The 144,179-nt window shown below is 42.1% G+C and overlaps 1 protein-coding gene across 1 annotated transcript; it reads right to left on the reverse strand.

The window, feature by feature from the left end:
- Window positions 1-9,348: 9,348 nt before the first annotated feature.
- UGCG (UDP-glucose ceramide glucosyltransferase) lies at window positions 9,349-83,785 on the reverse strand. The gene is made up of 9 exons (XM_073591484.1): window positions 83,246-83,785; window positions 66,256-66,397; window positions 40,399-40,501; window positions 30,906-31,007; window positions 27,532-27,644; window positions 23,308-23,486; window positions 22,615-22,701; window positions 18,664-18,853; window positions 9,349-12,503 (listed from the first exon to the last, which is right to left on the reverse strand). Exons 1-9 carry the CDS (start codon window positions 83,341-83,343, stop codon window positions 12,333-12,335), a joined length of 1,185 nt encoding a protein of 394 aa, XP_073447585.1. The 5' UTR covers window positions 83,344-83,785; the 3' UTR covers window positions 9,349-12,332.
- Between the last annotated feature and the right edge of the window lie 60,394 nt (window positions 83,786-144,179).

Raw genomic sequence — 144,179 nt, forward strand, 5'->3', positions numbered from 1 at the left:
CCAAATGGGAGCTGAATGCGCCTGAGTGCCTTAAAGTGTACGTAAAATCTAATAATAAATTTCTCCTTTTTACTCCCTTTTGGTCTCCTAAATATACAATTGAAAGGGGATTTTACCATTACTCAGACCCACTCACACCGGTTGTGACAGGTCAAAATCGCATGACAAGTCGCTCCCCGTTGTCAGCAATGAAACAGTTCAAATCGGTATGATAGCGACTTTGTAGTGCAGCACCAATTTGAAAAAGTAGTTCCTGCACTACTTTTGGTGATTTCAGGGGAGACACGCATAGACATATGTGCATGAAGTTGCACAGATGTCAGCCAAGTCACACCTGAAGTTGCACTGACAAGCAGCTTTGAAATCAGGTTATTTCAAAGTCCGATTCGGTGTGAACCAAGCATTACTTCTACAGTATAGTCCCAGGTTCTTCAACTGCAAGTAATCAGACTGCAATTCAGCTAGCACACATCTGCAGACTCAGGATTGTAATGCTGTATACACTATACGGAAAATCTGCCAGTTAATGGCCACAAATCAGTAATTGGTTGGGATGTTTTTGAGCCAAAAAAAACAAAGGACAAGTTTGGAAATTTTCTGCCGAACGATAAATTGAAAGGTTAATATGTTTCCCATCCAAACTGTTTGCACTAGGTATATGTGAAAAAAACTAACAAAAATGGATTCATTTATGTCCATTGAACGATTTATCGGTCACTACATAATGGCACTATGGTTTGCTCTCATGACCAAATGTTTGTTTTTCGAAAATGGGTTTGAACGATTTTTCATATAGTGTATGGCCAGCATTAGTCAAGCCTCTGTGGATAATGTGTGCAAGTTCAATTGAAGTGTGTTTACGTGCAGCTAGAAGACCTGGGACTACAGTAATTTAATTTAGCAGGGTGAACTGCATTTTGGACTGGAGAGTGGCAGCATCAACACAGTATTGTTTTATTCAGATGATTGGTGGGAAGGAAGCATCTACATCCAAAAGGATAACAAATATCTTGCTTGAAGTCACCAAAAAAAAAAATAGTCATGATGTACCATGTAACTTGACCGAGGTTAACAGATAAAAAAAAAAATTTTAAAAATAGAAAAATTATTGTCATTATTGTTGGAGGTGGGGTTATACAAGGGCTTGCTTTAACTTTTTTTTGCCAATGTCCCAACCTCCTGTAGGTGGCGGTATAACCAGACTTAACACGAATTCCTGTCTCCGTCAATGGATTATCTCCTCCAGACTTTTCAACCACTATGTCACTTGCTCTAGTTTCAGTGGCAAATGATTGCAAAGTATTGACATCTAGATAGTGACCATGGTTGATTGTATGTACAGTGGGGAAAATAATTATTTGATCCCCTGCAGATTTTGGAAATTTGCCCACCTACAAAGAAATTAAGTCTAATTTCCATACCCCATGAGGCAAAATCTTGCATGGAGCTCCAGTCCAAGAGCAATTGAAAGTTATTTTGTATTTCTTCAACTTGTGAATAATCGCTCCAATAGTTGTCGCTTTCTCACCAAGCTTCTTGCTGGTGGTCTTGTAGCCCATTCCAGGCTTATGCAGGTCTACAATCTTGTCCCGGACATTCTTTGACAGCTCTTTGGTCTTGCCCATGACGGCAAGTTTGAATGGAAGGAAGATTCTGTGGACAGGTGTTTTATACACATAACAAGCTGTCGCTTGGAACACCTTCTTAAATTGACAAGACTAATCTGTGTACCACATGAGCACATACTGTAGCCAGTCTGTGGGAGCCAGAACTATTGTTGGTTGGTAGGAGATCAAATACTTATTTTACTCACTGAGCTGCAACTCAATTTATAACATTTCTATCATGTTTTTTTCTGGATTTTTGGTCTATCATTTAAAATACACCTATGATAAAAATTATAGACCGTGCATTTCTTTGTAAGTGGGCAAACGTACAAAATTTGCAGGGGATCAAATAATTATTTTCCGCTCTGTACATTGTGTCAGCATGGCTGCTTGTAGTTCCCACTAGGAGAGAACTTGACAATGCAGGAGCAACAGTTAAGAAACATTCGTCACTCTACAGCAGGTAAGGCCCAAACAAGACCTACAGGAACACCAGATATACTTTTAATGAAAGCTGTAGATTTATTATGCATAAGTGAGATTTGGATGATTGGGTTTGGTATTTAATTTTAAAGTAACACAATTAAAGTGGATGTAAACCCATTTTTTTTAAATTAAGGCTTGCACCTTGTACAGTAAAGGATTTCATGTCATCTGTGCCCAGTCTTGCCACAAAGAGGTAATTAAGCTCTGAACAGTCCTCGTATCTTTTTTTAGAGATAAAAACTGACACACAGAGAAATAGGAGTCAGTTCTTCCCCCTTGCTGTGAGTGACAGGTGAGTTACATATCTGATACACAAGCCTGAGAGAGGCATTCTGTGTACTTCAGATCCCCTCCTCCTTTCTTCTCCAGCTCTCACAGGATTGGCTGCTCCACACCTCCACATGATTGGGCATGCTGAAGTCATGTGGTGACTTTTCTGGGTTTTGACTGGATGTATGTGATCATAGCAGAAGTTCAATGTAAGAAATACACAGGAGAAAATGCACGTTGACAAGGGGGAGTGTAGAGGTGGGCGGGGAGTCTACTAACATCACAACTCCACCCACCAAGCTCTGGACAACAGACCCATCCACAGAATCTGCAGTTTTTCAGGTCTCATAACAGACAGAGGGGAGACATTTGACAGGTAAGGATACATGTAGGAGGCATGTATAGCCTTATATATAACCACTATGGCAGTAGTTTAGAAAGGATGAGAGTGGGTTTACATCCACTTTAAGCATTTAAAACTGTGACCTTAAGAGAGCCAATATCCTGGATTTGAATTGCACTTAGGTCTCTATCTGCATAATGTTTTAGGCTGGGTTCACACTGGTACGACTTGAAGTCCGACTTCCATCTCACTTCAATTAACCGGATCTGACTTTGATCAACAATACCAGGCCCTTTGAGTCTGATATGAGTCAGCTTCAGTCTTGTACGGATTTTAAGGGGACCCCCCCCCCCCAATCCATATCAGATCCTTATCCAAGCGCACAGCCCAGCAGGTCAGGAAAGGGGGTGGGGACAAGCACCCTCCCCCTAACCATACCAGGCCACATGCTCTCAACATAGGGGGGTGGGTGCTTTGGCACAGGGGGGCCCTGCTCCCCCCCACCCCAAAGCACCTCATCCCCATGATGATGGGGACAAGGGCATCTTCCCGACAACCCTGGCCGGTGCTTGTCAGGGTCTGCAGGCGGGAGGCTTATCGGAATCTGGAAGCCCCCTTTAACAAGATCCCAACCTATATGCATGAGTATGGGATACATTGTACCCCTACTCATTCACCTGAAAAAAAGTGTCAAAAACAAAAACAGCACACAGGTTTTTGACAAAGTAATTCATTAAAGCAGCTCCTGTGTCTCTTCTCCTTCCGACGAGGTCTTCATTCTCCTGTTCTTCTCCCTCCTCTGATGTCTTCTTCCGCTATCTTCTCCCTCTGCCGGGTGTCTTTTCCCTCTGTTCTTCCTCCGATGGTCTCTCGACTCTCTCTCCCGATGTAATGCTAGGGCCACCTTATGCCATTATTTATATAGTCATGGGGCATGGCCACCTGGTGACGTCATCCAGCGGCCCCACCCCTTGTGACATCACCACCCGGGGCATGATGGGGCAGTGACGTCACAAGGGAGTGGGGGCCCCCCGCTGACGTCACCAGGTGGCCGCACCCCATGGCTATTTAATGGCACATGACGGCCCTAGCATTACAGTGGGAGAGTGCGAAAGAACATCAGAGGGGAGAACCGGCAGCGGAAGAAGACATCAGCGGAGAGAGAGGAACTGGAGGAATATCAGCATAGGGAGAACAAGAGGATGAAGACAGCGCCGGAGGGAGAAATTGGAAGGATTAGAGACGCCGGAGCTGAGTTAACCGGTTCCCGACCGGCTCACACACATATGCTGCGGCATAATGGCACCGCTGACCGAAACCACGTACCCGTACGGCGCATATGACGCGTGCTCACTCCAGACCGTCAGGGTGCGCGTCCTTGGTGATCGGATTTGTTCCAAAACCAATCATTCTTCAGGTCTAGGCCAATGATTTCTGGCCTGGACCTGCTGATCGGTTCTGGCGAATGAAATGCTTCCCCTGCCTGTAAGTGTAAACACAGGCAGGGTAAGTGATGTCATCTCCTCTCCTAGAATTCTTTTTGGTTCCAGAGAGAGGAAATCTAACGGAGTTGCACCAACACCACACCCCCCCCCTCACTTAACCTCTTCGCTCCCTGTCACAGTGTCACCAAGTGCAGTTTTCAGATTTTTCACTGATCACTGTACTGGAGTCACTTGTGACTCTAATCAGCATTAGGGCAGTTAGTAGTAGGCCCAGGAAGCTTTAGGGTACCCCCAATAAAGGTTTAACCCCTTGACCACCCCATCACCAGTGATCAACGGATTAGAGTCATGGGTGACGCTGGTTAGTTTGTATATAGCGCCAGGGCACACGCCGTATATTACCCCATAAAGGTTTAACCTCTGATCACCCCGTGGTTTATCGTTAGTTAGGGTCAGCGTCAGATTAGTGCCAGTAGCGCTAACACCCACGCCCGTACCATACACCTCCCTTAGTAGTATAGTATGTAAACGGATCAATATCTTAGTGTCCCCAGTAGTTTAGGATTCCGAAAAATGCGGCATTGGCGGAATCGGCCCAGATACCTGCTAGCGCGAGCGTTTAGCCCCTCTTCCGAGCCTACCTAAGTGCAATATCAGTTAATTACTGTCACATACAAAACACAACACACATAACTGCAACATTCGCAGAGTCAGGCCTGATCCCTGTGTAGGCTAACAGTATTTTTGGTAGCGAAAGAAGCAGGCTCCAACAATCAGGTGCTCTTTTTGCCTGTGAGTCGCACTAGTTGTACCAGTAAATTTAGAGGCCAAAATGTCCAATCGGAGGTACACTAGTGAAGAGGCCTACACGTTTGAGCATGAGACGAGAGTGAAGAGGAAGTCACCCATCTGTTAGATTCAGGCTCAGAATACGAACCACTAGACAGCAGCGACACCCTGACAGATAGCTCTGATGGCTGAGTAGTGGTCCCTGCTAAGGTCAGGCGTACCCGACCCCGTTCATCTGTTGCTGAGGTGCAAGAATTGCAGGGCTCTCGTATGGAGCAGAGATCCAGTACTAGTGCCGCTCATCCTTCTGGTGAACTGGCAAGCACTAGCGGCCTAGTACATCCTGGTCATACATCCAGCACTGCAGTATCACGGGGCGAGTACCATAAGTGCAGTTCAAGGTGATGCAGTGGCTAGCACAAGTAGTGTCGTGCAGCCACCAAGAAGACAAACACAGGCCCGTCGAGCCCATAGTGCCCTTCCTGCTGCATTTGCCAATCCTAATTGGGAGACCACCACTTCTGCAGCACCTGTATGTCACTCATTCACTGGCCAACCCAGAACTCAGGTGGAAACAGTTGATTTTACGTAACTTGATTTTTTTTTATTCGCTGTTATTCACGGAAGATCTCTATAGATCTATTGTGGACTAAAGCAATTTGTATGCTGGTCAATTAATCGCAGCTAATAACCAGTTGACTCTTGCCAGAGGTGGGAAACCTATTACGTTTTTTTTAAGACCTTCCAGGGCCTATCCCTCCTCATGGGCATAACTAAAAAAAAAAAAGGGAATTGCGGTCATATTGGTCCACTGACCCAATTCACCATATGCCCGTGTGCACTGCCTCCATGACCAGGACACGATACAAGCAGATCTTGCAGTTCATGTATTTTAATGACAATGAACTCTGTCGTCCTCGGCGTGACCCTGGATATGATCCGCTCCACAAAATTCAGCCCCTCGTAAACCACTTTAACCAAGTTAGCAGCCTTGTTTACTCCCGATCAAGTTATCTGTGTTGATAAGTTCCTGATCAAGTTTTCTGGCTGCTTGACGTTCAAACAGTATCTTCCCAGCAAGCGTGCCAAATATGGGGTCAAGATGTATAAGCTTTGTGACAGCGCAACAGGCTATACATATAGTTTTATGGTTCACGAGGGAAAAGATAGACCCGTGGAGCCCGAGAACTGCCCAAATTACATAGGGAGCGCTGGCAAGATTGTGTGGGACTTGGTGTCACCCTTATTCAGAAAGGGATACCACTTGTACTTTAGTCAATTGTTTGATCATGGAATTGGCACATGTGGCACTGTACGATCTATTTGCCAGGGCTTACCTCAGCGGCTTGTAGAGTCCCGACTTAGACTGAGGGAGAGAGCCTGCTGGAGAAGTAATAATGTGCTCAAAGTGGAGGGATAAATTGGAATGTTTTTGTTCTGTCCTCCCTTCACGCAGATACGACAGACCAAATTCCAACAGTGACTGTTATTGGAGAAACCCCTCTGTGTCCACGAATACAACCTTAATATGGGAGGGGTGGACCTCAACGACCAGTTGATGGTGCCGTACTTACTAGCCTGTAAGGCCAGACATTGGTACAAAAAAAGTTTCTGTATACTTATTCCAATTGGCTCTGCTGAATTCTAATGCGGTATTCCAATGGTGGGCATACCCACCAATCAATCTTTTTTCGTTCAGCCCACAGGCTGCATGGAAAAAAAAAAAAAAAAAAAAAAAAAAGAAAGGGAACATTACAATATATACCCAACAAGGACCAGCAACGTACTGGCATGTTGCTGGAGTTTGAGTGGTTATACCAGAATGATGCCTGCAGGTTTAGGTATCATCTTGGTATCGTTCTTTTCAGCCAGCGGTCGGCTTTCATGTAAAAGCAATCCTAGTGGCCAATTAGCTGCTAGACCGATTTTACAAGCAGTGGGAGGGAACGTTCCCCTCCCGCCATCTTCCATGGTTTTCTCTGCCTCTCCTGTCCCACCGGGGAACCTGAGAATGCAGCCGGTGGTGCCGCCAGCTGACCTTAGAGCTGATCGAAGACCAGAACGGCTCTAATTATCTCTTATGGCCTAAGAAACCAGAAGCTACATGCATTTCATGACTTCGGTTTCACCGGATATAAACAGCGCCATTGGGAAATAAGGAAAGCATCTTATTACACCGATCTTGGTGTGGTCAGATGCTTTGGAGGACAGAGGAGAGATCTAGGAGTCAGACAAACCCCAATAAAAAAAAAAAAAAAAAAAAAAAAAAAAGAAGAAAGGAGTACCTAGTGCTATCATAGGGGATATTTACATTCCCTGTGATTTTTTTTTTTTAAATAAAGCACCCCTGCCTCCTCATGCTCACGCGCAATGGCGGACTCAAGCATTGGTCTTCTGTCAATGTATGCATGTGAGGTATCACTGCGAACATCAGATCGAGGGAAGTAATTTTAACAGTAGACCTCCTTTGTAAATCTAAAGTGGTAACCTGTAAAGGCTTCTAAAAATGTACGTAGTTTGTCGCCGCTGCACGGTTGTGCGCAAATTTTAAAGCATGTTGTGTTTGGTATCTATGTACTCAGCATAAGATCATCTTTTATATGTTACCAAACATTTGGGCAATATAGTGTGTTTTAGTGCATTAAGATTCAAAAAAGTGTTTTTTTTTTCCCGCAAAAAAATTAATTATGTTTGAAAATAAATAGCTGCGCTGGGCTTTGTCTTCAAGTGGTTAGAAGAGTGGGTGATGTGTGACATAAGCTTCTAATGTTGTGCATAAAATACCAGGACAGGTCAAACCCCCCCCCCAAATGACCCCTTTTTGGAAAGTAGACACCCCAAGCTATATGCCAATAGGCATGTTGAGTCCATGGAATATTTTATATTTTGCCACAAGTTTCGGAAAATTACAATACTTTTTTTTACAAAGATCTTACTAAATGATATATTGCTCAAACATGCCATAGGCATATGTGAAATTACACCCCAAAATACATTCTGGTGCTTCTCCTGAGTATGGGGATACCACATGTGTGGGACTTTTTGGCAGTCTAGCCACGTACAGGACCCCGAAAACCAAGCACCGCCTTCAGGCTTTCTAAAATTTTTGATTTCACTCCTCACTACCCATCACAGTTTCGGAGCCCATGAAATGCCCAGATGGCACAAAACCCCCACCAAATGACCCCATTTTGGAAAGTAGACACCCCAAGCTATTTGCTAAGATGTATGGTAAGTATTTTGCAGCTCTCATTTGTTTTTGAAAATGAAGAAAGAAAAAAAAAGGAAAATATATTTTTTTTTTCTTTTTTTCAATTTCAATTTTCAAAACTTTGTGACAAAAAGCAAGATCTTCAAAAGTCTCAACATGCCTCTCAGCAAATAGCTTGGGGTGTCTACTTTCCAAAATGGGGTGGGTTTGTACTATCTGGACATTTCATGGTCTCAGAAACTGATAGGTAGTGAGGAGTGAAATCAAAAATTGACGCCCTTAGAAAGCCTGAAGGAGGAGCTTGGTTTTCAGGGTCCTGTACGCGGCTAAACTGCCAAAAAGTCCCACACATGGTATCCCCGTACTCAGGAGAAGCAGCTGAATGTATTTTAGGGTGTAATTTCACCTATGCCCATGGCATGTTTAAGCAGTATATAATTTCAGGGACAACTTTGAATATTTAAATTTTTAGCACCTCAAAAAATTAGATAGGCAGTCAAACTAAAAGCTGCGTAAATTCCAGTACCCTAGTTTGTAGACTAACTTTTGTGCAAACCAATAAATATACGCTTATTTAATTTTTTTTTTACCTGAGACATGTGGCTGAATGCTTTTTGGCCTAAATGTAACTAAAATTGAGTTTGTTTTTGTTTATAACAAAAAGTAGAAAATATAAATTTTTTTGTTTATAATCGCAAAAAATAAAAACCACAGAGGTGATTAAATACCACCAAAAGAAAGCTCTATATTGGGGGGGGACGACACAAATTTTGTTTGCGCACAGCATTGCCCCACACTCATTTACATAGGGTGCGGGGACAGGATCTGGGGGCCCTCTTGTTAAAGGGGGCTTGCAGATTCCGATAAGCCCCCCGCCCACAGACCCCAACAACCACCGGCCAGGATTGTTGGGAAGAGGCCCTTGGCCCCATCAACATGGGGACAATGTGCTTTGGGGTAGGAGGTGCAGGGCCCACCACAGGGAAAAAGAGCAAGAGCTACCCGTATAGGGGCAGCTTTACAACCTGGTAAACTTGTAGAATTTCATATACATGTGCAACAGGGAACAATAATGTATATTTGTACAGGATAGCTTGATAATCCAGCTTATAAAATGAGCATAAAAGAAACCATAGTAATACAAACATGTTTGAACAACAGTGATCCAAAAGGTACAAAATGATGGAAAAAGACAAGTTTTTCATTTCACTATAATCAAAATTTATTCTTTTTTTCCTTGGAACAAAGAACTTGAGCAACAATGATTTTAAATAAACACTGAAAAATCTACACAAGTCCTCATTTGCATCTACTTTACGACCACTTTAACACAGTATGGTAATTCCAAAGCTTCAGCTCTCTTCGGAGCAGCTCGAAGTTTCCTCAATAAGCAGATGTACGAGAAGTGCAAAACATCATTGTTCTATCAAGAAAACAAACATTGAAAGTCTGTCCAGTCTTCAGTCTCTATACACTGCGAACACTCAAAAGCTTACGGATAGCATGGAGTATGCTGTGGATTGCAGTGTAAAGGGATTGCATCGCTCAAATTCAAAAACACACCAACAAAAAAAAAAAAAAATTAAAATAAAAAAAATACAAAAATATGTAACAAATTATAGAAAGCATTTAATGGACAGCGTATGTGGGTCACAACTAGACTGGCTTGCAATGTGCTATTTTCCTCGGGGAAACAGGTCCCCCGATTCATGTAAAGAATGCGAACATGCAACAAAAGCCTCACCCCACCAGTTTGATACAGATGCCCTTCAAACAAAATATGATGATGTCATAAGGCAAAACAGTAAGCTGGCTAGGATGGATCTGGCCAGAGGAATCACTTTAAGTGAATACAATTCCAGGCAAAATATTTATAGGCTCAGTAAGGAAAACAGGTGCCCGAATGTTAACAGAGGTAATTATTGCTTTCGAGACACAGGACTTCACTTAACGTAGTGCAAACAGGCATGCTGTGCCTTTAACCACAGCAACCAAATTTCTGCAATTTAATGAGACAAAGGGCAAGTTTTCAATAGCTGCTATGGAGTACTAGACTTTGAGGGGTTGATTTACTGGAGTGTGCAAAATATGGTGCAGTGCTGCATAGAAACCAATCAGCTTCCAGGTTTTAGTTGGTCAAAGCTTAAGTTAGAAGTCGATTGGCTACCATGCAGAGCTGCACCAGATTTTGCACTCTCCAGTCTTAGTAAATCTACCGCTGAATGTCTGCTGTATTTCAGGCTAGCCCACTCAAACCTGATACTTTGGCTATAAATAGATGCTGGTGGGCTGAATCCTCCACTGGCTTCTCAGATATGACCTACCAGCTGGAGATTCTGTCTCGGTCACCCAAGCAATCTCAGTCCACTTTTTGTAGCAGGAACCCTGCAGCTGCCACCGTCATCTCTGAAATTTAAAATTAATAGGGAATCAAACAAGGACTGTGATGTGCAGGTGTAATGATCACGGTAGCTTGGTAGGTCAGGGAATTTTAGCTGCATAGATCTGGTCACTACAGTCCCTAAAAGTGATAAGCAGGTGAGAGATTTCAACCAACAGCATCTACCCAAATAAAAAAAATATTCATTTTCAGAAGCCTGAGGTTTAAAATAGAGAGAGTTCTCTGGTATGTGTTAAGCTTAAGAACAACAAAGGTTCAAGCTTATGCGAGATTCCTATACACTAGCCAGGATGGAAACATGGGAGGTGATTGAGATGGCATAGCAAGACACTGACACATACTCTTAAAGGCTTATGCATATCTTGTTCACTTCTTTTAAGTGCATGTACATAACCAAAAACACGCCCAGTTCACCACAGATTCACGGGAAACCAGACATTAGGGTTGAGAATAATAAATACAAACAGTTATATGAATAATATACAGCATGCATTTGCATTTTTTTTTAGCTGTTATACAAGTACAGATTAAAAAAAATAATAATTAACAAAAAATAAATTTAAATACAACTAAATCCAACTGTATAAAGCATACAACCCAACAGTAGACATGTTTGATAGCTAATAAATTAAGACTGTATACAGCTCTTCAATGCAGCAAATATAACCTCAGTTTGTTTTTATACATTTAAATATATATTTACATTATTTACGATGATTCAATCTGCTCATCATACATGCATTAAAAAGATACTAAATATGTTACAAAATGACTTAGCAATTTTTGTTTTTATGTGGAGTAAGAAAATAGTTAAACGCGTGAGCTGCTTTGTAAATGCCATTTCTACCATGGGTAGAAACAAATGCAAAGTAAAACGGAAAAAAAAAAAATACTAAAGAAAAAAAAAAAAAAAAAAAAAGAAACACCTCACCAGGAGGAATTATGAAGGCAAAGGCTAAAGTGAAGTACAGCATTGTGATTAGCAAGAGTCCCAGATCAGACAAATTAGTAATGAACTTTAGGAGCATGGCTAGCCATAGGGAGCAATCAAAACAGTCTACTTTTGGTTCATTGCAGTAACAGCTAGGAAGACAATCCATCTTTTAACCTTTGCTTATACACATTAGTCAGCCATTTTTTTTAGCCTGTGCGAATATTTCTGACAATGCATCCCATTTACTATGAACCAGTAAGGTCACTAAAGCAGTCATTGGTCCTTAGTATTTGGCTTGCATTGCAAACAGTGTGCAAGAAATCCAGTAAGAGAGACTGGTTTTCATTAAAAAAAGAAAAAAGAAAAAGAAGAAAAAAAAAAAAAAAAAAAAAAAGGGGAATGGTGAATTGATGCACACATTATTATTGTTGTGTTAGGGCTCAGATTATAATCACTAGAAGATATTACTGCCTTAATTTCTCATTTTTCACAGAAACTGCATCCAGCTCCACATATTCAAAACAGCACAATGTTTTCCCCCACTTCCATGAAGTTTACTGCAGAGTACTGCTAACATCTTGAAATTATCTCTTTTTTTAAAAAATAAAAAAGAAATAAATTCAGTATTGCCCCATATGGACTAAATTACAAACATGTTAAGTCTTCACAGATGCAAGTGCCATGCAAAATAATTTAAAGATCAGACAGCAAAACATACATGTAAAAACTATTCAAAAAGGTAGGTTTGTTTTTTTCTTTTTTAAAAGCATTCGTATAAACAATTAATAATACTTTTTTTCCTTTTTTGAATTTTTTCTTCTTTTATATACAGTCATGAATTGAAAACTATACATCTAGAATTTCTTCAGCTGTGCCACCACATCTTAATCTATATCGTCCCGTCCTCCAGCTGATCGTGGGATCCCAGAGTGCAGATAGAAAAATGTATATTGTCATAGATTCACGGATGAACCAGGCTACTGCATAGTCCAGTTTTGAAAAAGGAAGGGAACCTCCCTAAAAAGAAGAAAAAACACATTGTTAACCACCTGACCTGCGGAAAATTTTACCCCCTTCATGACCAGAGCATTTTTTGCTATTCAGCAATGGCAAATGCATGGTCATGCAACATTCAGAGCCATCTTTTGGTGGTATTTGATCACTACATTTTTTATTTATATCTCTATCAAAAACATGTTTTAACTTCTTGCTATAAAACATATCCAATAAAAAAATAAACATAATGGAATTCATTAATAAATTTAAGCCAAAATGTAATTCTGCTACTTATATTTGGTAAAAAAACCCCAAAAAACTCAATAAGTGTAAATTGATTGGTTTGTGTGAAAGTTAGAGCATCTACAAAATTATTGTAAATATACACTGGAATTATTTATTTTGTACTGTAATGGCGGTGATCAGCGACCTACAGTTGACTGTGATAGTATGGCGGCAAACTGACACTGACTGAGAACTGAATACCTGATAGGGACATTATCTGCGCTAATACTTTACACTGCCACAGTACTAATGACACTGGCTGGTAAGGGGTTAACATCTAGGGGGCAATGAAAGCGTTAACTGTGTACCTAACAAGTGTAAGGCTTCATTTATACTTAAACTACTTTGACTGCCTGCCGGCTATGGGAAAATGCTAAAATGGGCCACGATTTTATGGCCCACAGCCATTCTTCCACGTTCAGGAGGTTGAACCTCCCCTAACCGCAGCAACTCCTAAATGATTCTAAAAGCCTATGTGCACATGGACACATGGGTTTTTAAGGAGTTGAGTTTAGGTGCTTTGGCGCAAAAAAAAAAAAAAAGCCCAAAAGCTCCTAAACTCAAGTTCAGGTGCTGCTAGTGTATATGGAGCCTAAAGTGTGCAATATGTGTTGCTTTTACTAGTAGATGTGGTTGATTTTTCTCCCTGCAAAACAGCCACATTTCTGCTCTGTGTACAAAGCCCAGTGTTAGTAAACATAGGACTCTGTACTGTGATTCACTAAGCTGATCAGCAGGTGTCGGCCATAAATCATTGGTCGGGAACAAGGGGGGCAGGAGGGGAATCTGCCCTGGGTACATATGAGCAAGGGGGCAAAGAATAGATGCAGAGTGGTACACCCATTCTATGGAATGTATTAACAGTGAGGGAGGGGGTGCAATTCTGGAACCTTGCCCTGGGTGCTGGTCGATCCTGTCCTGGTACTGCAGAACCTACTGACTGACTTGTGTACTGTAACAAAATCACAGCACAGATGGGGCGGTGGGCGCGCGTGCTCCCTATCCAGAAATGCCAGATCACGTTCTGGCGCAGAGCAGCCGCCCCATTGCTGTATATGTGCACGGGGCGGTCCGCAAGTAGTTAATAAGCAGTATTGAAGTAGATCTATACCCAAACTTTCTTTCTTTTATATAAAAAAAAAAAAAAAAAAAAAAAAGAAAGAGATGAGACTTTGCATGAGGCATGTCAATGCTTATGGTAATATATGGAATAATGTGTCTAAGTGTAAACCGGTTTGCTGTCCCAATCCCATAAGGTAGTCCATAATTGTATTAGGCATATCAATAATAATATAATGTATAATGTAATCATAAAAGATTAACATATAAGATATATAGTAATGACGTATTTAATACGAGTAATCAATGGACATGATTGGTACAATCAATATAGGATGGATAATTCGGATGAATAATACAGATGATATAAGCAAGATTCACATGATACAAACGGTAGGTAATATTGTTGAAATGCTTAATTTGGTCAAGCATGTCTCGGCACCCTTGGTTGGAAACTATGCGCTTCTTGGCGTTACAGCCAATCATATATCCATATTACCTATATTACTTTACTTATAAGTACCTGAAATAAATAAATACCTACTGTTTGTATCATGTGAATCTTGCTTATATGATCTGTATTTTATGCAAATTATACATCCTGTATTGATTGTACCAATCATGGCCATTGATTACTCGTATTAAATACGTTATTACTATATATCTGATATGTTAATCTTTGATGATTACATTGTATTATTATTAATATATTAGGCCTAATACAATCATGGACTTACCTTATGAGATCGAGACAAATCAGTTTACAGTTAGACACATTATTCCATATAGTTAGTCAGGTTGAAAAAAGACAAGTCCGTCAAGTTCAACCAAAATAAATAAAAAAATACAATATATATTACCATATACATTGACATGCCTCATGCAAAGTCTCATGTCCATTTCTTTTATACAATATATTAAAGGGATGGAGGCATGCCATTGTTTTATTAAGGTTGAGACAGGCCACATTCATTTTTAGTTGTCCAAACTTTTTTAGTTGTGGACAGAATGGGGAAAAGGTTAAAACCTCCGTCAGGTTTTATTGCTATCCAGGGGTCCATTAAAGAGATTTCTGCTCACATCCTGTTCTGCGAATAAGCTTTTACCAGAGAGAAAGCGAGGGAAAATCTGCACCAGGTAAACAAACAAAGCTGAGAGGAGGTTCTAGCATTCCCTAAATATTACTCCCTGCTTCACAAAACCAATCAACATCAGCTGTCCAGAAAACGTCTTGGAACTTTTACATGGTCACTCACACTATGTACTGTACTTTGTTTTTAAAGTCAACTCTAACCTAACCCATCTTTAAAAACTACTTGACGTCCATAAGGCAGTTTATAAAAACAGGCTGGACGTGAATATTTACAAAAAGCTCAGGGATGCACTTTTTTTTTTTTTCCACTTAGTGAATACTTTTACGGTATGGAGAATGATGTTTGCCCCCTTGTGAGAGCAATAAAGATCAATGGGAATAAAAAAAAAAAAAAAAAAAGTGTTAAACTGTAATAAAATAAAGTGTAAAAGCATGCCCATTGTAAATTAGAGTCTTGACAAGTTTGGTATTCATTTCTCAGCACAATCCCATCTTTTATATTTGACAAAAAAAAAAAAAAAAAGAAGGGCATTATATTGTGTTTGTGAGCACTAAAATTACATTTTTTTGTATTTTTTTTTTTTTTGAACTGTCACAAAATGATGCATCATTTAAGCTTACGCAATGTGCTGCACTGATATGACATGTATGAAGTTGGGTTTTGTAGAAATGCAGCACGTTTATTTTTACGCAATGTGCCACAACCCACCCTAATGCAGCATTGTAGTGTGAACAAGGTACATAAACCATCTTCAATGTGCCCTTACGGTGAGCTTGCATAGATCTAAGCAGATCAATGCTGCCCAACAGAAATCCTTATGGCTCACAGAAATGCATTGGAAAACACTTTGTTTAATTAACCACTTGCCGACTGCCTTATGCCGATATACGTCGACAGACTCGGTAAAGTTGTTCGTTCCCACAAATCGCTGTATGGGTATGTCTGTACCTCTAAGGGCGATAGCAGGTGCCTGCACGGCAGGGAACCCGATGTGTGATTGCCGCCAGCCAAGCTCGATCGCTTGCACGAGAGCAGGAACAGGGATTTGTGTGTGTAAACACACAAATCCCTGTTCTGTCAGGAGAGAAAATACACATAGTTTGTTCCTATCAAGTAGGAAAAACCATAAGTCCTATCCCCTCAGTTAGAACACACTCAGGGAACACACATTTGACCCCTTGATTGCCCCCGCCCCCCCCCCCCCCCCCTAGTGTTAATCCCTTCACTTCCAGTGACATTTACATTGTAAACAGCGCTGTTTTATAGCACTGATCGCTGTATAAATGTCAATGGTCCCAAAAAAGTGTCAAAAGTGTCTGATCTGTCCGTCACAATGTTGCAGCTAAAAAATGCAGATCACCGCCATTACTAGAAAAAAAAAAAAAAAAAAAATTTAAATGCCATAAATCTTTCCCCCATTTTGTAGACGCTATTTTTACCAAAAATATGTAAAAGAATATATATATTGGCCTAAACTGAGGAAGAAATTTGTTTTTAAAAAATATTTTTGGGGATATTATAGCAAAAAAGTAAAACATTTTTTTTCAAAAATTGTCACTTTTTTTGTTTATAGAGCAATAAAAAAAAAAAAAAAAATGGCAGAGGTGATCAAATAACACCAAAAGAAAGCTCTATTTGTGGGAAAAAAAAGGACGCCAATCTTGTTTGAGTACAGCGATGCTCAAACCGTGCAATTGTCAGTTTAAGCAATGCAGCGCTGTATCGCAAAAAAAGGCCTAAGCAGCCAAATCTTCTGGTCTGTAAGTGGTTAATTATCCAAGAAAAATAAAGTTTTTCAAAAGGGGTTTCCTAAGCAAAAGTTGTAGCAAAAAAACCCCCTCAGGACAGTGCATTTAAGGTTATTGTACAAACACACATAATTGAACCAAGTGAGCCATGCCACAAAACACTGAAAGGATATTGTACTGCGCTCCCTCTGCATTCACAAATCAGAACGCAAGCCAAACCTACAGTAAGAGGGAGGGTAGATGCAACATATGAAATAAATATATATATTTTAACGTTTGTGCAAAAAATACACCTGGTATTTACAAATGTTAGATTATGAATGGGGTAGTATAAAACAAAAAAAAAAAAAAAAGGTATTAAAAGTTGTTGAATGTAAAGGCAGGAAAACTAAGAAGTTTGTTTTCCCTAAAATCTCATGAATCAGCTCTTTGCTCAGATTACAAATCAGAATAAATGTAATATCCAGGCTAACTGCAAATAAATCTGCTTGGGAAAATGATTAGGTCATAAGACGAAATACTAGCATAAACAGAAGTAAGAAATACACCGATCAGTCCTAACATCATGACCACCCACCATAACCCATTGATGGATGGACTCCACTAGACCTCTAAAAGGTATGCTGTGGTATCTGGCACCAAGCCATCAGTAGCAGATCCTTTAAAGTGGTTGTAAACCTCAGACATGAAATATGATTGATGAAACAAAGATCATCAACTCTATAGTTTGTAGTTTTGTCTCAAGAGCAGCAAGTGTCATTTCTGTCTGCCACTTACTTCCTCTGCTACCAACATGCGTTATTTCTGACATGCATAACCCCACTACCGTTCTTTAGAAAGGACTGTCGGCTTTATTTTAATAGCAGCTGCTCGGCTGTTATTACAAGCAACGGTCTCTCCCGTCCCAATGGAAGGCCGGAGCAACCAGCCGGCACATCGCCGCCTGGCCGAAGACCCGAACAAAGTCGTTGCTTCGTTCAGGTCTCGGATCTAGTAACCCGGTAGCGATGTCATGTCATCACTTCTCGGATTATTGGCATCTTAAAGATGCCAATTTTTAAAAATAAAGTATTCAAAAACGCCAACCTTGACATTTTGAATACGTTGAAGTGCAGTGGAGGGGTTTGGGGTCTTATAGACCACCGATTGCTCCATAAAGAGTACCTGTCAATGCCTATTACTGTCACAAGGGTGGTTTACATTCTTTGTGACAGAAATAACAGCGATAAAAAAAAAAAAAAAACATAAAAAAGGTAAAAAGACAGTGTAAATTTTTTTTTTTTTTAAATGTACAAAATATTGGCAAAAAAATATCGTCTATCGGCAGGAGAGGTGTCCGAAATATTGTTTTTTCGGTGCAGATACGATGCAGAGATGCAGATATTGGTCGATCCCTAATAGAAACCTGTGTAAGGTGTGGAGTGATGCTAGAAAAGGGTAGCTGCTGTTTGAGCTGAAAATGCCTTAAAAAAAAAAAACAGTAAAAAAACAAAAAACAAAAAACCCACACACTCATTTCTCACTGTTCAGGTGTTTTCCATTGAAGTCTATGGAGACAAAAATGCTCAAATCTGCCTGAAAAGTAGCTCATGTACTTTTCTGAGCGGCAGACATTTTTCTACAGGTGACAAAAACACTCAAATGTGAACAGGGGCCTTTAAAATGAATGGCATTTTGCTTGTTGAGCATTCGAGCATCTAGCTTCGATCTCAAAAATCGCTAAAGTGTGAACAGGGTCTGAAAGTACACAGATGCTTAAATTGCTAACTATACTGCCCTATAAATGCAATTAAAATATTTGATATGGATTGTGCAGGCTTCCCCCCTTTTGAACACAATTAGGGGAAATTTCAGAATCTATAAAGATTGAGGCAGCTTTTTATACACATAACCATGTTCAAGAACTTTTAGAAACCTTTAAGATTCTGCCTTATGCAGGTTTATAACGCACTAGGCTCTAGCAAATATGTGCCAAAGGGATTGGGAAAACCTTACCTGAATACCTCGGAGTTGAATGTAGTCAAATATAAACCATGCTAGACAATGACACATAAAAAACACCATGATGTCCCATCGAAAGATATGATGTGCTGCCCAGCCGATGATTAAACTGGATACAAAACATTCAGAAATAGGCTCGCATATGATTGTAGCAGGAACCATATTGATCCTTAGCTTCGTCCACCTGTAAAAAATAAAACAATATATTAAAGTTATTCTGTTTTTAATGCTGATATATTGACATTAAGACTTATGGGGGAAAAAAATAAAGATTCTCCCCAATTACATCAGGTCCTCCAAAAACTTCCCATCGATGATTTGCTGCTGCTTGTCAAAAATACTAAACTACTACTATACTATCCCAGCCCACAGCAAGGAGTGTATCCAGTCAAGAGACTGGAGAAACTTCACTGCAGTATAGCCAAGGTAAAATTAATTTAGCTTTAGATGAAGGCAGCTAGCTACAGCGGTGAGAACAAGTATTTCATACACTGCCGATTGTGCAGGTTTTGCTACTTCCAAAGCATGTAGAGGTCTGTAATTTTTATCATAGGTACTCTTCAACTGAGAGGGGGAATCTAAAACAAAAATCCTGCAAATCACATTGTATGATTTTTAAATAATTCATGCATTTTATTGCATGACATAAGTATTTTTTTTCAGCTACCAACCAGTAAGAATTCTGGCTCTCACAGACCTGTTATTTTTTCTTTAAGAAGCCCTCCTGTTCTCCACTCATTACCTGTATTTACTGCACCTGTTCAAACTCCTTACTTGTATAAAAGACACCTGTCCACACACTCAAACAGACTCCAACCGCTCTACAATGGCCAAGACCAGAGAGCTGTGTAAGGACATCAGGGATAAAATTGTAGACCTGCACAAGGCTGGGATGGGTTACAGGACAATAGGCAAGCAGCTTGGCGAGAAGGCAACAACTGTTGGCACAATTATTAGAAAATGGAAAAAGTTCAAGATGACTATCAACCTCCCTTAGTCTGGGGCTCCATGCAAGATCTCACCTCGTGGGGCATCAATGAGCATGAGGAAGGTGAGGGATCAGCCCAGAACTACATGGCAGGACCTGGTAAATGACCTAAGAGAGCTGGGACCACAGTCTCAAAGAAAACCATTACTAACACACTACGTCGTCATGGATTAAAATCCTTCAGCGCATGCAAGGTCCCCCTGCTCAAGCCAGCGCATGTCCAGGCCCGTCTGAAGTTTGCCAATGACCATCTGGATGATCCAGATGAGGAAAAGGAGAAAGTCATATGGTCTGAGGAGACAAAAATAGAGCTTTTTGGTCTGAACTCCACTCGCCGTGTTTGGAGGAAGAAGGATGAGTACAACCCCAAGAACTCCATCCCAACCGTGAAGCATGGAGGTAGAAACATCATTCTTTGAGGCATCTTTTCTGCAAAGGGACAGGACGACTGCACCATATTGAGGGGAGGATGGATGGGGCCATATATCGTGAGATCTTGCCCAACAACCTCCTTCCCTCAGTAAGAGCATTGAAGATGGGTCGTGGCTGGGTCTTTAAGCATGACAACGACCCAAAACACACAGCAAGGGCAACTAAGGAGTGGCTCCGTAAGAAGCATCTCAAAGGTCCTGGAGTGGCCTAGCCAGTCTCCAGACCTGAACCCAATAAAAAAATCTTTTGAAGGAGCTGAAAGTCCATATTGCCCAGCGACAGCCCCGAAACCTGAAGGATCTGGAGAAGGTCTGTATGGAGGAGTGGGCCAAAATCTCTGCTGTAATGTGTGCAAACCTTGTCAAGAAATACAGGAAACGTATGATCTCTGTAATTGCAAACAAAGATTTCTGTACCAAATATTAGGTTCTGCTTTTCTGATGTATCCAATACTTATGTCATGCAATAAAATGCAAATTAATTACTTAAAAATCATACAATGGTCTGGGAGCTGTGGCACCGCTGGGAGGACCCACCCTGATTGAGCCAATCTGATGACTTCTTATCTTCCTCTCCCCCTTTCTCTTTCCTTTTCTTCCACTATGAGTCCCCCAGTGACTCCTATTTCTATTTCAGTAAGTTACTATATTTAGTTGCTGTCATTTTCCATGCAATTACAATGTTCTAATAGCATAAGATGAGAGATCACTGTCGCCTTTATGTACGATACCGCATGATCGGAAAGATAGTGTAACAGATTGTGATGTATGCGAAGGCGGCTGCATTCCCGTTTCAGTAACCATGTACTGCATTGCAAATGTACCTGGCAAAAATTTATAAATAAAACTGTTATTGGAAAAAAAAAAAAAAAAAAAATCATACAATGTGATTTTCTGGATTTTTGTTTTAGATTCCAGACCGGTACATGCTTTGTAAGTAGAAAAAGCCGCAAAATCGGCAGTGTATCAAATACTTGTTCTCCCCACTGTATAAAAGTGGAACTTTAGCATTTTTTTTTTAAATACATTTTTGATGAGGTCAAAAAAGGTCAAAACTGGTCAGGATTTTATTGCTCTCAGTGTGACTTTTCGGAAAATTTCATCACACTTCCTATCCTAGTCTTGTCGCTATTATGGGGACAGAAGATGAGGGCAACTTTCTTCAAAAAGGGATATAGTAGCAATAAATTTTGCACCATTAAAGATTCGCTCATTTGCATTCCAGTGCAATGGCACAGAAAAAAAAAAAAAATGTAACGCTTCCACATGCAATCCCAAACTAGAAAACAAAAAATGTGGCTGCAGTTACTTTTATAACTGTGAGAAAAGGCATTTCAGGAGCTCTTTGGCAAAATTAGTGAATCATTTTACAGTTTTGAAGCAATAAATGCAAATACTAAAAAGGTATAGTGTCTAAAACAGTCCTACATACAGAATTTCTATACACTTAAAATTGAATTCCAGCTAATCTATTTTGCATACTTACACTGGGTCAGCTTGGCATTCATTGAAAAAAAAAGTGCAAAGTGTTCTCTAAAATGGTGGCCAAGCCAAGCAAGCAACCACCTATAGTTACTATGCTGAAGGGGCGCTGCTCAGCACAGAACCCAAAGACCACGGCCATCACTGTAGAAGCTCGGGCTACTACAGGGATTTATAGCTTCAAACAGAGACCTATGCATACTTGCATTGTGCCAAGCTAGCCCAGTTGTACATATGCAAAATATATCATTCCTGGAGTTCTTGTTTAGTTTTCAAATTCTACATGTAAAATTGGAACTGATGCTGAAGATGCAGGGGTTGATAAAATCAATGGGATCAAAAACGTTATAACGCTGGTGAGCCAAAAAACAGTTGATAACAGCATATGTGTGCATGGACACATAGGATAGCATACTGGAGTTTGACTGTCGAAAAAAAAAAAAAAAATGTCTGAAACCAAAAACAGCAGCTATAAAAACGTCCAAAAAACGTCCAGTGTGCATGAGGCCTTATTGTCAAAGCTTAACTGAACAAGCCGGCGTTAGAAGCTGATTGGCTACCATGCACAGCTGCACCAGATTTTGTACTCTCCAGTTTTAGTAACTCAACCCTATTGCATGGTCTGCAACATAGACTGCAAAGTCCTATGTGCATAATTCCGAAAAAGTGCAAGGAAAAGGGCAAAAAAAAAAAAATTGAAATGTCAGCAGAAAAATGAAGCATTTTTTCTCTGCTACTTTTAAACTTTTTTTCAAAGAAGATTTTCACATTGAAAGCTATTTTTCCTCTAGTTTAATCTAAAACAGATCTGAGAATATGGATACTGTCAATGCAGTCACAGTCAAACTCTTATACACTTTGAACTTTTATAAACTATTTTCGATAGAAAGGAACCAGAACTTTTGACATTTTTTTTGCAGACAATTCATAGGTCTTTTACTTTCAGGAGATGGCCTTTATCAAAGCCTTACAAAACACTTAAAACGTGAGTGCCAAATATCAAAGAGTCTTTGAAAGCAGACAAAAAATCCAAGGCATATTTACCTAATCATCCGAGATTGAAACTGAGATATAGAGTAGCAACCTGAATTTTGCATTGCGACTTGTGTAGCCATAGAAAATTTCCATCCCCTGTACATTAGAAAAGAACAAAAACAAAAACAAAAAAAAAAAGTCATCAAATAACGCTAAAGTTTATCACAACATTTAAGTCTATTACCAAAAATTAAAGTTCACACAATTGAGCTTTGTGCCTTTGGAATGTGCCTGTGTCTGTGTGGGTTTCCTCCGGGTACTCCGGTTTCCTCCCACACTCCAAAGACATGCTGGTAGGGTAATTGGATGGATCCTGTCTAAATTGACCTTCGTATGTGTATGTATGAATGAATGCGAGTCTGGGACCTTAGATTGTAAGCTCCTTGGGTGCAGGGACTGCTGTCAATATATAAAGTGCTGCATAAATTGACAGCGCTATAGAAGTACCTTTAACCAACAGTACAGGACACTTTGAAAGGCCACAGAAGTAGGAAAACTATACCAAAGAAATCTATAAATGGTTTGTCAGAAGTGGGGCTTACCTCTAGGGGAGATATTTTTTGTTCTCCCCATCTGGCAATGATTTTTGAAGGTAGTGTAAAAAGAATTACATGAAAGAACAGCCACCAATATCAACCAGTGGTCACAAATACAAAATGTACAGAGATCTATAAAGAAAAGTATTGGATATCCACTACCTACCGATCTGCAATTGCCTTGGCCATGAAATAATCTTCAGCTATGTATTGGGCAAATGCAATGAGTCCTCCTGCTTGGTCCAGAACCTCTTTTCTCATCAAGCAAGACATACCAGTAACACACTTGAAACCAGTCACATTAGCAGAAACGTAAGACCTTGGATGGGAAGTCCCAAAATAAACCTAGGAAGTGAAAAGGAAGAGAAGAACAAAATAAACAGAAAGCTGAAGTTGGTTAACTTGATTAGTATGTGAAGAATGCTATGCACTGCATTGTTACAGTTAACCCCTTTATGCCTAAGCCTTTTTCTGGCACTTGTTGCTTACAAGTTAAAATCAGTATTTTTTGCTAGAAAATTACTTGGCACCCCAAAATAAAATTTCTATTATATAAAAGGCTGAATAATAATTCATTATATATATAAATAAATAAAAGGCTGAATAATAATTCATTATATATATATATATATATATATATATATATATATATATAAAGAAATTTTGGGGATCGTCGCAATAATTTAATTTTGTGCAGCAGCCTTTCAAATGCAATTTTTTGGGAAGAAATACACTTTCATGAATTAAGAAAAAAAGTAGTTAGCCCAATTTTTTTGTATAAATGTGAAAGATGATGTTACGCAGAGTAAATAGATACCCAACATGTCATGCTTTAAAACTGCGCACACTCGTGAAATGGTGACAAACTACGGTACTTAAAAATCTCCATAGGAGACGCTTTAAACACTTCTACAGGATTCCTGTTTAAAAGTAACAGAGGAGGTCTTGCCCTAGAATTATTGCTCTCGCTCTAATGATTGTGGCGATACCTCACGTGTGGTTTGAACACGGTTTACATTTGTGGGGGAGCGACTTACGTATATGTTTGCTTCTGTGCGCAAGCTCGGAGGGACAGGAGTGCTTTTTTTTTTTTTTTTTTTTTTTTTTACACTCTCCCTTTACATTTTTTATTTTTTACTGCCATCACAAGGAATCTAATCATCCCTTGCGACAGTAATAGGCAGTGACCCTAAATCCCTCCTTTGCACTTAAAAGTAGGGCTGCAACTAACGATTATTTTCATAATCGATTAGTTGGCCGATTATTGTTTCGATTAATCGGTTAATAACCTTTAAAAAAAAAAAAAAGTGTGGCGTATAATTTAGTTAATATGTAAAGTTTAAAAAAAAGGCAATTTATTTTTAAATATCACTATGCAGTGGTAAACATACATAACCAACTATATGGTTAGGGAGCAAAATATCTAATCCACTCTGAGAATAACAGACAGAAGAGCTATTCTGTATATACTATTAGAGGAGATACACTGTATAAACTGTTAGAGAAGAGATATATTGTACATACTATTAAAGGGTGAATCTGATAAATATTATCATACTCAGAGATCAAATGTCTTCCTCCAAAAACAAATTTTAAGAACGTTCGTTCGATTTTCTAATCGTTAGTGGGGTCAGGTCGCCGTTCATTTTCAACCACAGCGACGGGAAAATTTGGAAATAGAAAACTTCTTGGTCAAAGGAATTGTCAGACAGTGTATGTGGTTTTCGTTCAGAAATTACATTCATTTTAAAAACAGAATGTTAAAAACAAGTAAAAATTTCAAACATTCTTTCATTCAGCAAATGTACAAAGATTTTTCGTCTGAATATTTTCATCTGAAAATTGATCGGTGTGGCCAGAATAAGGCTCGCTACACACCTAGGCAGTTTGCTTTTGATCTGTTTCTGCAGTGTTTTTTGCTGTGTGTTTTGATTTTTGCGCACGTGATTTTGCGATTTGCGTTTTTGCATTTTTTTTTGGCCAATTGGGTTGAAAAAACTAAAATTAGCCCTTTATATTACAAAAAAAAAAAAAAAAAAAAAAAAAAAAAAAAAAAAAAAGCAGATAATCACTACTGTAAGGGGTTCATTTTTTTACTGTAGAACTGTGAAAGTTACATCTACAATAGCAATTATTTGCTCTTTTTGTACTATAAAGGGCTCGTTTTAGTTTTTTTCAACCCCATTATGTTACTGGCCGATTAATCGATTATGAAAAAAGTAATCGATTAATTTCATAATCGATTAGTTGTCGATTAATCGATTAGTTGTTTCAGCCCTACTTAAAAGTGTTCAAAACGCGATGTTTGGCTGTTTTGAATGCTGTCATATTTTTTCAATCTGACGCCTTCAAGTCTTAAGTAAACCAGAAGTGATGTTATGACATCGCTTCCGGGTTACTAGATCCGATCAAAGCCAATTTCGGCATTGTTCAGGTCTCCAGCCAGCAGGCGGATGGAAGAGGCACAGAAGGTGGGGGGCGGGGAAAGAGTCCCCTCCCGCTGCTTGTAACAACCATGCGGCTGTTATTACAATAAACCCGACCATCAGCTCTAAAAAAACGGTACCAGGGTGATGCTTGCAGCTGCAGACATCACCCAGATACAAACACTTCAATCCGAAAGCCACATATTTGCGTTACGTCAGCATTAAGGAGTTAAAAAAAAAAAAAATATGTGATATTCTTAATTTACGTGTTCATCTAAGTCATAGTACTAAACAAATACAGTTTTATATACACACACACTTATGGAAGACACCCCAAGAGAAAAATAGCTGAAACACATAAGACATAAAAGATGCTTGTACCGAGTCGTTTTTATACACGCAAATGGGTACAAATTCCTCCTAATAGCCATGTAATCTTTCTATGCATTACCCCCTTTTTTTAATTTTTTTTTTTTTTTTTAACCATTTATTCATCAACTATACATCAAAATAAAATGTGTGTTTGAGATGAACAAGAATTTATTATGGGCCTACTTACATCTGTGTGGTGTATTAACACGAATTGCATTATTGCAGCACACAGAATGCATAGTAGTGACTTACCATGTGTTCTTTCAGAATGAGTGACGTCACAGCACACCAATGTGCATAACCTGTATTGCTCCAATACAACAGTGTGCATCCTGTCAGGTTTTAACTGCTGCCCAAGTTACTGCTGGGGATTCCCTTTCAAAGCATCCTGGTGAGCAGGGTGATGTACAATTTACTGCACCACAACATTCACTTTTTTTGCCAACTTTATTTGAAGTACACAAAAGTGACACTTCATGTACGGTACCGCACAGCAGTGAAGTGGGTGGCCCTTCTATGCAATGACATGCAATGACATCCGGTGGTGTTAGATGAGATATGATATAATGCAGCATGTTTGCATTTTATCACACCCCACTGCAACGCATCTCCCTGCTCCCTTTTAGGACTGCCTTTGCTAAAGAGGTAAAAAAAAAAAAAAATACACACCATGTCCATAACTATAAAAAAAAATTTGCTCCAAATTGTGCCTACCCATAAACAGTAAATGATTTACTTCCAGATTCCTCTGTTCAGCCTTTTAAAAATGTACATCATTACTGGTCCTGCTTACCTGAACTGACATGAGAGTGCTGAGGACAGCAACAAGCTGGATTACCCTGCCAAATATTTCATCTCTCTCAGGCACCACAGCGGGAGAAATCTGCGCAGCAGGAGAAATCTACTCTCTAGTCACGCACTTTTCTACAGCCTCGGTTCAACTTTAGCAGCCCATACAGATTAATAAAAAATAAAACACAGACTTACTCTAACTTTCCCTTTACCTCTCTGTAGGTATATAGGCTGCGGATCACTTCAAAAATGTTAATGGAATAGAATAAAGGTGAATTTTGAGGGCCTAGAGAATGAGTGGTGGGTTAAGGGTATCACCTCAGCAAATCATATTGTAAATTTCTCAAAAATGAGACATGTAACAAATAGCAGTATACTTTTTAGGTCATGCATGAAAGCCGCCATTTGTTGTGTGATTAGAGTATAATCAGTGAAAAGGCTGACATGACTACCAAGACATGGGACACAACCAAGAGGAAATACACAAGAAAAGGGCTCCGCTGAATTCGTTTAAAAATTACCAAATTACATAGGGATGTGCATATAGCCACTAATAAGCCATCTAATATTCCTTCATAATTTCATGTACCAAAAGCATAGTCCAGCTGTACATATGAAATACACAAGACAGCTGTGCAAGTATTACATTATTATATATCAACCTTAGTGCTAATGGAACATGCAGCAGATTTTCAGTCACTACACACCCAACACACTCAGACTACCTCACATAACTTGTTCCTTATCCTTTCCTTCAGTAAGGCAGGGCAATGATTTGTCACACTTTAATTTTAGCTTACCTGTTCTAGTGTAGCAGCAAAGCCTTGCCTGTCTGCTACATAAGGAAGTCCATGGACCAAGCCAACCTTTTCAGTCATCTGATTAGCCATGTCAGTCAATGTGTCAGGTTTCACTGCCATTCAAAAAAAAGTGGTAATATGTTAGCACAAACACACACTTCACATGACAGTAAGTAAAAAATAAATAAATAAATCTGCATGTATTCCAGAGATTTACAACCCAAAATTCCAAAAATTGTTTAAACTGAGAAAATGTATCATTTTAAGAAAAACACAAGGTCATTTTGAAATTGATGGCAGCAACACGTCTCAAAAAAGTTGGGACAGGGCCAGGTTACCATCCTCTCTTCTTTCACTCTGTAAGGCCCCTTTCACACTGGGGTGATGCGGGCATCAGCGGTAAAGCACTGTTAATTTCAGCAGCGCTTTACCGCCGTTATAGCGACGCTGTTTGGCCAATAGCAGGGGGCTTTTACCCCCCCTGCTAGCGGCTGAAGAAAGGGTTAAAACATGCCCATGTTGCGGCGCCGGCACCTCGGCAGCACTGCCCATTCATTTCAATGGGCAGGGCGTTTTGGGAGCGGTGTATACACCGCTCCTGCCCCATTCCAAAGATGCTGCTTGCAGGACTTTTCCCGTCCTGCAAGTGCACTGCCCCAGTGTGAAAACACTCAGGTTTTCACACTGGGGTGGCTGGAGAGGCGCTTTACAGGCGTTACTTTTAGCGATGAAAAACGCCTGAAAAGTTCCCCCCAGTGTGAAAGGGGTCTAAACATCTGGGAACTGAGGAGACCAATTGCTGGAGTTTTGGGAGAGGAAATGCCCCATTCTTGACTGATATAGGATTCTAAATGCTCAACAGTCCTGGGTCTTTGCCAGATATTTTGTTTCAAGATGTTGCAAAAATGTTTAATTGAAAAGATCTGGACTGCAGGCAAGCTAGTTAAGCACCTGGACTCTTCTGCTACAAAGCCATGCTGTTTTTATAGATGCAGTATGCAGTTCTCCTAATGAAATATGCAAGGCCTTCCCTGAAAAAGACTATGGGGGTTATTTACGAAAGGCAAATCCACTTTGCACTACAAGTGCTAAGTGCACTTGAAATTGCACTGAAAGTGCAGTCGCTGTAGATCCGAGGGGGACATGCAAGGAAAATAAACAGCATTTTAGCTTGCGCATGATTAGATGATAAAATCAGCAGAGCTTCCCCTCATTTCAGATCTTCCCCTCAGATTTACAGCGACTGCACCTCCAAGTGCACTAGCAGTGCACTTGTAGTGCAAAGTGGATCTGCCTTTCGTAAATAACCCCAATTGTCTGGATGGGAGCATATGTTGCTATAAAACCTGGATATGTCTTTTCAGATGTGCAAGTGGGACATTCCATACACACCAATATACCCCCATACCATCAGAGAGAAAGCTATTGAACTGAGTGCTGATCACAAGCCGGAAGATCCCTCTCCTCTTTAGTCTTCTAAAAAGAATGTCAAATTTTGATTCATCTGAACACAGAACAGTTTTCCACTTTGCAACAGACCGTTTTTCATGAGCTTTTGCCCAGAGAAGACGGCAGTGTTTCTGGATCATATTCCGATATAGCTGCTTCTTTGCATGACCGATTTAATTAGCATTTTTGAATGGCACAGCAAACCGAGTTCACAAACCGTAATTTGATATGTTTTTGATTAAAATAAAATATGGATTTGAGATTTGCAAATCATTGCATTCTGTTCCTATGTATATTTTACATAGCGTTCCAACTTTTTTGGAACTGTTGTACTAAGCACTTTTTTTTAAATTGTGCCTTGACATAACTTTAAGGTGGAACAGCATATACTAATGTGTATATGTAAGAATGGAGGAAGAATCGTCAATTAAAAACAGCATTTGTTCTTGCAGGCAGTATGAATCTGAAGCAAATACTTTTTTTCCTCCATTTTTGGTTGAGTAGGGGGAAGTTCAAACTTTTTTCTTCCTTTGTGTCTCATGGAGTGTTCACTTCCTGTAATGTAGACTTAGCAGGAAGTGAGAGGGAAATCCCCCTTTTAGACAGCTGTCAAGGGAATGAGTCACTCCATGGGAAGATTTTGCTTCTATTCCTGTTTTGGTGGCAACTTAAATTTTAGATTTACCCTTGTGCATTTTCATTCCCAGTGACATTGGTGATCATAACAATTAGAGTGAGAATCTCCCTAATGGGGATAGACAGCTTAAAAAAACAAAAAAAACAAAACAAAACAAAACAAAACAAAAAACCTGGCATGGTTCTAACCCCTCACCACTATCCAAGTCAAAAAATATTCTATTTTAACCTAATGGAACATTGCGTCAAAAAGATAAAGTATTACAGAAAACTAGAAAATTAGTATTTTTCCTGTCTCTAAAAGATACCTCTCACTTCCATTATGTGGTTCCTGTTGTCCTATTTGCATGTTCTCCCTTTTCCTTGTAATGTGCATAAAGGCCCTAGAGCATTCAAAGAATGTTGACTGATGTTTGAATTTTGCATAGTCTACACAGCAACCATCAAGTCATGTAATGTATTAGGAGGCTATGGAAGAATAAATAGATCTTTATCAAATCCCGCCGGCCTCATAAAGCTCTTAACAAAAAACAGCAGAGCCAAAATGGGTTCTACGGGGATTCCAGTGATGAGGTAAAAATAGACAGATTTAAATAAACAATAACAACAATTATTACCATAGCTATTCTAGCTTCAGCTGAGGAGACTCATTATAATGGACAAGAAGGTTGTTTCAAAGTGGTATTAAACCCAAAATGTAATATATTGCAGCTTACCAAACATTAGATGTGGTGGCTGCATCAGTTTTCTTTTTCCCCCTCTGTTTTCACCTGGTGATCTGACCACTCCATTCTGCATGAAGGAGCACGGGGGGCACCTTGGGACAGCAGCATTGCGAGTCTGGGGGGCTTTGTTAGTGTATTTAAATCTGCTAGTACAACAAATTGAAGCCAAATTCCAGCTAACACCCCGTCCGTAGTAAATGTTTTTTCTTAACACTAACTGCTACATTTGAAGGAGAGCCTGTTCTGTAGAAAAAACAACAGACTTACTGGCTGGATCACCAGATGAAAAAAAAAAAAAAAGAAAAAAGTTGAAAAAACAAAACTAAATGCAGTCACCACACCTAAGAACTGGTAAGCTGCAATATAATAAATGTTTTCATTTGGGTTTAATAGCAAGCATCGAACACTTTGTCAATTCATCATTTCACTCATTACAGTTACATATATCAAAATAATTGTTTTTGCATTTCATATGCGGGAATTTTATTTTCTGTGTTGGCATACGTAATTGCACTGATCAGCATGATAAGAGTTGTTAGAAATGCACTATCGTCATCAACATACCTTTAATCCCACTGTCACATATCCAGATGAGATCATACTTAGCAAGTTCATATCCAGGCATTAGATTGTTTATCTTTGGATTAATGCCAACTTTTTTGCCACCTAAAAATGTAAAAAAAAAGAGAAAAAAAAAAAAAGAAGAAGATTAAAGTGGAACTTCAGTCATTTTTTCATCTTTCCATCTATTAAATCTTCTGCCCTATATATTTTTTAGCAGAGGCCCTAGAGAATACAATGGTGGTCATTGCAACTTACGTCACACTGTATTTGCGCAGCAATTTTTCAAACGTGATTTTTTTGGGGAAAAAAAAAAAAAAAGACAGTAAAGTTAGTTCCATCTTTTCGGATAATGTAACCGATGATATTACACAGAGTAAATAGGATAGAAATCAATGCGTGAGGTTGCGCTCTAGGTATTGGCTAAGTGAATATACAATAAAACATAAATGGAATAAAATCCTAGGTAGTAATCACAGTACTAAGGAGTAGCCAATAAATGAATAGATATAAAGTTCAGGTGCTAAAAGTGACAGTAGTGAAAGAACCTTTGTGTAAACTATTACAATAATGAAAAAATACCAAGGTAATTCTTCAGATAACATTAAAGTGCTAATAGAATAAAGGAAGTCCATATAAGGGTGAACTAGAGTAGAGTAGTGACATGCTATTCCAAATAGCACTTAGTGCAGATCCAGGGGAAATAATTGGTGACTTAGTGATAGAGTTCTTCAGTGTAAATTACACCTCTGAGCAAGGTGGTCCCTTACCTTACCGCCGTAATGAAACGGCATGAGAAAATGTAAAGATGACAGAGGTAATCCGTGTTCCTGCTGTAAGCCAGTAGGAATTTTTCTTTGTATAACTCAGTAGGTATAAGAAAAGGAGGAAGCTCCAGGTCCAATATGGTGTATAGGAGAGAGAAAAAAAAAATGGGAGGTCCAGATCGTGAAGTATATTGTGACTAGGTAAGTTTTTAAAAAAAGAGCCAAATGTACTCACATTAAAAAGTAAACAAAGCACAGCACCATGAGCAGCAAGCTCACAACCTGACGTCACTTCCAGTGCCTATCCGTTCTGACGCATAGCGTCACAATCACGTGACTTCCACGATGAAGATAGGCACCGGAAGTGACGTCAGGTTGCGAGCTCGCCGCTCGTGGTGCTGCGCTTTGTTTACTTTTTAATTCAGTACATTTGGCTCTTTTTTAAATAAAACGTACCTAGTCACAATATACTTCACGATCTGGACCTCCATTTTTTTTTTCTTTCTCCTATACACCATATTGGACCTGGAGCTTCCCCCTCCTTTTCTTATACCTACTGCTGAATTATACAAAGAAAAATTCCTACTGGCTTCCGGCAGGAACACAGATTACCTCTGTTATCTTTACATTTTCTCATGCCGTTGCCTTACGGCGGTAAGGTAAGGGACCACCTTGCACAGAGGTGTAATTTACACTGAAGAACTCTATCACCAAGTCACTAAGTCACCAATAATTTCCCCTGGATCTGCACTAAGTGCTATTAGGAATAGCATGTCACTATATGGACTTCCTTTATACTATTAGCACTTTAATATTTATCTGAAGAATTACCTAGGTATTTTTTCATTATCGTAACATTAGTTTACACAAAGATTTTCACTACTGTCACTTTTAGCACCTGCACTTTATATCTATTCATTTATTGGCTACTCCTTAGCAGTGCGATTACTACCTACGATTTTTATTCCATATGTGTTTTATTGTATATTCACTTAGCCAATACCTAGAGTGTGCAACATCACGCATTGATTTTTATCCTATTCACTATTTGGGTTTTGGTTGACCTATTTGTTGTTGGCTCCAACTAGGATTTTCATCCCTGCTATTATAGGCAGTGCGGGAATACTCCTTCCTCTTTTACGCAGAGTAAATAGATACCTCACGTGTCACACTTTAAAACTGCACACACTCGAGGTTTGGCGCAAACGTCTATACTTAAAAATCTCCATAGGAGACGCTTTAAAATTTGCATGTTACATGTTTACAGTTAGAGGAGGTCTTGGGCTATAATTATTGCTCTCACGCTAACATTCGCGGTGATACCTCACATGTGTGGTTTGAATGCAGTTTACATATGCAGGCGCTACCTACGTATGCGTTTGCTTCTGCGTGCGAGCACGTGGGGACGGGGGAGTTTAAATTTTTTTGGGGGGTTTATTTTATTTACATTGTTTCACTTTCCCTTTAAAAAAAATTTTTTGATCACCCCACATCTCTCCTCCAGGCTGGAAAACCCGAGATCAAAAAAAAAAAAAAAAAAAAAATGTAATGATCTCAAGCTTTCCTGCCAAGTCCCCAACAATGTTTATTTCCACTGGCCTGGACATGAAGTCATAACATCGCGTCCTGGCCTCAGAGTATGAGACTGCCAGGGACCATCTGTCCCTCTGTTTTCTCTATGGCTACCTTCCGACGCTGGCAGATTCCTTCTCCAGCTTGCCGATTGCAAGGGTGAGCCATTAGAAGCAACGGATGGCGGCCGCCTGGAAGAACAACCAATAAAGCGCGAAATGCCATTGTTTGTGTTTCCGTAGTAACATGGACCTGCGTTCCTGTGGCATGTGTTAGTCAATAGAGACGCAGTAGCTGTATGGACTCACTAGCACTTCCTAGTTTGACATCCATGCAGGGATGGGTGCCAGCCCCAGATGCACATTGCCTGCGTTCGGGGCTTATGCACCCATTCCTAAGTACCCAACAAATTTGGATGCGTGGTCGAGTCCGTACAGCCACCGTATCCCCTTTGACTAAACACAGTCTGGCTGCATGTAGCTCCATGCTCCTCCAGGAAATAAATAAATAAATAAAAAATGTGCCTTATAGTCATTTGTACACCACCAAAGATGTCATTTCCTGCTTGGGCAAATAAATCTACACCAATGATATATTTTAGGCATCCTCTGAAAAAAAAAGTTCACTTTTGGTGAGATACTCCATAAGGGTTTATCACTTTTAAAAGGGATGTCTTGTCTCATTAAACACTCAAAGTGAATCAGCTGATTAAAATGAATTAGTCACTCCCAATGACTGTGTACAACATTGTCTAACAAAAAGCGATTCCTTAACATTTAGGAATCTACAACAGAGTTTAAGATTAAGATTTTCAATTTCATCACCCAGAGGTGTGCCTAGATATGCAAAATCAGTCAGGGACATGGTCACGTTAACATATGGGGACTGCTAAAACTTGACCCGAGCAAATAGGCCACAACGACTCCTGGTCACAAGTGAGATAAAACACATTTATGGGATGTAATGTGGCTGATCCCAACTGCAAGTAGTGATTGCAGAATTTTTCAGCATGCCAGAAAAATTTTAAAGCAGATCTTGATTGCTCCCTTTGACTTTTCCATTGCACCAAAGTGACACCAATGGCGAGTATTGCATTGTGACAATTAATCTGCAGATAGGCAGATCTTTAAGTTGACTTTGAGATTACCAAGTCAGCTGTGTGCAAGGTAAACATTGCAAGGCCACAATGAAGTGAAAGACTTCACACCAGGAGCTGAATACACTGAGGTTGATTTGCTAAAACTGAAGAGTACAAGATCTGTTGCAGCTCTGCATAGAAACCAGCTTCCAGGTTTTATTGTCAAAGCTTAAAAAGGGTTACTTAACCCAAGACCCTGCGTACACTATATCGGGTCTCCCACAGTACACAGAACATGGAAATGCAATTATTTTAGTAAATATAAACTTTTAAATAAAGTTTTCATCAACAGTGTATATATTTTATATATCTCTGACACTTGTTGCTTACAAGTTAAAGGCAAAAAATATATATACACACACACACACACATATACCGTATATACTCAAGTATAAGCCGTCCCGAATATAAGCCGAGGCACCTAATTTTACCACAAAAAAAAAAAAAAACTGGGAAAAGTTATTGACTCGAGTATAAGCCTGGGGTGAGAAATGCGCAGCTACTGTAAGTGGAAAAGAGGGTCAACAATGCCCATTTGCAGCCTCACTGTGCCCATTTGCAGCTATAGGTCCCCCGAACTTCAAACTCGTTAGTTAAGGGTTCCTATATGCCACCTATCTGCAGCCAAAATTTGGGGTCTCTGGACCCAAAGGGTTCCGAAATGACATTGCTACAGATGGACACAGTTGACCCAATTTGGGGCCCCGTATCTCGGGGCCACTTGGTGCTAGGAACCCCAAATTTGGTGTGCAAACACAGTAGAACACTACAACATATACAAAGCTGGGGCTCCTAGCACCAAGTGGCCCCAAAATCGGTTAGGAAAATGTCAAGCACTTTTCTGCAACAGAGAATGCCATTTTGCAAACCGAATTTGGGGCCCCGTATCTTGGAGCCACTTAGTGCTAGGAACCCCAGCTTTGGATATGTTGTAGTGCTAGTTCCACTGTGTTTGCATGCTAAATTTGGGGTTCCTAGCACCAAGTGGCTCCGGGATACGGGGCCCCAAATTCTGTTCGGAAAATGTCATTCTCTGCTGCAGAAACATGCTTGACTCGAGTATAAGCCGAGGGGGGCATTTACAGCACAAAAAAAATGTGCTGAAAAACTCGGCTTATACTTGAGTATATACACACACACACACACACATATTTTAACTCATAAGCAACAAGTGTCAGAAAAAGGCTTAGTCTTCAAGTGGTTAAACTGACATAATTTGCAGACCAAAGTTCATCCCTTTGATCTCTTAAAGAACAGAAAGATACAATGGGGGTTATTTACGAAAAACAAATCCACTTCAAGTGCAAACTACAAGTGCAAACTACAAGTGCAAACTACAAGTGCAAACTACAAGTGCAAAGTGCACTTGAAATTGCACTGAAAGTGAACTTGGAAGTGCAGTCGCAGTAGATCTGAGGGGGACATGCAAGGAAAATAAAAAAAACCCCAGCATTTTAGCTTGTACATAATTGGATGATAAAATCAGCAGAGCTTCCCCTCATTTCAGATCTACCTCTCAGATTTACACTGACTGCACTTCCAAATGCACATTCAGTGCAATTTCAAGTGCACTTTGCACTTGTAGTGCAAAGTGGATTTGCCTTTCGTAAATAACCCACAATGTTTCTTTTTATCTCGCTTTCAAGGGCTGAGCAATGTTGACAGCATTGCTGGCTGTTTTTTTGTTATGATCGCTTTGAGCCAGGGAACTGCTCTGCACTTGTTACATGAATTGTGGAAATGCTGGATTAAGATTATGAGGGGGGGTTGAATCGAGATCGCGATCATGCAGCTCTACTGCACATACAGACTGATTTTACTGTTGTGGGTTTAGTAACACTATAATTAAACACGCTGAAGTTAGAAGCTGATTGGCTACCATGCACAGCTACACCAGATTTTGCACTCTCCAGTTTTAGTAAATCAACCCCACTGTGTGGTGGTACTTGTATGCTACAATGTATCTTGGAGTGAGATGCATGCTATATCTGCTAGCACCTGAACACACCCAGGAGATTAAAAATGTGGGTTTGGAGCGGTGCCGATCTGTGATGGTAATCGCAAAGTCCTAGCTATACTGCTGTACAAACTTAAAGCATATCTAAAAACAAACACCACATTTTCTTTGGGTACAGGGGGGAAGTACAGAATGGTTAGAAGCAGTCTGTTTTTAATGTCTATCACATTGAGGGAATTTCCATTTCCGTGCCCTGAAGCCACAAAGAAGTGAGAAAATAGTTTTCAGTAAAGAGGAGTTTTTTTAATAAGCTTAAGATATACTTTAAAATGATTGTTCCATCCCAATTAGCCCCAATACAGTGAGCCGAGTCCATGCACCCTTGGTGTATATGGAACAGATCAATAGGGAGGAAGGCAGGGATGAAAATGTATTAAAAATGTTTTAGCATGCCCCAATTTTTCAGAAGACCGACAGCATATAATGGAAGTGTGTAGCACGAGTTATGAAATATTCATTACTGGCAGGAAAGAGGCAGCCTGATTGAGGCCAAGCAGTTTTGTCAGAGCTCAGCTGTTGGTGGGTCTCGCGGGCCAGTTATGTTTAGCTTGCGTGCCAGAATCCCAGGAAATGCAAACACTGCTGTTTAATGCATCTTGAAACAAGTCAAAAAGGAGGTTTCCCTTTCTCAGCATAACCTGCTAGGAAGTTTGCAGCCAATACCAGTCACAATTGTTAAAAGAGAACAAAGTCTAGTGATAAAGACACTGTACATGTTGCTTTTATTATATAAAAAAAACGAGCTTCTTTTTAGTAACCCCTGCAAGCTTTCCCTAGCTTCAATTAAATAAGAAGAACACAGAAATTCATCTGCCTTTTCATCTTCTTGAAGAGATGTAGAAATCCTGGAATTCGGGTATCAGATACTGCGCAGTAACAGCACTGCAGCAATTGCTTTTATAGTGTAGCAGCTTGTTCTGTATTAGATTACAAAGCACAGAGGAGTGATTTATGAACAAAGCTCCTCTGTTAAACATCCTGCTACATCCAGCTCACAAGCTATCTTGCACACAAGATTTTTCATGCCATTTCCAGTGAGAATGTTATGTTAAAAAAATCATAGTTGCCATTTTACAAATACAGGGATGCCGCTGCTAAATTGTACTCTCCTCCAGAAAATCCTAGGCAGTCCAGGCAACTAAAATCAATTATAGCTGGAATCTGTAAGAGTTTTCCATAGTCAATGGAAGCACCTTATTATTATTATAATTATAATACAGGATTTATATAGCGCCAACAGTTTGTGCAGCTCTTTACAATATAAAAGGGAGACAAAACAACAGTACAATTCAGAACAATAGGGTTAGAAGGGCCCTGCTCCTGCAAGCTTACAGCCTAAGAGGGCGGGCACCTGACCCCGTTCTCCAAAGGGGACCAACTCCTGAACCCCAACTGTCTAACACCTATGTCAGCCATATGTAAAATAAATAAATAGATAAAATAACCAGGCAGCAGGAATGGATAGCTCCGGCACTATCCAGAGCACCAACATCTTTTTCGGTACTACTCAAAGTGGACAACATGCATGTTCCCAGACTAGTTATCACAATGGCCAGAGACTGAGTAACCTGTCAACAGGACCAGGCACTGCCACATCGGGGCACCATCAGCGTGATTATGCAAATAGTGACCATCAAAAAGTCACAGCTTGTGCTTAAAGTGTTACTAAACCCAGGATCCTGCATTCACTACATCTGGTCTCCCACAGTACACAGAACATGGAAATGCAATTATTTTAGTAAATATAAACTTCTAAATAACTTCTCATCAGCAGTATATAGTAGTCTTGTGACTTCTATTAGTGTCCAGCTGAGCTTGTAAAATTCTCCTCCCACTGCCCTATGAGGCTGCATGACCCCTGACCCTGTGTCTGGACAGTGATTGGCCCTGTGCTGATCATGCACCCTCCCAAAAAAAAAAAAAAAAATCTCTAGCAATACACACCAAACTGATGATGTGCAGAGTGCCTCCTAAGGGCTCTGTTCAATCAACAAATTGATTCGGAACAGTAAAAGGAGGGTCAAAGACAGGATCAAACAGCTTTTTTTTTTTTTTTTAACACAATGTGTAGGTATAACCCCTTAGTTTCCACAGTCAGTATGACAATCATCCTTTACTGCATATAAATACTGATTTTACTGTTGTGGGTTTAGTAACACTTTAAAATTAGTATGGCAAAAGCTTGTTTGGTCTTGCTTTCATGTAGGTCACAGGCGTGCACTTATTCCTGCGAATCAGAATCAGGAGACAGTGGACCAAAGCCCACTGTCAGCTGACGTCAGAGTTGTCGTGATCCACCCAGATATGTCTGACCAGTAGCTGGTTGAGCCTCTAAGCAAGCTGCTAGGAGTCTGAGCCAGCTGCTCCCGCCCCCTCTCCTGCCTGGCGCTTCAGTCAGGGCTGACACAGTACAAAGCACTCACTGTTCTCTGCTCAGAGTGGACCTGAGAACTGACAATCAGCAGTTGGGCTTAGAGGTGGCAGGGGACAGTTGCAGCACTGGAGTTGCAGCCATATCGGCCAGTATGTAGGTTTGTTTTTTTTCACTTCCCGAACTTCTCCTTTAGAAAGTCCCTATGTTTAATGTGGCACAAAAAGGTATACGAAGACATAACATTTTCTGGGGCAAAATACCCTCTTAAATCAGATGCATGCTTGATTCCTGCACAATGTATTGGAGAAGTTTGGGGTACTTGTGATACTGGATTTTTTTTTGCTATTGTATCCAAAAATACAAGCATTACCATTGTTGAACAAAGAATACTAGCTTTCAGCTCTGGCTTTAATATTTCCAAAGTCACTGGCCCAGAACAAGCATGCCAGTCAAGTATAAAATTTTAATTGTTATTTCAAATAAGTGCCTTTAGAATATACCAATGTCACTGTATCAGCATGATAGCCAGAATATGGCAACCGCTTTGATTATAAAACGTCCTGCTGCTTATTTTAAACAACTCCCCCATTTCCCCCCATCCTCCTACACACACACACACACACACCCACCCCAACAAGTTCTCTTAAAGAGTAGTCAAAGCTAAAGGATCCGAAAATCATACGGAAAATACCGATTTTGAAGTGATCGTACGAGAATCGTATTGTTAGTACAGAGGTTTCGAGAGCAGATCATGACAGTTCATCTGATATTAAATCGGATCAGACAAGCATGAAAATTTCTCATACGATACCAGATCGTACGATTTTCGTTTAATCAGTACAGTTGTTGTTTGAAAATACAATACAAATACATTACAACACATGAGATTACTTCTGATTTTTTTATTCTCTCGTATGAGAATTTTTGTAACTTTAGTAAACTCTTCATTATCAATATGCTACTAGACTAGCATACCATTACCGGGCTTAACCTGGTGAACATCCTTCCACAAACATCTGGTGAAGGGCAAAAGCTACAGCCTCTATTATACTGGTTCCCTTAATATACAACACTATGGCATCAAAGCAGCTACAGAACAAAGCTGTCAATAAAAGGGTTTTCCCACACCAAAGTTACCATGTCAGCATTGTGTGAAATTTGACAAATGCAAGCAAAAGAAAAAAGGGTTTTTGCAGTGGATAAAAAAAAAATAAATTAAAAAAGTGGATCTCTACTGGAGGCTACATTATGTAGTAAAAAGCCTCCATCCATAGCCATTTTAAAAAGGAAGACCAATTTAACCGATTATATTTAAATGCTACACTTAATCAACTAAGGTAGAACAGGTGGCATAATGTCTTTTTACCTAGATGGTCGATATATACATGCAATGCAAATAAAGGCAACATTGCAACCAATTCACAGGAAAACAGAGAAAAAAATGCAGGCCATTTACCACAAAAAACGGCTATATCACAGATCCCGGTATTACCATTCATTGGGGGTTGCATTGCATTGGTGTCAATAACAAAGAAAATAATGGCCGGATGCATTAAACTTGTTATTTTCGTTGATCCACCTAACAAATAGATTTCCTACCAGTCTTAAATGTTCAGCACAGCACTTACCTATAAACAAATTGGCATCCACATTCGGGTATTTTCCAAGAAGCTTTTTACATACATCCACTGCCGGATCATCAACATCTTGCACACAGAGAAGGATTTCAAACTGCAAGTGACAAAAAAAAAAAAAAAAAAAAAAAGAAGACGATAAATTAAGAATCCAACTATCACACTAGCAGGGTGGCATAAACGTCTAGCATGGTGGTGTGACACTTTAAAAAAAATCTCCTATATAGTATAGTAAATATATGGAGTACAACAAAATACGAAATATAAATAAAGATTTTCAAATTCTCTATACTCTGTCTTTCCTATAATATACACCTTGTCAATAGGAGTGCAAGTTATTAGTGGCTGTACATATTTACTAGTCAACTGATTCTCAAGCATTAAAGAGGAGGTATACATTTTAAAGCATATGTCCGGGGGGGAGGAGGCTTCAGAGAACATCATTTGTACACCTGTGCAATACATACACAATTCATGTTTATCCCTTTAAAAACACTGCAGTTACTGAGTAGTAACTGTTTATATTCTGAACTACCTGTAGTGAGCCACCAATGCTGGTTTTTAATGAAGTAAAGCTGCTTTTCAGTAAAGCTGAAAAGCAGAATTGTGCAGTACTACAAAAGCAGAATCTATGAGCCCGGAGTAAATTTAAAACTACAGACACAATGAACACATCAAATGCGAAGATATTTTTTATTTTTTTTTTAACATCATGAGGACCTTTTACTTGTGTTTAAAAAAATAACACTGAGAAGTTTATATATCCTCTTTAATACACATTTACAGTTATGAAGGACATTTTTCTTTCTTACACAAAACTATTTATGTCTAGAAGTTAACTTTTTGCTAAAAGAGAAGCAAAGCATTAGAAAGCGACAACTAGTCATTAAAAGCCCTACAGCTACTTTACGCGTACATTACATTTTCATATCAAGGTTGCCTTAAAAATGTGGGTAGGAATAAGTAAGAATGGCACAGCTTCTGTAAGTGTAAGCAGGAAATGATAAGTGCATGATTAGACCAAAAAAATAAAAGAATAAAATGACACGTTTTTATAATATATATGTGAATCAGATTGCACGGGTGAAAACGTGTCTGTAATTCTATAAATAAATAATAATACAAATTTTATATGTGTATTTATAGAATTACAGACACATTCTCACCCGTGCAATCTGATTCATGTGCGAGTTCGCACTGCGATCTGTGGGTGAGCATATGGGTCAGTACTGAGAGAGAGAGAAAGGCTGCTTTCACACTGAGGAGCTTTGCAGGCGCTAAAAATAGCGCCTCTCCTTTCACTCCAGTGTGAAAGCCCAAGTGCTTTCACACTGGAGCGGTGCGCTGGCAAGTCCCGCAGAGAGTGTGAGTCAGCATATGGGTCAGTACAGGGAGAGAAGGAGAGAGGGAGAGTCAGCATATGGGTCAGTACAGACAGAGAGAGAGAGAGAGAGAGACAGACACACAGCATATGGGTCAGTAATGAGAGAGAGCGTGAGTCAGCATATGGCTCAGTACTGAAAGAGAGTGAGAGTCAACATATAGGTCAGTACTGAGAGAGTAAGTATATGGGGAGAAAGAGCAGAAGCGAGAGAAAGAGCTTGCGCATATGGATCAGTACTATGAGACAAAGAATATAAATCCAATCAGTATTGCAAGAGAGAAAATGGGTCAGTACTAGAGCTGCACAATTAATCGTCAAGAATCATTATCGCGATCTTTACTAAAGTGTTTCACAATTCTTTCCATGCAAAGAATTCTCTCTGCTTTTCTGAAGCCACAGCCACAGAAAGGAAGGAGGAAAACTGGGCAGTCTGCCAAGAAACAAAACAGTTGAACTAAGTATACACATTGTAACAATTTGTCAATGGAATAGACTGTGTGTAAGTAAAAAAAGTTTAACCACCTAAACACTAAACCTTTTTCTGACATTTGTTGGTTTCAAGTTAAAAATTATTTTTTTTTGCTAGAAAATTACTTAGAACCCCCAAACATTAATTGACACACACACACACACACACACACCTTTACTTTGTGCTTGTGATTTTTTTGTAAATATGGCAGAAAAATAACTTGTGTGATTGGAGGCTACTGGGTGCCAACATCCCAAAAATAGTCTACCCAACAAACTATATCATGGGTGTATGGGACTTTCCTGGCAACAAATAAAATAATGAACATTTTATATACGTTTGGTTTTTTTTTTGCATTTATATTGTAGAACATAAAACCATATCCCAAAACATACACTGTAGGCTTACTTACACCATTGGAGAACAGGACCCCATATACAACTGTCATAGGTTCAACTGTAACAGTCTGTAAATATAACACTTCATCAGGGGTAAAAGTGAGACATGATTTTAGGTTCTGCAATAAAGATGTAATAGGAGAGATAATATATATATATATTTATTTATTTATTTATTACACACACACACATATACATACACACATATCTTTTTCTGAATTAGGTTTAGTGACAGGAATGTCCCATACACTCATGATACAATTTGTTGGAAGCCAATAAAATATTTAAAACTATCAGTCACCATGTCAACCAGCGGCTTGCTTGCCCCTAACATTCAGCTGGCTACTAGATATCTCCAAGGTTTGTCCAGGCTTGTTGTAACTTGAACCTAAATCACCTGCTAAAAGTTTGCTCAAGGAAGTACTGTTATCAGTTTGTTTTAGAACATTCATTGTGCTTGGTTGTAATGGTTACTATAACCAAGCTCAAATCATGACAATCCCTGGAATTCATAAAGACCGACGCAGGCAGATTTGGCATATTTGTCCCTCATGCATTCTAAAAGTGGTGAAGAATGTGCCAAATTCATATAGCAGTCTAGAACTTGTACTTGAATTTGGCTCATGCTGTGCCACTTTTAGTTGTCGCAGAATCCATTTGAGCCAGTTTTCTCTCTGTACGCCAAAAAGGGTTGGTCTTAATTCGCTCCACTTTTACATTTGAAGCATTCAAGGTGACACAATGTAAAAGAAGTGCATAAGAGAGAAGAGCCGGCAACTCCAAAGTCCTCGATGCAAAAATGTATTGGCTCCATACATGAGCATTAAAAAGCAAACAGCTGATGCTTTTTGGCGTGAGCCTTAGGTATAGGCTACTCATTTACTCTGTGTAGTACAGAAGTACTTTTTTCAGTGACTGGATGGAGAGGGTGGGTGTTGGTCCCTCTCCATTACATTGCCCTCAGGAAACATCACCGGGCATTAAAAATATAGTTGATGGTTTGCTTAGCCAATATACATTTTTCTGTCAAGGGATAGCCACTCCTTTTGCAATTGCGATTGCCAAACATCCCAAACTTCACTCTGTGAAGCTTCCAAAACTTGCCTCAGAGCATTTTATTAAAGTGTTGCTCAAACATCCTGGGGTGCCACCAACATCACAATGGTGTTTTTCAGGTGTCCTTAGTAAGCATCATTTGATAACTCAGCAAGGATAACTGCAGCATTAGACATATGTTCCTTCCTAACCCTCCACACCTAAAGTGATACTAAAGTCTCTTTTTTTGTATTAAAATTACAAACATGTTATACAAACCTGCTCTGTGCAGTTGGTTTTGCACAGAGCAGCCCAGATCCTCCTCTTCTCTGGTCCCTCTTCGGCACTCCTGGCCCCTCCCTCCTGTTTAGTGCCCCCACAGCAAGCAGCTTGCTATTGGGGCACCCAAACAGAGCCGCAGCTCCCTCTGTCCATTCTCTGCCCCACCTCCCTCTCTCCCCTCATTGGCTTACCGACTTTGATTGACAGCAAGAGCCAATGGCACCGCTGTCTCAGCCAATCAGGAGGGAGAGTCCCGGACAGCTGAGTCCCTAGTACAGGGGTCTCAAACTGGGGGCCCTCCAGCTGTTGCAAAACTACAAGTCCCATGAGGCACTGCAAGGATGACAGTTACAAGCATGGTGCGACTTGTAGTTCCGCAACAGCTGGAGGGCCACCAGTTGGAGACTCCTGCTCTAGCACAAACATTGCTGGATTGAGACGAACTCAGGTAAGTATCAGAGGGGCTGCAGCAAACAGAAGGATTTTTATCTTAATGCATTAAGATAAAAAACCTGCCTTTACAATCACTTTAAGCCTAGTACATCAGTATTATTTTTTTCAACCCAGCAGGGCTGAACGAAAAAAAAAAAAAAAGCTGACAGCACAAGAGGGTCCACTGTACTAACTATCTGCTGTTAGTACAGCGATCTCCTCTGCTGGCCTATTGTGTTCTGACAGGGGGATACCCTCCTGCCAGAACACTCCGGTCAGCACTCTCAGCCAATGGGAGCCGACTGACAGACCTTTTTCAGTTATGACCCTTCGACAGAAGCCGGCCCACTGGTTGCAGTGCACACGGGCCAAATGTCGGCCAGTTTTTATTGAACTGGCCAATGCCTCACAACATTCTGCCTGTGTGCACTAGGTTTTAGTAAAACAGACTCCCCTTCTGGCACACAGCCACTGCCTGTGCAGCCAGTGATTGGGTGTCCATAAGAAGCGAGCAATGAGGCATCCTGTTCAGATTACACCTAAGCCCTGCAGCCACATAGGTTTTAATCAATCTCTGCCTCTCCAGTCAACTTACAGCTTGACAGGACTCACAGCTTATGGGGCAGGAGATTGCATGATGCAAAATGTAGACGGCATCTTGGCTATGCTCTCAATGGAAACAGGATTGTTGACTTGAAAGGCCAGCCTACAGCAGAATTTGTGTTGAAGATTTTTTTTTACAATAAAAAGATGGGAGGGCCAAGGAGGAACCTTTTATTTATTTTTAATTTTTTTAAAGGTCTAATCATGCACTTATTAGTTGAAAAACCAATGTTTCACAGTACACTGGAGAACTGCAGGATGTAACCATAATTAGCCTTGGAAAGCTTGGACAGGGAGAACACTGATATGTTTAGATCTGCAGTCTGCATTTCTATTTTACAATTTAGATAAGCAGGGTGGCATCACTGTCTTCTGAAAATACTAGATTCCTGGCTCACTTTGGTTTCAAGAACTGAAGGTCACAGACTTGGCACAACTATATAGCAAAATATCAGAGTTCCTTATTTCTATACAGGTTTCATGTCAGCTATTTGGGAAAGCCAAAGCATCAGTGCGGCAGTCAGGCAGCTGACCCCTGCCAAGTACACAACAGAATGCCACCTATCCCCACCAGTTGACAGTTACATAGCTAGTGTGTTTGAGAAAAACAAAACAAAACAAACAAACAAACACACCCCACCCCACAAGTCCATCTAGTTCAACCAATAAAAGGGGAAAAATAAATAAATTGATCATACAGTCCCATATACACAATCCTATACCCACGGCCAATCCAGAGGAAGGCAAAAAAAAAAAAAAAAAAAAAGGAAAATCCAGCAAAGTATGATGCAATTTGCTCCAGCAGGGGAAAAAAAATCCTTCCTGATCCCCGGAGAGGCAAATTGGATATTCCCTGGATCAACTTAACCTATAAATTAACCTTTAAATTGATCTCCCAGAAGCTGTTCTTGCAGAATTTTGCTTAGAGAAAAATGTCACAGGGAGTGATAAACCATTTATCATACAGGAACAAGGTACAATGATAAATAATAATAATAATAATAATTGTTGGGACAGAGGAAGGTTTGGCAGTAAATTTGGATAGTGCCTGGACATATGCTTTAAATAAGCCAGATCTTTTAGATGTTCAATAGCAAATGAGCTTGTGAATGAAAACAGTATACAATCTTATTATTCTCTTTTCCTGTCATCTATAAATAGATGTGTGTTATAAAAGAGGATGATGTGTGAATGTGTTACAGCTAATGTCAAGGTAACTCATTAACTCAGCTCTAAGGAAGCTTATGTACCTCCCAGGGTTTAACCAGACAACATGTGAGCTCATCCCTCTACTATGATTACATTTTCTAAATCCTGTGCAGTAAAAACTTCCTGAACCTGTGGATCCAGGTAAAAATCGGTCATCACAGAAACAGGCTAGATGAACAATCATGAATGCTAGGAGTACCCTACGCAAACATGCAGATTAGTCATTCCCATTACACTGGCTACATACTGTATATTCTTGCAGTCAGCAAGTAGTGAAGAGGACCTCAACAAAAGCAAGGCACCAAAAATCTTCCACCAGTGGTTGGCAAGGGCAACATGCATTCCTCTCATGACAGGTTCCATTTGCTAAACCTGTTCTGTCAATTCAATACTTGGTTACACAGACACAAAAACATTGTATTAGAAGACCTCATGCATGGCAACATTTTCTTTGTTTGAATGATAAGGAGGAAGTTGTCTGTGACTTGTGTTGCCTAGAGGGTGGTAGTTAAAATATGGCAACACAGTCCTACAAACATAAAAAGAAAAGAAAAAATGTTTGTTTAACAGAATATTTTGAGCCACACTAAGTATACAAATGGAAGCTGCATGCACCGTCTTGTGTTCTCACAACCCAGATTCATAAATCAGCACTTTTTTACATTTTTACAGTCCTACAAACATCAATAAAAAAGTAAATGCGCCCTGATTGACTTTGTGCATTTCGCTTGTGAACTGCAGTGTCTAATGGCAATGTGATTAAAACAAAGCGTGCGCTTTTGGCACACACCTGTAAACAAAGCTTTGTTTAGAAGCGCTGCTCCAGCTACCCATATTTTTATATAAAAGGCACTACAAACATAAAAAGTGGAAGGAGGCTAAATGATAAATAAATGAAACAAGGTTACTGTGTTTGGGGACAGGCAAGTTGCCTTTAAATTAAAAACCATTATGATGATGACTGCCATAGACGGTTTGAATCTCAGCCGGTTCAATAAGAACCAGCCAAGATTTAAACTATGTGGGGGCAGGCTGATTGTACCAGGTTGATTGACTGATCAGCTTGGGCACAACCAGCCTGCCTGATTCACTTGCAATTATGGCTAGCGGCTGCCACTAACAATCTGTCTTCTCCTGGCGGGACGGCTTCCCCCATCCGCCCCCACGCTTGGGTGCAGACAATTGCTCGGCAGGAGGTATTCCATTCAGCACTGTCTGTGTTGATGGGACAACCTGTGGTTGCAGGAAAGAAAGGTGCACCGTCTGTGGCGTGCCTAACTAAAACCAGCGCAAATCAAAAAAAACAAATCAATAGGTTTCATTATTTAAAGTATGGTATTTGGTTCTAAGAAGTTTTTGCACACCCGGCTCTGCGCAGCACTTGTCGCTCATTAGGTGCGCATTTGGACGTCTTGGTAACATCAGGAATGCCAGCTGAGAGATTGCGATATAATTTTTCTACCATAGGTGCAGAAAAATACAGTTAAAGTTACTGGACAACATAAAAAAGGAGCAATTGGTAAATTATCTCAAAGGACACTGAAAAAAAACTTCTAAAAACTCTAAGGCTCCATGTACACTAAATGCTCAAAAACTATTTAGGAGCAGTAGTAATTTGTTAAGGATCAGGCGGCGGACGGTGTCTTAACAACCAGTGAATAGCTGGTTGTTCAGGAAGCTGGCCTCGCATCCTTAACAATAGAGTACTCATCAGCTGTCAGCAGGGTTCCCCACTGACAGCTGAATGTAAACTAAACAATTTTTTTGCTAAAAAGAAGGGGTCCCCCTAATCCATACCAGGTCTTTGAGTCCCCCCCCCCCCCCCCGCATCCATACCAGACCCATATCTGAGCAGGAAAATGGTTCTTTAGGGCAGTTGGGGGCTCTAAACTAATGAACGCTGGCCGCTGACCCGAAGGAATAAAAAAAATAAATAAAAAAAATGAAAACACCTCTGTAGCCAATGAAGGCTCCTGCCATTTGACAGATCCTTAAAAAGGCACACAGACACATACGTGACACCTTTAAGGAGGGATGGGCTCCCTCCAGGCATACCTGCCCTTAATCTATCCACTCATATGTGCTCCTACTATGGAGGTTTTGGAAATTTGGAGTTAGAACCACAGTATATACAGAGGTCCCTTAACGTGGGCAATGCGGCTTATGCATATATTTGCAAATGTGTGCAAACAAAACCCTGGCCGGTAAGTGTTCTGGGAAATCTTGTTTGTGATGGGATGCTGGAACACCCATTGCAGGCCCTTTGAAGTCTCTTGCATATATAAAAAACAAGATACCAGAAGGTTCTCACAGCCAGTGGATTCAACCTGGACTAGGAATTGTGATTGGCGATTTAGGCCCCTTTCACACGGGACGGATCCGCGTTGATCCGCCCCGTGTTTATCCGCTGCTCAGCGGGGATCGCTCCGTTTTCCCCAGCTGAGCAGGCAGATGACAGGGCGGGACCCGCACACCGTGCAGGGACCGCCCTGTCAGATCTCCGCTCTCCCCTATGGGGGATCGGAGGAACACGGACCGTCTGTCCGTGTTCCTCCGATCCGCTCTGCAGACGGATAGAAAAATAGGATTTTCTTCCGTCCGCAGAATCGGACGAGAGCGGAGCAGGACAACATCGGGTGTTAGCGGATGTACATCCGCTGACACCCGCTATCCCATAGGGATGCATGTATGTCCGTATTTCATCCGAAAACGGGTGGATGAAATACGGACATACGGTCCACATGTGTGAAAGGGGCCTTAGGAAAGAGTGAAAACAAAACTGCAGGAAACCGTGAGTAAAACATTACATACTCAATCAAGATGTACAGAGGCGTGCTTTGGCTAAAAAGGAATACACAGCATTCAGATTAGGGTAAACTAAGTGAACTTTTGGTCTTTATCATAGTTGCAATGTTTAATGGATAGCACACTGCTTTCAATTGGGAAAAAAAAAAAAAAAAGAAGGAAAAAATGTTCAATGGAGAACGGTTTTTATTTCTGAGGCAAACCACACATATTGTGCCTATTGTGTATCCAGTAACTTCCCCCTCACCACATTTGATGCTGGACCTTAGAAGTCTGGTATACACACAAACATACATAGGAGAAAAATAATTTTACTAAACAAAAAACATTTGCAGAAAACTGAAAAGGGAGCACACTAGCCAAACAGGAAATTCTACATTTAAAAAAACCTACTTGTGACATAGCCTACCTGCTGAGTGACCTTGGCTGCCCGCTAGATAACCCTTACAGTTAACAATGTTCTCAAGCTCGCTGGTTGGGCAGGACAAAAGCGGTCATTACTTGACTTGTGTCCTACAGACTGGGTTCATAGCAATGACTCATCCAGCAGGCTTATCTTTACTGCCCCAGAACCAGTCAGTATGTGGCACCTGAGCAGGGCTGGACTGGGACAAAAATGTGGCCCTGGACTTCATCCAGACCGGCCCAGGGCACAACACATCAGGCCACATCAGGGTACAGAGCCCAGCACATCAGGGCACAACACATCAGGGCACAAGGCACATCAGGGCACAAGGCACATCAGGGCACAAGGCACATCAGGGCACAAGGCACATCAGGGCACAAGGCACATCAGGGCACAGCACATCAGGGCACAGCACATCAGGGCACAGCACATCAGGGCACAGCACATCAGGGCACAGCACATCAGGGCACAGCACATCAGGGCACAGTGCCCAGCACATCAGGGTACAGTGCCCAGCACATCAGCGTACAGGGCACAACACATCAGGGTACAGTGCCCAGCACATCAGGGTACAGTGCCCAGCACATCAGCGTACAGGGCACAACACATCAGGGTACAGGGCACAACACATCAGGGTACAGTGCCCAGCACACCAGCTAATAGGGCACAACACATCAGGGCACAGTACATCAGGGTATAGCACATAGCACACCAGGGCACAGAACATCAGAGCACACGACATTGAGGCACAGCACACCGGGGCACAGGACATCAGGGCAAAGCACATCGGGGCACAAGGCACATCAGGGCACATAGCACATCAGGGCGCATCAGGGCACATAGCACATCAGGGCACATCAGGGCACGGGGCACATCAGGGCACGGGGCACATCATGGCACATCAGGGCACATTATGGCACATCAGGGCACATTATGGCACATCAGGGCACATTATGGCACATCAGGGCATGGGGCACATCAGGGCATGGGGCACATCAGGGCACATGGCACATCAGGGCACATCGCACATCAGGGCATGGGGCACATCAGGCCACATGGTACATCAGGGCACATCAGGCTACATGGCACATTAGGGCACGTGGCACATCGGGGCACATCAGGGCACATGATGGGGAACATAGCACATCGGGGCACATGATGGGGCACATGATGGGGCACATAGCACATCAGGGCACATGATGGGGAACATAGCACATCGGGGCACATGATGGGGGAACATGATGGGGTGATGGGGCACATAGCACATCGGGGCACATGATGGGGAACATAGCACATCGGGGCACATGATGGGGTGATAGGGCACATAGCGGGGCACATAGCACATCATCAGGGCACATTGTGGGGTCTTACTAGCCAGCATGCAGAGTAGCGCAGGGAGCTTCTGTAGTAATAAGTTCTCTCTCGTGTCATCACGCTGTTCTCCGGCGGCCCCGCCCCCTCCTCTCTTCTTGTCTATACCAGATGATCCTACAAGCCAATTGGTATAGACGAGAAGAGAGGAGGGGGCGGGGCCGCCGGAGAACAGCGTGATGACACGAGAGAGAACTTATTACTACAGAAGCTCCCTGCGCTACTCTGCATGCTGGCTAATCTCGATCTACCGTCAGGCGCCAGCTGTTGGCGGTTGACGGGTAGATCGCCGCGCCCCGCAGATGCGCCTGAAAGTGAAAGTGTCCCAGACTGAGCCATCGGCCCACCGGAAATCTCCCGGTAGTCCCGATGGCCAGTCCATCCCTGCACCTGAGTTGGTAAAAGGCTACTTCTATCACAGCCAAGGGTGACAAAATGTTCAATTTTTTTAAGTTTATGAAAAAAACAGTCTATTTTTCATCATTTCGGCATCATGTCCTACAGTTTTGTAAGCACTTTTGCAGGTTTCTCGCATAAAGGACAACCCACTGAAATGAATGGGCTTTCCAAAATGCAAAACAAAAAAGTGTATATATGTGAATGGAACCTAACAGCCCTTCTTGTTTCAGGTTGACCAGTCCAAGCAAATAAGCTGTGGCATTGTCCGCCTGTTGTGCACTTCTTTAGTTTTGCTGTGGCTCGGCTTATCTGAATGGTAGCCCAATGGCCCACCAGCACAGCAAGCTGACTACGCTACTGTTAATTTGCATGGAAGCAGCTTAGGGGCGTCAGCCTGAAAAGTAAAAAAAAAAAAGAAAAAAAAAAAAAAAAAAAAAAAGCTGTATACAAGTTATGATGCCAAACATACTAAAACATTGACTTAATATAATATTTAAGCACTACTCACTCTCTTTCAAACTACTAGAGATGTTGGGGAAAAGTAGATAGGAAAGTATGTATTCAATGCAAGAAAACTCAATAAACAGATTTTTTTTTATTTTTAAACAAAGTAGATACGAAAGGAATTCCAAAAGCTACTAAAAGTATTAAAAAAAAAAAGTTTTTTCTTTCAGTGACAGAGTGGAGAGGGTTTAGAACTCAGTCAGGGAGATTTACGCCGTTTTTCATCATCCAAATTAAAAGAGAATCCCACATTTTTTGGTGGACATCAAAACAGTAATAGAAAGCACTTGGGGTTACATAACCTTTAGACACATGTTAAAAACATTAATATGAACTTCCAATGATATTCATCATTCCCATGCGTGTTCTTCCAGCAAGATGAATAGCAATGTTTAGAGATTCGGTAACATTTCCGTAATTAACTTGCACTGCTTTTTTTAAGCAGTGTCACACGGTATGAGGATCACCATTGAGAGTATTATCAGAACGCTATGAAATGCAAGCTTTATCAAAAGTTGTTTTTTTCTTGTTTTCTTTAGAAGTTTTGGTAATAAGAACTAGTCAACTAAACATTTTTAGGAATAACCAGCAATATAATACAGTGGGGGAAAAAGTGTGCAAAACATCCCTTTTTAATGTTATAAATTAAGGTTTGGGAATCAGCCTAGAACACTATATGATATATATTACACACACACACACACACACACACACACACACACACACACACACACACACATTACTACACATACCTTCAATAAAATGAGTTGTAGCTACAAAATATAGAAGAAGCCTAGTGAGCAGTTTCTGAGTCACCAACACCAGCAGCCCAATAGCTGCTGCGTATTAACAGCAGCTATGTGCTTTATCATAGTGAATGATTTCATGAAATTCTGAGCGCACAACTAAAGAAAGACTGCACAACTTTGTTTTTTTATCCAATTGTGGAGCCCCAAGTATCACCATACATGTATTTACTGAACTTAGACTACCCTTGGTCTAGGCCTCCTAAGATGTGGTTGAACCAAATCTCAACAATCTCCTTCAAGAAATGTTAAATTTCACCCTGGAAGCTCATACAAAGGATGTGCATCTCAGATCAAAACAATAAAAACCAAATACAAAAAAAAAAAAAAAAATACACAATTTTAAATCAACCAAAATGATCCAACCTAGCCAATTGCTATTTTCTCCAAAATCAGTCAGCCTGGATTGTCTGGTGCTGGAAATGATTCACAGGAGGACTGTTGCCTGATCCAGCTGAATTACCTTGACTGTACCTTCATTGAAAAAGACCCTGATGCTGGGAAACATGAAAGGAAAAAGGAGAAGAGGACGACAGAAAACAAAGATGGATAGATAGCATCATGGAAGCAATGAACATGAAGTTAAGCAAGCTCTGGGAGGCAGTGGAGGACAGAAAAGCCTGACGCGCTATGGTCCATGAGGTCACGAAGAGTCGGATATGACTAAACAACAACCACCTTCTCTTGTGTAGGTTACCATTTTTACAGGACTGCAGCAGAATTGAGCTAAAGAGGAATCTACTATGCAAGTAAACTTCCTAGGGTCACTTTTGACACAGAAAAACAATAATGAGCTGGGTTACATAGAAAACACAGAAGACTGACGGCAGAAAAAAAAAAAAAAAAAATTGCGGTCCATCTAGTCTGCCCCAGGGTTTTACTATATTGGCCAAATGCCTATTGCTCCTTCCACCAACAGTAGAGGTCTGGAGTGCAGGTGTATGTTCCCATGGCCATAGGAATGGTTAAAAAAAAAAAAAAAAAAAAAAAGTGACGATAGAATGATTGGTATTATCTGATCCCTACCTACTGTCTATAACCAGCTTAAAGTATATGTACACCGATCGCTAAGAACTAGGTTTTAACATGTAAATTAAAATTCTAAATTCAGTTTCAATATTTGTACATCTGCAATCCTGACAAAGTTCTCTGCTCAGCCACCTCCAGTGACAGAGTAACAGCGCTGTATACCTCAGTTCTGCTTCTGCGTTGTCACCCTGTTACATGAGCCTTTGATGAAGACTACAAGTAGTTGTTTCAACACACATTTTATGCAGAAATGCCATGCAATGAGGGTTTAGATTTACTTTAATAAAATTCCAACTTGTCAATATACTGGCATTTGTTTTTTTTTTTTATTCAGGATACACCAGGGAAGCAAATCATTCATTGCAGAAATAAGAGGTCCATGCTAAAACAGAGGGTGTGACCTGCTAAATCGTTCACAAAGCAAAAGCACCTGTCTCAAAGTTTTGTGATGAAGATATCATTCATGCACCACTAACTAGTTTCAGGGCAGTGACTGAAAGTTTAAAAAGTTTCTATAGGCATCTGGGGACATTTACCCTATCCATTTGTCCTGGTGACCATGGTCCTGAAAGGGATGGAAAATTCACAATTTTATGACTGTCACTACACAAAAAAAAAAAGAAAAAAAAAATCCTGAAGGTGTTAACCATTCTATATTCTATCCTAAAAAAAAAAAAAGTTTCAGATAGAGGCAAACATTTAAAAAATATATGCGTCACTGTGGAATGAATATAAACTATACAAAACAGCTGCCTCCTGTGTTTGCTTAATGATATATTCCCTTTAAATGTAGGCAAAGAGAGAAACTGGCCTTAAAGTGATTGTAAAGGCAGAAGGCTTTTTATCCTAATGCATGCTATGCATTAAGATAAAAAGCCTTCTGTGTGCAGCAGCCCCCCTAATACTTACCCGAGGTCCACCTAGATGTAGAGATGTTGCAGGAGTTTCTAGGCTGCCTAGGACTCCCCTCATTGGCTGAGACAGCAGCACTGTGCCATTGGCTCCCACTGCTGTCAAAGTGGGTCAGCCAATCAGGAGAGAAAAGGGGCAGTGCTAGGCCACAGCTCCATGTCTGAATTGACACACCGGGCTGTGGCTCGGCTCGGGTACCCCCATAGCAACCTGCTTACTGTGGGGGGCACTCAACAGCAGGTAAAGGCAAGGAGCACGGAAGAGGGACCCGATAAGAGGAGGATCCAGGCTGCTTTGTGCAAAGCCATTGCACAGAGGAGGCAAGTATTACTTTTTTTTTGTATAAAAATACTTTAAATTGCTATTGTTTAAATCCAGGATGAAGGCACTATACAAACAGATTGGGACTATATAGGTACTTACAAAGATAATAAAAAAAAGTTTAAAAAGGTAACATTTATTAAATACAAAAAGTTAAAACATATGTCTCAAAAAAACAGATGCAACAGTGTTGTTACAAAGAAGTAAATACAGGCATATAAAAGGTGTCATTTTATATGCCTGAATATACTTCTTTGTAACATTGTTATATCCATATTTCTATGGTATTTTCAGACATATGTTTTAACTTTTGTATTAATAAATGTTACCTTTTAATCTATTTTGATTATCTTTAAAATGTAGACATGCTCTTAAGCGACATCTGTATCAACAGTAAAGGCCTTCTTCCAAACGTTTTTTTTCTTCTGGAAATAAATATACTCCTGGAAGGAAAACGCACAGCCTGTGGTCCCGCGCTTAAAATTGTTTAGGATACAATTTAAGGCACTTGCTGGGTCTTAGTTTTTCTTTATCTACTTATTTTAACCTTGAATGAACTGTAAACAAGCCCCCCCCTGGAATTCAAAGGCATGCACACACAATGATATAGATATATAATGTTATTTATTTTTTTAACCCCTTATATCCATTTTCTGTTCTAAATGTGAGAACATTTTTAGTGCATTCCTTACGCACGTTAGGAAATGGTTACTTTATTAAGTTCATCTTAAACTAAAAATCTGTGGAGTCCTAGCAGAAGCGGTTCGAAGTTATAAAACATGATGTACCTTTTAGCATATAAGGACACTAAACCGAGGAGAATGCAAAGCGAATATCGGAAGAGAGATGTACTCTTAATGCAACAGAGGTGCAATTAGCAGCTACAATACAGCAATGCAAACATCCTACAAAAATAGCATGAACGCTCTTTCTAAAAGCCAAAGACAGCTTTATAGATTTGCATTGATACCAGACAAAACTCATTCCTGCACATATTTCAGCTGAAAATAAATAAAAGGCAGTCCAAATAGAAAGGATTTGGCAAGAAGCATTGGTTACAGATTAAAATATTGATAAAAAATAAAAAAAAATGATCAATACATTCAGGGGTGTGGACTTTTTTTTTTTTTTTTTTTACAAAAACACTAATTACTTGTCCAAGGAACTAAATCGGGGGCCCAATCTACTTGTCCGGATAAAAATGAATACATTTTAAAACACCACCATATTTAAATAAGGTCTTATTACCCATACATGCACACAGTCATATACACAGTCACTTAAAGCGGGAGTTCCGCGTAAAAAATTTTTTTTTAAAGTCAGCAGCTGCAAATACTGCAGCTGCTGACTTTTTAAATAAGGACACTTACCTGTCCTAGGGTCCAGCGCTGTCAGCACCCAAGACCGAACCGTCCCTCGGTCCCCGGGTGCTGCCGCCGCCATTCTCAGTGAGGGAATCAGGAAGTGAAGCGTTGCGGCTTCACTTCCCGGTTCCCTACTGCGCATGTACGAGTCATGCTGCGCGTTCTCAATGGTCCCCGCTATCTCCTGGGACCTGTGTGTTACCCAGGAGACAGCGGGGGAGTGCGGGAGGGGGCGTGACTACCGCAGGAGTCTATTCCCGGAAGTGGGTGCAGATACCTGTATTATACAGGTATCTGCACCCCCCTCCCCCCTGAAAGGTGCCAACTGTGGCACCGGAGGGGGAAGGAATCCGATGAGCGGAAGTTCCCCTTTTGGGTGGAACCCTGCTTTAAAGTGTTACAAAGCCCACAACAATAAAATAAGTCTGTATATGCAGTAAAGCATGCTTGTTATACTCACTGTGGAACCCAAGGGGTTAATCCTGCACATTGTGTAAAAAAGGCTGTTTGATCCCATATTCTCCAATCATCTCCTTTTTCTACAGTCCCCAATCCATCTCCTGATGGTACAGATCCCTATGCTCAGTTTGGTGTGTATAGTTTGAGTGTTTTCTTTTTGGGAGCGTGCATGTAATCATCACAGGGCCAATCAGAACTGTTCAGAGGGTCAGGGGTACAGCAACCTGATAGGACAGCCAGTGCAGTATGACAATTCCTCCTACAAGCTTTACCAGGAACTGATAGAAGTCACAAGACTGCTGATGAGAAAAGGTATTTAGTAGGGATGCACCAAAATTTTGTCCGAAAATGGCCCTAAAAAGCCGAAAGAATTTTTGCCGATACTGGCGCCGAAAAAAGGGGCGGGGCCATCCAGCCGGGTGCCGCACATGTTTCATCCCACGCGCCCCTCAGAGTCTCCCCTCCCTGCTCCTCCTCTCACTCCTGTCCTACACAAGACTCTCCAGTGTCAGGTAATGAATGTCACACTCACACGCTGTGTGTCAGAGATCTGAATTGCCATGCAGCCGATGTCCCGCCTCCTAGACCGTCTCTTGTGATAGATGGCACTCTGATCCAATGTAGGGATCATTGTGCCATGTGTCATAGGAGGCGAAACATCAGCTGCACGGTGATTCAGATCCAGCTCTGACACATAGCGTGTGACATTCATTACCAGGCACTGGGGAGGCTGTGTAGGACAGGAGTGAGAGGAGGAGGGGGGAGGGGAGACTCTGAGGGGTGTACTGGGATGAAACTGGCTGCATGGCGATTCAGATCTGACTGGGGAGGCTGTACATGATGGGCACTGGCAGGCTGCAGAACATGGGCACTGGCAGGCTGTACATGACGGGCACTGGAGGGCTGCTGCATCTGATGGGCATGGGCACTTGTGAAGCTGCATTTGATGGACACTGGTGAGGCTGCATTGATCTCCTGTACCGTGTCCCCAGTCTCTGACCATCTCCTGTACCGTGTCCCCAGTCTCTGACCATCTCCTGTACCGTGTCCCCAGTCTCTGACCATCTCCTGTACCGTGTCCCCAGTCTCTGACCATCTCCTGTACCGTGTCCCCAGTCTCTGACCATCTCCTGTACCGTGTCCCCAGTCTCTGACCATCTCCTGTATAAAAATATTTTTTAAAAAGTCACTTTCAGTTTCAGTGCCATTTCGGTATCGGTTTTCGGGATCAAGGAAGATTTATTTTCGGTATCGGCCCCAAAAAACCCATTCGGTGCAACCCTAGTATTTAGCAGTTTATATTTACTAAAATAATTGCATTTCCGTGTACTGTGGGACACCAGATATAGTGAATGCAGGGTCCTGGGTTTAGTAACACTTACAACCATACATGCACACAGTCAACTTTAAATAAATTATGCATTAGGGACACAATTAAAAAAAGGACATTCATCCCTTGAAAATACCTAGCGGTAAAATGGTCTCATTCAGTAGCATTATAACTGAGACAGTTGTCTGATTTTTACATAAAAAGCCATAATTTAAACATAATTTATGGCCTTTGTTTCATCATTTTAATAAGAGACAAACAGTTTCAGTTATACTACTGAACGAGACAGTTTCATGGATTTGCAATGGATCCATGTCCCTTTAAAACGGCTTTGCCAGGATGGAACATATGAAGGGTTGATGTTTTTTTTTTTTATTAGGCAGAAGTGCTTTTATGAATGTCTGGGGCTTTTAAATACGAAAGAGGCTTTATGGCGACTTAAAACATTTATTGTTTTTAACATTGTGCTATTTATCTCCTACTCTTCTCCCTGCCTGTCTCCAGCACCACATCTGGGGGCTAGCAGTGTGACCAGAACCGATTGGGTGCGTCAGGCTCTTAATGCTCAGCAGAAGCTCATCTGCTGAGTGAGTAAATGAGGCCCCAGCTCCAATGAGGAAAAAATAAAAATAATATTCCTTAAGGTTACCCTCACATATGGAAGCACTTAGGTGCTCAATACAAGTGCATGCTGAGCAGCCAAATCAAGCGCTGGTGACCAATCCGTTAAGGGGCAAAAAAAAAAAAAAAACCACACCCCCCCTGGCACCCGGAACTGCATGTCCCAGGCATCGGGCGATAAGAATTGCGCATCCCAGATTTTTTTACAAGATCCAACATACATAATAGGCACTTTTCCTTTATGGTAGGTTGCCCTTTAACCCTTGCATTTTTTTGCAGACATCATTTCATCAAGAAATCATTTTAGGCTGGAAGATTAGTTAAAACCCCCAAACATTTTATATTTTTTTTACAAGCAGAGACCCTGAAGAATAAATTCAAGGTAGATACAAATGTTTGAATTGGTGTGAATGGGGCCTTAATATTTTGATCAACATGTAATTAAAAAAGGAAAGCACATCCACAGTGGTTCCCACAGCAGTCGAGTCCGTGTTAAATTAGGGCAAGGTCTTCTCATTTCTGCTAATTTTCAGCTTACACCACCTCACCATTCCCAGCTTTAGCTGAAGCTTACATAGGTACTATAATCTACAGTGGGGCAGTTCACACCACCCACCAATAAACTATTGTTTGGCAGTTCAAGAGGAATTGCAGTCTGCTCACATAATTTTTAATAAAAACATCTTTTCCATTCTGAAGCTTACCTACAACCACTTTGCATATTATTTTATATATACTTGGATTCTGTACTTGCCAAATATGCTGCAGAAATCTCCCTCCACTGAGTCTGGCTGCAGCCATTTTCAACTGTGGGCAGCTGAAGGTGCTGCCTGTTCACTTCCTGGATTTACACAGACACCTCCAGCTCTGCGGTTTTCATTGGCCCTCTTATAACGCATCCAGGCAAACTCTCACCAGAGTGAAAGAGAGCTGTGCATGATGTCATAAGCCTAGGCTTTTTACCAGACAGAAAGAGAAATTTACTGGCAGGAAAAAAAAATGTTTTACTAACCAAAAGTTAAAACAAGGGCAGAAGATTTAACAGATGGAAAGCTGAATAAAAAAAAAAAAAAAAAAAATATATTATATTATATATATATATATATATATATATATATATATATATATATATATATATATATATATATATATATATATATATATATATATATACACATACATACATACATACACACACACACTTTCAGTTCTTTCTATAAAATTTATTTTCATCAATAAATCCATATACAAACACGATCTTATTAAGGCTCAAAATATTTTGGCACAACTTTGCTCCTGTTAACTTTATCTGCATGTTTGTTTTAAGACAAGATCTCTTAATAGATTATTGGCACTAGAACAGAAGCAGCAAGGTGTGGTTTTAATGTTAAACTACAGAACACCTCAAATTAAATTGCACAGGCACATATTTGTTTGGACTAGAGCTGCCATTTCATTAAGCAGTAAAATCTCCCCATCTAGGACAACCAGACAAAAAGAGGCCCACACCTATTCCTCAGCCTTTTCCCTGCCCTGATCTCATATCTTTCTAAGAAGAGAGATATAAAAAGATACGAATAAGCTAATGGCGTGATACTAAATTCCACTGGCTTCCAAAAGTGTAAAGATTCTTAAATTCTCAAAATCACCATTATAGTCTTCTGCATTACCATTTTACACTTTTTTTTTGTAAAAAAAAAAAAAAAAAAGGGTAATAGACTGTTCTGTTCAGCAAAAGCAGGAGGTTAAAATGAAAGATCCAAAGCGCCAAAAGAATCTAACTATTGGTATGAATAAGTGATACCATATACATTAACAGCTGCAGTGCAAGTGCAAAATTTACTAACAATAAAAATAAATATACTGCACTAAGTGCCACAAAATGTTAAATATCACATTTGAAAACTGATGAGACTTTGAAAAAAATAAAATAAAAATCGCTAAAAAGTCCCATGGATATAATTTACGCTGAGTGCCACAAAGATTAGATAGATACCACATCAGTCCACAGAAAATCCACGGGGACTGCCCCACATGCGTGTTTGACCAAACTAGAAATAGTTGGTCCATTTGGAGGGGTGAGTTCACATCCACGTGGGGGCACTGTCCTGTGAGCACATATCAAGCACGGATTCATATCCACTTTGTAGAGCACGAGCACTTTAATTGCGATTTGGAACTTTTTATTGCTTCAAGTTTACTACTGTTTGTAACAAATCTTCTGTATGGGACTTTCTAGCGATTTTTTTTTTTTTTTAAAACACCAGGTTTTAAATGTGATATCCATCTAATCTTTGTGGCACTCAGCGGAATTATCTGCATGGGACTTTTTAGCAATTTTTCAAAGTCGCATCAGTTTTCAAATATGATATTTAACATTTGTGGCACTTAGCGCGGTATATTTATTTTTATTAAAAGCAGGAGGTTGCTTATAGCATAGCATTCAAGCTACAGGTTTATGCCCACATCACTTGGATGTCAGATGCAAGCATGAAGCACAACCACCCAATGACCACATAAGGCAGTTCTTTCATCTGGACTACTTCAGGAATGGGGGAGGGGGAAATGACGACAACACAATGTGTAATACAACAACATCTGAATTGAAAATTAAGCTGTACTCACAGAATGGAAGGCCCAAAGGATTCTCATCCTGCATAGAAAAAGCGCAAGACACCACTGTCCATGTTAAAATCACAAGGGATTCTCATACCAACCACTCAATCCCACGCAACATGATAGACTAGTTTTCAGCATTTGAAGGTGGATCTTTTTTTTTTTTCAGTCAGGGGCTAAAAAAAAAAAAAAAAAAAAAAAAAAAAAAAATTCTTCCATCCACATTATCAAAGTGGATAGAGGAAGAATTCCTTCCCTTTTGAGACATTACATTCTGACAGCCGTGATTCTCTGATGTCAGAATACACCGATTACTGGCTGCAGCTGCTGATCGAGAACATTTTTTCCCTCCAACAAGCCTGTTCTAATGTTTGACTTCTGTTGAGCGGGAGTGGCCACACATTGATTGAAATTTTGATCCATCTATGGCCATCTTAAGAAATCCAACTATCCAGTGCATCCACTGTACAAAATATAGGTACAGTTTTTTTGGGGTTTTTTTAATGGTGTTGTAAAGATCTTCTTGATTGTTGTACATAAAAAAAAAAAAAAGGCATAAAAGGCTGTTTCTTAGTGGGCACTGGGGAAGGGGGTGGGACCAAGAGAGCACATAAGCCAGCAATTGTCAACCAGGGTTCCTCCAGAGGTTTTTATGGATTTCTTGAGCTGTGGCTGTAATCTGATAGTTTATGAAAAATTTTGGGTCCGTCACCACTTGGCAGAACCAGCAGCACGAATGATCTCTTTACCCGTTTATTAGGCCCCATTCACACCGGAGCACCTTGTAGCCTGAAGCGCCAAAACGCTTAACATCCCAAATTCCAGTTTTCAGTTGTACCTATTCACAAATGGAGAGTAGTGTCCCTAAGAGCCCTTTCACACTGAGACGCTTCAAAAACGCCCTAAAAACGCCTTAGCGCTATTACCGTGTTCTCACTGCGTTTTTGGGGCGCTAGCGGTAAAATTACCGCAACGCTGCAGGCGTTTTAACAGTGTTTTTCAAGCATTATTGAAGCATGGGCGTCAAAGAACAACCCCACCCCCTACATCACAATTTCAGTCCTGTTGTTGTAGATGCTCTCTGTTCTGTTTGCATGTTTACCTTTTTGTGAGATCATGTGACTTTTCTACAGCTCAGGGCGGATTATCGGCGCTATTCAGGTGTTTTTATAGCGCTTTCAATTCATTTGAATGGAGAGGGGCGTTTTTGAAGCGCTTTTTTCCATGCCCAAAAGCTGCTCCAAAAGATGCTGCTTGCAGGACTTTGCTCAACTCCCTGCTAGCGCAACGCCTGGAAAGGGTCCATTGAGATGCATTGGAGGACGTTAAAAAAAAAAAAAAAAAAAAAAAAAACCTCCAGCAAGCAGCATCTTTGGAGCGGTGAAGGAGTGGTGTATACACCACTCCCCTAAACTGCTCCTGCCCACTGAAATGAATGGGCAGCGCCACCGAACCGCTGGCAAAGTGCCGTTTTGCTGGTCGTTTTAACCCAAAAACCTCCACAAAAACGACGGTGAAGTGCCGCTAAAAATAGCGACGCTTTACCACCGACGATGCCCCAGTGTGAAACCAGCCTTATGTAAGGAGTCAATATTCCCACTGAGCCCCGATTCATTTTGGCAATGGTTATGAAACTTATTTCAATTGTTCCTCTGGGTAAACATGTCAAGTCAGGCGTATTTAAAGTCACAAAAACAGAATTATTATTCTTCACAAGAAAACCAAACAGGAAGAGTTTCATTTCAACTTAAAAACGTATCATTTCCAGCTAATATGCATTCACACACTAAAACCACACTTCTAACCATCAACAATTGCTTTAAAAAAAAAAAAAAACCCACACAAACAAACACACCAAATTCCTTTTTATAAAGAATCACACTCCCTTTGTTCTCAGTTGCATAAGAGCTGGGGGAAGAGAAGCAGTGCACTGAGCTTCCCAGTGAATGGCTGTGCAGCGGGGGCGTGTCAGTACAAATCTGATCATTGGAGGACAGCACAGAACTGGCCACAGTGTGCTCTCCTGCTTAGTGTGGTCACCGAGTCCTGCATTTGGTCTCTTGCTGCACTCAGGAGCGCGCCCGCAAGGTAACCACCCTTTGGGGAAGCGCTTCTCCGAGGGAGTTATCAGATTTGGGGGTGGAGCTGCCGGGGGACCCCCGAGAAGAGCAGGTTGTGGGCCACTCTGTGCAAAACGAGCTGCAAAGGAGGTAGGTATGATAGTTTTTTTTTTTGTTTTTTTAATTTACCTTTACAATCACTTTAAGCATTTGAAAATCTGTTAACATTTTAAAATGTGCAGCCATTTCCAGTATAATGTGCTCTCTCTAGGTCAGGGGTGGCCAAACTTTTTTCAAAGATGTCCAGATTTGATGAAGCGAACATGCGTGAGGGCTGACCATTTGGCCCGATATTCTTTGAACCAATAAAAAAGTCGTCTAAGTGTGTTCGTTCGAGCACTAATACACTGCCCAACTAGAATTCTCTTGCCATTGTGGCTGTGTGTGGTGAAGCGATGAGCTTGGGCGTGTTATTTGGTATATACTGTATTTAATCGGTGTATAACACGTACTTTCACTTTAAAGAGGGAAGTTTCAGGGGAAATAAGAGTCAGTGCCCATCAATGCAGCACCCCCACCATGCCCATCTAAAGCCTCGGGGGGGACAGGAAGGGGTGCGGGATGAGTGCCAACAGATTACATACAGGAGAAACTCCTGTTTTCTTGGTGGCCTCTTTAATACAAAGTCCCGCCTCCTATGATGGACAGAACAGTCGTCCAATGGCAGCGCAGGAGACGGGACTTCCTATTACAGAGGCCGCCGCGTAAACAGGGCATTCTCCTGTATGTACAGCACTCGTACCGTCCCCTTCCTGTCGCTTCCAAGGCAGTCAGAATATATAACTTTTGTGGCCCCGGTGCTCGGAGATTCGTTGGTAGCCACAAAAAAGATATACATGTCCAAATTAACAGGCGGACTGTTCGAAACCGGAACGCGGGCCACACTTGGCCCGCGGGCCAGACTTTGGACATGCCTGCTCTAGGTTCACTGGTCACAGGAAGTGGATGTCCCACTATTTCTAAATCACAGCTTGCCATAACCACCTAAAACTCTTTGGGGGACTTTTATCAATCCTGTTGCATTCATTCCATTTAATAATCAGTTGCAAGGCACAATTCAATTACATACTGCAACAGATTTAAAATTGTAGTGTTAATGCCATACCAGATTTTTTCACATAGACAAACCAAGCATATGGTTACACACCAATGCACTAATTTAAGAAGTGATAAAGATATTTAACGCTTGCAAGTGAAAGGGAACAATTTGAGGCCCAGAGAAACTTACTGCAATTGCAAATCCTATGCAGAAATTGAGCTGAAGTCGCAGTATTGAAACAGGCAGTCACAAAAAGTAAACAGCCACTTTGCAGTATAAAGTAGAGCAGCACAATAAGGAATGGTTTCTGACTGAAGGACACAAGGTTTCCTTACAGTAGTTTGTTCCCAGCCATCTTTTGCAAAGCCAGAATGACAGTGTTACTTTTTTTCGCAGCTTTATTCACAAACATATTTGTTCCCACCTCCCATTATGAGAAATCCATCAAAGAAATGCAACACAAGCATTTGGTGTTGTAACTGCAACTATAGTAAAAAGAGAAATGAAAATTGTGAAGATCCCTTTTCTAAATACAAGAGGTATATGCAACTCTAAGTGCCGGTTCACACTACAGCGACTTGGGATTCGACGTGTCAGACCTCAAGTCGCCCCAAGTCGCTGGACATAAGAAATTCCATTGAAGTGAATGAGAGCTGTCTTAATGTACACTACTGAAGTAGCTCTGACTTCAGAAAAGGTTCCTGTACTACTTCAAGGCAACTTCTAGCCGACTTGTACCCATAGATTTCAATGGAAATTGCCTCCATGTCGGATCCTTATCTTAATTGATGTGATTTGGATCCAACATTACAGGAAGATTACCCAGCAATTGCCTCAAAGTTGCCTGGCAAAGTCGTGCCGACTTTCAGGTCGCTGTAGTGTGAACCGGCACTAATTGCTTAGAACCATGCAAAAATCAAAATAAATAAATAATTGGTTTTACCACAGATGCCCATTAGGGCATAGGAAATATCACTGACTACATGTGCCCCAGTGGTCAGTCAGTACACTCTGACAACTTTACATCTGCACTGCACATTTCATGCTTTAATTCTGTGTATTAGTCTGTATTCACCAAGTTCAGGGTTGTCAAGGATTACTAATTCTGATGCAAGGTAGAATACATGAACAAGACCTGACAGACTTAAAGAGTAACTCCACTTTTTTTTTTTTTTTTTTAAAGCCCCCTCTGGATGATCAATGCACATTGCAGGGATTCCAGCATGCATTGTTGCAGAATTCTACCAGTTTCTGCTCTGAAGAGATAGCTGTTTGAGCATGTCCTTTGGATACTGATTCTGAATGAAAGGGCCTGGGTTCATTATAATGACCTGGTGCACTTTCAGTGTTCTGTTGAAAAAAAGTTGCAGTGTCTGCATCCTATAGCACCATTTAACCCTTAGGGAGTATCTCAGTAAAAATGACATTTCTGTTGCAGGGGTACCTAAAAATCTTACTTGTAGTGCAGACTTCAGTGAGTCAAAATCAGTGAGTCAAACAAAGCAGGAAATTACATTTACAATATGACCTGAGTAGCAACTGTATAGGCTATAATTTTTTATATGCTTTTATTTTTTGCCATGAAAGAAGAATTACACTTTAAATGATCCTAGCACATTAAGTACAGTATACTGAAACCTGCTTGCAGGCATAGAGTGCCAAGACCTGCGCATAAGCATTCTTTCGTCTCTACTTCATCTGAATGTCAGGCTGGCTTACTTACATGTAGCATGGGAGCACCATTCCAATTGGCCCATAACTATGATGGGCTGCCTAACTAGTCAATAGGAATGTGTGGAGAGTAGGAGTGTGTGAGCAAATGGCAACACTAAGGAGGAAATGTTTGGTATGGGGTGACCACAGGGCTGCAAGTTCTGCAGAGGATACATGTCTGCTATATTTCAAACACAAAAAAATAAGAAAAAGTTCCTACATACTTTTGGATAGTCCAGTTCAAAAAAGGTTTCTAAATTGTTGATGAGATTGGGATCCACCCCCTTTAATGGTTTAAGAAGGGAAACCCCAGGAAGCTTGCTGTATGGTTGCTTGTCAGACGCCTTCTTGTTCAGGTGTAGTCTCCTGTAATGAAAATAAAAACTAGAATGAATTCAGAATCAGTAGTTAGAACAGGCTCCTTTTTATCTGTGTCAATAGGGATTTACACTCCTTGTCAGAGCCCCATCTAAGCACTGTACACAACGCAGATACAGAATCGAATGGCACCAATAGTATTTCTGTAAAGAAACTATAAATAGCAAACACGACAACGCAGGCATCAAGACTGAGCAGCAGGGGTAATGTTTAGTGCATTGATATTATGGCCAGTACTCTGACAGACTGCACTTGCAGCATTATGCTGTACATAATGAAATCAAGAGCAGATATATCTAGAAAATTACATCTACAGAGTGCAATGGAAGGGTCATTTTAACCCTTCCATGCCTAAGCCTATTTCTGACATGTGTTGCTTACGAGTTAAAATCTGTATTTTTTGCTAGAAAATTACTTAGAACCCCCAAACATTTTTTTTTTTTTTTTTAACAGAGACCCTAGAGAATAAAATGGTGATTGTTGCAATATTTTATGTCACACGGTATTTGCACAGCGGTCTTTCAAACGCATTTTTTTGGGGAATTTGGCAAGATTTCATGTATAAAATAAACAGTAAAGTTAGCCCATTTATTTATTTTTTTGCATAATGTAAAAGATGATGTTATGTCGAGTAAATAGATACCCAACATGTCATGCTTTGAAATGGCGACAAACTACGGCGCCTAAAAATCTCCACAGGCGGCAGTTACCAGGTTAGAGTTAGAGGAGGTCTTTTGCGAGAATTATTGCTCTTGCTCCAACTATCGTGGCGTAAAGTACTCTTTATGGAGGGATCTGGGGTCTAAAAGACCCCAAATCCCTCCTTTGCACTTCAAAGTATTTAGATCGCCAAAAATAGCGATTCTGAATACTGTCTTTTTTTTTTTTTTTAAATCAGTGCCATTGGCAGCCGAGTAAACCGGAAGGAACGTAGATTCTGTGTTTTTACATAGGAGACTGGAACGAAGCCATTTCCAGCTTCATTTCAGTCTCAGCCTAGCGGTCGGAAGTGCCAGATCGTGGAACGGGAGGCCCGGGAAGAGCGGCAGGAGGAGGAACGCTGCTTTTAGCCGCATTGGTTGCTTACCCTAAAGAGCTGACCGCCCACTCTAAAAACTGGTGCTGGGGTGATGCCTGTAGCTGCAGGCATCACTCAGGTATAACCCCTTCAAACCAAGCCCGCATATGCGTACGGTCGACGCTAAGGGGTTAAACTTGTCCAGTTACAAAATGGCCTCTGTTGCAATTATTTGTTATTATGAGAGTGGAAGCTCCCTTTAATGTGGAAATGCCTCATGGAGCTAGCCAATCAGGGAAGAGAGGAGGTGGGGCTGGATCAGTGCTCCGTGTCTGAATGTAAACAGGTAGCTGTGACTCGGCTTGGGTGCCCCCATAGCAAGCTGCTTGCTGTGGGGCACTGAACAGAAGGAAGAAGCCAGGATTACAGAACAGGGACCCGAGAAGAGGAGGATCCAGGCTGCTCTGTGCAAATCCACTGCAACAGAGCAGGTAAGTATAACATGTTTTTATGGGGGGGGGGGGGGGGGGGGACACCGCAAGACTTTACAACCACTTCAAGTTTAATAAAAAAAACACCAATTTCATTATCCATCTAGTAAAATACAACAACATTAAACATTGCAGCTCCAGAATTTTTAATACAACATTAGAAAAGAGAAGTACAGCCAAAGCTCGTTAGGATGTACTTCTCTTGTGGATCACAGGAGTGCAGTTTGTTCTGCACTCATGTAAACCGTTTTCAGCAGACAGCGGGCTGAAGCCTGCTGTCGGCTGACATCACAGAGCCAGTCTAGGCCCAGGCAAGATCGTGACAATGAAGTTGGGATCCGCCCACATGCCCGGACCAGGCACCCAGCTCAGCCTCTCATGGAGCCACTGAGAGCCTGAGCCGGCCGACTCCGCTCCCTCCACAGCCCAGCACTCCAGTGAGAGGGTGGGCAGAGCAGACAGTGGTGACTCACAGTCACCAGCTCTCTGCTCAGGGAGCCCTGAGAAATCAGTTGTGTTTGATCGCTCTGTTCTCAGTCTTAGAGCTGGCAGGGGACAGATGCAGCTTTAGAATGATGCTGCATCCACCTAGGTAAGTATGATTCTGAAAAAAAAAAAAAAAAAAACCCACACACCACAAAAACCCGTACTTCCCTTTTAAATGTAATTTTTTAAATTGCAAGCACGTCATTGACCCGATATCACGCTCTGCTAAGGCTCCATTCACGCCTGGGCATTTTGGGATTGAGACAGAATCGCTGCAATTCTGCCTACAATTGCAAAACACAGGTTTAGGTGATTATTTTCAAGGCAATCACAACAAATCACATTACATGAAGCTTATCCCCCAAAGGAAGCTCCTGCACCTTTTTGGGTAACAAGCTTCACGTGATGCGATTTGCCACGATTTTGTTTTAGGAGTCATTGAAAATGACACCGAACCTGTGCTTTGCTATTGTAGTGCATTTTGAGGTTGTGGGCAGATCCCACAACACCCAGGTGTGAACGTGGCCTACAATGGCAAATGGCACAATGTGAATTTTAGATGCCATTCATTGTAATGGCACCTAAAAATGTGGTGCAGTTCAGGCGCGATAAATCGCACTGCAATCGCGCAAAGCTTGTCGCCTGAATGAAGCTCCTAATCCTTTTTAGGCAACAATCTTTACACGATGCAGCTTGTTGCACGATAATCTTGGCAGAACCGCACCTCGTTTTTAGGTTTAAAATGAAGGGCATATGAAATTTGTGTTGTGCAATTTGTCATTTTAGCAGAGTGTTTTGCAATCGCTGACAGACTCGTGGGTATTCTGCCCTTGATTCAAAACGCCCAGGTGTGAATGCAGCCTCATATAAATAGATTTCATCTGCATATTTTGTTATTTGCCCGGAGAGCAGCTTTATTGCAGTCACAAGAAAATCTCTAGTTCTATACCACAAATCTGGCCAAATATGCAACAGTCGTAGTACCCTCTGCCACGCAGAAGAACTTAAAATTTCTAGCTGTTAATGTGCTAGCTTAACCAAGGACTGGAATGATCAGAAACTCTATTAAGAAAACTGCCTTTGCTAGTCCCATGATAACACACTAGTAATTGCCTTGAGCCCTAATGTGAGAACTCAATGAACATCAGCAGAATGAGGCAATTAAAAAGGCACTACTAGGGGAAGCAAATGCCTAGAGCTAGAACTGCATAACTAATGGCAGGTGCTGCATAAAGGAACAAAACTCCACGACAAAGATCTATTGCACGCCACATTACATATTTACCTTTACTTGATATAGATCTATGCGTTATAAAGCAGCTAATGTAGAACAGCCACCTTCCCTAAACAGCTCTAATGACACTAATGACTTCTGCAAAAGAGTAAGTGGTCACTTAAACAGGATTTAAGCACGTCACAAGTCTACTGATTGGTCAATGGGTTAAAGCTGAATGCCAGTAAAAGTTTTTTTGGCCACACAGCACCTGCCACATAATTTGCCCCTAATAAAGTGCAACCCATGCTTTGCCGATTTCTCTGAAAATTCACCCTCCACTGACCCTGGATACACACCACAGTGGTGATCAACCAACGATATAGGGGTTAAAAGCTGGAGAATTAGCCACTCGCCTTCCCCTTCCTAGATCCTCATCCATTTGCAATACTCCTATTTTCCTAGAATACAATGGGTTCTGTGAAGGGGAGAGACTCAGTCATCCAACCCTCCTCCAATAAAATACTACAAAAATCACTTTATGATCCAAGAGTAAGGATCATGCCAATGGGCAAAGCCTAAAAGCGTCTTCAAAGGCTCAATAGAAGTCTATGGCAAAGCTTGTTTGAAGCCCCACTGAAGGCCCACCGAAGGCCCAAGCAAAAGCAAGGTGTAAACAGGACTATAAGCCAACCACTTTATTAAGTGACAGGAGCTTTGACTGGGGTTCAGAGGGCTTTAACAAAGCATGTCCGAAGCCAGTGTAAACTAGCCCCTAAAGCTCTCTGAACCCCAGTCAAAGCCCCTGTCACTAAATAAAATGGTTAGCTTACGGTCCTGTTTACACCTTGCTTTTGTTTGAGGCTCTGATGAGCCTTTGCCATAGACTTCTATGGAGGCTCTGAAGATGCTTTAAAGCACCACTAAATCTACATGGGGTATAATTTTTGAAGCAAAGCAAAAGCAAGGTGTAAACAGGACTGTAAGCTAACCATATTATTTAGAGATAGGAGCTTTGACTGGCATTCAGAGAGCTTTAACAAAGTCTGTCCGAAGCAAGTGTAAAACTAGCAGTTAATGTGTGTTGAATCCAAAAGCAAGTGTAAATGAGCCATAAGAATTGGTAAGCTGCAATATAGGGCTTAATTACACGGGACGTTTTTACAACCTCTCCTGAACGATTTAACTTGACAGATAATAACCCATGTTTAAAAACATCCATTTTGCCGCATTTAAACAAAAAAAAATATATATATCTCGATAGAGATATATATATATATATATATATATATATATATATATATATATATATATATATATATATATATATATATATATATATATATATATATATATATATATATATATATATATATATATATATATATGAGTATCTTTTGCCATTGAAAACCATATAAACTACTTTCCGTGCGTTTTTGATGCAGAAAAACGCAGTGGACTGCATTGGCGTTTACGACCACTTTAAGTGCCAGTTCACACCACATGCAGTCCACTGCGTTTTTCTGCATCAAAAACGCACGGAAAGTAGTTTATATGGTTTTCAATGGCATAGTTCACACCAGTGCTTGCAGTTCCAGTAAAAAAAAAAAAAAAAAAAAAAAAAAAAAAATATATAAATAAATAAATAAATAAATAAATAAATATATATATATATATATATATATATATATATATATATATATATATATATATATATATAAAGTAGAACGTGCTGCATTTTTCCTGCACTAGAACGCTGTAAAATGCATTAAAAATGCACTGGAATACACATGTCCTTATGTAAGGTTAAGAAAAAAGGATGGGGAAAAATGCACTGACTGCACCTAAAACGCACTGGTACGCGTCAAAACCGCGCAGGCAGAAAAGCACCCAGACTGTGTTTCTATGGTATGAACTGGCCCCAAGACATGTGCGATTAAAAAAAAAAAAAAAAAAAAAAAAAAAAGACATGACCCTTAACTTTTTTTTTATCTTTTGCATAGCATGTGTATGGTATTGTGCTGCAACAAAGGTACATTTCCCGCTATTATATTTGTTTACTGGAGTGGAATTACAAATAAATGCTACTGTATCACAATGACCTACAATGCATCACAGTAAAGCCCCACAATTGGTGTGTATTACTGTGCATTAACATAAAGGTACATGTCTGAATGGGTCCGAACCGGCATTTGATATTAACTAGTTTGAATGAGAGTGACAGTAACACACAAGTTGATTACAGATAATTTAGAAAATCTGCGTTTGATATACTACTTTGATATACTACCACTGCATATCACATGATCTGGATGTCAGAAAACCTTCAGGGTGGATGCACACCTTTCTGTGCACATTTCATCATGCGTTGCCATTGTCAAAGTTGGATCCACACTGTTGCTGTGGGTTATGTTGTACATCAACATGTGTTAGGCAGCCTACTGGTGTGTCAGGGTGTCATTCAAAAGAAGCCCTCATTCACATGTGAGCACTTTTCTGCTCATCTTCCTACATTTGACTAGGCAAATTATCCAAGTCTTTCCAACTGTCCTGGTTTACACTTGTACTCTAAACTGACTTACAAAAAAGTATGAGCTTTCTTTTGAGCACATCAAGGTGTTTTTGGTCCTCTAGTCCCCATTCACATCTGGCGTATTGGGATCTCTGACTGAATTGCTGTGTGTCTTCCCGCAATCCCAAGTGCCATTGATTTTACCACAATTGTGTGATAAATCACTCAGCAAACAGCATCATGTGAAGTAGAGTAAGAGATTCTTTTGGATGACAAGCTTTGCACGATGTTGTTTGCTATGATTTCTCTCGCAGTAAAACCGCACCGCATTTACCATTAAAAATGAATGGCAACCGAACACTTGGTGTGTTTTGCAACTACCGCAGTACAATTTGAAATTGTGGGCAGAATTGGTGCTACCTCCTCCCCCATGCAGCTGCCACTCACTGAACAAGGAAGCTGGTGCTGCAGGATCACATGACCAGACTAAAAAAAGTTTGAGTATATATATTGTTTTCTACACAGGGTAGGCAGGATAGGTAGGAGGAAGAAGGGAACATTACTAAAAATAGTGTGAATTCCACTAACTCCAAACAAGCTTCCAAGTACAGCTGGGTCATTCACGTGGCTGTATTTTATGTAGGCTCTTGTTGGCAGTTAAGTACTTAAGAAAATCTTGCCCGTACTCTGTACGCATTTAACATTTGTGTTCATGTTTATATTCATACAGCAGAAATGTACCCTACTGATTGCTAGGACGCAGGCAGCCATTCAGGGTTGGCACATCAACTCGATAGTGTGTAATGCTGATTACACACTGTTGATATTCAGATGAACAGGCCAGTAAAGTACACTGGTGCTGTACCCATGTAATTAGGACAGAAAAAAAAAAAAAACAATGCGTGCAGCGAAAATACAGTCCATATAGGACTTGAAGGCAGTTTTTTGTTTTTTTTTGGAACTTAGTACTGTGCAAGTTTACTGTTTTTTTGCTGTAAACTGGTTGAAATTCTTGCCGTGGGTGACCCTGCTAACAACACCCACCTCAAAAACTTCCACTGAAAAAAAGCTAGACAGAAAAATGTAACCAAACAGTGCCTGCCTGCAGCTAAGCTACACTGTTCTGTATTCAGACACCAACGGGTGACCGGAGCCGGGATACAATAGGTGGCAGCAGGAGATTCTGTGTTCAGCTTGGATGGGGAATCTATGCCCCCCTCGGCTGAATAAAGAAAATCTTATGTGTATGACCAGTTTTTACCAAGTGAAAAAGCTCAGTTTCTGAGGACAACCCCATTAAGTTCATTACCTTGCAAGTTATGGACACAGAAAAACTAGGCAGCAAGTAAAGCCTAAACTGCAGCTCTGCATATCTGCTCCAGGTCACAGACTTGAAAAGTACTAAAGGCTACTGCATTGGCCTGACAGTGAGGCACCTAGAATTTTTCAAAAAGAGGTCAGCAATGGCAGCCCACATTCTGTTTAGCTTGGGCTCTCTTATCAATAGAGTCACAATGCTATAAAGTGATCTTTAGCATTCTTTTAAAAATCAGCTCATTCATATATGCTCAAGCCAAGCTGCCGAGAACTAACTGTCTGCAACCTTGCACTCCTCTTTACCACTATTATTCGCAGAACATTTTGAAACACTCACATTAGTGCTTCTAAATATTGGAATATAGGTTAAAAAAAAAGAAAGAAAACACACGCAGCATTGAAGAAAAATAAAATGTGAACAGAAATCAATACAAGCTTTCAGAAGGCCACGTCACTACTTATAACAGGTGTCAGTGCAGATATTTCCAATATGTCTCAAGGTCATCTTCTAATGTTATGAAAAAGGCATAAGGACTTTAAAGTACCGTAACTATAATGGTTTAGAGTCGCTTCATTTTATTTAATTCTTATTTATCTGAACCCCCACCCTGCATGATATGATCGCTGTGGCTCTCTTGTAAGCTTGGTGACACACCCACAGCAGCAGGACCTTAATGCCAAGGGCTCACAAAAAACAAAACAAAAACACAAGCACATCTTATGCAACCAGTTGAACTTTCTGTATTGTGATTATCAGTAGTGATAATGTTGGACAGAAAATGCAAATAGCATCCTTGTGGCAAAGCTAACATTCTCTGCTACCAGTAAACTGAGCTTATAGCATGAAATACAGTATTTAGAACTCCGTGACACTATTTTGATGTTGAATTTTAAAGGCATCATCAAGCCTGCTGATCTCACGTTTACTAATCTGACAGAAGACCGCTGCTTTTAAAATTGATCAAAACAGTGTCACGGAGTTCTAAATACTGTATTTCAAGCTATAAGCTCAGTTTACTGGTAAAAAGAAGTGTGAAATGCAAGACTCCACTGGGTGTAAAAAGATGTCCGCTTAGCGAATTCAGACTGTAGGCTTACTGCGGCTGAGTGCAGGGTGTACCAAGATGGCCGTGACGGAATGTCACTTCCGTTACAAGATTTGACAGGTTGTCTAATCTGACGGAACACCTGCTTACCATTACCAATGAAAGTGAAAAGTAAAAAGAAAAAGCCCAAATTTTGGGTTGTCCCCAGAAAAGTAATAGATGGGAAATCTTCCAAAGGGGACATGTGGGAGTCCCCAAGAAATTATTTTATTTGCAGACAATTCCTCCCACTTCCCGTTTGGCTATGGGACAGGAAGGGAAGGGAAAACTCCTAATGGGACAGAGAGGGCGGGAAAAAAAAAACTGACAGAGGTTATAACCCTCTCTTGCTTTAGCCAAAATGGAAGAAAAAAAAAAGTTTTGCCCATAGTTTTCTACTTTAACTGAGGGGAACCTATAAGGTAATAGGTGCTGGGAGGTTAATTGCCCATAGTATATGTATGTATGTATGAATGTGAGTTAAGGACCTTAGACTGCAAGCTCCTTGAGGGCAGGGACGGATGTGAATGTATAATAAATATGTAAATCACTGTGTAAATTTACGCACCAGTAATAAATAATAGGCATATATTTTCATCCATCCATGTATGGAACTCCAGGATTTTTATTTAAACCGAATTTCAAAGAAAACAAAAATCCTCCTTTGCCGTGGGACTTCCCCCACACTGTACAAGTTAATGCAATCAAACGCAATCATGTATGAGATATCTGTCTGTTCTGTTTTTTTTTTCTCCTTATAAAAAGGAGGAAAATCAGACCCATGTAATCCCTATATATATGGCCAGATGTGAGCGGACATGCATGCGTCTATATCTGCTCACATCTGGTCAAATCTGCAAAAGCAGACATGGATGCAAACTTCTTATGTTCACTCCGATGAACTTGGCTGCCCACTGGAATACACTGAAGTCTGTTTTTGATCCACCTATTCATGGGTCACTAAAAGAAAGGCAGCCTGTCAAAATGATGACTTTTTCCAGAGATATAGGCAGATGAAGTTATACATAAATCACATCCATTTTTATAAGAACTTAGCTTTACCCCACTTTAATACTGTGGGCACCTGACCAATAAGGCAGCATAGGGATGACCAAGAACAGCTTTTATGTCAAAGGCTGACATTTGCATACAACTTGGCTGCCTATAACTCCAGATCTACAAATCTGATTAAAAGAAAGTTGCTTGTCAAGGTAATCTAAGCACTGCGCAAACTGTTGGCGCTATATAAATCTTGAATAATAGTAACCTATGATGTAATATTCCTACCCATACTCACCAAAAATGCATGGAGAGGGCAGTTGGTGGTGACCCCACCCCCTCTCTATCCTTTATTTCTGGTTCTACGTTTCCCCTTTCTCCTGTCACCATCCCCCCCCCCCCTCCTCATAGGATTGGCCCCAGGGAGTGTGAACATCAGAATTGGGAAGGACCTAGAATGGCTTACTATATCCATGGTCTTCAAGGTGTCCAATTTGCCCTTAAATAAGTGATATGTTATGCACATTTTATATAGTGGTCCTTTCCGAAGTTATTTTAGGCATTGCAGTTTAAAATGACCCATTTGTGGCAGGTTCACTTTATAAAACTCGCAGTGCTATGGCATTCAACATGTTATTTAATCTGACCAGTGATACCAAAGGAAAGCAAGGAGCTGTAACAGTGCAGGATCTGGGATCTAATACAAGTTCATAAGCTTTATGTTTAAACATAGAACTGTCAGCACATCTTTCAGTCTGGACAATACTGGAAGTAGGTTTTGCCCTGAATCTCATGCCAGTTCAGCTAGGAGTCAATGGTTGATCACCCTTCAAAAGTTGCACAAGTTTTTTTTTTCTATTTTAGCAAAAGGAAAGCTTGGTTTGAGATCGGCTATAAAACAGCAAGGAACAAGGTTCAAGGAAAGCGGTCAAGTGATCTTTAGAATTTTCTCAAATGAATTTGCAAATCTCCAGGCAAATAATACAGCTCAGCTGCTGCTGATGTCACTAGATTACAAATCCTGTGAAAAAAAAAAAAAACACACTGCAGAAAAATCTGGCTGTACCCAAAGTTCCAGATTCCTAAATGATGTTTTTTGAACATGTGCAAGGTGAGGCACAAGACCACGACACCAATGATCTCATTAATGCTAGTACTGTAGGTCCCCTGGGATTTAGACGAGTCACCAAAGAGCAGAACAGATGTGGCTTGCTCAATTGCTAGTTTAGTGATTTGTGCAGACAATACAGGTGTTAACCTTTTGCACCAGTTGTCCTTGGATACTACTGACAATACTCTACCTAGGAAGCCTTCCTTTCCTAATTATATTAGGTTGACAGTTGCTGGGAAACAAAGACCCATCTCTGCTATGTACTAGTCACAATAAACCAAACTGGGATAGTTTGCTCTTTACCTAAACACACTACAGAAAATCTGCAGAAAAATTCCGTACGAGGTACAATCATATGCACAACATGTACACAATTTGACATCAATTCAGACTTTCCAAAGAAAAAAAAAAAAAAAATATAATAATGTCCTGTAGTGTACGTGAACTGAACAAAACGATTTTCATTTAAATGCTTACTAGTTTCATACAAGAAAAATCAAATATGAAAGACTTTCCAAATGAAAATTTCCAAAAGGGACAAACTCTAAACTTTCTCGTAAATTTTCTCGTACATGAAAAGAACAAACGATTTTCCTTTAATGTGTACTGTTTTTGTACATGAAATGAGCATAATCAGAAGCATCGACAAAAAAAATAAAATTAAATTAAAAAAAAACAAAAAAAAACCAAAACACCTGTATGAGAATTTTCATACATTTCCATCCTCGGTTTCGACTTCCTGTGAAACAGTGAGGAAAACCAGACGGTCATTCACCTGATGTTCTTATAGTGCGTACCCACCTTAACCACTTCTGGACCGCCCACCGCACATACTGCGGTAGGGTGGCCCGGCTGCATTAGATACAGCGGGGTAGCTCACGATCAAGAGAGGCAGAACGGGGGATCTGCCTATGTAAACAAGGCAGATCACTGTTCAGACAGGAGAGGGTACAGCGATCTCTCTACTCCCAGTCATTCCGTCCCCCTGACAATTATAAACACTTCCCTAGGGAAAACTTAACCCTTTGATCAGCCCTAGTGTTAACACCTTCCCTGCCAGTGCCATTTATACAGTGATCAGTGCATTTTTATAGCACTGATCATCACTGTATTGGCGTCACTGGTCACCAAAAAGTGTCACTTGGGGTCAGATTTATCCACCACAATGTCGCAGTCCCGCTAAAAAGCGCTGATCCCTGCCATTAGTAGTAAAAACAATTAAAAAAATAAAAAGCCCCCAAATCTTTCCCATATTTTGTAGATGCTGTAACCTTTGCGCAAACCAATTTATATACACTTAGTTATTTTTTTTAACCAAAAATATGTAGCAGAATACATATTGCCCTAAACTGATGAATACTTTTTTGTTTTTTTATATTTTTTGGTATGCATTATAGCAGAAAGTAAAAAATAGTTTTTCAAAATTGTCAGCCTCTTTTTTTAATTTATAGCGCAAAAAATAAAAACAGCAGAGGCGATTGAATATCTCCAAAAGAAAGCTCTATTTCTCTTTAAAAACTAATAAAACATTTACAGGATCTTAATGTACTAGCCAAATGTTGGTTTAATTAAAATGCACTATATGAAAATGTTTACTTGCATCAGATGGATACATCTTCTCATACCAAGTTATGCTGGCCATATAGGTATAGCTTTTCGGGAGAATATTCTTCCAAAAAGTCTTTGTACATTTTAAGAATGGACGAATGTCATTCAAAAAGTTCACCTGCTTTTAACATTCAATTTAAAAACGAATGTATTTTCTGAACGAAAACCACATACACTGTCCGAAAATTCATACTTTAAATTTTCCTGTCACTGTGGTCGAAAACAACGGATTGACCCCAATAACAACAAATTCAAAAATGAAACAAACTTCTAATTAAACAAACATTTTCGAAGTAAAATGTACACATGTATGGCCAGCATTAGGTATAGCTAGAAGACTTGTTTGACTTATTTTTTACTAGAATTCAGATAAATCTAACAAAGATCTACAACTAATATAAATACACAAAATAAATGTACCCTGACTGCTGCAACCAGACCAAAACCCAAAATCCCTGTACATTAACATAAGGGCTTTTCAAAGAACAACCTTCACCAAGTGGTTATCAAAACTACAACCTTCACCAAGTGGTTATCAAAACTACAACCTTCACCAAGTGGTTATCAAAACTACAACCTTCACCAAGTGGTTATCAAAACTACAACCTTCACCCAGCAATCAGAGCTACAACTTTCCAACTGCAGATGACAACTGATGCAAAATTTTATCTAAAGCAAGAACTTTTGCTTTGGATAGTGTAGGTCAGTGGTTCTCAACCTCAGTCCTCAAGTACCCCCAACAGGCAATGTCTGCAGGTTTTCCTTTATCTTGCACAGATGCTTTAAATCAGAGTCAATGGCTTGGTATTTTGGACAGCTATTTTAGCTAAGAGAAAACCCCAAAACATGTTGGAGGTACTTGAGGACTGAGGCTGAGAACCACTGGTGTAGGTAAAGCTTAAATCACTTCCCAATGGCTATACACATATGTAGCGGCACGGCTGGTGGGCTTCAATGGCAAGCTACAGCATATATGCTTACACCTGGCACTGCTATTCTATGCCGAGAGTGCCCTTGCACAGCACACCCAGCACAGTAATTGAGCAGTCACTGACAACTCCTGGTCACAGTTTACAATGGGGACCTGGTGGGACAGGCTCCAAATTATGTGACCACTGTTAAGGCTACTTTCACACTGAGGCGCTTTTCAGGCGTTTTCATGGTAATAAAAGCGTCTGAAAAGCTCACAAAAACCTATTTCCATTAAAATCAATGAATGCTTTCACACTGGGGCATTGAAATTAATGGAAAGCTCTTCAAGAGCGCCCAAATGTTTTACTGGCAGTTTAGAAGCACCTCAGTGTGAAAGGGGACTAATGCCTCGTTTCCACTGAGCGGATCTGTTTGGGTCGGTACAGTTTGAATGGCCTAGAATGGTCCGGTCTATTCTGGTGAGCGTTTCCACTGCAAGTGGGACCACAAGGGGCCATACAGGGTTTAGAAAAAAAGCCTCAGCAGAGCACAGCAGAGGGTTTTCCGTCAGCCAATCAGTGGGATGTATCATAGCTCCGCCCTAACCGAACCGTTTCATTTTCTATGGCCCCACATATGAAGCAGGACCCTGAATGGAGCGGTACGGTTCAGTTGTATGGGTCGCTTTCATAATGGAAACACCCAAAAAAACGTACCGTACCGAACTGAACCGATCCGCTCAGTGGAAACGAGGCATTAGTGCGACGATTACCGGCAGATCAGGACTAACAGTTAATTTATCCTCAGAGCCATTTTAAAATGTATAGCAGATGCAGGGGAGAAGAACCTACAAGCGGAACATGTTGCGATGGTGGAGTTAGCCTTTAGTCACCGTACATACTAATGTGGTGCGGGAAACACACAAGATTTGCTGCGTTTCCCCACATCGAACTCTAAGCAAATGCACAGCGTCCATGTGATTTGCTGCAGGTGTCAATGTTATCTTAACGACCCCCCCCAAACAGATGACAAAACGCAGTGCAATTGCCAGAAGTGATGCAAAAAAAAAAAAAAAAAGGGGGGGGTTCTGCTCCATTTTGGTGTGGATGCGATGTAATTTCAGTCATACAAACTGTATGGCTGAAATCACACCGCACAGACATTGCATGTTCACAGAAATGCGGTGCAAATCACATGCAATGTCTGCAATTGCTCCAGTGTAACATGTTACACCCCGAATACAGGTGTAACATGTTACTGCTACAGCTGCCCCCACTAACCCCCCTCCCTTATGCACAGAGTCTGCAAAAGCCCTGCAAAGCACCCCCAATCTGCTGATAGTGGGTGCAATGCTTTACAGGCTCCCAATAAAAAAAAAAAAAAAAAAAAAAAAAAAAAGGGGGGGAGGAATAAATGCACTTTTTTTTACCTGCAAAGATGTGCATTTATTTTTTGAAAATAGGAATTAGAAAACTGGGATTAAAAATAAGAGAGTGGTAAAGCGACATGGACTACATCCCAACAGCAGACTCTACTAAGTGGCCACAAAAACTATTGCATAAAACGCCATGTGATCTGCTGATGCAGTACAAAGTTTAATTATCTTATTGTAGCAATTTCTTCTTTAAAGAGAGCAAAGAGTAAAAGTTAATTATGCATTATCATGGGAGACCATAATGAGCTAAAAACTAGGATACTCAGCAGTTCTGCATAACCTAGACATCAACGTTGAATTTATTATGCTGAAATAACATTGCAGCAAGTCTATTAACACCACATCCTTATTTTCAATCTGCATACTGGAAACTGGGTTGTCTCAGCGATGGTAGTAATGTGTGCTGAATGCTCTGCAGCTGGGTTCAATTCTCTCCATCAATGACTTTCCACCACAAACAGATTTTAAAAGTCAAAGTCATAGATGGTAAGTATTTTGGGCACTTTGGTTGCATTCAGCTGTGAGTCTACTCATAGGATATTATCCCTTCTACCGGAATAAATATTCCCTTTCAAACAGTAACCATACACTTAAAAATGTGTAGTAACAAAGAAGATATAAATAGCCATACAAATCAGGGTAAAACAAGGCCTATATGTTCCAGTTTTCTAAACTGCTTGAGCAGGCACTTCAAATGTCAATAGCAGCAGCTTGATAGAAAGAAAATCCTCCTTCCAGTAAGCAGCTTTTTCCTCTTGCCATTCTAAAAAATCCATACCATTCAAAGCAGCACGGCTATCAATAGCACATTTGTCCATACATCCATTGCATGGACACCCATGTTAAAAGCATATATTATGATACAGACACGTGTCTGTGTCTAGACGCTGGTGTTGTACAAATCAGGCCACACTTACATTGCATTGGCATGAGATGTGGGGGCTCATATGCTTGTCAAAATTGCTCAGGTGGGTTGTCAGGCGAACAATGGTCCATCAGCCTAGTTCACCCATCAAGGACTGCTCCATTCAGCAGCCCCTGGCCTGTCTCTGAAGTACAGTAGAGGAAGAACACTGCTTTAGCAGGTTTTCACTGAAAATCAGATGGAATGATTTACCAGCACTGCATTGCATAGTTAAAAGCAGATGTGAGATGGTCAGAATCTGTTTCTAAAGAAATCATTCTCAACCCAGGTTTGGTAGAATGCTAGGTTTTCTCGAACTGTGGCCGATTGACATCCCATCTGATGGTGCCTGCATAGCTCCAGGGTCAAAACCAATAGGCAACTCTAGCATGAACCCAATGCAAGTGCATTCTTCCCATGGACCCATTCGAGAACTCCCCATGGTCACCAATGCAACAGAGTGTATTCTTTCACGTGACCAAAGGGGGGGGGGACATTCTTCCCACAGACCACAAATGAATGGGGGGACATTTTTCCAGCTGAATGCCAAAGGGTGGGCATTCTTCCAACTGACTGCCAATGAAAGGGGGGTGGGCATTCTTCCAACTGACTGCCAATGAAAGGGGGGTGGGCATTCTTCCAACTGACTGCCAATGAAAGGGGGGTGGGCATTCTCCCAACTGACTGCCAATGAAAGGGGGGGGTGGGCATTCTCCCAACTGACTGCCAATGAAAGGGGGGGGTGGGCATTCTCCCAACTGACTGCCAATGAAAGGGGGGGGTGGGCATTCTCCCAACTGACTGCCAATGAAAGGGGGGGGTGGGCATTCTCCCAACTGACTGCCAATGAAAGGGGGGGGTGGGCATTCTCCCAACTGACTGCCAATGAAAGGGGGGGGTGGGCATTCTCCCAACTGACTGCCAATGAAAGGGGGGGGTGGGCATTCTCCCAACTGACTGCCAATGAAAGGGGGGGGTGGGCATTCTCCCAACTGACTGCCAATGAAAGGGGGGGGTGGGCATTCTCCCAACTGACTGCCAATGAAAGGGGGGGTGGGCATTCTCCCAACTGACTGCCAATGAAAGGGGGGGGTGGGCATTCTCCCAACTGACTGCCAATGAAAGGGGGGGGTGGGCATTCTCCCAACTGACTGCCAATGAAAGGGGGGGGTGGGCATTCTCCCAACTGACTGCCAATGAAAGGGGGGGGTGGGCATTCTCCCAACTGACTGCCAATGAAAGGGGGGGGTGGGCATTCTCCCAACTGACTGCCAATGAAAGGGGGGGTGGGCATTCTCCCAACTAACTGCCAATGAAAGGGGGGTGGGCATTCTCCCAACTGACTGCCAATGAAAGGGGGGTGGGCATTCTCCCAACTGACTGCCAATGAAAGGGGGGGTGGGCATTCTCCCAACTGACTGCCAATGAAAGGGGGGTGGGGGGCACTCTTCCGACTGCCAATGAATTGGAGGGGGGGGGGGGAGCATTTTTCCAACTGACTGACAATCAAATGTTCGATATTCTTCCAACTAACCACCACTGCATTCTTTCACGTGACCACCAATTTGGGGGGGGGGGGGGGACATTTTTCCAGCTGATTGCCAAGGGTTGACATTCTTCCAACTGGCTGCCAATGAATGGGGGGGGGCATTCTTACTAGGGGGGGGGGGGAATTCTACCAAGATTGGCATTGTGTAGACTATGAGGGGGTGGAACATACAGATGAAGGTGATGTGGGTACTCACGTGTAAATAATGGATAAGAAATGCATGAACCATAAGACGAAGAAGAGGATGACGCCGAAGATGGCGAGTCCCTGCAGGGCCAGATCCAGGATGGCCATAACCGGGGGGAGATGACACTGAGCTGTATGAAGAATTCCTCTTCCTTCTTCTCTCTCCTGTGTGGGCGAGCGGCGGTTCGGTGTCCAGGCAGACCAATGACAAGTGTCAGAGATACCTCACACAGCGAGACATGGAAGCAGCAGAATGTAGAGCGGTGTCACACAAGCGGCCTCCTCCGCCTTCCTCTACTCCTCAGTGACCGGCCTGTATGGAGCTTCGCCTTCTCAACCACTACTGTCTCCGAGAACACCAAGAGCTGGAAGTGACACCGGCGCAAGAGCAGCAACCCTGTTCAACCACCCTTCTCCGCCAGACACGTAACTACGCCTCCCGGCACACTCCACGCCCACCCCATGTCCGGCTCACTCACTCATCAGCACCACGACAATTCCGAGCACACCCGTGTTTCCCCCCCCTCCTCTACGTCAGACACGCCCACTCCTGACGACACGACGACCACTCCCCGGCAGCGTAGCCCCTCCTCTTACGCAGCATGCAGCAGGTTGAGGGCGGTACCCCAGGCGAAGGAAACACACTATCAGTGAAACTGTCAATCAGACGCGGTGACATCACGAGCAGGGAGGGGGCGGGCCGAATAGTATGTGGAGAACGTGTCATGTGGGATGTCGTCATTGTCCTAAGGGCATGGAGAGGTTGTGTCCTGTGTGAGGCTGTAATACTGGATAGTCTGGCGAGAAAGGGGGTGATGTCATGGTGCTGGGATAGTTTTGTTGTGGCTAGAAAGGAGAGGGCAATGTGTCAGGGTGCAGGAGTATACAATGTGAGCTAGAAAAACCTGATACTACCTATAGGAGTCTTCATTTACTCTGCACGTCCTATCTAAATGTACAACCAGGACCAGCCCCCTCTCCGTAGTTGCTGGGCGACAGAAAACTACGCTGGTTTAACCCCAGCACTACCAGTGCCGTTTGTGCTATTTGCACACATGGTAAAATACGCATTTTAAGACTGAAAATGAGTTACCCGCTTCCCATCCGGGCCAGTTCTGACGCTTCGCTCCTACGTGTAAAAAATCGACTTTATTTTTGCTAGAAAATGACTTAGAACTTCCAAAGCTATAGACCCTATAGAAAAGTGATATGCAATTAGCGGACCCCCAGAAAAGCTAATTGCATATCCCTGCTATAGAATAAAATGGTGGGTGTTGCAATTTTTTATGCCACACTGTTTTTGTGCAGCGTTTTTTTTTAATGCAATTTTTTGGGGGGGGAACAATCTTTCATGAATTAAAAAGAAACACAAAGTTAGCCCAATTTTTTCGTATAATGTAAAAGATTATGTTACGCCGAGCAAATAGATACCTAACATGTCACTCTTTAAAATTGCATCGGCCCGTGGAATAGCGGCAAACTACGGTGCTTAAAGGGGTTGTACACCCTCATGGTTTTTCACCTTAATGCGTTCTATGCATTAAGGTGAAAAACCTTTTGTGGTGCTGTAGCCCCAGCCCCCCCTTTACTCACCTGACCCCGATCTTCCTCCGGTCGTGAACAAGCACACCAGCTCTACCTGGTGTCTTGTGTCCTCATTGGATAGATTGATAGCAGCACAACCATTGGCTCCTGCTGCTGTCAATCAAATCCAATGACGCGGCGCTGGGGGGCGGGGCTCCCAAGTCCTGCATCTGTGTCCGTTCACCTGTGTGAATGGACACAGATGCAGGACTCAGGAGCGCACCCGCACAGGTGTCCACCAAGGAGAGCACTTCTCCAACGTGGACACTCGATGCGAGGAGGAGCCACCAGCGCCACTGAGGGACCCCGGAAGAGGAGGACCGGGGCCACTCTGTGCAAAACAAACTGCACAGTCGAGATAAGTATGACATGTTTGTTTTTTGTTTTTTAAAAGAGGGTTTACAACCCCTTTAAAATTCTTCATAGGTGACCCTTTAAAAGCCTTTACAGGTTACCAGCTTAGGCTGGATTCACACCTATGCATTTTAAGTGCTTTTTGCAGATTTGCACTACAGAACGTGACCCATAGGAAACCATGTTAAATGGACTGTAGTGCAAATCTGCAAAATGCAAAAAGCACTAAAACTGCATAGGTGTGCATCCAGCCTTAGTGTGGCACAGGAGGTCTGGTGCTAGAATTATTGCTCTCACTCACGTGTGGTGCGATCATCATTTAATGTCTATGTGGGAGTAATGTATGCGCTTACAGTTGTGTGTAAACACCGTGGGACGGGGCGCTTTAAATTTTTATTTCAATATTTATTTATATAATTTTTTTTTGGATTAACTTTATTCCTATCACAAGGGATGAACAACATCCCATGTGACAGGTCCTCTTTAGACCCCTTTCACACTTGGGTGGTTTTAAGGTGCTTTAGTGCTGGAAATTGCCTCTGCTAAGCGCCTGAAACCACCTCTCATTCATTCCAGTGTGACTTTTCACACTGGGGCGGTGCTCTTGTGGGACAGGAAAAAAAAGTCCTGCAAGCAGCATCTTTGGGGCAGGTTGGGAGCGCCCCACTAGCAGCCGAAAAGCGCAGCTAAAACGAGCGGAGCTTTAGCGCTAACGTGGCCCCAGTGTGAAAGGGGTCTTATGAAGAGATCTTGGATCTGTTAGACCCCAAATCTGCTTAGCCTCCCATGCAGCTGATCAGTCTGATCGGCTGCTTTCCTGACTGCTGGCGGCCAGGTAAACAAAGAGGCAGAACCGGAAGTGACAAACTACTCATCGCTCCCGGTTTCTGGGGTTACAGAGAGAGAGGAACGTCAGTTCCTCTCTCTCTGTTTAGGGCCGCAATGGCCGCATCGCTCCGCGATGGGACGGTAGAGCCTGGGAAAGCCAGCTGCGACCCTCTCCCGCCACCCGCAGAAGTGATCGAGTGGCTAATTAGTCACTCAGGTCACATCTGCCTAAAAGGGAATCTCCAGCTGAAAAGATACATACCGGTATGATGCCTGTAGGTGCAGGTATCATCCCGGTATAACCACTGAAACCAGAGGATGTCCATGGACGTCCTCTCAGCGGGAAGTGGTTAAAGTGTTAGTTCACCTTTATATTTCTATAAGGGTGAACAAACATCGTAAACCCCCCCAGCCTTCACTGTATTTATCTCCAGGGTTGCTGAGCTGTCAACACCCCCACAGCCAGTTCGAAGATTTCAAATCTCCGCTCTTCTCCATCAGCGCTTCGAGGTTGGACCAGATGGATTCTAATTGGTCAGAGCTGTCACATTGGGTGTCCCACTTGTGGGGAGGTTTGCTGTGTTATGTCTCTTCTGTAGTCTGTGTGAGAGCCGATCTCCTCCCCTTCCATCCCCTCTCCTCTCATGCCTGTGTAATTCTATTCCCCCCCCCCAGCTGCTCCAGTGCTTGTAAAGTAAAGAAACGTGTATTGATTACTTTGCTTCTCTCTATTTTAGGTCCCTGTTCAGTACAGTGTGTGTTTTCCTAAAATTATAATGCTAAATACCTTCTTTGCAGACCGGTGACCTCCCTCTGCCAGCTTGCATTCATCAAAGGGAAATCTTAGCCCCTCCCACTGTACTCACTTACTTGGAAAGGGAAACAGAGGGAGGTCACATGACAGGACAGCAGGGATCTGCAAAGAAGGTATTTAGCATTATAATTTTAGGAAAACACACACACTGTACTGAACAGGGACCCGAAAAAGAGAGGATCAAAGTAATTAATACATATGATTTTACAACCACTTTAACTTGTTAATGGTAATTTTATTGTTTGTTATTTTGTCTTGTTTCTGTTCCGTATTGTTATTTTGTGTCTCCGTTGAATGTAGCTGTAGCTTAATAATTAATAAAGTATTCTGAATCTGAAATTACCCTACTCTATTCACAACAAACATCTTGTTTTTACAGAATTCAAGGCTTTCTAAGATTAAACACTTAATGGCCCACCACAGTACTTTTATTGTGGCGGGGTGGTGCAGGCAGGCTCAGTCATATATATATATATAACATGAGGTTCCAGACTATTGCTTCTTAGCAGAGAGAGCTGCGTTTTTGGTTTTCTCTGGATTCTGTAGTTCTGGATCGGAAATTTCAATCCTGTGTCTGGAATTTACCAGGTACCTGCAGCCTATCTGAGTACCCAGGTGTGCAGCGTTGTTATATACTCAGGCTTGAGGATAGCTCAGCGCTCCCAGTTTGGAGACAGAAGGTTTCACCCAGGGGTCAGAGGAGCCCAGACAGAAGCCAAGAAACAGAAGGTCTCATCCAGAGGTCAGAGGAGCCAAGTGACAGAAGGTCTCACCCAGGGGTCAGAGGAGCCCAGCCAGAAGCCAAGAGACAGAAGGTCTCACCCAGGGGTCAGAGGAGCCAAGTGACAGAAGCTCTCACCCAGGGGTCAGAGGAGCCCAGCCAGAAGCCAAGAGATAGACGGTCTCACTCAGGGGTCAGAGGAGCCCAGCCAGAAGCCAAGAGACAGAAGGTCTCACCCAGGGGTCAGAGGAGCCAAGAGACAGAAGGTCTCACCCAGGGGTCAGAGGAGCCCAGCCAGGAGGTCTTGTCCCAGGAGTCAGGTTGGCTTCTATTGGGGTGTCAGGAGAACCCCTATCCAGTAGCCGATATTGTGCCTTGCAGCAGGGCACTGTGACGGAACGCTAAGAGAGCCAAGGGAACCAGCAGAGCTGGGCAACACAGTCAGAGGGACTGGTAAGAAGAGCAGTGGTGCTGCCAACAAGGGAGCCAGGTGGCTCAGTATTTTTGTTTGTTCATATTGATGTGGAAGAACCCAGGCATGCGCAACTGATGTCTATGTGAACTTTCCATTTATTCTTATAAAGGTGGGCTGCCATGCCCTTAAATGCAGTTCCCCCTGGCTCAACTCATTGGAAAAGCACCTATCTTATGAGTATAATCTCCCCAATACCACACTTGGTATCATGTGATGATACGATTGGTCCTAGCGATCACATAATAACAATGTAAACATCCTGTCATAAATGGCGTTCCATTCATGAACAGCTTGTTTACTATTGTGATCTGTGCTTGGCCCGAAGCAATCACATGGTACCTGGTTACCTGTACCATGTGAATATCTTAGCCAATCACAGATAGAAGGAGAGCAGCGCCATCTAAGTGCAACATTATTAAGACATTTTATTCCATAAAAGACAATTGGTAACTCACAAGATGTATGAGATGTCAGCGCATGTGGGATTAATAATATGGTTCATCTGCTCATGGGGAAGACGATCTTCTCACTGATAGTCTGATGAAGAAGCACGCATGCTCCGAAAGCGCGCTCCTCCCCGCTCTCTCTCTCCAACCAGAAGTGATGTACATCACTGTCTGTGAGCTGTCCTGAGTGTCTGGAAGCGCTGGGAACCACCGGTGTCTCTAGACCTATCAGCTGCCTCTTCACCAGTGAGAAGATCGTCTTCCCCACGAGTGGATGAACCACATTATTAATCCCACATGCGCTGACATCTCATACATCTTGTGAGTTGTCTTTTATGGAATAAAATGTCTTAATAATGCTGCACTTAGATGGTGCTGCTTTCCTTTTGTCTTTGCCTTCCACAGAGTTATGTAATAAGAATATTCCTGCGCTACCCAATTGGAAAAAGAAAAGAAAACAAGAACTCAGAAAAATAGTAAAAACGCACGTATGCGACTGGACAGCTGCATGCACCGAAGCAAGGGTCAGACATAAGCCCAAAATCAAACTGAGGTATAAGGGGGGAGGTGCTGCACTAACCAGAAGAAATCTGTAAATCTCTGTCTGTGGTCAATTAATAAAATGACATAAAATCGCATAATAAATCGAATGAATCGCATAAATAAGTGTTGACACTAAAAAACATTCAAGTCTTAATAATCAGCATCATGTGTATGTAAAAAAAAGGTGCATAAAAAATCCTTTTCAATTGGTATATACTAAATGACAAAAAAATCGCATGTTAAATCGCATAAATAAGTGTTGACACTAAAAACATATAAATCTAGATAATCATGTGTTGGTGCACAAAGGGACATAAACACTACTTCATGTGAATAATTCTAAATAAAAATACATAGAATAAATCAGAAATAACCATCAAAAACATATCCTTATAAATGGTGCAAAACGTACAAAGTGCCAGTGCTTAAAGGTGATCTAGATATCGCAAATAAAACACATCAATCCAACGCAATATGGATAATAAATAATATAAATAAATATCCCAATAATAGTGATACAAAATATATTGTGCTGGCCTGCGAAACAAATGACCAATGACATGCCAGTAAGTGCAGCAAACTTAAAGTGTGTAAAAGTCATTGAAGGTGCAAAAGCAAGTTCTGTGTCACTGAAGGTGCAAAAGCAGCGAACTCGTTCCGTGTCTAGCAATGTGAAACAGGCTTAAAGATTTTTAATAAAGCATTACCTGGTTAATACATACTTCACTATCAAGTACCTTTGTCCTGCATATTCCTGTACATACATACCTGAGATGTGGAGGCTGAGCTAGGATCCGCGCTGGTCCAGGACCCCTGATAGGACCACAGCCACTTGTAACCAGCTGCCATTAGGATAACCCAACACCGGCAAGCATGGATATAGGGACGCGATTGAGGCTCAGGACCTGGCGTTTTAGCTACAATTCATGCGGTTGACCTAGCACCGCTAGGTAAGGGGCCACTGCTTACATTAGTGTTTTATGCACGAAGAGGACACTGAGTGAATTGCATCCTAGACACCTCACTGTTGTTTTGTTGAATACACCAGAACTTGCTTTTGCACCTTCAATGACTTTTACACAGGCACTTTAAGTTTGCTGCACTTACTGGCATGTCATTATTTATTATCCATATTGCGTTGGATTGATGTGTTTTATTTGCGATATCTAGATCACCTTTAAGCACTGGCACTTTATACGTTTTGCACCATTTATAAGGATATGTTTTTGATGGTTATTTCTGATTTATTCTATGTATTTTTATTTAGAATTATTCACATGAAGTAGTGTTTATGTCCCTTTGTGCACCAACACATGATTATCTAGATTTATATGTTTTTAGTGTCAACACTTATTTATGCGATTTAACATGCAATTTTTTTTGTCATTTAGTATATACCAATTGAAAAGGATTTTTTATGCACTTTTTTTCACATACACATGATGCTGATTATTAAGACTTGAATGTTTTTTAGTGTCAACACTTATTTATGCGATTCATGCGATTTATTATGCGATTTTATGTCATTTTATTAATTGACCACAGACAGAGATTTACAGCTTTCTTCTGGTTAGCGCAGCACCTCCCCCCTTATACTTCCACAGAGTTACTTCTAGCCTGTCACGAGCTGGTAGCCATCCACAGTCAGCTTATCTAAGAACACTTCAACTGTCCTTGTGCTACAAATGTACCCCTCCACATGAACTTGATGTGAAAGAGAATTACCCACTCTCTCTTTATTCAGCTGATCGAATGTACTTTCTCTAACTAATCACAGATCATAAGCAAGTTGTTCATGAATGGTTAACCGATTTGTGACAGCTACAACTATTGCTTATACAGTGATCATCACTGTATAAGCAATAACAGTGTAAAAAAAAAGAAAGGGGGGTCGTTTGGGGGGTATTTGTACTGTCCTGGCATTTTTGGGCCTCAAGTAATGAAATAGGCTGTCAGTACATCAGAATTGATCAATTTCCAGATATACTGCATATACTATAGTTTGTAGACCCTATAACTTTCACCAATTAATATATATTTATTGGGATTTTCTTTTTACCAAACGCATGAAGCAGAATAGATTTTGGGCTAAATTTATGAAGAAATTAGATTTTATTGAATATGCAGAAAATATCGGGGGGTGGGGGGTGGGGGTCCAAAATTGCTGTCTTTTCTCATTTATTTATTAGAAAACCCAGTGGTGATCAAATACCACCAAAAGAAAGCTGTATTTGAACAAAATTATATAAATTTCATTTGCGAACAATATTGCATGGCAGCACAATTGTCAGTTAATTAGCTGAATAGCAAAAAATGCCCTGGTCATGAAGGAGGTAAAACCTTTCGGAGCTCAAGTGGTTAAGAGCTCATGTACACAGGACATCAAAAACAACACTTTTACAGACATTTGACCTTTCTTTCAGACCTTTTTTTCTGCCTCTAAACACCCCTCTATGTTACCCTGTGTTCTTGCACAGATAGGCTTTTAGAGACAGGAAAAAAATCACTTGTTGCGTTAAGAGGAGCGTTTGGGCAAAAAAAAAAAAGCCAAAAACGTAAACGAATGCTAGAGGTGTTTGCAAGTTATTGCAATTTAATGGCCATAATAAATGCAAAATTCTGGCCAACAGAATGCAGTAACGCCAAAAACACATGAATGTGCATGCAAAATGTGGCTTTAGGTGCATTATTTTAAGCTGCATTTTCCTTCTATGGAGCAAAGGCATCCTGGAGAGGAAAAACAATATCCTTTGTGCAGGAGACCTAAAGCAGGATAGAGCTTGACATTCATCTGCCCCTCCGCTCATCCAACCACAGAATGCCTTGTTTTCTGTGGAAAGAATACAAAAAGTTGTGTGAATGGAGAAGAGGGGGTGGTGCAAGTGACCCACTATCATCACTGTATTAGAGTCAAGAGTGTGAGATTCAGCACAGAAAGTTTGGCACTTATACTACGATGGAATGAATAACAGTAGGAGTTCTATATATCCCAGGAGCATTTTGGAGACCCATCATTAGAGGTGATTTATTCTGACAAAACATACAGCGGGTAAAATAAGTATTGAACACGTCACCATTTTTCTAGGTAAATATATTTCTAAAGGTGTTACTGACATGACATTTTTACCACATGTTGGTAACAACCCATGTAATCCATGTATATAAAGAAACCAAAACAAATAAGTTTGGAAATTAAGCTACGTGTAATAAAATGGAATGACGCAGGAAAAAAGTATTAAACACACAAAGAAAGGGGTGTGCAAAAGGCATGGAAAGCCAAGACACCAGCTGAAATCTATCAGTAATTAGAAAGCAATCCTGCCTCTTGTCAGTGCAAATTAATATCAGCTGGTTCAGTCTCAATTGATGGCCTATAAAAAGGTGTCACAGAAGAAACATCTCATGATAAGTAAAAAGCAAAGAGCTCTCTCAAGACCTTCGCAACCTTATTGTTGCAAAACATACTGATGGCATTGGTTTCAGAAGGATTTCTAAACTTCTGAATCCTCCAGTGAGCACTGTTGGGGCCATGATCTGGAAGTGGAAAGAACATCTGTTCACCATAAACTGGCCAGGACCAGGTCCTCCTTGCAAGATTTCTAACAGAGGAGTGAAATTAATTATTAGAAGGGTTGTCCAAGAGCCAAGGACCACATGTGGAGAGCTTCAGAAAGACCCGGAATTACCAGGTACAATTGTTTCAAAGAAAACAATAAGCAATGCAGTCAACCGCCATGGCCTGTATGCATGCTCACCACGCAAGACTCCTTTGCTGAAGAAAAAGCATGTGGAAGCTCGTTTAAAGTTTGCTGCACAACATTTAGATAAGCTTGTGGAATACTGGGAAAATAAAGTCTAGTCACATGAGACCAAAATTGAACTCTTTGGATGCCATAATACACACCATGTTTGGAGGTCAAATGGCACGGTAAATCACCCCAAAAACACCCCTATACTAACAGTGAAGTTTGGAGGTGAGAACATAATGGTGTGGGGCTGTTTTTCATTATACAGTACTGGCAAACTTTATATAATTGAAGGAAAGGATGAATGGAAAAATGTACCAAGACATTCTTGATAAAAATCTGCTGCCATCTACCAGGATGATGAAGATGAAACGGAGGTGGACATTTCAGCAAGACAATGATCCCAAACGCAAAGCCAAGGAAACGCTCTATTGATTTCAAAGAAAGAAAAAAAGCTGCTAGAATGGCCCAGCCAATCTCCTGACTTGAATCCAATAGAAAATCTATGGAAAGAACTAAAGATCAGAGTTCATAGAAGAGGCCCACGGAACCTTCAATATTTGAAGTCTTTGTGGAAGAATGGGCCAAAATCACACCTGCGCAATGCATGCAACTAGTTTCCCATACAAGGGGAGTCTTGAGGCTGTCATTACCAACAAAGGATTTTGTATGGAGTATTAAATAAATGTTATATATCAATACACCCCTGCCAAATAATAAATAAATTAAATAAAAATAAATAAGTGGCAGCTGCTGTTCCAAATCTATCAAGTGAATTACTAAAACGTGCACAAACCTGGATGTGCAAAACAGTGCTTGTTAGTAATACATAAGGTGAAAACAAACAATGTGAACTACATTGGTACTAGTGCAAATAAAATGTATAAAAACTAAATGATGTCAAACAAAAAAAAAGGAATTGTATAATTGGACAGTCCTTAAAACATATGTAAGCATATGACCAAAATGAGTCCAAATGTGACAAAGTCCCAAAAAACCTTTTAAGTACTCCAATGAAAAGAAAATCTTCCTACATGGATCATATGGTGACAATTAAGTGTGGATGTACACACATCAGATGTTGTAGATCCCCCTGCCTTATGACAAGGGGGATCATAAGGGGCTTGTTGGGTCTCCCCGACCTCCTTTGGTCTTTTAGGCAAATCCTCCAGTGTCCCCCTCCTCCAAGTAGAGCGTAGCTACGGGATGTCACCAGCGGTAAAGGAAGGAAAAACAGAGGACGGACTCCTCATAGTGTAAAACCATATAGGTAGTTTTATTAAAATCCTCAATGGGGCTGCAGCATAAAACAGGTAAAAACAGTCTAAGACCCTCCAAATGCAAACAACCGCAAACACAATGGAGGTTGTGGAAAGCTGTGTAACCCACACCAGAGTCAGCGTGTGTTCCACAAAGACGTGACGTAGCGCAACGTGCGTTCCAAACTTACGCATTTCGTCATCAAGCGTGACTTGAAAGATATATTGGGACTTTGTCATATTTGGACTAGTTTTGGTCATATGCTCACACACAGTATCTGACAACAGTGAGTACACCCCTCACATTTTTGTAAATATTTTTTCATGTGACAACACTGAAGAAATGACACTTTGCTACAATGTAAAGTATTCAGTGTACAGCTTGTATAACAGTGTACATTTGCTGTCCCCTCAAAATAACTCAAAACACAGCCATTAATGTTAACCACTGGCAACAAAAGTGAGTACACCCCTAAGTGAAAATGTCCAAATTGGGTCCAAAGTGTCAATATTTTGTGTGGCCACCATTATTTTCCAGCACTGCCTTAACCCTCTTGGGCATGGAGTTCACCAGAGCTTCACAGGTTGCCACTGGAGTCCTCTTCCACTTCTCCATGACGACATGACGGAGCTGGTGGATGTTAGAGACGTTGCGCTCTTCCACGTTTTGTTTGAAGATGCCCCACAGATGCTCAATAGGGTTTAGGTCTAGAGACATGCTTGGCCAGTCCATCACCTTTACCTTCAGCTTCTTTAGCAAGGCAGTGGTTGTAGCAAAGTGTAATTTCATCAGTGTTGTCACATGAAAAGATATAATAAAATCTTTACAAAAATGTGAGGGGTGTACTCACTTTTGTGAGATACTGTCTGTTTTAACCACTTCAGCCCTGGAGAATTCTACCCCCTTCCTGACCAGAGCACTTTTTGCGATTCGGCACTGCCAGGGGCGTAACTAGAAATAGCAGGGCCCTATAGCAAAATGTTGTATGGGGCCCCCCTGCAAACAGCCCCCCCCCAGCTGCCCTAGTGTCAATGCAGCATGACCTGTGCCACATATAGCCTGACCTGTGCCCAATGCAGCGTGACCTGTGCACAATGCAGCGTGACCTGTGGCCCATACAGCATGACCTGTGCCCAGTGCAGCGTGACCTGTGCCCAATGCAGCGTGACCTGTGCCCAATGCAGCGTGACCTGTGCCCAATTCAGCATGACCTGTGTCCCATACAGCGTGACCTGTGCCCCATACAGCGTGACCTGTGCCCAATGCAGCATGACCTGTGCCCAATGCATCATGACCTGTGCCCAATACAGCGTGATCTGTGCCCAATGCAGCGTGACCTGTGCCCCATACAGCGTGACCTGTGCCCAATGCATCATGACCTGTGCCCAATGCAGCGTGACCTGTGCCCAATGCAGCGTGACCTGTGCCCCATACAGCGTGACCTGTGCCCAATGCAGCGTGACCTGTGCCCCATACAGCGTGACCTGTGCCCCATACAGCGTGACCTGTGCCCAATGCAGCGTGACCTGTGCCCAATGCAGCGTGACCTGTGCCCCATACAGCGTGACCTGTGCCCCATACAGCGTGACCTGTGCCCAATGCAGCGTGACCTGTGCCCAATGCAGCGTGACCTGTGCCCCATACAATGTGACCTGTGCCCCATGCAGCCTGACCTGTGCCCCATGCAGCGTGACCTGTGCCCAATGCAGCGTGACCTGTGCCCCATACAGCGTGACCTGTGCCCAATGCAGTGTGACCTGTGCCCCATACAACGTGACCTGTGCCCAATGCAGCGTGACCTGTGCCCAATGCAGCGTGACCTGTGCCCAATGCAGCGTGACCTGTGCCCCATACAATGTGACCTGTGCCCCATACAGCGTGACCTGTGCCCCATACAGCGTGACCTGTGCCCCATACAGCGTGACCTGTGCCCCATGCAGCCTGACCTGTGCCCAATGCAGCGTGACCTGTGCCCAATGCAGCGTGACCTGTGCCCCATACAGCGTGACCTGTGCCCAATGCAGTGTGACCTGTGCCCCATACAACGTGACCTGTGCCCAATGCAGCGTGACCTGTGCCCAATGCAGCGTGACCTGTGCTCCATACAGCGTGACCTGTGCCCCATACAGCGTGACCTGTGCCCCATACATCGTGACCTGTGCCCCATACAGCGTGACCTGTGCCCAATGCAGCGTGACCTGTGCCCAATACAGCATTGCCTGTGCCCAATACAGCCTGGTCTGCCTGTGCCCCATACAGCCTCACCTGTGCTAAGGAAGAGGCAAGCCACCCGGATCAGCAGAGAGCTGGATTGCCCGCTGTAATAGCTTTCATTTGAATTTCCCGTGTTCCCGGGGCTCATCGTCACATAGCCCCACCTCTTGGCCTGACGCCTTTGATTACGTCACACGTCCCGCATTGGATTGGCGTTCTGTCCATCAAAGGCGCCGGGCCAAGAGGTGGAGCTATGTGACGTGAGCCCCGGGAACACTGGAAGTTCTAATGAAAGCTATTACATCGGGCAATTCAGCTCTCTGCTGATCCGGGTGGCTTGCCTCTTCCTCTGCACAGGTGAGGCTGTATGGGGCACAGGCAGACCAGGCTGTATTGGGCACAAGCAACGCTGTATTGGGAACAGGTCACGCTGCATTGGGCACAGGTCACAGCCTGCCTCTTCCTCTCCTCTCTCTTCCCCTGGCTGGGAGACTGTGCCGTGCGGTGCTCTCATCCTCACTGGGCCCCACTTGGCTGCGGGCCCCATAGCGCCCGCATGGGTCGCTATGGTGGTAGTTACGCCCTTGGGCACTGCGTTGCTTTAACTGACAATTGCGCGGTCCTGCGACGTTGTACCCAAACAAAATTGACGTCCTTTTTTCCCACAAATAGAGCTTTCTTTTGGTGGTATTTGATCGCCTCTAAGGTTTTTATTTTTTGCCCGCGCAGCCGGCCGCAGGCGTGCGCCCGCTACATCGGGATGGCATGGTCGGCAAGCGGTTAATGACTGTCCAATTATACAATTCCTTTTTTTGTTTCACATAATTTAATTTTTATTCACATCAATTTTGTTTGCACTAGTACCAATGTAGTTCACATTGTTTATTTTCACCTTATGTGTTACTAGCAAGCGCTGTTTTGCACATCCAGGTTTGTGCACGTTTTAGCAATTAAATAAATTTCACTTAGCGTGTTCAATACCTTTTCCCTGTGTCATTCCATTTTGTTACACATAACTTCATTTCTGAACTTATTTGTTTTGGTTTCTTTGTATGTATGGATTACATGGGTTGTTACTGACAAGCGGGGAAAGTTTCATGTCAATAGCACCTTTAGAAATATATTTACCTAGAAAAATGGTGATGTGTTCAATACTTGTTTTACCCGCTGTATGTTTTGTCAGAATAAATCACCTCTAATGATGGGTCCCCAAAATGCTCCTGGGATATATAGAACTCCTACTGTTATTCATTCCATCGTAGTATAAGTGCCAAACTTTCTGTGCTGAATCTCACACTCTTGATTCTAATACAGTGATGATAGTGGGTCACTTGCACTACCCCCTCTTCTCCATTCACACAACCTTTTGTATTCTTTCCACAGAAAACAAGGCATTCTGTGGTTGGATGAGCGGAGGGGCAGATGAATGTCAAGCTCTATACTGCTTTAGGTGGTGAAATGTGGTGAAAGTTTCATGTCAATAGCACCTTTAGAAATATATTTACCTAAAAAATGGTGACACGTTCAATACTTATTTTACCCACTGAATCTAAAAGTTTGTTTGGCCTGGAGTACAGATTTACTTTCAATATGTTTTTATGTTCAAATAGCACATACAAGTTATGCAACATCATATCGCAAAGTTCAGGAGGGAAAGCCCCCCAATACACAAAACATAAAGGTTACAGTCAAAAATATATTACAATACTTGTCTCAACCATATGGGCGATTGGGAAGGCCAACCTGGTAACGAGAAAGTCCCAAAAACCAAATTATTAGACATGTGCACACTGAAATATTTCGTTTCGGAATTTCGTTTTCGTCCGAAAAATAAATTTATTTAGTTACTCCCGAAATTCGTTTTTATTCATTTCGTTTTTCGTTAAAAATTGCATTCGTCCGAAAATCCAAATTAAGGTCGAATCTGTCATTGAAGGCTTATGGTGTCTGTCGAATGTTAAAAGAAGATTCGACGGAGCAGCTAAACTGTACGACGCCGTATAGTTTACCTGCTCCGTCGAATCTTCTTAGAACTTTCAACAGACACTATAAGCCAAAGTACGTGTGTACTTAATTCTAGCTATTTTACTGCTCCTCCTCTTTGGTTACAATCAGCCAATAACATTCATCATCATCATTATTTTTATTTATCTTTTCTCCCCTACGTCGAATCTTTTCTCCCCTACGTCAAATCTTTTCTCTCTATGTAGAATAATCTTGGACTAATAGAGTTAAGGTTAGGCACATTCGACCTCAGGTTTGATGGGCACAGATTGTTATTGTCATCATCATGTCGAATCTCCTATCTATATCGAACTGTTTTAGCAACGAAAACAAAAATAAAGCATTTGTTTATGTCGGATCTTTCGTTTTTCGGATTCTGCACTTTCGTTATCGTTTGTTAAAACGATAATGAAAATACCTGAAATTCGGACGAAAATGCATTCGGACGAAAACGAATGCACATGTCTACAAATTATCAATCTCCAGGCTATGCCCCCAGATCATCAGCGATCCCTCCCCGGCACCCCTGACGGGATCTGACTGTGCCGGAAAGGGAAATTCCCCCTCTTCTCCTCTGCCCACATGGGCTGAGCCAACAGGATTATTAAGGTGGTTGTGATTCCCCCTGAGCGAGGGAGACTACCATATGGTACCTTCATACTGAATTCTCACCATTTAGCAATCTGATGCGAGGTAGAAGACAGAGAGAAGAGAAGAGAGAAAGGGAAAAAGAGTGAGAAGGGGAAGGGTGGGAAGGGGAGTCCTTAGGATTGATGAGGAGGGAGGGGGAGTTCAGCTGTGTGCCTCTTACGGAGCTGTTAGAGAAATGTGCCTAAGGATGGTTTAGGAGATGTTTCGTACCTGAACAACCGGTATGAGGGAAGTTCCCACATATTGGGCCCAAGGCTCCCAGATTTTTTGGAATTTCGTTGAGGTGTCTGTCAGAATGCTGGAAAGTTTTTCTTGGGCCATAATCCATGAAATCTTCCTTTTGACTGTATGTAATGATGGTTTTGGCTGTTTCCAGGCTTTGGCGATTGTGATTTTAGTGCCCAGTAGGATAAAGTTGATCAGCGTTTGGGATGCCTTAGGTAGGTTTGGGATGCGTGCATTGAGAATTGCCACCTCTGGGGACCTGGCAAGCTGTCACCTTGTGAATCATAGAGAAGACTTTTCTCCAAAAAGTGTGGATTTTGGGGCATTCCCACCATATGTGGGCCATGGTGCCCAGGTGGTGGCAGCCTCTGAAGCATAGAGGGTTTGCTGAGGGGAAAATTGCTGCTAGCCTGGCAGGGGTCAGGTACCATCTGGTTATTAGTTTGACGCTTGCCTCCATGAGGGAGACGTTCTGGATCCCTTTAAAGGATCTGGTTAGTGTAGCTTGCCAGGTCTCCATGTCCCTGCAGCATTGGAAGTCGGCCTCCCAAGCCTTTATGTATGGGGTTTTATCAGTAGGGCAAGTGAGGGCTGAATATATCACTGAGATACCCCCCCCCCCCTCTGCTCCATGGCTTGTCCACACCACAGTTCGTATACTGTGAATTTGGGGGGGAGAGGTTTCTCCTTCCAAATAGTGTGTAGGAAATGGGTGATTTGGTAGAAGTGGAATCGTTCCGATTCAGGGAGTTCCAGGTTTTTGATACAGAAAATGAGAGTGATTGGTCCATTAGAGGTAAAGAAGTGTCCTATCCGGTATAGCCCCTTATCCAGCCACCATTTGAATGCTGAAATGTCTAGTCCGGGTGCAAAATCGAAGTTGTGAAAGAGGTGTGCTAGAGGGCGTCCTGTGGAGACCAGAGCTGGGGAGAGCCGGAGGCAGTCCCATAAGGCACAGGAGTGGGATAAAGTGGGTGAAAGGATGGGTGGCCTAGATTTAGGTGGGCACCAAAGTATATGATCTAATGTGTGGTTGGGGATAGCCTGTCGTTCTATAGTTACCCAGTCGGGTTTTTCATATCGGGAATAAATTGTGGACAATTGGGCTAGTCTAGCTGCTAAGTAATATTTATGCAAATTTGGGAGACCTAACCCTACCTTGCATCTGTGTATGAATAGGGTGCTCTGGGGGATGCGATATCCCTTTTTACCCCAGATATATTTAAGTATTTTACTCTGGAAAGATCGTATGTGATCTTTCCTGATTGGTATAGGAAGAGAGTGGAAGAAGTAGAGGAGTCTGGGGAGTAAGGTCATTTTAATGGAATTGATCCGGCCCAGCCAGGATAGCTCGTGTTTTGACCAGAGGTTAAGGTCTGCCTCCAGTTTCCTGAAGAGTGAGGGGTAATTTTGTACGTAAAGAGTTTCTGTTTTGGCCGTCAATGAGATACCTAGGTAACGAATGGAGGTGTCGCTCCATTTGAATTTGAAGGACTGTTTTAGTGAGGAGACTGTTTGGAGAGGTAGGGAAACATTAAGAGCTTGGGATTTAGAGAAATTAACTTTAAGTCCAGAGATTTTGGCAAATTTTTCTAACACTAGGTATAGATTGAGGTTTTTTAGTGAGGGGGGAAGTCAGGAAAAGGAGGATGTCATTGGCGAATAGCCCGCATTTGTGCGTCTGGTCCCCACAGGTCACCCCTTTGATGTTAGGGTTATGTCGAACAGCGATCGCCAGGGTTTCTATGGCTATCGCGAATATAAGAGGAGATAATGGACACCCTTGCCTGGTGCCTCTCATAATGTCTATTGGTTTGGAGTAATGCCCTTGGAGGCGTATCTGGGCCTTCGGTTGGGAGTAGAGAGCATGCAGAAGGCCAAGGAAGCGATCACCGAAGCCCCACCTCTCCAAGAGAGAGAAGATGTAGGGCCAGGAAACCGTGTCAAAGGCCTTCTGTAGGTCTAAGGATAGAAGAAATCCAGATTGGTTCGAACCCCCATCCCAGTTAGTTTGTAGGATCGAGGTTATATCTATTGCCCGCCCTATTTGATCAGGGCCCTGTCGTCCGGGTATGAATCCTACCTGATCCTTATGTACTGACTAATGAAGGATGACAACCTGTTATTTTGGTGAGTACTTTTAAGTCATTATTTATGAGGGAGATTGGCCTATAGTTACTAACGTCTTCGTGATTTTTGTCAGGTTTGGGTATGACTGTGATAAAAGCCGTATTAAGGTGAGTGTCTAGGGGGTCTCCATTGGTTTTGAAGTTAAAGAAGGAGGTCAGGTGTGGTGCTAGGATGTTCGCAAAGGACTTATAGTAGGGTATGGATAGACCATCAGGTCCCGGTGCAGACCCCTTTCTGAGATCCTTGATGACCCCCAATACCTCCTCTTCCGTGATGGGTGTTTCCATCCTTTGTTTGTGAGCGACATTTAGGGAGGGGATGGGAAGGCCCTCCAGGAACTGAGGGATCAGTTCAGCGGTGTATGTAGCTGATCGGCTATATAATTTAGAGTAAAAACCCTGAAAAGCTTCCAGTATCTTGGAAGGGTTGGTCGTGGGGGGTTGACCATCTATACTGATCTTGGGCAATGTGTGGATCTTGATGGGAGGGGATAGTCTGGCCGCTAACAGGGGACCCATTTTGTCTGCTTGCGCGTAAAATTTATGTCCGTTCCAACTAATGGACTTTTCTGCCCTGGCTGTGAGAGCTAGATTGAGGTCTAATCTGGCCTTGTCAATGAGAGTGGTAGGGGTCTTGGATGGATCTTTTTTGTGCAAAGCCTTAAGTTCGGCATATTCCCTGTCTAACCGAATTATGTCTGCCCTCCGTTCTCGTTTGACCTGTGTGGAGATCTGAATGAGCTTACCCCTTATGAAAGCTTTATGCGCATCCCAGAGCAGTTCCGGGGAGGTTTCCTCTGTTTTATTGAGTGCAAAGTACTCTTGTAGGGCTTTTTCAATTTCTGTGACTCTGATGGGATCAGATAGCAACGACTCATTAAGTCTCCAATGTCCTCTAGACCCACCCATGGCACCTGTTTTGATTATTATGGTGACAATGGAGTGGTCCGATAGGGCTGACTCCCTGATTTGGGCTCTGTGTATTAATGGGAGGAGGGAGGATGGGGTCAGTATGTGGTCGATCCTCGCATAAGTGTTGTGAGGGGGTGAGTAATGGGTGAAGTCCCTCTTGAGTTCCCTCCAAGTGTCAGCTAAGGGATTGAGTTCCCTCCAAGTGTCAACTAAACCCTGGGCATGAAGCATCTTTGTGATTCCGAGGCTTTCTTTGGTGGGGCGTGCTAGTTGAGACCGCGGGGGTTTAGACTTGTCTAAACCCTGATCGAACGATACATTCGAATCTCCGCCATAGATGACTGTCCCTTCTAGTTTCTGAGCAAGGATGCGCATTAGGGAGTCAAAAAATTTTGCTTGTCCTCTATTTGGAACATAGTAGGAGACCAGGGAGTACAGGTGGTCCCCCACCATGCCCTTGACCAGGAGGAACCTACCTTCTGGGTCAGCATGTTCAGAAATTTCTACAAATTTGCAGTTTTTGAATATTAAGATTGCAACCCCCTTGGTTTTATTGTAAGAAGAACTGTGGGAAGTGTGGGTGAAGGAACTTAGGGCTATACCGGGAGGGAAAATGTGTTTCTTGAAACATGAGAATGTCTAGCTTGAGATACTTGTAGTAGTCAAAAACCTTCCTCCTCTTAATCAGGGAGTTGAGTCCCTGGACATTGTGGGATGCTATGTGGAGTTCAGCTACGGGGCCGTCAGCCATGGAGCAGATGGGGGGGGAATGCAGCGTAAACAACCCTCACTTACCCATAGACGCTTTGCAACCTGGACAGTATTGTGGTGATCTTTGCTCCATCTCGTTGGGGATTGAGTGGGCACTTCCTTGGGGGTACATGCGATATCTGAAACACAAGGTGAAGTTAGGCACATTGTTGTGAGCAGGGAGGAGGGAAGGGAGAACAGGACAGAAAAGGAAAGGTCTCCTAGAAAAGAAAGAAAGGACACTGGGTAGGAGAAACCCCCCGTGTCCCTCGGATAGCAATCAGACAATGTCTGGCCCATCTAGGCTCAGACAACCTAGCCCCTAGAGACCAATGGGTGTCTAAGGGTTAGGCAGGTGCGCAAGTGTTCCGTCACGAAACCGGGCGCCCTTCAAAAAACATGTTCCTCTAGGGGAAATAAAACCCCTATCCTATTATACCACGGTGTCCAAACAGCTTGACTGGCATAAGGCCCTCCACCTCCCCGGAATGCATTATCCCCCAAACTCCCAAATCTCCCCTCTATCACAGCACAGCGTCCATTGGGGGGACCGGTCAGGAAGCCTTGTACAGAGTGGTTAAATTGCCCCTTAGGGAGGTGTGGGGAAAGAGTAACTATCGGTTCGGAGAGGTTCAGCAGCCTTGTGACCTCCTTTCTCTTCTATGAGCAAATCCAGCCAAAAAAAATATATATATATCACAAAAAAGTAAGAACTGATGCCAAACCCCCCCCAAAAAAAAACCAAGAAAGAAAACAAGAAAAAATCTGAAAATTCAGAAAACGGTGCCCGGGTGGCTAACGTGCCTAAGGCTATAGGCACGAGGGACCCCCCACATTCGGGGGAACTATTACTCTGGTCCCTTCTGCACATCCGGGATGTAGGAGAGGCAGTCTAAATAAGCACTGGCTTCAAGTTAGGTTGTTGTCTTTGGCCTTCTTTGATTTTCCTGTGGACCACAAGGGGGATTGAGGGCTGGTGGGTGTCGCTCGTTTGTTGGAGCTAACACCGGCATTGAATGCGTCCATCTCAGCTTCCTGGGTTATGATTTTCAGGTGCAAGAGAAGTTTCTCTCCTTCTGGGAGGGAGGAGAAAGCGTAATGTTTCCCCTTAATGGAGAACTTAACCACGAACGGGAAGGCCCATCTGTACTTTATGTCTCTTTGGGTGAGAGCGTGAAGCAGGGGTTTCAATGATCTCCTCCTCTGGATCGTGGAGGGTGAGAGATCCGCAAAGATCTGCACCTGGTGACCCATGCACATCACTGTGTGAGTAGACCTGGCCTGTCTCATCACTTCTTCTTTTACTGTGTAATGATGGTGTTTGGCAATAACATCTCTTGGGGTGCCATCTTTTCTCTGTGGGCCCTGTCCAGCTCAAGACAGTGAGGGGGAATGTTGGGAATTAGTTGTTTAATCAGGTCTTGCACTGCTTCTGGAACATTTTGTATTGTCTCCGGTAGGCCACGGATTCTGATATTGTATCATCTTGACCTATTCTTAAGTTCGTCAATACGAGCCATGGCTAGGTTGAGTTGATCCTGCACAGTACAGATGTGCTGAGAATTTTGGTTAGTGATAGCTATAGTTTCCTCCATTTTGTGTTCGATCGTGTCGATCCGGGCTCCTAAATTGATAAAGTCAGCCTTTAGATCCCCTGTGATTTTTGCAGCCGTTTGTGCCAGGCCTTTGTCCAGTAGCTCAGAGAACCTGTGGAAGAGGGTGTCCATGTGAAAGGCAGGGTCCCTGGCCAGGATGTCATGAAGAGAATAGCCCGTTTGTCCTGTGTTAGATCCCATGGGGGACAGGGGATAGTCATTTAGAGAGTGTTCTAGGAGGGATTCTGTGGAAGCTGGGGAAGGGGTGATTGCAGGTGGGAATCCCGTTTGCCTTCCTGGTGTGAAGTGTAGGGGGATGTGGGGTTTCTCTGACCTGTAGTCCACCTGGCCTGTGGAGCAGAGATCCTGTGTCTGTGGCTGTGCCTGTGTTGCGGCGGCCATCTTGGATGTCTCGGCCATTCCTGCCTTCTCCAATTGTGGCCAGAGATTCCGTTTTACCAGAGCCTCGATCATATGGGGGTGTAGCCGGGACTGTGGAGGGTGCCTCCCGCTTTTTGGAGCCGTTCGGTGCGCCGTGGACAGTGCTGTGGGTGCCGCTGTGTCGTGAGGGAGCGGAGCTCTAGGCGTTAGCGGGCATTTTGCAAGCTCTGCGCATGCGCACTCTGGAGTACAGATTTAATGTGTGTGGCCAGTGTTAGTCACATGGAGAAAGTTGGTTAAAGAGACAGTGTCTTACTTGGCCACCGGATATGCTCCCTGTAATGGTCGTGTGTACTGGGCACACGAAAAGCTGTGTGTGCAGCAGCCATTTTGTTCACGTCACAACTCTCCCCTGCAGTTTTGTCATGAGAAGGAAAGAGCCACAGTGACCTTTTCCTATCTCTCCCTCCCTCCTTCTATCAGTTCATACAAACCACAACATCTTAGCTGCTGCCAGACACCTCTTATCAGTCTGTTAATAGGACTAGCAGGATCTAACCTCAGCTCCACATCACTGGGCCCATAAAAGTGCCTGACTTATTTGCCTCAGTAACTAGGAGGTATGGCAGTTTACAGGAGAAAATTCTGCTTTATGCAGATTGCATGCTTCTGCTACTGGGAGACACCGATACTTCCCTGAGAAATGTTATGACAACTATCACAGACTTCGGGCGATTTTCAGGGCTTACCATTAACTGGTCCAAATCAGCTCTACTGCCATTAGATCAAGGGGTACAACCCCTATTAACCTATTGCCCGCACAGTGGTGTAGTGGTAGCACTCTCGCCTAGCAGTAAGAAGGGTCACTGGTTCGAATCCCAACCATGAAACTACCTGCTTGGAGTTTGCATGTTCTCCCTGTGCCTGCGTGGGTTTCCTCCGGGTACTCCGGTTTCCTCCCACACTCCAAAGACATGCTGGTAGGTTAATTGGATCCTGTCTAAATTGTCCCTAGTATGTATGAATGTGAGTTAGGGACCTTAGATTGTAAGCCCCTTGAGGGTAGGGACTGATGTGAATGTACAATGTATATGTAAAGCACTGCGTAAATTGACGGCGCTATATAAGTACCTGAAATAAATAAAATAAAATAAATATTGCCCAGTGCCTGTGGTGACATCATTCAAATATTTAGGGATTGTGATATTCTTGCAACCATTGGATTTTTGTCACTTAAATATCCTACCATTATTGAAGAAATTTAGAGATGAGGTCAAGCTATGGAACAAATTATGGCTCGCAGTGGCAGGAAGAGATAACCTGATCAAAATTATTTTGATGCCACAGTTACTATACCATCTTCATAACTCCCCGGTGGTAGTCCCTCTAAAGATATTTTGAGTAGTTAATTCTTTTTTTCGGTCCTTCCTGTGGAAAGAGGGTAATGCCAGAATCAAATTGGAACAACTACAGAAGCTAAGGACAGGCTCTCCCAAACCCATGGCTATACTATATGGCATCTCAGCTCCAAAATATGGTAGGAGGCTTGGTAGAGATCTCAGGCTCTAGAGTTGAAATTTATAACTCTATACTAGCCATAATGTTGCAGTTTAGTAAGGCATCTACCCTGGCTAAAGGGCTAGAAGTGCAGCTATTCTCTAAATGTAATAAACACCCAACATACAGGCTTTTACAAAAAGTATGGGAGAAAACAAAGCAATTACAGAAGGTTACAGGATATACCAGTTACAGCCCAATTTGGATCAACCATACCTACCCTGAATTGCTTAAGCTACAGCATGCTGCCGGGTGGTGGGCTGTAGGGGTTACACATCTTAGACACATATTTGAAAATGGAACCCTGTTATCATTTGCCCAACTACAGTGTTAGGTACCTGGTAGTAGAGCCTGACTTGTAGGAGAAGACCTCTCATACAACGCTGGTTCAGGAGCCACTGGAGTGGGGACAGTGGTCTCCTGAGCACAGTGGGGTAGGAGTGCCTGTTGAGCTGAGTCTCTGATGCTGAAGTGATGAGAGATCCCACAGGGATGGCTGGACTGCAGATCAGGTGAGACTGGAGGCAGCAAACTGGAACACTTGGAGATGCAGAGGTCTCTGGAGCTGAGGCTGAAGGTGCAACAGCAAGGACTAAACAGGAACAAGCAGGGTCAGACGGTCCGGGTCAGCAAGGATATGAGACAGGCAAAAACAGCAGGCAGAGGCAGAGTCGGTAGGCAGGCAGAGATCGGCAACGGTATCAGGCAGGTAGTAGAAGAATAGTCGGACAGGCCGGGTCGGATTGGAGCAGGACGGATGGTCAGACAAGCCGGGTCAGATAGGTAGCAAGCAATCAGGTTCAAATACAAGAATCACGAAGCTGAGACGAAGCAGCAATGTGCCAGAGGCACAGGGGGACTTTTATGTGCACTTTGGCGCCAAGCCGGCGCTATCGCGAACGCGCGCACAACGCGCCGACGCCCGGGAACAACAGGGATTTGCTGAACAGCGCGTAACGGAGCGCGCCGGCGCATAGGCGTACGCCGACGCCCCGGTTCGGTGCCAATGGTACCCTGACATACAGTCTAGATTTGGTATTCCTTCAAATATGCTATTCTACTATGCACAATTGAAACATGCGGTAAAAGCTCAGAGGTCTATGGATGCCTTGGAATTTTCATGCACACCAGTCTTTTATTTTATGCAGCAATCCGACTCCACCAAGGGCTTTATCTCTAATCTCTAAACGTACACACGGTCGGACATTGATCGGACATTCCGACAACAAAATCCTAGGATTTTTTCCGACGGATGTTGGCTCAAACTTGTTTTGCGTACACACGGTCGCACAAAGTTGTCGGAATTTCTGATCGGCAAGAACGCGGTGACGTCAACCACGTACGACGAGACTAGAAAAGGCCATTTCAGAACCAAGCGCGGCACCCTTTGGGCTCCTTTTGCTAATTTCGTGTTAGTAAAGGTTTGGTGAGAGACGATCCGCTCTTTTTCAGACTCGTGGCTTTCAGATCGTTTTCTGCAGTTCAGTTTGTGCTTGTGGGTTTGTATCTGCTCTTCAGTGCGTGCAAGCAAGCTACGCGTGACTTTCATTAGTCATTGTGTTCTTGTTCGTTCGTTGCTGTTTTTCAGGTCGCTCTTCACAGGCCTTGCTGTTCTTCAGTGCGTTCTGTTACTTAGTTCTGAGCAACCGTTTTCTAGCCATGTTGCGTATACGTACTCCTCGTAGAGTTCGTGCTGTGCGGGGGCTTGGTGTTGGGGTCCTGACCTTAACACAAGTCCAGTCCATGAACAGGGTGGGGAGGAGTTCATGGACCAAGAATTGGTTGCTTCAGCGTGACCAGTTCTGTCATATGCCTTTGCTCCGTGAGATCCGTGAGAATAATCCTGATGATTTCAGGAACTTTCTCCGGATGACGGACCCCGTATTTCACCGTTTGTTGGCTTTGCTGACCCCTTATATTAGCAGGCAGGATACCTGCATGAGGCAAGCCATCACTCCGGAGAAGAGGCTCATCGCCACCCTGCGGTACTTGGCGACGGGGAGAAGCCTGCAGGACTTGAAGTTCTCGACAGGCATCTCCCCCCAGGCTCTGGGTATCATTATCCCAGAGACCTGTTCAGCCATCATCCAGGTCCTGCAGAAGGACTATATTAAGGTAAGATTTTTATCCTTTAATATCACATTTTATTGTATTTATTGTTTGATAATATATTGTATTTCTTTCCTCATTCCCAAATTACCATGATTGGAATATGCTGTGAATGTCCCCTTTGTCCTCATTCATGCTGGATTCTTATCTAATTATTTTTTTGTCCTTCATACATATTTGCCTTCACTTACCTCCCCAGCATGCTCTCCTGGCCCTATATTCACCTCATGTAGTCACTTAACAATGTATTTTGTCAGCTCCATAGTAGTGCTTTACCCCAAACACCCCCTAAAATGTTTTAAAATGTGATTGGTGCTTTAAATTCAAGCAGAATGCCAGAGGCTTTTTTGTTGGGGTGTCCCCAAATCATTTTTAACCCTCCCTCCCCCCAACTGCTAAGTCAGCTGATACCAATTCTCTATCAATCCTCAATCATCTATCTGCTGACTTTGCCAAACCCATACACACTATACCCATCTCTTTTGTGGTCAGATTTATGTATGAATTCCCCAAAGCATGTAGTGCAAGGGCCTGCCTGTATACTTTCAAATGGTACTGTTTAAAGTTTTTGTATCCTATTATTATCTTGATAGGTAATAGCAGAATGACCAAATGTGCTGAAATGTGTACAGTGTGTATTTATATCTTTGTATTATGACACATCTTACCTGTCCAGTGGGCTGCCCATAGTGTAACTAAGGAGGGGTTGTTCAAAGTAATACCCATTCTTTAGGCATTCATCTCTCAATGAACCTGTCCAAGAGCTCCCCCCCCCCCTATAATGTTAGAAATGGCCCATGAGAGGGGGTGGGGGAGGGGGAATATGATAGGTGTGCCTTATACTTTGGTGTTTACAATTTCCCATTAATAAATGTTATCTTGATGTTGGCCAAGAATGTTTGTATCTAATCTGCTTTCCATGTTTTAATGTGCAAAAAGACTAATTTTTTTTTTCCTCCACAGTTTTCTTCCACGCCACAGGAATGGCAGACTGTGGCCTCCCACTTTGCCCAGCGGTGGGACTTTCCTAACTGCAGAGGGGCAATCGATGGGAAACACGTCCACATCGTCCCACCACCCAACTCGGGGTCATACTATTATAATTATAAAGGGTTCAATAGTATTGTGATGTTGGCGGTGGTGTCGGCTAATTATGAGTTCCTGTATGTGGATGTGGGGAAGAATGGCCGGATGTCCGATGGTGGAGTCATCGCCCAGACGGAGTTTTACAGGCATCTCCAGAATGGCAGCTTGGACTTGCCACCTCCAGAAGACAATGTGGAAGGACTCCCATTCGCCTTTGTTGCAGATGAAGCCTTTGCGCTGGGGGACCACCTTATGCGGCCATTCCCGATGAGGACCCTCACCCCGGAACAGAGGGTTTTTAATTACCGGCTGGCCAGAGCCAGAAGAGTGGTGGAGAACACATTTGGAATCATGGCCAGCCGGTTCCGCCTATTTCTTACACCCATCCATATGGCGGAGTATAAACTGAATCATATAATCCTGGTGTGCTGTGTTCTACATAACTTTTTACGGCAACATTCTGCCAACTATGTTGGCTCAGTTGGGCCTGAGGCCGGAATTATAAATGAAACAACCCTGACGGCGCTTGAAAGTGGCCGTCCTGGCTTGCCCTCCCTGAGTGCCCGTGATGTCCGGCTAAGATACCTTGAGTTCTTTGCGGGTAGGGGGGCCATCAATATGCCAGACAATTTGTGAAACCTTGATCAAATAAAAAAAACATTAAGCAAATATTTGGTGACATTTACTGCTTGTGTTTGTTTTAGCTGACCCTGACCGAAATGTGGTGAGTCCTGAAAATGGCGTGATTGAGTAACCTTACAAAGCACTGTTGGGTGTTATTTACAAAAGGCAAAGACACTTTGCACAACAAGTGCACTTGAAAATGCACAGAAACTGCACTTGTAGTGCAAAGTGGATTTGCCCTTAGGAAATAACACCCATTGTCACCGAAAACACCAATTACATCACCACAAAAGTGTTGTAGCGTTGAGACAATAATCCACACATTGTTGATTAACAATCTTTTTAATACCTGCACAATCACATGTGCATTTAGAAAAGGTTTTTAAAACAAACCAACATGTTTGTTGTATAACAATTTTTGGGGTGGCATTATCAAAAATAGAAATGTCCATTTAAGATAAAACAGGCATGTTTCAAAACAACAAGAAAGACACAAATCTTGAACTTACAAAGTTCACATTTGGTAGAACTTGAAGGCAATATCAGACATGAGTATTTAGGAACTGTGTTTGATATTGCGTTCAGATGGGGTGAAGTCACCCCAGGAAAAGCCAAATTTTGAAGATGCACACCAATTTACGAATGTCAACATGTGCTAGCTGCCATCACGGGGGGATCAAGGGACGAGTTTTGTGGGAGCAACCCCTTCCTCTCAGCTACTTTATTATTGAGGAAGGGGCTGCACCCCCAAAACACGTCCATTGATCTCCCGTGATGGCAGATAGCACATATTGACACACTGTGTGCATCCTCAAAATTTGGCTTTTCTAAAAATCGCTAAAACATTTTTAACATTGTAGCACACAAAAAAACAAAGGGATTTGGAGGGGTTTTAAACTCTCCCCAAAACATCAATGATGTTATTATTTTTTTGAATAACATCATTGATGTTTTTCTTGAGGTTTTCCAATGCTAAATTACACTCCATGATCTCCCCAATCAGGATCTGTGCACTTTCCGAGGTGAAATGCCCTGGATCCACAACATCCCGATCACCTAAAAAGAGAGAAACCAAAAAAAAAACAGGTATTATAAATATGCTGGCATCCATCTCTTACCTGAGCCTGTGGTCGCAGACACTCCCCTGTTGTGGTGACTAGTTCCGCCACGTCTTCTTCCTCCTGCTCTTCTTGTGTTGGGGGTATTTCCCCTTCTTCCCGAGGTGGGGGGTCTCTGGTCTCCTCGGATGAGGGGTGTCCTCCGAGTCTTTTCTCCCCTATGTAAAAAAAAATTGGTATACTTAGCACACAGATATTTGATGGCAGAACTATAAATATGAAACATTGCTTGGAAGTGGTGTACAATTGTCTATTTTGGCAGAGTAGAATTTTGAGTGTCCTTTGTCAAGCTTCAATACTTTACCTGTTTGGTACAAGCTTCACAGATGGAGACACCCCTATAGTATACACTGGAGCACCTGTGTGGACCCCCTAATAAAAAGGGTGTTCTTGTGTCCCACACTAGTGCTCCAGCGTCCAGATGTGAAAACAGCTGCTGAGTGTCCTCTCCTTACACAGAATATAATTTGCATTTCATTCTACTAACAAACACATCTACACAACCAAATTATTTTCATACAAGTAGGCCCTAAAAAATGTGGGCAAATGCATATGGCCAAAACAATGGTGTTTTATAGGCCGAAAGAAAAATGTTTGATACGAACGAATAATGTGCCCATGAATATGAAAGTTGCCATTTTAAACTGTACAACACTTAAGAAAAGCACATGGAGCAGCACGAACGTAATAAAGACAAAAAGAATAGGAACACAGCACAACTACTTACTTTTTTGCAGCACTCTCCAGATCTTTCTGTACTGCTCATGTTCTCGTAATTTCAGGTCCGACCACCGCTTCCTGAGCTGATCTTTCGATCGACGTACCCCGAAATTCCGGTGCAGACTTTTGACCACTTTCGCCATGATCTTGGCCTTTCGGACATTGGGTTGGGGTAAGGTCCATACTTCCCGTCATAAATCGTCTCCTTCTGGATCGGGACGTTTCCGGATCCGGGCTTTCCTCCTCCTCCTCGCTATAATTAGCACGCACCTGCTGTGTCTCCGCCATGTGCTCTTCCCCCACTGCGCTGAACGAAAAGGGGCGGGGAATAGACTAGAAAGAACGTCAGGGGCGGGCAGAGTTACACGCATGCGCAGTGTGTATAAAGCGTAACACGCGTGCGTAGTACATACGATCTGTGAGCGGAGGAAGGAGTATCGGAGGCGCCGATCCTGATAACGAAGGTAAGAGCCAAACTTGGGCCTATACTGCTTCTAGATTGAGGCCTATATTGTAACATGATTAGGAGAATTTTGCCTGACATTAGGGTTTGTCTTGTGTTGTGTCTTGCAGTGAAAATGGATATCTTGAAAGATACCGACTTTATGGCAATCTTCATAGATATGTTCAGGGAGCTGCCTTGTCTTTGGGAGATAAACCAACCACATTATAAGAACCAAACAAAGTGGAAGGCAGCGCTGGATCAGTTGTTGGAATTTGTGAAGACGGTGATCCCCACGGCAGACATGACCTATTTGAAGATCCTAATTGGTGGCCTGAGGAGCACTTATCTAAGGGAGCACAAGAAGGTCCAGGATTCCCAGAGATCCGGAGCTGCAGATGACATCTATGTCCCCAGGCTGTGGTACTATGACAGGCTGCATTTTCTGGCAGGTCAGACTAAACCCAGGTCATCACTCTCCAGTCTTCCTTCCACACTTCCTTCCCCCCTAAGCTGAGGCTTCTGACGCCCAACCTGGGCCTTCCAGGCAGCAACATGTGGAGGAGCCCAACTTGAGCCAGGTATAGCATTTCTCTAAATATTTCTGCTTGTCCAATCAATGATGTTAACTAGATGTTAGTTTGGAGTACTAATTTATGATTGTGATTGATGATGCAAAAAGTAAAACCATGTCCCTTTTTCATACACAGGGAAGTCACAGCCAGGAGGTGGCCGGGCCGAGCAGGCTGCCTGATATGCAGGTCCCTCCTATCCACCTGCAAAGAGAAAGTGGCAGGAAGAGGAGTACCCTGGAGGAGGCTGCCATAGGCCTCTTTTGGAAGGCTACAGAGGCCCTGAGAGCCCCCCACACTGTGGAGGAGGTCTTTGCTGGCATAATTGCCTGCAAAATGCAGCGGATGGAGGAGGGCCAACAACTCATGTGTGAGTCCTTAATGTTGGAAGCTCTCAATAAGGGGTTGAGGGGCCAAATAACATCTGCTACCCACATTTGTGACCTCACAAATAGTCCTCCTCCTCCAGGTCCTACTACTTCTCCTCCTCCTCCTCCTCCAGGTCCTACTAGTCCTCCTCCTCCTCCAGGTCCTACTCCTCCTCCTGCCACATCTCCAACAGCAGAGCCACAGCCAGGAAGGAAGCGTGGAAAGAAGACCAGAGAGTGATGACCCTGGGTTCAGTCTGGTCTGGCAAAAGATGCAGCCTGTTGTAGTACCACAGCCTGGGGATACAGATGTCATCTGCTGCTTTCCGGATCTCTGGGACTTCTGGACCAGACTGCACTCCCTTACATATGGACTCCTCAGGCCACCAATTTTGATGTTAAAGAATTGATGTCTGCCCTGGGGGTCCAAGGCTTCGCTAATTTCTGCTGTTTCTCCAGCGTTGCCTCCCTCTTTGTTTGGTTCTGAGCCCTTAATAAAGGATTTTTTGTTTCAATTATACTCGCCTATGTGTTTTTTCCTTCAAAAAGGACAGTTTGTTTGTGAGGATTCAGGTACATTTCTAAAGTACAATGTGAAATTAACAAGAGACACCAACACCAAGCAACCTCCTTGAGATTAAATAATACAAGATATCAATGGTGTTGTGGTAACTTGACACACAAAACACACACAAAAATATTCTGGAGTAAAACTAAAACTAAAATAAAACAAAGATCAGCCTTAAAAAAAAAATACAAACCTAAAAAAAAAAAAAAATTATGCCTTAAAATAAAAAAAAAAAACAAAACACAAAAATAATTTTGTCAGATGTGACAAATCAAAATATATTGAGGGAATCCCGATAAATAATAAAGAAAGAAGTTTGTGAGAAGTCTGTGTGAATATGAGCAGCAAAACTACTTCATTCATCTCACATTATAAAGAAGAAGAGAGTGCGCTGTATTAAACCATTTTTAACATTGCACCATGACGAAAGTGTTGTATCCATTGCGAATGCTAATTTTACCAGACCGAGCGGTTCTGTCTCGGAATTTCTTCTGAGCATGCGTGGCACTTTGTGCGTCGGAACTGGCTACACACGGTCGGAATTGACGCGATCGGATTTTGTTGTCGGAAAATTTTATAGCCTGCTCTCAAACTTTGTGTGTCGGAAAATCCGATGGAAAATGTCCGATGGAGCCCACACACGGTCGGAATTTCCGACAACACGCTCCGATCGGACATTTTCCATCGGAAAATCCGACCGTGTGTACGGGGCATAACTGTTATGCTACCCTTCTGGGATTATACTTGGAAAAGTCTCCTAGCTGAGCTTGTGGCAGGTGGGAGGAGGACGTGGGTGACATACCAGGTGATCAATGGGAAGAGGCTTATGTGACATCTCAAGAAGATGCTACCTGATTAAAAAAAAAAAGTTAATTTGCGTGTAAAGGCGTCCCAATACTTTTGGTAATATAGTGTATGTCAACCCTAAAATTTACATGTTCCTGAGAAACAGAGAAAAATAGCGCGTTGGCAGAAAAACACGACGCACGTAAGCACATCTAAATGAGCGTTAATGCTAGGCGTGTTTAGCCCTTGAGTGTTAATTAATTTAAAAGGCCAGAATAAGTTATTACTCTGGCTAATGGAATAAATTAACGCCAAGGCGCTTAGCGAGCCTAAACATGTCGAGAAGCGTTTGCAAGCTTAAAATTTTTTTTTCTGTCAGAACACTGCTGTGAGAAGGAAAGGCGTCTAGGAGAGAAGGGATAGCAGATATCCTGTGTGCATATGGCCTAACGTTAACTGTAACCAATTGCCATAGAAAAGAAATCCTCCCACTCTGGCATGTACTGACATTCTTAAGGCCTCGTTCACACAGTACTTGCATAAAAACTGACGGAAAAACCATGCAGATTTCACTTGCAGAACACAAGTTTACGTCAGATTTCATGCGCATTTCAGTAAGTTTTTATGCACGTTGACATCAGTTTTTTATGCACGTTTTTATTATGCACAGATAGACATCACACCTTGTGTCATCACTTTCTCTTCTGCCCTGTTTACACCACAATGTTGATGTCACATCAATTTTATTTTCGCGCAGAAAACTGCATACCTGTTGCAGTTTCCTGTGCAGAAAAAAATCTGTATGCGACACCAGTGTTGTGGTGTGAACACAGCACATAGAGAACAATTGTTTTTTTTTGTGCCCTTGCAGAACATGAGCAGAAAATCTCAAACCTCTGCACATGGTATGAACGAGGCCTTATTAACAAATGCATGTTTGTGCTCATTGCACCAAAGGATCGGCATATATCCAAGCACAAGTGCGTACAGCTGTTCACTTCTATGACCGGCTGTAGGCACCACCTGCAAACCATCTGTGTGCATTGGGCCTATGTGGTTTATCGAAAAGGTCTTCCAGCTGCTGTGGCACATACTAGCAGGACCTGGGTTTCTCTATGACCGCTTGGTTTCAGTCTTTATTGCTTACCAACTGAAAGGTCATAGGCTTTCCATAGCTCCCTCTCACTGTGTCATTATGTTCCTATATTTGCATAAGCAATAGAAGACAGTGTGGTCCCTCCCAGTCATACCATGCGTTCTCCATTCTCCCTTAATAACAGCAGTAATTTTAAAACAAGTTGCTTATATGAGAGCAGAAGAGAGGGAAGATTAGGGAGGGATAGAACCGCCCTATTACAATACTGGTTCCTGTCAAAGAATTAAAGTGGTTCCTGCTGAGAACTCCCCTCAGATGGTAGCACCATGTTTATAAGCTAGCATTAGTGTTGATGGACAGGCTAAGCAGGATGGCATATAAGCATGGCTAATGAATAAGGCTTGGTTTACACTAGCACAACTCCAAAGTCATGAGACTTAGGCCCCTTTCACACGAATGGACCGTTCAGGTCCACCTGTCAGTTTTTTAGGCGAGGTGGACCTGAACGGACGCTTCATGCAGGTCTATGCATGGAGACATCCGATCCACTAAAATCAGACATATGGCAATACGTTTGCATCCATCCTGGCGAATCGGATGAGATCTGATGAAAACGGACATGCTGTCCGTTTTCGTCCGATCCCTCCATAGGAATCGGCGGCGCTCTGAGAAGCCCCTCCCTGCTCAGTGAGCGGAGACAGACCTGTCATCCACCGGCTCAGCGGAGATCAACAGAGAGATCTCCTGCTGAGCTGGCAGACAGAGCTGAGCGGATCCGCCTCGTGGGAATGAGGCCTTACAGTGCAACTTTGGAGTCTGACTTTGATACGACTTTGTTGTGACTTTTTACTTGTGTAGTATCAGTTAAGACAGCTCACATAGGATAACATTGAACTTCACATGTCATTCGACTTGGGGTCTCACAAGTCGGAACCTATGTCGCATCAGTATGAACCTAGCATAAAGGAACACAGATTTACAAGTATGTATGTGAATGTTGTCTGTGATCTCCAATACAGCAGTGATAAGTACAAGACAGATGATACTAAAGTACAACAGTGCACAATTTTCTACAGAATGACCTACCTTTAAGCATCCATTTGAGGGCCCTACAAAGCCCATGTCTACAGATCACACTACTAAGTAAATTCCAACACTTCCTAGCAGTGTCAACAGCTATTTTTTTTTCTTTCCAATATTTTTATTGAATATAGTGTATGAAAAATATACAATACATATTTCTCAAATATAAACAACAATGTAGAAAAGATTAGAAGAACAAAGCTCGGCCAACATGGCCTACACACAGTACATATAGCAAAATGTAACATTTTTACTGGTGAGTATATCAGTTCTACATCTGTCTGTCCTTATATTTTAGTGCCTTAGCATCGTTACCTTATCACTTATGTATTCTTTGTAGAGAGGCTGTGGCGCCAGGAGCCCGCCCGTCCACCCCGCATGGGATCAATTCTGCGGACGAGAGGCTCCCGACCCCCCAACCCCCCCCACTTACAAGCAGCAATGCTACTATCGCTTCTTGATTCTTTGCTAATGTTGCGAGGGCAACAACACCAGACAGGAGAACCTACGTAAACTAATAAATGTGGAGAGAGGGAAAGTTAAGGAGCAAGGGAGCAGAAAGAGAAGAAAAGAAGAAATAGGGGGAAGGGTTGGGGTTGAGTGCACCCCTAGGAAACTTTTCTTAGATCCATCAACTATCGAAGCCCACAGATAGGTATGTTAACCATGGTTCCCAAATCCTGTCGAAAACCCGTTGTTTATCCAATAGAATCGCCGACAGGCGTTCATTAATCATGATCCATGTCAGTTTAGCTTTTACCAGTTCAAATGGGATCAGAGGTTTTCTCCAGGATCTAGCAATCGCAATTCTGGCTGCTTTGAAGACAAAGGATATGAGTTTTTTCGTGTATCGAGGCACGCCTTCTACTGGACATCCCAGTAGAGCCTGTTGTGGGGATTTGGTTAGGTTAACTTGGGTCAATGAGTAAATAAAATTGTAGATGCGTATCCAATACCTTCTAACCTTAGGACAGGACCACCAAGTATGATATATCGTGCCCTCCCCTCCACACCCCCTAAAGCACAATGGGGATGCGCCGGGAATGTATGTAGCAATTCTCGCCGGGACCATATACCACCGTAATAAGACTTTATAATTCGCCTCTATTAGGGAGGTATTTATATAACCTTTTGAGGCCAATTGGGCCGTATTAAACCACATGTCCATTTCCATCGTTTCCTCTATATCTTGTTCCCACTTTTGCATGTAAAACAATTTTTCTGACTTGGAGGAAAAAATACCATAAATGTTAGATATGTGACCTTTATGTTTATCGAAGGACCTGCATAAATATTCCATTGGAGTGAACGTCATAATGTCAGCTTTGCGCTGTAGAGTTTTCAGGAAATGTACTATTTGGAGGTAATGATAGAGTTCTGTGTTAGGTAATTGATATTTTTCTATAAGGAATTGCTTCGATAGTATACCTCTATGGTCACATAAGTCGGCTATACGAATCAAGCCCTTATTGGTCCACCATAATAATCTTTGAGGGTTAAGACCCGGGGTGTATTCTGGGTTGCCCGTTAATGGGGCTAGGGGAGCATGAGGTGAGCGGAAGGTAAAAGGTTTTTGTAATCTATCCCATAAACCTAATGAGAATGATAATGTGGGGCATAAAATGGTCGGTCTGTCTTTCATATGAAGCCACATCAAATGGCTTATCGGTTTTGTGGGGTATGGGGATGATTCCAGCTTCATCCAAGATGGTTGAGGCAGTCCAGAGTGAGTGCGAATTAATTGGGCCAATTGGGCTGCCTCAAAATACCTGACCAAATTTGGTACTCCCAACCCCCCTTTAATTCTGGGGGCGTATAGGGTTCGTTGATTCACCCTGGGTCTTGTGTCTCCCCAAATGAACTGCATAATCTTTTTCTGAAAAACCTTAAGATCGTGTCTATTGATTGCTATTGGAAGGGTTCTGAACAAATACAACAGTCTTGGTAAGATATTCATCTTAATGGAATACAGTCTGCCAAACCACGATGGAGGGCTTTTAGCCCATGACAATAAGTCTGCTGATAGCTTCTTATAGAGGGGGGGGGTAATTGGCCTGATACAGAGTCTGCAGATTGTTGGTTAAAAAGATTCCCAAATATGGGAGTTTATTTTGTTGCCATCTAAACTGAAATGATTTTTGGAGAAGTTGTACAGTCTGTGGTTCTAGGGTCAGATTTAGGGCTTCAGATTTGGAGTGGTTTATCGTGAGACCCGAGAGTGCGGTGAAGCGCCTCAGGACTCGGTATAAGTTAGGAAGGGACGTAATCGGGGAGGAAAGGAACATAAGGATATCATCGGCGAACAGAGAGCATTTCTGCTCCCCGTCGCCACAGCATATGCCTTTTATGTCTTGGTGGTTCCTAAGCTTTATCGCTAGGGGTTCTAATGCTAAGATAAATAAAATAGGAGAGAGGGGGCACCCTTGTCTCGTTCCCCTGTGTATGTTAATTGTGTGGGATTTGAAGCCTTTTATCTGGATTTTGGCCGTGGGTGTTTTGCATAGTACTTGTAATATATTCAGGAAATGGGGCCCAAATCCATATCTTTTCAATGCGTAGTATATGTACTCCCACGTTACCGAGTCGAAAGCCTTACAAAGGTCTAATGACAAAATCATACCCCTCCGCGGCCCCAAATTGTCCCAGTTTGAATTAAGTGCTGCAATGATGTCTATCGCTCGTCGGGTTTGATCCGGGGCCTGTCTGTTTAGAACAAATCCCACTTGATCAGGGTGGATATATTTGGCCAGAAAAGAGTTCATTCTGGTTGCCAAGACTTTGGTCATTAGTTTAAGGTCCACATTAATAAGTGATATCGGGCGATAATTTGCTGGATCCCCATGATCCTTTCCTGGTTTTGGGATTACTTGAATGAGGGCCTCATTTTCATGTAAAGATAAGGGGTTGCCTTTCCGTATCGCATTAAAAAAGGAACACAAGTGGGGAGTCAGTATGGCTGCAAATTTTCTGTAATAGTGGCCCGTAAAGCCATCTGGGCCAGGTGCCTTTGAGGGGTTCAAGCTCTTAATGGCTGCCAGAATTTCTCCTTCCGTGAAGTCTGCTTCCATTAATTCTGTGTGTTCCTGTTCTAATGTTGGCAAGGGAATGTCTTTGAAAAATTCCTCTGCTCGGTCCTTGGAAAATGGGGTGGGCTTATTATACAGATCAGTAAAGAATTCAGCTATTTTTTTTTAATTAGCCTATCAATACGCAATTTTACTGGCCAATAGGAAGGTGCTGTAGTCAGCAGGGGGTGGCCTAGCTCTCACAACTGCTAATAACTGTCAGAATTTAATAATAGTAAGGTCTAGAATTCATAGCTTTTATGGGTACATTTAAAATAATATACAGTAATTGCCAATGTGCCTGCATTCATTGGCACTTTTCTGTATGGTGCTATAACTTACTTTTGGATCTGCACCTCACTTGGTGGGGGGAACAAGATTCTTCTAGCAAGAGTGCAGTAGCATTGCATTAATATTACATGTTACAGTACTTACATTGTACAACATCAAGATTGTCATGGCGTTAGATGTTTTTATTGGTCTTAGTGTGCTCTCGATTAGCTTTTTTCTACAGTTTTGAGTTAAGTCAAGTGCTAACTATTTTTGAAACGATTAGATCATTTTGTTTGACATTATCAACATATAACCTACTGGTTCAGCTTACTTTTTACTTATTTGGCTGTGCCAGTAATGATTATTTGGAGGATTACTTTGGGCCCATTCACACTGGTTCATCTTGGTGCGTTGTGTTAACTCAACAATATGCATGTTTTAAATTGATTTTAAAGGCAACATTTTTATTGTAAAAAAAAAAATAACAAACATGTCCTAATTACCTGCTCTGTGCAATCATTTTGCACAGAGCAGCTTCAATTCTCCTCTTCAGGGGTCTCTCACCAGCGCTTTCATTAACACACAGCTTGGCCCCACCCCTGCTCTTTCCTAACTGGCTGTGATTGATAGCAGCAGAAGGCGATGGTTCCCACCGCTGCCTCTCTGTCCAGTGAGAGAGAGCTGCTTTCTTGTGCACATCACTGGATCGAGATTGGGCTCAGGTAAGAATTTAGGGTAAAAAAACCTTCTGCCTTTAGAACCACTTTAAGTCACCCTTTTGAATGAGCTGGCAGTGCACCAAAACAGAGGAGGCACCATTTTTTCTGATGCAGTGCACAACACGGCATGGTAGTGCACCACAATGCATGCAAGTCTCTAGAGGGTTGGGTTAGTGCGTTGGGGTGCCATTGAAAATTTATGACACAGTAATACCCTGTGCTGGAGAGTGGTGACTATGCCTTTCGTACATCTTACTGCAATTTTTCTGTTCTATGTCAGTAGGGTACTGACTGTTTGTCTCTGCAGACATGTTCCTACTGTCAGTACAATACTGATAGTGTCTCTGTGGCTCTTTCTGGATGTGTTAGTACGTTACTGATTGTGTCCAGGTCTGGCATTAGCCTATCTGGCAAGGCCCTTCTTGGGCACCCAGAAGAGAATTATGAAGTGGCCCATGGGTGTGACAAAATTGCATTAACAGTGGAAGGGCCTTAAAACTATTGCCCTGTACACACGGTCGGACATTGATCGGACATTCCGACAACAAAATCCATGGATTTTTTCCGACGGATGTTGGCTCAAACTTGTCTTGCATACACACGGTCACACAAAGTTGTCGGAAAATCTGATCTTTCTGAACGCGGTGACATAAAACATGTACGTCGGGGCTATAAACGGGGCAGTAGCCAATAGCTTTCGTCTCTTAATTTATTCTGAGCATGCGTGGCACTTTGTGCGTCGGATTTGTGTAAACACAATCGGAATTTCTGACAACGGATTTTGTTGTCGGAAAATTTTATAGCAAGCTCTCAAACTTTGTGTGTCGGAAATTCCGATGCAAAATGTGTGATGGAGCCCACACACGGTCGGAATTTCCGACAACAAGGTCCTATCACACATTTTCCGTCGGAAAATCCGACCGTGTGTACGGGGCATTAGTGATATTAAAGTTGTTGGTTTTTTTTGTTTAAAAATAACAAACATGTTATACCTACCTGCTCCTTGTAATGGTTTTGTACAGAGCAGCCCAGATCCTCCTCTTACCGGGTCCCTCGCGGGCGCACCTGGCCCCTCCCTCCTGCTGAGTGCCCCCACAGCAAGCAGCTTGCAATGTGTCCATTCAGACTTGGCTCGGCCCCCTCTCTCTTCTCATTGGCTCACTGACTTTGATGGACAGCAGCGGGGTCCAATGGAGCCTACTGCTGTAGCTCAGCCAATAAGGAGGGAGAGTCCCGGACAGCTGAGGCTCTCGTGCAACATCGCTGAATCAAGATGGGGCTCAGGTAAGCATTAGGGGGGCTGCTACACACAGAAGGATTTTTATCATAATGCATAGAATGCCTTTAGAACCACTTTAAGCCTACATATAGCAGGCTTAAATACGAGTCATAGGCGCATGAAATGTACAGAATGCAGGGGTCAGGAATGCATAAAGCACAAAATGCACGGTCATCTATTGGTCTTTAAAGGGTCAGTGCTTTCAGACAGATAATTTCCTCCTTCTCACTGTTGGTTAGGGGGTGGTAAAACAGGCAGCTGGGACCTAAAAATACAGCTGGTGGAGGCTGCTCACATGCCACGGTTGCAATGGTTTGTGTCATGGCTGTGCCAAATTTGGCCATTTAGATCAGTGGGGCTGCACCACAACCACGAGCCAAACACATGGTTTGTGGTTGTGGCTCATATAAACTGGCAATTGCCAAAAAAAAAAAAAAAAAAGAAATTCAGAAGGTTTGTCTTGGGCATCTCACAGCAGCTGCTTAGATGCATGCTTTTCAGAACATTCGCTAGTGTGAACCTTTCTAATAGAAGTCATTGTAACTCCACCCATATAGCTGTCCTTTTAACATGGTGACAGTAAGCTGACACCTTTGCTAAACAGATGTCAGGTTACATTTACCCTGTTAAAAGGATAGGGATATAGGTGACATTACAATGAGTGCTATTAAAGAAGGCAAAATCATTGATAGGGAGCATGAGCTGCACAGTAATAGGCACTTCTGGCAGCTCCCCAGTTTGCCTTTATTACTACTAGGACAAAACTCTTCCTCACCTCAATCATTGCAGTTTTCTCAGGAGCACCATTGAAAGCAGCTCCATATAATGTCTACACCAAGTCAGGAAGACCGTGGGACGAAGCTTTAATGAAAATTATGGACCTCCCTGCGCACCCATTGGCTGAGGAGGCAGCAGAAGGCAGTGCCACCTCAGCCTATGGATATGTCAAGTTTCCTCATTAGTCCCTCCCTCCTGACATCACTTGGGAGTCCCGGCCTGCTAGTGTACTATTTGGGTGTGCTAGGAGAATAGGACAATCCTCTATAAAAGGGCATAGCAGCAACCCTTATTTACAGTCTCACTGCCGGGCCACTCTGCGGGGGGAAATTTACTAAAACTGGAGAGTGCAATATCTGGTTCAGCTCTGCATAGAAACCAATCCGCTTCCAGGTTTTATGGTCAATTTTGTCAAAGCTTAATTTAACAAGCTGAAATTAGAAGCGGATTGAATGCCATGCACATCTGCACCAGATTCTGACTGCACCCGTTTTAGTAAATCTCCACCACAGTCTATGTAGACAGTTTTCTGGTTGTGTCGGTTCAGTACTGATTGTGTCCCTCAGACCTTTCTGGTTGTATCAGGACAGTATCAGTTTTGCTTCTGCAGACATTTCTGGTTGTGTCCCTAAAGCACTGATTCTGTCTCTGGACAATTTTATAGTTGTAACTTTTTAGTACTGATTGTATCTCTGAGGACAAGTTTTTGGATGTGGTTATATTCAATACATTTTGATTGAACTTCTCTATTGTGTTTAGCATCTTGCTAAGGCTCCATTCACACTTGCATGCAACTTTGGACATCAAAGTCAAATGACAAGTCGTTTCCCATGTTCATATATGCGTGATTTAAAGTTGCAGCAACCTCAAAGTAGTTCATGTACTACTTTGGTCCGACTCTCATGCAACTTGAGGGCCATTGACTTCAATGTTAATCCTCAGAAGTTGCATGAAAGTCGTACCTGAATGTTTTACAGTGTAACTTGTGTGCAACAATTGTCCATTATCACTGATCAAAGCCAAAGTCGTATCCATGTTGCACCTATCCAAAGTTGCACCAAAGTTGCACTCTAAAGTCAACGCAACTTTGGAGTCGTACAAGTTTGAATGGAGCCTTAGGTATAATTTTGTAATTCTTTGTGAAATAGGTTTTTTATTTATGCTTTTGTAAAATTATTCTGTGAATCCTTTAGTTCATTATTACATGTTTATTTAGGCTAGGTTCACACTTGTGTCAAGTGAATGGGCTGCTGTGCCCACACAAAAGTAGGTTCTACCAAGCGCATAGGTGTGAACCAAGCCTTATAGTAATTTATAGAGAAGAGGCTTATCACCTTATTCAACTAGTTCCGGACCGCCCACCACACATATACTTCGGCAGGGCGGCCCAGCTGCACAAAACAACATACCTGTACGTTGTCCACGCTCCCTGGTATGGGGCGTGCACCGCCAGCGACCCGTTCCCACTGTGACTGGACACAGAGGGAGCCAATCAGCGGGTCCGCATGCGATCGTTCTCAGCAATGACAGAATGGCGTTGTTCTGTCAGACAGGGAGAGAGATCTGTGATTTCTACTAATCAGGAACACAGATATCTCTCTCTCTGTCTAGTGTCAGCATCCCCCACACAGTTAGAAAGCACTCCCAGGGAACGCATTTAACCTTTTTATTTCCCCTGATGTTAACTCCTTCCCTGCCAGTGTCATTTATACTGTGACAGTGCATTTTTTTTAGTACTGATCACTGTACTGGTGTCACTGGTCCCCAAAAAGTGTCACTTAGTGTTCAATTTGTCTGCCGCAATGTCGTAGTCCTGCTAAAAATCGCTGATCGCCGCCATTACTAGTAAAAAAAAAAAAAAGTCACTAAATCTATTCCATAGTTTGCAGAGGTGAAAACTTTTGCGCAAACCAATCAATATATGCCAATTGGATTTTTTTTTTAACAAAAATATGTAGTAGTATACAAATTGGCCTAAATTGATGAAGAAATTTGATTTTTTTACATATTTTTATTGGATATGTTTTATAGCAGAAAGTTTATAGCAAAGTATAGCAAAAACATTTTCAAAATTGTTGCATTTTTTTGTTTATAGCACAAAAAATAAAAATCACAGAGGTGATCAAATACCACCAAAAGAAAGCTCTATTTGTGGGAAAAAAAGGACATAAATTTTGTTTGGGTTCAGCGTTGCATGACCTCAGAATTATTAGTTAAAGTAACGCAGTGCCGTATTGCAAAAAATGGCATTGTCATTAAGGGGGTAAATCCTTCCGGGGCTGAAGTGGTTCAGTTGTTTTATTTTTCAGTACAGTTACTTATAATTTAGGCAAGTTAATTATTTCTCACTTTTTGTCTGTTACAGTGCATGGGTATAGGTGGCACAAGGGTGCTAGTCTAAGGTGGAAAATAGTATAAATCCAGCTCTGATTATCAGCTTTATGGCTGATTCTGTCAGTGTCAGCATTTAAATATCAATTGCCTCTTTCTAATTGCGGGATGCGTTTCTTTCCTTGGCTTTTTCTTTCCTTCCTCCTTTCTCTCTTTTACTATCCTCTTGATACCTTATCTCTTTTAGTTTCTTTTTCATCCCCCCCCCTCAGTTTTATTTCTGTTTCTCTTGGGTTTTATTATTTGTATTTTTTTTGTTTTATTTATTTTTTGTTACTTTTCTATTTTCTCTCTTTCTTTTTCTGCGTTAATAATGTCAACCATTTTTACCCTTTTTTTGTCAGGTCTTGAAGTAAATACTATTACTAGTATTTATGGCTAGATGTGATTTCTGGATGATCCCTTCCTCTCTGATCTGGGCATAGCACACTGAAAAACTAGCTAGTACCTTTTTTTTTTTCCGGGTTCGGTATTTCATACGTTTTCTTCTTTTTTATATTTACCATGTGTTTGGATTGTGATTGTTATGCCACTGCATGATCCTATTGATCCTATGCTATTGTTATTGAAATTTTCTTTGTAGAATTTATAGAAATTTACATAAAAGAGAAAGGAAGAAAAAAAAATCACAATTAACAACATGTAAATGTACGGTAATGCCCGTTAATGCCCTAAATATATTTAGAAATCTGCCCATTTAAATTAATGTGAGTTACCGTGAAAAATATTAGGACTAATTTACAGGTGTATGTAAGTGTTTGAACAATAGTAACCATAGTTAAGTATAAAAAGAAGAGAAAAAAGGGGTGACTTGGGCTTGTCGACAAAGTGTCCAATAATATATTAGGAAAAATGGGTTTTATGGTCACATGATAGAGTTTTAAGATAATAAGGTTGCAAAATCAGGTTTTTCCATAAAAGATATCCAGGGGAACCATACATCTTGAAAATGGGACTATCGGTCGTGCAGCTGCGCCGATAATCCTTCCATTCTCATAAGCTTGTGAAATTCAGTTATCCTACAGTATCTATTATTGAAGGAGTGTGTTGAGATTCCAAGGTCTCGGAATTATCGCCCTGGCAGCCACTAAAAAGAAACGGAAAATCCTCTTCTTAACTTTTGAGGCAGATTCTGGGAACATAGATAGCAGTGCTATTTGGGGAGTTTGGGGCGCTATCTCTGAGGCAAAGGTGCTGTATATTTTAAAAACGCCATCTCAAAATGGGCACAAGGCGAGGCAGCTCCACCACATATGTTGCATGGTGTCTTAGTGAGATAGACATCGCCAGCATTGGTCTGATATATTTGGAAATATTTTATGTAATATCCAAGGACAGCAATACCATCTCATGATGACTTTGTAATTTTGTTCTTGTATTTACTTGCAACAGAAGATTTATGGATCCAGGTACAGGATTTACGAACTTCTTCCTCCGTAAAAGTGACTCCTAACTTCCTTTCCCATTCTGCAGAGTAAGAAGGGTTGTCAGTAAAAATCTCAGTTAGGAATGAAGAGAAACCGTATGGGTAGGAGAATCAGGTTCAGAGCTGTCAGAACTGGTAGCTCTGGCCAGGGAAACCTGGAGATCAAGCTCTGTTTGTGCTCAATATTTGTAACTTGAATGCAGAGGAGGCATTAGGGGGTTTAATAGACCCCTGAAGCCTCCAAAAAGAGAACCTGTCACCCCATATACAAGAAGTTTGTATGTACCACGTACTTGTCTGAAATGGAATGATAGCACAGCACGGTCAGTTCACTAGCTGTGCTGAGGATGCTCTCCCACCCCCAATCCCCCCCAGGTACAGCCAATCACTGGGTGGTTCAGTCTATTGCTGCTTTTCCTCCCCCAGCTCTTATGCAGCTGAGAACATAGGTAATGTGATCACTTACAAAAAAGGGGAAAAAAAGGTATTTATAATTTTTTTTTTACATCAATGCACAAATGTTTTACCTTTCATTTTTATTTTAAACTAAATGGGTTGTTTTACAAGGTGAGGATTTACATAAACTTTAATTGAAAGAAAAGTTTAAAAAACTAAAATGCATTCAAAATAATAAAAAAAATTAAATCCCCCGCTGCTATCCACATATGCATATACAAATGCAAAGCCCTTGTAAGGCATGCACCCGAGGATAATGACGATTGAGCTACACATGTTAGTTACCACTGCACACACTGGAGTGAGAGGCATAATCTCAGAGCCATTTTTTGCAGCTAATTCTAAACTGATGAGCTATTAAGGCTTTTAAATTGTCATCTGTGTGCCTTTGGTGATTCTGGTTTGAAGCCCCATATTTATTGTTACAACACTTGCATATCCCTAATGTGTGCAGTGCACACATCCTGCAAGGTGGAAAGGGGCCCACTGTATACTCACTGCACACAGGAATTTGGAAAGTGCTCAGTGGCGGTATTACTGACATAATGTCCCACATGGCTGCAATGCGGCCTAGGGAAAGGAGGGGGGACCTGGTCAGGACCAGGAGTGATAAGCTGTCCCTTGGGGTCCATGTCCATCATTCCGTTACTTGTCTTGTGTGTGGCACAGCCAGCAGTGCTTTTCTTAGAGACCACATTTCTCCCTCCTCCCTGCCAGTGTGTGCCAGGACTCGGAGGAGAGTGCACTGATCTCTTCTTGATGTCTGCCTGACATTTTCTTTGTGATTAGTCAGAGCTAACAGGCACCATGGGAAAAGCCAGTTGTCATTAATTAAGCTGGGTGCAGTCAAGGGGCCCAGGGAGTTTGTGCACAATGTACACTGCCACCACTGAATCTGGGGTGTGAGGGGGTTTATAATACTGCCACCAATGAAGCTGGGAACATATATTATAATTACACAAGATAAAAGGGGGACCCAAGTCATGATCTTGCACACAGGCCTACTGCATTAAGAAAACAACCCTGGTTTGAAATCAAACAACTTTGTACACCGTGACTAGCTGTGTCCACAATTCAAATAGGAAAACTGGTGACAGGAAGAAGATTTTGCTGCAGTTGCATGGAACACTCATTTTTTCTGAATTCAAAACACAGACACAAATGAATGAATTTTATCTTACTGTGGGTCTTTTTGTCTTGTCTGTGGACGTGAACTCAAAAGTAATGATTTGCTATGTTATGGAGAATGTCTACAAATGGTAATTGTCTTGAAAGCCCAGAGCTGGTCTTTAAAGGTTTTGGATGTAGTTGAGAATTACTTTTTTTTCTAAACATATGAACAAATATTGCTACTAAGTACACTAATAAGCTGAATTATTTTTGGACAAAATTTGTGCACACACTGATACATAGCACAGAATTGGAAAAACATATACTGTATTTTTCAAACTATAGCAATATCTTTACTGAAGATTTCAATAACATTTTTAGTTGTACAAGACTAGAAGACAAAGGTACAAGAATGTACCTTTAAGAACCATTTTTGCATTCCTACAAAACGAAAAACAAAAATAAAGTGCTGTGAATATGGGGATTAGCTAGTAGGCAAATATAGACTTGTAAACCATGTGTAAGTTTATATATATACTAAAGTAATTGCATAATTTATTTGTTCACTTAGGTGGATGTTCTATCATAGTTGAACATGTCCACCCATCAATTATAAATGTATTTATAATACATGTGTACTATAAATATACCAGAGTACTCCTCTAATCCTGATAATTAACTCCAGTAATCCTGCACATTGATTTATGGCATTAAATTAAGCATTGACTTGATTGTCAATGTATCTCATTCAGTGAAGAAAGTAGAACGTGAACATGTATTTATTTGCGGTGTTCCTTACATCAATGCCTTATACTTTTAGATCTTCACATTTTTGTATGGAATGACATTGGTGCATGTTAAAGCAATTATTGGCTACCATATGGTTCATTTTAATATTTCATATTTATTTAACTGCTTAAGACCCCATTAGTAAAATGTAAAACTGATCCCCCTTTACACCCATTTTAATCGGACCAGGAACAATTCCAACAGAAGTTAGGAAGACCTGAAAAGCACCCAAGGTAGATAGAGATCTCACCTTAGACCAGGGGTGTCCAACCTGTGGCCCAAGATAGCTATGGATGCGGCCCAACACAAAAATGTAAACTTCATTAAAAATGTTGATTGAAGTTTATTACTAAGATAGACAGCACTCCAAAGCTCTAAGTTTCATATCTCTCTGGTGCTTTGTCCCTCTGTTATCAGCATGTGTCACTTCTGATACATTTTCTGGACACATGAGATAAAATGTGTGTTCTGCTTTGTGGAGGGGGGGGGGGGGGGTGTGTTCCTTTCTTCCAATCAGCTCTCATACAGTGTCTCAGACCTCTAACTGCAGCTCCCCACCCCCTCCTCTGTGATACAGAAAAATGTAGAAGGTTTTTTTCTAAAATCAGCACATTTGAAGGAGCATACAAAAGAGAAGACTGCAGATAAACAAGTAAAACTTATGTAGGATGATTTGTTTCATCTCTGTGTATCATCTGAGGCAACCACTTTTAGGGGTCTTGAAGTGTATGCTAGTAAGTATCATTGTACTTTCTTTAATATTTACACTTTCACTGAAGGCTGATAGTATAGCTCTCACTATACTTCCAGCCTGCACAGTTATATGAGCTGTGGCTCACACAGACTGAAGCCAAACTGTTGTTTGTCAGCTCCTCTCCTACCCACCCCCCACTTGCCTATTCACAGAATGCTTTGTGTTTTGTGAACCAGTCACAGAATGCTGGCATGAAATGTGTATGTTCTTTCTGGATTTCCTCCCACAATCCAAAAAGATACAGGTAGATTGACTAATTAATTGATTGCAAATTGACCCTGGTATGCCTATGCGTGTAGTAGGTACAGGAGCAAAGCACTATAATAGGAATTAATTTACAGTCATGGCCAAAAGTTTTGAGAATGACACAAATTTAAATTTTCACAAAGTCTGCTGCCTCTGTGTTTTTGGATCTTTTTGTCAGATGTTACTATGGCATACTGAAGTATAATTACAAGCATTTTATAAGTGTCAAAGGCTTTTATTAACAACTACATTAAGTTTATGCAAAGAGTCAATATTTGCAGTGTTGACACTTCTTTTTCAAGACCTCTGTAATTTGCCCCGGCATGCTGTCAATCAATGTCTGGGCCACATCCTGACTAATGGCAGCCCATTCTTGCATATTCAATCTATGGAGTTTGTCAGAATTTGTGGTTTTTTTTTGTTCACCCACCTCTTGAGGATTGACCACAAGTTCTTAATGGGATTAAGGTCTGGGAAGTTTCCTAGCCATGGACCCATAATTTCAATGTTTTATTCCCCAAGCCACTTAGGTATCACTGTAGCCTTATGGCAAGGTGCTCCATCATGCTGGAAAAGGCCTTGTTCCTCTCCAAACTGTTTTTGGATGGTCGGGAGAAGTTGCTCTCGGAGGATGTTTTTGTACCAGTCTTTATTCATGGCTTTGTTCTTAAAGCGGGAGTCCGGCGACCAATCTTTTTTTTTTTTTTTAGGTCATTGAGACACTTTGCTAACCCCAAAATAATACTCACAGTTTGGGTGTAATATTTCCGCCTCTGTCTGTTTTTGTACTGAAGAAAAACTTAAAAAATGTGATGCTGGCTGTTTCCCATAAATCCCATGAGGAAGTCAGGTATGACGAAACATGTCGGGGCGTGGCTGTACGGCATCTACCAGTAACAATCAGTGACGGACGGGACGTGGTTGTGTACCTCCGTACACCGGCGAGAGAGTTCGAGGGTGACAGAGGAGCTGCCCCCTGGGCTTGCCTAACAGCAGGATATCTACACCAGCAGCGTGTCAGAGAAGTGGGGTGAGAATCGATCTAACGCTGTCCCTTGAGGTCCGCCGTGACCGTCATTTCCATAGTGGTGCTGGGCGTTTCACAGAGGAGGATTGTGTTTGGATTGGATTTGCAGTGTCAGTTTGGCTTTTTTCAAGAAGTTTTCTTGTGAGTGCAATGATTGAAGGTTTTAATTAAATAAATTTTACATGTTTTACGGTATCACACTATTTTGAGTTCTTTTATACATTGAGGTGACACTTCGATTTATCAAGGAATCTGGATCTTCCGTCTTCTATTGACCAACTATACTTATGCCTTATTGCCAAAACACGAGAGTGTGAGGCATATTGAGCTGGTGAGTGTTGAGTTCAAAGGGAGAGGAATCACTATCACTGAGTGAATTGGTGGACTGTTTCCAGAGACTGCACATTTCCTGCACGGTGTCCTGTCTATGGATTTTTTATGGACTAAACCACTCATATTCTATTATTGATACCAGTGCACGATTTAATATTGCTTCGTGTATGGTATACTTTCAGAGACACTGTCACGATTTCATTTGCACATTTATGTAATAATTTTGTATTGTTTATATAGCATTTACAGCACTAGATCATTTTAGTCTATAGAACTATTTTGCACACTTGGCAGTTTAAACACTGACCTTTAGCGCCACTTTTATTGATTTGCAAGAGCCGCGCATGAGCTCTTGGGAACAATAGACCAATCAGTTTAGTTTTATTTCATTTTAAGTGGCAGCTTAGCATAATACGTTTATTTATACTTGTTGTCTAGGGGGGTAACACCCCTGCACCTGGCATTTGAGCGCAGTGGTGGAGACTCAGGAAGGGCGGTATATCTTGAGTTTTCTCATTTGTCACATTAATCTATGGAGTTTGTCAGAATTTGTGGTTTTTTTTTGTTCACCCACCTCTTGAGGATTGACCACAAGTTCTTAATGGGATTAAGGTCTGGGAAGTTTCCTAGCCATGGACCCATAATTTCAATGTTTTATTCCCCAAGCCACTTAGGTATCACTGTAGCCTTATGGCAAGGTGCTCCATCATGCTGGAAAAGGCCTTGTTCCTCTCCAAACTGTTTTTGGATGGTCGGGAGAAGTTGCTCTCGGAGGATGTTTTTGTACCAGTCTTTATTCATGGCTTTGTTCTTAAAGCGGGAGTCCGGCGAGCAATCTTTTTTTTTTTTTTTAGGTCATTGAGACACTTTGCTAACCCCAAAATAATACTCACAGTTTGGGTGTAATATTTCCGCCTCTGTCTGTTTTTGTACTGAAGAAAAACTTAAAAAATGTGATGCTGGCTGTTTCCATCTTGCTTGTGGGCATGTGAAGCCCACAAGCATTGATTTCCTGGATGCGGTGAATGCTGTTCATTCACAGCTTGTTCACAAGCATGATCATTGTTTCCCGCACTGAATCTTGGGAAGCCTGACACTAAGCTCCCAGGAGACAGTGCGGCGCCGGGGAAAGGCAATAAACACGCCTTCTCCCATGGGAGGAGAGACAGGAAGTGCCACAATAAAGTACAATATAAAGGTAATTACAGCGATAAAATTTTTTTTCGTGCGGCATTTGAACATCTATGCAATTAACTGAAGGGGGTAAGATTAAGTTAAAAATTTGAGTGGAACCCCGCTTTAAGCAAAATTGTGAGTGAGTCCACTCCCTTGGCTGAGAAGGAACCCCACACATGGTCTCAGGATGCTTTATAGGGCGTACACACGGTCGGACTTTGTTCGGACATTCCGACAACAAAATCCTAGGATTTTTTCCGACGGATGTTGGCTCAAACTTGTTTTGCCTACACACGGTCGCACAAAGTTGTCGGAATTTCCGATCGACAACCACGCGGTCACGTACACCACGTAGGACGAGACTAGAAAAGGCCGGTTCAGAACCAAGCGCGGCACCCTTTGGGCTCCTTTTGTTAATCTCGTGTTAGTAAAAGTTTGGATGATTCGTGCTTTTTCAGACTCGTAGTATTCAGATCGTTTTCTGCCGTTCAGTTTGTGCTTGTGGGTTTGTATCTGCTCTTCAGTGCGTGCAAGCAAGTTCCGCGTGACTTTAAGTAGTCATTGTATTCTTGTTCGTTCGTTACTGGTTTTCAGGTCGCTCTTCACAGGCCTTGCTGTTCTTCAGTGCGTTCTGTTACTTCGTTCTGAGCAGCCGACCGTTTTCTAGCCATGTTTCGTATGCGTACTCCTCGTACAGTTCGTGCTGTGCGGGGGCTTGGTGTTGGGGTCCTGACCTTGACACAAGTCCAGTCCATGAACAGGGTGAGGAGGAGTTCATGGACCAAGAATTGGTTGCTTCAGCGTGACCAGTTCTCTCATATGCCTTTGCTCCGTGAGATCCGTGAGAATAATCCTGATGATTTCAGGAACTTTCTCAGGATGACGGACCCCGTGTTTCACCGTTTGTTGGCTTCGCTGACCCCCTATATCAGCAGGCAGGATACCTGCATGAGGCAAGCCATCACTCCGGAGCAGAGGCTCGTTGCTACCCTGCGGTATTTGGCCACAGGGAGAAGCCTGCAGGACCTCAAGTTCTCGACAGGCATCTCCCCCCAGGCTCTTCTTTGTGGACATTTACTGCTTGTGTTTGTTTGAGCTGACCCTGACAGAAATGTGTGGAGTCCAGAAAATGTCGTGATTGTGTAACCTTACAAAGCACTGTTGGCTGTTATTTACTAAATGCAAAGACACTTTTCACTACAAGTGCACTTGCAACTGCACTGAAACTGCACTTGTAGTGCAAAGAGGATTTGCCCTTAGGAAATTACCCCCATTTTCTCATAAAACAACAATTACATCACCCCAAAAGTGTTGTAGCGTTGAGACAATAATCCACACATTCTTGATGAACAATCTTTTTAATACCAGCACAATCACATGTGCATTTACCAAAGGTTTTTCTGACAAACCGACATGTTTGTTGTATAACAATTTTTGTGGTGTCATTATCCAAAATCAAAATGTGCATTTTCTATAAAACAGGCCTGTGTAAAACCCACAAGAAAGACACAAATCTTGATCTTACAAAGTTCACATTTGGTAGAACTTGAAGGCAATATCAGACATGAGTATTTAGGAACTGTGTTTGATATTGCGTTCAGATGGGGTGAAATCACCCCAGGAAAAGCCAAATTTGGAAGATGCACACAAATTTCACAATGTCAACATGTGCGACCTGCCATCACGGGGGATCAAGGGACGTGTTTTGGGGGAAAAAGCCCTTCCTCACCGCTACTTTATTATTGAGGAAGGGGTTGCACCCCCAAAACGCGTCCATTGATCTCCCGTGATGGCAGATAGCACATGTTGACACACTGTGTGCATCCTCCAAATTTGGCTTTGGGAAAAATCACAAAAACATTTAGCACAATGTAGCACACAAAAGAAGAAAGTGATTTGGAGGGGTTTTAAACTTCCCCAAAACATCAATGATGTTTTTATATTTTGGAATAACATCATTGATGTTTTGCTTGATGTTTTCCAATTGTAAATTACACCCCATGATCTCCCCGATCAGGATCTGGGCACTTTCGGATGTAAAAGGATCTTCATCCACAACCTCACGATCACCTAAAAAGAGAGGAACCCCAAAATAAATTAGGTTTCCCAAAAAATGCCGCCATCCATCTCTTATCTGAGCCTGTGGTTGCAGACACTCACCTGTTGTGGTGACTAGTTCCACCACGTCTTCTTCCTCCTCCTGCTCATCTTGTTGGGGGGATTTCCCCTTCTTCCAGAGGGGGGGGCTCTGGTCTCCTCGGATGAGGGGTGTCCTCTGAGTCTTTTCTCCCCTATGTAAAACAAAAATGGTATATTTAGCACACAGATATTTGATGGCAGAACTATAAAGATGAAACATTGCTTGGAAGTGGGGTACAATTATCTATTTTAGCCGAGTTCCAAGATGTAGCTTTTTTAGTGTCCTTTGTCAAGCTGCAATACTTTACCTGTTTAGTACAAGCTTCACAGATGTAGCCCCCCCTATAGTATACACTGGAGCACCTGTGTGGCCCCCCTAATAAAAATGGTGTTCTTGTGTCCCACACTAGTGCTCCAGTGTCCAGATGTGAAAACAGCTGCTGAGTGTCCTCTCCTTACACACAATCTAGTTTGCATTTCATTCTAGTAACAAAGCCATCTACACAACCCAATTCTTTGAAGACAAGTATAGGGCGTCAAAATGGTGGCCAAATGCATATGGCCTAAACAATGGTATTTTATCGTCCGAAATAAAAATGTGTGATCCGAACGAATAATGTGCCCCTGAACATGAAAGTTGCCATTTTAAACTGTACAACAGTTCCTAAAAGCACATGGAGCAGCACAAACGTCATAAACATAAAGAATAGGAACACAGCACAACTACTTACTTTTTTGCAGCACTCTCCGGATCTTTCTGTACTGCTCATGTTCTCGTAATTTCAGGTCCGACCACGCTTCCTGAGCTGATCTTTCGATCGTCGTACCACGAATTTCCGGTGCAGACTCCTGACCACTTTAGCCATGATCTTGGCCTTTCGGACATTGTGGTTGGGGTAAGGCCCATACTTTCCATCATAGTCGGCCTTCTTCAGGATGTCCACCATCTCCAACATCTCCCCAAAGGACATATTTGAGTCCTTTAATCTCCTTCTGGATCAGGACGTTTCAGGCTCCAGCCTTTCCTCCTCCTCCTCGTTGCTGTAATTAGCACGATCCTGCTGTCTATCCGCCATGTGCTCTTCCTCCACTGCGCCGAACGAAAAGGGGCGGGGAATAGACTAGAAAGAACGTCAGGGGCGGGCAGAGTTATACGCATGCGCAGTGTGTATAAATCGTAACGCGCGCGTCTTACGTACGAGGAAGGAGCATCGGAGACGCCGATCGTGCTAACGAAGGTAGGATCTAAACTTGGGCCTATACTGCTTCGAAATGGAAGCCTATATTGTAAAATAAAAACCTAAAATCAGGAAAAAGACAGAACTTTTTCCTTTTTACAGTGCCACCATGAGCATCCAGATATAATTGTCTGCTGGTGGAAGATAGCATGGGACAGATTGTTGAATGTATGTGTTGATAAAATCTGACAATGGTTCTAATTCTTCCCTACTGTATCAAAAGTAGAAAATACTCATTTTGAATATACTGTATACATTTAAAGTAGCTGCATTACACAAATACTGCCACCAGCTCCACATTTTCTTACGCCAAAGACAAATCGCACATGAAGTCGCATCTAATGTCTTTCTATGGTACCGTCTTAGTAGGTGCGATTTAAAGTACTGCAATTTAAAAAAGGTTCCTGCGCTATTTTTGGTGAGTTCATGTGTGACTTGCATTGACATCTGTGCATGAAATCGCACAGATGTCGGCAAGTCGCTTTTCAAAGCCGCAAACAGTGTGAATGGGGGCTAAATCCCCCAATCTCTGTATCTGAATTAGATTCCACATTTTGTTGAGACAACCCTAGAAGTGTATTGTATTATTTGTTTTGTGACTCTAAAGGGAGATTTTTAGGAAGTACAAGAGAAATGTATTATGATAAAGAACAGTTGAATGGTTAGTGCACTGGCTTTGCTGAGAATTCACATTACATGCAAAAACTCACCTGGTGAAAAGTTAAGGGTCCCTGGCAACAGTATTCAAACCACAGCAATTATGTAAATTGTAGCTATATTTTACAGTTTACTTTCCTCCATTGTCCACTCCTTTTTGAATAGTGTACATACACACATTTCCTGGGTACTATGAAGAAGTGGCAATTTTTATCATATTGCCAAGTTATTTATAACTTGATGTGTGATGGGTTGAGTTTAAATGAATGGGTCTGTTGATCAGTGATTATTTCAGATCAATCATTTGATATCGTCATTGGCACACAGGGGTTGATTTAAAGGCAAATAGACTGTTCACTTTGCAAGTACAGTTTCACGTTGCAAGGGAATTTGTTCTAGAGCTTAAAGTGATTGTAAAGGCTGAAGGTTTTTTACCGTAATGCATTCTATGCAGTAAGGAAAAAGAATCTACTCCATGCAGCTCCCCCCTCCTCCCATAAATACATACCTGAGCCTGATCTCGATCCAGGGATGTGCACAAGAGCTAAGGCTCTCTCACTCCTCATTGGCTCAGATACAGCAGCAGGAGCCATTGGCTCTCACTGCTGTAAATCAGAGCCAGTGATGAGGGAGCAGGGTTAAACCCTGCTATGTGTTTCTTATGGACATATAGAGCAGGGCTCAGGAACCAGCACACACGAGTGCCCCCATAGCAAGCTGCCTGCTATGGGGGCACTTGGCAGGGGTGTGGAGCCAGGGGCGACAGCAGGGGATTCCAGAGGAGAAGGAATGGGGTTGCTCATGGCAAAATGATTGCAGAGCAGGTAAGCATAATATGTTTATTTTAATTGTAAAAAAAACCCAAAAAACCAAGTTTGTGCAATCACTTTAACTGCTTGCTGGCTGTATACAGTACATATACTGCGGCAAGGCTGCTCTCCTGCAAAATTTAAAAAAAATAAAATAAAATCAATAAATATGTCAATTAAAACATTAATGTTATAGTGCTCATGTGCATCCAAGTGCTTTGTAACACAGATATAAGTGTCCAGTTTTATATAGGGAACAACACTAGTCCCACTTTAAATAGCAAAAAGTGCTATTGTGCAAAAACCAAGTCTTTTTATAAAACAATGCTGTGAAAGTCCTGTTGAAAAAACTGCTTATGCGTGGTATCCAGTAGTAGCACTGCTGACATGCTTATAAATCCATGCGTCTAAAAATGATTGACAGGTGTTGCAGATCATGCATTGGTGCTCTTATTCCAGTGACCCCCTAGGTATTAAATGCTCACCTTAGAGCGTGTGACTTAGCAATTACGCTCAGTCAATACACGCTTGTGATCCCCCCTGGGTTCTATAATGGTAACAGGATCCTGGGCTTCCCACGCAGTATCTTGGGGATAATGAGGAATAAAAAGCCTTGATAGTGTGATATCGCTTTAAACGTTTTATTAAACAAATAAGAACAATCCCCCAACGGGGTACTCACATGTACCAGGTGCGTCAATGCACCACTCTGTATATGGCATGAAATATTACAGCAGCTGGTTTTTGTCTCGTATCATACACTGACTAAGGCTCGATTCACACCTATGCATGTTGCTTTTGAGCGTTTTTGGAGGTTTTTTTTTCATGCTTGCCACATTTTGAGCAGCGTTTTTGCCGCGTTTTTGCCGCGATTTTGCCGCGATTTGCGTTTTTTTTTTTTTTTTAAACAGTTTTTTTTTACAGTCTTAAAAAAAATAAAAAAATAAATAAATAAATAAAAAAAAAAACGGCAAAAACGCATCAAAAACGCTGCAAAAACGGTGCACTTGCGTTTTTGATGCTTGTCCATTGAATTCTATTACATGCAAAACGCTGCATTTTGCATGAAAAAAAGTCCCTGACCCTTTCTAAAAATGCAGAGAAACAAAAAGGCATTGATGTGAACATGTTCCATAGGAACCCATGTTAAAAAATTCCCATGCATTTCTGCAAAATGCAAAATGCATCAAAAAACGCGCTAGTGTGAATGGAGCCTTAGTGGCCACATTAAAGCAATCTTGTAAAAACAGATCTCTGTGCAGTTTTTTTTCCATACCTATACATATAAATTAATAAGTTCCTTATATTAAAAAGTATATCTTTTATAACATTGGTTTAAATTACATTATATATAATAATAATTAAACAGGGCCTCTAATTTACGATAAATAGGCAGCAGAGGGCTTCTATGGTAAAACAGTCTATATGTTTCTGGATGACCCTGGTCTGATGCTCCTATTTGGGCTTGTACCATAATATATACCGACATTGGTGATATATCTTTATACCAATTTATTAATTTTGTATTTTATGGATTGTTGACATCATTTCTATAAATTGTATAAGGTGCTAATGGTGCGTTTAGGCACCTGATGATGCCTACTAGCAGAGAATGGGGAGAAGTTTGGATTCACTGACAGATACAGTAAGTTTAAAGCTGTATTAAACCCAAAACCTAAAATGTAATATATTGCAGCTTATCAATCATTAGATGTGGTGCTGCATCAGTTTTCTTTTCTATGGCTTTTTCTCTCTGTTTTCACCTGGTGATCTGGCCAGTAACACACCTGCTGTATTAGAGTGCCACCACTCTGGATGAAGGAGCACTGGGGGCACCGTTGGACAGCAGCATTGCCATTCTGAGGGAGGGGGGAGTGTTTGATGTACTAGCGGATTTAGAGACATTAACAAATTGAAGCCAAACCCCATCTTATACCACGTACTTTTCGACTACAAAAGTCCGACAGACTTTCAACGGACTTTTGGCGGACTTGCGGCTGACTTTCTAACGAACGGACTTAACTACATACGATCACACAAAAGTCCGACGGATTCATACGTGATGACGTACAACCGGACTAAAATAAGGAAGTTGATAGCCAGTAGCCAATAGCTGCCCTAGCGTCAGTTTTTGTCCGTCGGACTAGCATACAGACGAGCGGATTTCTGGGTCCGGCGGAGTTACGACATAAAGATTTGAAGCAAGTTCCAAATCTAAAATCTGTCAGATTTGCGACTGGAAAAGTCTGGGGAAGCCCACACACAATCGGATTGTCCGCCGGATTTGGTCCGTCGGAGTCCATCGGACCAGTCCGGTCAAAAAGTCCGACCGTGTGTACGCGGCATAACAATTTATAAGCAGTTACAGCAAACAATGTTGTTCCTTTTGAGATAAAGGTTTTACATAAATAAAAGCTGATCATTGAAGGCACCTCTGCTAGTGGTAATGGTTTATCTAATCTCTGTAACTGATACATTCTGCTGGAGTGCTTGTACTTTTGAAAAACAACATACTTTCTGGATAGATCACTATGAAAATAGGTGAAAGAAAGCCTAAAAAAAGAATGAATGTAACCATCACATGAAATGGTATGCTGGGATAAAATAAATGTTTGCTTTTGGTTTTAATTCCACTTTCATTTTGTTGCCTGATGTTGGCAGGTTTTATTTTTTATTTTTATTTAAACCTACCTACACCTCCTAAAGGAAAATAAAGGGTACAAAAAACATCTGTAAGAACCTGCTGATTAGTTAATTTGGAAACTTTTTACCTATTTTTAAGTGATAGTAAGGCTCGATTCACACAGGGGCAACACGACTTTAACGCGACTTTGCATGGCGACTTCAACGCGACTTCGGCGCGACTTTAGCAAATTACAACGCGACTTCAAGTCGCCTCCAGGACAGGCGACTTCGGCTGTGGCCAATCACAGGACAATCAGCTCTCTGGGAGGGAGGGGTTTTCCCTGCAAAGTCGCTTGACTTTGAGAGAGAGATCCGACTTGGAGGCGACTTTCATTGATTTCTATGGTACAGGTCGCCTACCAAGTCGGATCCAAGTAGTACAGGGAGTACGCTCTGAAGTCGGAGCAACTTCAGTAGTGTCTATTAAGACGCTCCCATTCACTTAAATGTGAATCTCTTTCTGAGGCGACTTGGGGCGACTTGAGGGCGTACAAGTCGGATCCCAAGTCGTCCCAGTGTGAACCGACCCTAAAGTCCCCATGGACACTTCTACCTACAGGTAAGCTTAGATATTCATTGTCAATTTTTTTGGAAAAAATTCACTTTTTTGAATAAAAAAAAAGACAACAGTAAAGTTAGGCCAATTTTTTTTTATATTGTGAAAGTAAATTGATACCCAACATGTCACGCTTCAAAATTGTGCCTGCTCATGGAATGGCGCCAAACTTTTACCCTCAAAAATCTCCATAGGCAACGTTTAAAAAATTCTACAGGTTGCATGTTTTGAGTTACAGAGGAGGTCTAGGGCTAGAATTATTGCTCTCGCTCTAAAGATTGCGGCGATACCTCACATGTGTAGTTTGACCACCGATTTCATATGCGGGCGCTACTCACGTATGCATTCGCTTCTGCGCGCGAGCTCGTCGGGACGGGACGTTTTAAAAAAAAAAAAATTCTTATTTATTTTACTTGATTTTACTTATTTTTGTTTTTTTTTTAAATTGGGTCACTTTTATTCCTATTACAAGGAATGTAAACATTCCTTGTAATAGAAAAAAGCATGACAGGTCCTCTTAAATATGAGATCTATGGTCAAAAAGTCCTCAGATCTCATATTTGGACTAAAATGCAATACAAAAAAAAAAAAAAAAAAATTTGTCATTTGAAAAAATGACATTGAAAAAATGTGCCTTTAAGACGTGTGGGCGGAAGTGACGTTTTGACGTCGCTTCTGCCCGGCAGTGTCATGGAGATGGGTGGGGGCCATCTTACCCTCACTCGTCTCCATGCACAGCAAGTGAGGGGATGCGATCGCCTCTGCCGCTGCCGACGGCTCCGGTAAGCGGCGGAGGGCACCGGATCGCGGTGGGAGGGGGGCCCTCTTCCGCCACCGATAAAAGTGATCTTGCGAATCCGCCGCAGAGACCACTTTTACCTTGTAGCCGACTGCCAGCTGAACACAGGGATACCGGGGTTATGGCAGCTAGTTGCATCCATAACAACGATATCTGTCTCCAAATCGGCGTGTGGTGGTCAGCAAGTGGTTAAGGAAAACGTTTAAATGTTAAAAAAAAAATAAAACATTCTTGCAGAGTTAGTTCTACATTGTAAGATCAGTGCTGGACACGTCATTATCACTAGGTTTTTAACAGGCTATAAGAGGGTGCAAAACTGAAGTGATGATTACACCATTTTAGCAGTTTCACACATCGAAATGCCTTTGTGAAGCTGATATTGCATTCAAAAAGGAAGTACTTTATTTCTGGCATTAATAAGGCACAGATGAAAAATTAAGACTAATCAAGTACTAAATCTAATGCCTCATAAAGTAAACCAAACACTTTCTTTCTTTATAATCCATTAAGGGGCACAGGAATACAAACATTTTTAAACATTTTGATCATACTGCTACTTACATGAGGCTGGGACATTGGCAAAAAAAACATGTTAAGCAGCTCCTGTACGACACCCCACCTGCAACTATGCCTTTTTTTGTGCTTTGTGCTACATTTTCCATGATGCTCCACTACACTGCAGAGTGCATGAGCATCATGGGAAATGTAGTTCCAAAACATCTGGAGTGCCAAGGTTCGCCATCACTGGTCTAGGTTGGATGCCTTTTCCTAAATTTTGCGGTGACGGCATTTTAATGTAAGGACACACTAGGATATTACCGCAAGGACACACAAAAAACACGTGCGTTGGGGGGGGGGTATGCGATTTTTCTCGAACAGTTTGTCGGGGCAGTGGCTGGTGTTGGCTCTTCATCCATCCCAGCGTTTTGGGAGGGCTGTATACAGCCCTCCCAAACAACCCCAAAGATGCTGCTTGCAGGACTTTTTAGAACGTCCTGCAAATGCACCACCCCAGTGTGAAAAGTCACACTGAAATGAATGGGAGGAGGGGTTTTTTTTGTGCTTGTTTTTTGCTTATGTTCTAGGAGGTTTGGACGCCTTTTCCTAAATTTTGTGGTGACAGCATTTTAATGCAAGGACACACATGACATTACTGCAAACTAGGATATTACCGCAAGGACACACAGAAAACACGCGCGTTGGGGGGAATGTGATTTTTCGCAAACAATTTGTCTGGGCAATGGCTGGTGTTGGCGCTTCAATCATCCCGGCACCATGGTTGATATGGTGTCAGGGTGATTGAAGCACATTATTTCTATTATTACATTGTAATATAAAATGAAATAGTTCAACTCACCATAATGCAGAATCAGTGGGAGCCCTGAGCGTGTCACTTGCTACCAGATGAGAAATGTCACCTGCCACCAGATGAGGAATGCTGCCTGCCACCAGATGAGGAATGTCACCTGCCTGCCACCAGATGAGGAATGTCACCTGCCACCAGATGAGGAATGCTGCCTGCCACCAGATGAGGAATGTCACCTGCCTGCCACCAGATGAGGAATGTCACCTGCCACCAGATGAGGAATGTCACCTGCCTGCCACCAGATGAGGAATGTCACCTGCCACCAGATGAGGAATGTCGCCTGCCACCAGATGAGGAATGTCGCCTGCTACCAGATGAGGAATGTCGCCTGCCACCAGATGAGGAATGCTGCCTGCCACCAGATGAGGAATACTGCCTGCCACCAGATGAGAAATGTCACCTGCCTGCCACCAGATGAGGAATGTCACCTGCCACCAGATGAGGAATGTCACCTGCCACCAGAGGAGGAATGTCACTTGCCACCAAATGAGGAATGCCGCCTGCCACCAGATGAGGAATGGCACCTGCCTGCCACCAGATGAGGAATATCACCTACCTGCCACTAGATGAGGAATGTCACCTGCCACCAGATGAGGAATGTCACCTGCCACCAGATGAGGAATATCGCCTGTCACCAGATGAGGAATGCTGCCCGTGTGGATTGTCACTGTCACCTGCCATCAAAACATAGAGCCTTGTCACCAATTCATTTAAATGTCACTGCTCTCAAACCTCAACCTCTAGGGGAAAGCCTCAAGGTCAATTTCACAAGAAAAACTGGGCCCCTAAGTCAGCAAAGTCAGACTCTAAGCCCACCTTGGTATAAAAGGGCACCCCCGCTCAATCGGGTGGATGGATGGTCTAGATGTATTATCCGGTCAGATGTTATCGTCACACAAACCATGGGGGGGAGGAATCGGTCAGCACGACTTCCACATTAATAGGTATACCACCATAGGCCATGCGAAAGACTCGTATTACATGTGAGGAATAAAAACACTCACATAGTGTAATAACGTAAAACTTGGATTTATTTAAAAAGTAACAGTAAAAAACAGACTCACATTTTTTGCAGATAAATTAGCGTATCAATCATGTAGCGGTAGTTGTGAG

This window comes from Aquarana catesbeiana, linkage group LG01, assembly GCF_042186555.1.
Source record: "Aquarana catesbeiana isolate 2022-GZ linkage group LG01, ASM4218655v1, whole genome shotgun sequence".
Classification (NCBI taxonomy): Eukaryota; Metazoa; Chordata; class Amphibia; order Anura; family Ranidae; genus Aquarana; species Aquarana catesbeiana.

Excerpts from the sequence above, each read along its gene's own strand:
- UGCG (XM_073591484.1), bottom strand. The coding sequence starts at position 83,343 with ATGGCCATCCTGGATCTGGCCCTGCAGGGACTCGCCATCTTCGGCGTC. Across the intron at positions 31,008-40,398 it reads GGATGCCAATTTGTTTATAG|GTGGCAAAAAAGTTGGCATT; the intron begins GTAAGTGCTGTG and ends TTACATTTTTAG. Across the intron at positions 22,702-23,307 it reads GCCAAGGCAATTGCAGATCG|GGGATGGAAATTTTCTATGG; the intron begins GTAGGTAGTGGA and ends TCTAATGTACAG.